Source organism: Triticum urartu, chromosome 2A, assembly GCF_056163025.1.
Source record: "Triticum urartu cultivar PI428250 chromosome 2A, HENAU_Tu73, whole genome shotgun sequence".
In the NCBI taxonomy this organism is placed as follows: Eukaryota; Viridiplantae; Streptophyta; class Magnoliopsida; order Poales; family Poaceae; genus Triticum; species Triticum urartu.
Window position 1 is genome coordinate 158752867 of NC_141874.1, and position 144179 is coordinate 158897045.

The following is a 144179-nucleotide window of genomic DNA, read 5'->3' on the forward strand; positions in this document are numbered from 1 at the left end:
ATTTGTTATTATTTTATCCGGTAGCTCGATATGTTTCAACAAATACACTGGATCATGATGGCGCGTGAAACGTCCATTTTGCATCATGTTTTCCTACTGTTATTTATAGTGTTTTTATGCATTTAACACTTTGTGGAGTAATTCTAATACCTTTTCTCTCATAATATGCAAGATTTACACAAAGAGAGAGAATACCAGCAGCTCGAATTCTGGACCTGAAAAAGCTATGTCAGAGATACCTATTCCACACATCTCCAAATGATCTAAATTTTTTATGGAGAATTATTTTAGAATATATAATAAATATTGGAGAAAATAAATACCAAAGGGGGCAGCCCATGTGCCCACTAGGCACCAGGGCGCACCACACCCTCCATGCGCGCCCTGGTGGGTAATGGGGGCCACCTCTGGTGCCCATCTTCTGGTAGATAATGTCTTTTGACCTAGAAAAAATAATAAGAAGATGACTTTCGGGACGGAACGCCGCCGTCTCGAGGCGGAACTTGGGCAGGAGCACTTTTGTCCTCCGGCGGAGCGATTCCGTTGGGGGAAATTCCCTCCAGGAGGGGAAAATCGAAGCCATCGTCGTCACCAACAACCCTCTCATCTTTGAAAGGCCAATCTTCGCCAACTTCTTCAAGAACACCATCTCATCTCAAACCCTAGCTCATCTCGTGTTCAATCTTTGTACCAAAATCTTAGATTGGTACCTGTGCGTGACTAGTAGTGTTGATTACATCTTGTAGTGATGCTAGATGGTTTATTTGGTGGAAGATTATATGTTCAAATCCATTATTCTATTTAATATCCCTCTGATCTTGAGCATGAATATCATTTGTGAGTAGTTGCCCTTGTTCTTGAGGCCATGGGAGAAGTCATGTTGCAAGTAATCATGTGAATTTGATATTCGTTCAATATTTTGATGATATGTATGCTGTAATTCCCTTAGTGGTGTTATGTGAACGTCGACTACATGACACTTCACCATATGTGGGCCTAAGGGAATGCACTATGAAGTAGTTATTAGATGATGGGTTGCTAGAGTGACAGAAGCTTAAACCCTAGTTTATGTGCTATTCCATAAGGGGCTGATTTGGATCCATATGTTTAATGCTATGGTTAGATTGTTATCTTAATTTTTCTTTCGTAGTTGCGGATGCTTGCGAGGGGGTTAATCATAAGTGGGAGGCTTGTTCAAGTAAGAACAACACCCAAGCACCGGTCCACCCACATATCAAATTATCAAAGTAGTGAACACGAATCAAACCAACATGATGAAAGTGATTAAATGAAATTCCCGTGTGTCCTCAAGAACACTTTGCTCATTATAAGGGGTCGTTCCGGCCTATACTTTGCTACAAAAAGATTGGGCTACCTTGCTGCATATTATTTATCATTACCATTACTTACCCATTACAAATTATCTTACTATCAAACTACTTGTTACCGACAATTTCAGTGCTTGCAGAAATCACCTTGCTGAAAACCGCTTGTCATTTCCTTCTGCTCCTCGTTGGGTTCGACACTCTTACTTATCGAAAGGACTATGATTGATCCCCTATACTTGTGGGTCATCAGCACGCGTTGGCGCACCCATCTTGTTTTGATAGATTTATATGGATTTCCGAAAATAAGTAAATGTTCAAAACATGAAAGTTCAGTTTTGCAACAGACTAATATATCATTAAGTTATCTAAGGGGGAAATTTAATCAGTTTGCAGTGAAGTAATGGGAAGAGAAGATTGGGTGTGTGTTACCATGACCATCTAGCAACATGTCCTCCTCACAACATGCTTTTGCCCCGTTTCCCATCTTGATGCATGGACACTAGAAATATATGGGAAGATGTGAATAGACCAAAGTTTGTTGAATGTTCAACGTTCATACATGTAAAATATGAGATTGGAAAAACAGACATACATAAATTGAATTAGATCATTGGGAGAGACCCATGGTAGGTTACTTTGGCAAGACATATGAGGTTTTAACTCAGCTGTGATGCACCGGTATGACTTCATGATTCACATCAAAAGGATATTCATGCACCGTTCCTGTCAATTTTATCATTAGGATTCTGGAAGTATCTCATTAATCTTCTTCATGGTTGGGCAAATTGGAAAGGTGTGGAAAATTAAGCAATGCTTCAATTTACATGCATAGATTGCCTGTGAGTATACATGAACTAACAGCAATGGTCAGGAGAGGTTCCACCATACCAATGATTGTGGATTAAGATGAGTAGGTGTGTTGCGGGGAGCAGGACAACAGCTGTAGGCTGCAGGTCGGCTTCGAGGTCACGGTGTCCATCAGGGGCGAAGAACAGGGCATCCAGGAACTGAATGGCGCGTTGCCGAGGAGTTGTGGAGCGCAACCCGAGAGAGAAGCATACACAATCGTTCTCACCCAGCACCCATACTCCTCTCGCATCCTTCTTGCCTTCCCCACTACGAAGCTCTTCGCCTTGCATGTACCTCATCGTCACCGCACGATGTCGGCCTGGAACCAGGAGAAGGAAAACCGCAATCACCACCCGCACGCTGCCGCCAAATGCCAACCACCACCACTATAGCCGCGAGGACGCCAACGACCCGTGAAATCATCGGGACTCGACAACGACCCAACGAGACAAGCCGCATCTCCAGCCGCCAGCTCCGCCGCTCACGAGCAGCCACCACGAGGCCCCATTGCACAGAACACCCAGATCTGGGTAGGGCCAGCCGGCCTCCGCCACCACAAGGCAATCCCCGGCGCTCCCAGGTCGACGCAGCACACCACCCAACAGAGGCCAACCGGGCCTTCGGCCACCTCTCGTGTCGCGCCCCACCGCCCTGCACCAGATCCGACCTGACCTGGGCAAGGCGCACGCACCCGCCTGAGCATAGTACCTCGCGGCCGCCGCACCTCAGCAAAGCAGCAGCTCACCATCACGCCACCCATAGCCGCACGCGCCGAAGATCCGCCCAGGCCACCGCCCCCACCCATGTAACTGTCCCACGCTAGTTGTGCCACGAACAGAGAGAAGCCAGAGCTCTGCCGCCATCTACGCGGTCAGGTTGTGCCCGGCAACGCCGCGCGTTGGCGACGGGGGAGGGGGTCGGGAGGTTAAGGGGAAGTGGCGGCGCGCTCTAGGGATGCCCCCGGTCTATTTTTTTGTGGTTTTGTTTGAGTGATTTATGAGAATTATCACTTACCGTGTAAAAAATGGGAACTAGTATTACTTAGTAGTAACAACTCATGATTTACGAGATTTATTACATATAAATTCATCACATGTTTCCTTCAAATTAGAGAGTACATTTATTTGGTGCATGGAAGATTTGAGCTGAGGAGTTAAGGAGCACAATTAGGTGGGAACCCGCTGCTCACATCGTTAGCCCCTCGGTCCGTAAATTAGATGGACACTAGATCACGATGGGCGCGCGTTGCGGCGCCCGTCAATTTTGACTATAGAATGGTTAGCATTTTTGTAAATGTATGAAGATGTATAATTGAATTAGCATAATCTGCTCCACATATTTGTTTCAAATGGAAGAATTAAATTTAAAAGTGAGCGTTGCCAACTCAATAAATTTTAAATAACTGGAGTAAATTTGTGTACTAAGGAGTACACTCACCACACAAAAAACAAAGATTTGACAAAGAGAACAGTTACATGCCAAACTGCATTTTCTTCCCTGTTGTGTCGTGGTACTCCTTACCGCCTCACATTGCCTCATCTATAGGAAGCTGTTCAGTTGGGAGGGCTTCTAACATAAGGCAGTTGTCTCCTGTCTGAACACTTTTCTATCGTCACTGCCTGATTTAAAGCTATCCAGTTTAGTTCACTTGAAGAATGGAAAACTTTCAAGTTCAGAGGAAATCAAGGAACTATTAGCACAACCACAAAACCTGATTCGCGACATGACATAAGAATCCAAATTGTTGATCCCAAGTTCCCAACATCACAATCATATGCCAACGCACTGTTCCAGCCAGCTTTAAAAGTAATCTTGGGAGTGATTCTTACTACAGTAAATTATATAAATTATGATTGGAGTAAAAATGCAGTGAAAATATATTTATTTAACCAACCAAAGATAGGAATTCACACTAATTAGAAATTTTGTAAGATATTTGAGATGGAATTGGGAAGCCGTCAGCCCTGGGACAACGAGTTGATATTTTGACAGTAAAAAATACACATGAAAAATTCTTTAATGACTTTTTCAGTGCCAAAATGCATGTTTACTCAAAGGGCAAAGGTTTGTACATATCCATGATACAAGACACTAACACCATTGTTTCCAACAGAGCACACTTTACATGGTAGCAGTATCAGTACTGCATATTATTGCATTAGTAAAATATGAGTTTGTTGCCATCTAGATTTCATAATGCAGAAAATAAACACAAAAATGTTTTGAAAAATAGGAAATAAAGACTTAAAATTGGATATACAAGTCTGCCTACTGATTTGATGGCATTATGTTTTTTTTGCTTGCCAAAATAGGACTAGCAGTTTATAAGAAAATATGGCAGTATATCCTTATAATATGCAAAGTTTATTCAAACATAAGTCACCACACATAACATGCGAACTTGAGGGCAATGACTTACCTTCAATGAAAGAACCCTGCTTTGTCAGTTAATGGCTGAGATCCATTTCCCAATCCAAATAATTACAGGTATGCAAAGCAGTTCGGAGGAAGAAAAAAATGAGTTCCATGTCTTTATAATGACAAGATTATAGAGCAATTTTGTCAAACAGATCACAAAACAAGTATGCATCATTTTCTTCCAGTGAAAGAGCAACCAAGTACCAACATACAATACTCCTATAAATTGGCATGTCATTGTCAGCATCAAGCTATTCCTTGTTTTGAAGGACCAGTTAAAATTGCATAGCACATCTCTTAAGCCTAGTTTTTCATCTCGTGCTTAGCTTTAAATTATGCCTTCTTGGTCATGCATGGAATAGAACCGTAAGCACCAGAAGAAATATCAAGGTTTAGGACAAAACAAGATATGTTAAAATACTCTACTTTCCCCCTAAATGTCAATATTTGGCGCCACATGTCTTCACTTGTACATCATGTCAGTTTATATTGTTAGTGGATCATCAACTACAGAAACATATCACAATGCATACCTTGGATTCTAGGTTTGTCTAGATTGTTTATTTAACTGATGCATTAGGACGATCAGGTTGCTTTGGGTCAATTGCAATCGAAAATTGTGATTTGGGCAAGTAAGGGAACCATAAACTGATGAACAACAAAGCTATGTGCTTTCAATTTGATTACCAGGGCCGCTTCCCATACTTGAGGATGTGCGTAGCACAATGTGACTGACTGGAGCGGAGATGCGTTCGGCATGGCGGCTGTGTCCTGGCACACAAATCAGCAATTAGTACAGATCGTAGCACAGTATGAACAACATATATGGGAAAAAGAACATCTACAGGGTGGTGATTAGCTACACAGATATCCTATCTGATTGGAGCATCACTAAATTTTTAGGCGACAAACTCCGAAATCGTGAAGCAAAGGAGGAAATGGTGCAAGAGAAAAAAAACTTCTTCAATAGCATGGTGGCAAAACAGAAAGATCCACCCTCGGTCATGAGAGGAGAGGAATCGGGAGGATCTGTGCGAGGAGAGGAAGGAAAAGTGCCCTGCCAACGCGCCCTCCTAAATCCGCCGCCATCGCCGGCCGCATCCAGGTCATCCTCGTCGGCTGGCCTCGCATCAAGCTCCCCTTCCGCTTCCACATCTGGAACAGCCTCTCTTGGGCGTGGTCCTGCACCCGATTCCACGGCGGAGGATTGTCCCGCGAGGCTGGCAAGGGATGCGAAGGCGTAGGCGGTGACAGCGGTGTGCGGGGATGCGAGGAGGGAGAAGATGCCATTGTGGCCGGTGGCCGGGAGAGGAGGAGGCAATGAGGAGCGAAGGGATGCACTCGTTCACTAGTTAGTTTTCAGTTTTTTCAAGGCTCAAGCGGGCTTCACACAAGGACCAATTAACCTCGGGCCTCCGATTAGGCTACCGGAGTAGCTGCCCATAAGACAGTCGGCCCAGTTTTATCTAAATGCTGATCAAACGACCAGCAATGATCCAGACGCTTGATCTGACGGCCGAAAATGCCAGGTGCGTGAGAGGGCTGGGATATGGTTCAGTTTTACTGTTCTTAATATAGAAAAGCACTTATCTGATGATGTCTCATGCAAACTACTCCTTCCGTTCTTAAATAATTGTTTTTCTAGACATTTTAAATGGCTACCACATACGGATGTATGTAGACATATTTTAGAGTGTAGATTCATTTATTTTACTCCATATAGTCATTTGTTGAAATATATAGAAAGACAAATATTTAGAAACAGAGGAAGTATTTAAGAAACCAACAACAACTAGCTCCGTGTGAAGTTTTCACCTACTTATTATATATAAACGTATCCATCCAAGGACATATGCTCATGCACTCTATTTACCACATCAATTTTTATTTTACCTCTTCATTTTGTATAGTTATATTGAGACTTTGGAGGAAACCAAGTTCATGTCTACAATGATTAACTCTAGTGCTTGATGTGAGTGGAAGCTGGAGCATGCGAGGTGGATCGATAATGTAGTGCTGGGGCGACACTGGTGCTGCTCTCTGCTGCGAGTGAGGTACGGCAGGCAACTCCACCGCGCGGCCTATTCTGTCTGGTCCTGTTTATTTGGGAAAAAAAAACAAGGCGGCTCAGCGCGCGACGGCCTGAATCCATCTGGTCTGTTTTATGGTCGATTCATTTCGAGCGCAAACATGCATCGGGTTTGAATCGTAGCGGACACCAAACAGACGCGGCGCTCATCTGCGCCGGGGCAGCGTGGCAGGCGGTCACCTACCTCCCATCCACCAACATCAATGTGCACGGGCGGTCGGCCCCGCCTGTCATCCGCCTAGGCGAACGGTCGCGGTCCTTCTTAAATGAGGAAGCCATGGACTGGTCGTCATCCACACTCCCCCACTCTACCCCGCGGCCTCCTCGAGACCCGACAACCTCAAACCCCCAAACCCTAGCATCGAACTCGCCGGTCGGCCGCCCGCAACCATGGGGCTATGGAACTACGGCCGCAAAGGCAAGCACGACTGCGAGGCTGGCTCCTCGTCGGGACGCCGCCGCGGCTCCGTGAAGAAGGAGGAGCCCGCATCACCACTGCGTCGGGCCCCCGCGCCGCCCGCGTTCTCCATCGCCCCCACGGCCGCCGGCGAGCGCGACCGACACTACATCGAGACGGCCGTATGCCGCCGCTATTGGGAGACGAGGACGCCGCCCCCCTGGAGCGACGTCCACCTCCCCAACAACTGGCACTTGTCGGCCGACCGCGTGCCAATCCCACAGGTCCCGTTGAGCGACCCGTGTGCACCGCCAGGAGATCGAGCACCGCCGCTGCCTCCTCCCGGACGACCTCTACTACGACGCAAGGTACGCCCCTGACTCGCCCCTGTGGGACACGTGGTTCCAGAACAAGCATGGCACGCGATGGGCGTCCTTCTTCGCCGGCACGTCGACGGGGCCGCGACGGCCACGTCCAGAGCGCCGAGCGGCTGCTCCCTAGGTGCGCGGGGGTACGCGGGTGCGCGGCCTCACGCCCACGTCGTCGCCTTCTCCATCTCCGTCGCCACCACCACCTCATCGCATGACAGCGGAGGAGGAGCCCGTCTCATGGCGCGTGTCATGGAGGACTCCATGCGCACGCACGATGAGCGCCAATGGGAGGGCCTCGAGGAGATGATAACACTCTCCGTGGCCGGCGACGTCGACATCCCCGAGCTGGAGATGGTGGGGGCGGAGGAGGTGATGGAGGACGCGCCGGTGGTCGCGTTCCACCCGGGCCTGCTGGGCCAGCAGTGGAGCTGGTCGTGCACAGCTCCGGAGTTGGCGCATGCCGTGGGGGCGTGAACTGGTGCCACACACCGCCGTGGTCACCGAAGAGGGACGCGTCGCCACGGGAGGAGGTGGTGCAGGCACCTGCCACCTTCCAGCCCGCCCCGGCGCACCACGGACCGCCGGCCCACCTCTGGACGCCGCCGGAGTACGTCGACCTCGTCAGCGACGACGACGACACCGGCAGCCACTGAAGACGGCGATGGCGACGGCATCGACGGGCGTGGCAGGAGCGTGCATGCGGCGTTTTTATTTTGTTTTTATGTTAATTATTATGGGAATGTAATGTGAACGTGAAACTGGGCCGTTTTGTGGCCATCAACCCTAAACTTATGTTTTACGGTTTTTAATTTCCGTTTATTTACTTTTTTTGGCATTTTTTTTTCAATTTTCCTATTCTTTTTAATCATGTCCAGCACGGACATGATTTAAGATGCGGCCGCGCGTTGGACGCACCCACGATCCAACGAACAGAGGTGGACATGGACGAACCCATTGCCGCCTCAAAGGGACAAAATCCGGTCAAACCGGGCGTACGTTTAGGATCGTGCAGTAAAGTTGACCTAAGAGAACAGCTCCAATAAGATGTGCCAGGCAATGCGCCGGTTGCTGAGGGAGGCACGGGATTCACTGCGAAGGTCCATGTAGAATAATCAGTTAATGTAAAACAGAGCAATACTTTTTTTATTTACCGAAGCACAGGTCTGGTAATACGAAGTTGTATACTCCATGTTATAGAAAGCACAGGTCGAATTCCTCATCGCCGCGTGAGACATCATCCGCGACGACTTCGTTGAGGCCTTTGGTAAGCTCTACAATCTCAACGGCCATGGCTTTCACAAGTTGAACGAAGCCCTCCTCACCCTCCTTCCCAAGCATCCGGAAGGCTCGTCCCTCTTCAAGTATAGACCGATCAACCTTATCCACCTATTCGCCAAGTTGTTTGCCAAGGTGCTCTTCCTCCGGCTCGCGCCGCGTCTTGGCGAGCTCATATCCACCAACCAGAGCGCCTTCATTGCCGGCCGAAGCATCCACGACAACTTCATGTTCATCCAGCAGACAACCACGCAGCTCCACACCCTTCGTCTGCCGCACGTTCTCCTCAAGTTGGACATCGCTCGTGCTTTCGACTCTATCTCCTGGCCATTCCTCCTCGAGGTGTTGCAGCACCTAGGGTTTGGGCCTCGTTGGCGCAACTGGATATCCATCCTCATCTCCACGGCTAGCACCAAGGTGCTCATCAACGGGCTCCCAGAACTGCTGATCCGCCATCGCAAGGGGCTTCGCCAGGGCGACCCCGTGTCCCCCATGCTCTTCATGATCGTCATCGACGTCCTTAACCGCCTCTTCCAGCGCACTACCTCCCTTGATCTCCTGCAATGGCTCACCGATCGTCACATGGCCTCCAGCCTCTCCCTCTACGCGGATGACGTCGTGCTATTTTGCCACCCCGACGAGCGTGACCTTTCCACGGTGCACCACATTCTTGGGCTGTTCGGCACCGCCTCCGGCCTCCACACCAACCTCGCCAAGTGCACGGCCATGCCCATCCAGTGCCCCCCGAGCTCCGGGACTCCATCTCCAACCACTTCTTGTGCCTGATCGGCGAGTTCCCCGCCAAGTACCTCGGCCTCCCGCTCTCCATCCGCAAGATCATCGCCTCGTCCATCCAACCCTTCATCAAGAAGCTGGAGAAGAAGCTCTCCCCATGGTGGGCGTCTATGCTGTCCCGCGGCGAGCGGTTGGCCCTCATCCGACATGTGTTCTGCGCGATGCCCACCCACATCCTGATCGCCATGTCGCTGCACCCTTCCATCCTCCGTCAAGTGAATCGTCTCCTTCACGCTTTTCTCTGGCAAGGACGGAAGACCACTAATGAAGGCCACTGCCTCGTCAACTGGGCCAAGGTCTGCCGCCCCCTGGCCTACGGCGGCCTCGGCATCCAATGTTGGAAATATGCCCTAGAGGCAATAATAAAATGGGTATTATTATATTTCCTTGTTCACGATAATTGTCTATTGTTCATGCTATAATTGTGTTATCCGGAAATCGTAATACATGTGTGAATACATAGACCACAACATGTCCCTAGTGAGCCTCTAGTTGACTAGCTCGTTGATCAATAGATGGTTACGGTTTCCTGACCATGGACATTGGATGTCATTGATACTGGGATCACATCATTAGGAGAATGATGTGATGGACAAGACCCAATCCTAAGCATAGCGCAAGATCGTGTAGTTCGTCTGCTAAAGCTTTTCTAATGTCAAGAATCTTTTCCTTAGACCATGAGATTGTGCAACTCCCGATACTGTAGGAATACTTTGGGTGTGCCAAACGTCACAACGTAACTGGGTGACTATAAAGGTGCACTACGGGTATCTCCGAAAGTGTCTGTTGGGTTGGCACGAATCGAGACTGGGATTTGTCACTCCGTATGACGGAGAGGTATCTCTGGGTCCACTCGGTAAGACATCATCGTAATGAGCTCAATGTGACTAAGGGTTGGTCATGGGATGATGTGTTACGGAACGAGTAAAGTGACTTGCCGGTAACGAGATTGAACGAGGTATTGGAATACCGACGATGGAATCTCGGGCAAGTAACGTACCGATTGACAACGGGAATTATTTACGGGATTGCTTGAATCCTCGACATCGTGGTTCATCCGATGAGATCGTCGTGGAACATGTGGGAGCCAACATGGGTATCCAGATCCCGCTATTGGTTAATGGCCGGAGAGTTGTCTCGGTCATGTCTGCATGGTTCCCGAACCCGTAGGGTCTACACACTTAAGGTTCGATGACGCTAGGGTTATTAGGAAGACTTGTATGTGATTACCGAATGTTGTTCAGAGTCCCAGATGAGATCCCGGACGTCACAAGGAGTTCCAGAATGGTCCGGAGGTGAAGATTTATATATAGGAAGTTGTCATACGGTCACCGGAAAGGTCCGGGGGCATATCGGTATTGTACCGGGGCCACCGGAGGGGTTCCGGGGGTCCACCGGGAGGGGCCACCTCTCTCGGAGGGCCTCATGGGCCGTAGAGGAAAGGGAACCAGCCCCAAGTTGGCTGGGCGCATCCCCCCCTTGGGCCCATGCGCCTAGGGTTGGGGGGGGGGAACCCTAGAGGGGGCGCCCCCCTTGCTTGGGGGGCAAGCCACCCCCCTTGGTCGCCGCCCCCCTCTAGATCTCATCTAGAGGGGTCCGGACCCCTTCCTCCTTCCCCTATAAATAGAGGGGCAAGGGGAGGGCTGCACACGACATCAAAGGCGCAGCCCCTCCCCTCCCCAACACCTCTCCCCCTCCGTTAAAGCTTGGCGAAGCCCTGCCGGAGTACTGCTGCTCCACCACCACCACGCCGTCGTGCTGCTGTTGGAGCTCTCTTCCTCAACCTCTCCCTCCTCCTTGCTGGATCAAGGTGCGGGAGACGTCTCCGCTCCGTACGTGTGTTGAACGCGGAGGTGCCGTCCGTTCGGCGCTAGGATCATCGGTGATTTGGATCACGTCGAGTACGACTCCATCAACCCCGTTCTCTTGACGCTTCCGCTCGCGATCTACAAGGGTATGTAGATGCACTCCTCTTCCTCTCGTTGCTAGATGACTCCATAGATTGATCTTGCTGATGCGTAGAAAATTTTAAATTTTTGCTACGATCCCCAACAGTGGCATCATGAGCTAGGTCTATGCGTAGTTTCTATGCACGAGTAGAACACAAATTGTTGTGGGCGTCGATTTTGTCAATTTACTTGCCGTTACTAGTCTTATCTTGATTCAGCGGCATCGTGGGATGAAGCGGCCTGGACCGACCTTACATGTACGCTTACGTGAGACTGGTTCCACCGACTGACATGCACTAGTTGCATAAGGTGGCTAGTGGGTGTCTGTCTCTCCCACTTTAGTCGGATCGGATTCGATGAAAAGGGTCCTTATGAAGGGTAAATAGAAATTGGCATATCACGTTGTGGTTTTGGCGTAGGTAAGAAACGTTCTTGCTAGAAACCTATAGCAGCCACGTAAAAACTTGCAACAACAATTAGAGGACGTCTAACTTGTTTTTGCAGCATATGTCGTGTGATGTGATATGGCCAAAAGGATGTGATGAATGATATATGTGATGTATGAGATTGATCATGTTCTTGTAATAGGAATCATGACTTGCATGTCGATGAGTATGACAACCGGCAGGAGCCATAGGAGTTGTCTTAATTTATTTATGACCTGCGTGTCAACATAAACGTCATGTAATTACTTTACTTTATCGCTAACCGTTAGCCATAGTAGTAGAAGTAATAGTTGGCGAGACAACTTCATGAAGACATGATGATGGAGATCATGATGATGGAGGTCATGGTGTCATGCCGGTGATGATGATGATCATGGCGCCCCGAAGATGGAGATCAAAAGGAGCAAAATGATATTGGCCATATCATGTCACTATTTGATTGCATGTGATCTTTATCATGTTTTACATCTTATTTGCTTAGAACGACGGTAGTATAAATAAGATGATCCCTCGCAATAATTTCAAGAAAGTGTTCCCCCTAACTGTGCACCGTTGCTAAGGTCCGTTGTTCCGAAGCACCACGTGATGATCGGGTGTGATAGGTTCTAACGTTCGCATACAACGGGTGTAAGCCAGATTTACACACGCAATACACTTAGGTTGACTTGACGAGCCTAACATGTACAGACATGGCTTCGGAACACGGAAGACCGAAAGGTCGAACATGAGTCGTATAGAAGATACGATCAACATGAAAATGTTCACCGATGATGACTAGTCTGTCTCACGTGATGATCGAACACGGCCTAGTTGACTCGGATCATGTATCACTTAGATGACTAGAGGGATGTCTATCTGGGTGGGAGTTCATTAAGTAATTTGATTAGATGAACTTAATTATCATGAACATAGTCCAAAAATCTTTGCAATATGTCTTGTAGAGCAAATGGCCCACGCTAATGTTGCCCTCAACTTCAACGCGTTCCTAGAGAAAACTAAGCTGAAAGACGATGGCAGCAACTACACGGACTGGGTCCGTAAGCTGAGGATTATCCTCGTAGCTGCCAGGAAAGCATATGTCCTTGATGTACCGCTAGGTGAAGCACCTGTTTTCCCTGTAGAACAAGAAGTTATGAACGCTTGGCAGACGCGTAGTGATGATTACTCCCTGGTTCAGTGTGGCATGCTTTACAGCTTAGAACCGGGGCTCCAAAAGCGTTTTGAGCAATACGGAGCATATGAGATGTTCCAAGAGCTGAAAATGGTTTTCCAAGCTCATGCCCGGGTCGAGAGATATGAAGTATCCGACAAGTTCTATAGTTGTAAGATGGAGGAGAATAGTCCCGTCAGCGAGCACATACTCAAAATGTCTGGGTTGCACAACCGCTTGTCTCAGCTGGGAGTTAATCTCCCGGATGATGCGGTCGTTGACAGAATCCTTCAGTCGCTCCCACCTAGCTACAAGAGCTTTGTGATGAACTTAAATATGCAGGGGATGGAAAAGACCATTCCCGAGGTATATTCAATGCTGAAATCAGCGGAGGTGGAAATCAAAAAGGAACATCAAGTGTTGGTGGTGAATAAAACCACTAAGTTCAAGAAAGACAAGGGTAAAAAGAACTTCAAGAAGGACGGCAAGGGAGTTGCCGCGCCCGATAAGCAAGCTGTCGGGAAGAAGCCAAAGAATGGACCCAAGCCTGAGACTGAGTGCTTTTATTGCAAGGGAAACTGTCACTGGAAGCGGAACTGCCCCAAGTACTTAGCGGATAAGAAGGCCGACAATACCAAAGGTATATGTGATATACATGTTATTGATGTGTACCTAACCAGCGCTCGTAGTAGCTCCTGGGTATTTGATACCGGTGCAGTTGCTCATATTTGTAACTCAAAACAGGAACTGCGGAATAAACGGAGACTGGCGAAGAACGAGGTGACGATGCGCGTCGGGAATGGTTCCAAGGTCGATGTGATCGCCGTCGGCACGCTACCTCTACATTTACCTACGGGATTAGTTTTAAACCTCAATAATTGTTATTTAGTACCAGCTTTGAGCATGAACATTGTATCTGGATCTCGTTTAATGCGAGATGGCTACTCATTTAAATCCGAGAATAATGGTTGTTCTATTTATATGAGAGACATATTTTATGGTCATGCCCCGCTGGTCAATGGTTTATTCTTATTTAATCTTGAACGTGATGTTATACATATTCATAGTGTGAATGCCCAAAGGTGTAAGGTTAATAATGATAGTCCCACATACTTGTGGCACTGCCGCCTTGGTCACATTGGTGTCAAACGCATGAAGAAACTCCATGCAGATGGACTTTTGGAGTCTCTTGATTATGAATCATTTGACACGTGCGAACCATGCCTCATGGGCAAAATGACCAAGACTCCGTTCTCCGGAACAATGGAGCGAGCAACCAACTTATTGGAAATCATACATACTGATGTGTGCGGTCCAATGAGTGTTGAGGCTCGCGGTGGCTATCATTATATTCGATGACTTGAGTAGATATGGGTATGTTTACTTAATGAAACACAAGTCTGAGACCTTTGAAAAGTTCAAGGAATTTCAGAGTGAGGTTGAGAATCAACGTGACAGGAAAATCAAGTTCTTACGATCAGATCGTGGGGGAGAATATTTGAGTCATGAATTTGGCACGCACTTAAGGAAATGTGGAATAGTTTCACAACTCACGCCGCCTGGAACACCACGGCATAATGGTGTGTCCGAACGTCTTAATCGCACCCTATTGGACATGGTGCGATCTATGATGTCTCTTACCGATATACCGCTATCATTTTGGGGTTATGCTATAGAGACTGCCGCATTCACTTTAAATAGGGCTCCGTCGAAATCCGTCGAGACGACACCGTATGAATTGTGGTTTGGTAAGAAACCTAAGCTGTTGTTTCTGAAAGTTTGGGGATGCGATGCTTATGTCAAGAAACTTCAACCTGAAAAGCTCGAACCCAAATCAGAAAAATGCGTCTTCATAGGATACCCTAAAGAAACTATTGGGTATACCTTCTACCTCAGATCCGAAGGCAAGATCTTTATTGCCAAGAATGGATCCTTTCTAGAGAAAGAGTTTCTCTCGAAAGAAGTAAGTGGGAGGAAAGTAGAACTTGATGAAGTATTGCCTCTTGAACCGGAGAGTGGCGCAGCTCAAGAAAATGTTCCTGAGGTGCCTGCACTGACTAGAGAGCAAGTTAATGATGATGATCATGAAACTTCAGATCAAGTTGCTACTGAACTTCGAAGGTCCACGAGGACACGTTCCGCACCAGAGTGGTATGGCAACCCTGTCCTGGAAATCATGTTGTTAGACAATGGTGAACCTTCGAACTATGAAGAAGTGATGGCGGGACCAGATTCCGACAAATGGCTGGAAGCCATGAAATCCGAGATAGGATCCATGTATGAAAACGAAGTATGGACTTTGACTGACTTGCCCGATGATCGGCGAGCCATAGAAAATAAATGGATCTTTAAGAATAAGACAAACGCGGATGGTAATGTGACCATCTATAAGGCTCAGCTTGTCGCTAAGGGTTATCGACAAGTTCAAGGGGTTGACTACGATGAGACTTTCTCACCCGTAGCGAAGCTGAAGTCCCTCCGAATCATGTTAGCAATTGCCGCATTCTATGATTATGAGATATGGCAAATGGACGTCAAAATGGCATTCCTTAATGGTTTCCTTAAGGAAGAATTGAATATGATGCAGCCGGAAGGTTTTGTCGATCCTAAGAATGCTGACAAGGTGTGCAAGCTCCAACGCTCAATCTATGGGCTGGTGCAAGCATCTCGGAGTTGGAACATTCGATTTGATGAGATGATCAAAGCATTTGGGTTTACGCGGACTTATGGAGAAGCCTGTGTTTACAAGAAAGTGAGTGGGAGCTCTGTAGCATTTCTCATATTATATGTGGATGACATACTATTGATGGGAAATGATATAGAATTCTTGGAAAGCATAAAGGCCTACTTGAACAAGTGTTTTTCAATGAAGGACCTTGGAGAAGCTGCATATATATTAGGCATCAAGATCTATAGAGATAGATCGAGACGCCTCATTGGTCTTTCACGAAGTATGTACCTTGACAAGATATTGAAGAAGTTCAATATGGATCAGTCCAAGAAGGGGTTATTGCCTGTATTGCAAGGTGTGAGATTGAGCACGGCTCAATGCCCGACCACGGCAGAAGATAGAGAAAAGATGAGTGTCGTCCCCTATGCCTCGGCCATAGGGTCTATTATGTATGCCATGCTGTGTACCAGACCTGATGTAAACCTTGCCGTAAGTTTGGTAGGAAGGTACCAAAGTAATCCCCACATGGAACACTGGACAACGGTCAAGAATATCCCGAAATACCTGAAAAGGACTAAGGATATGTTTCTCGTTTATGGAGGTGACGAAGAACTCGTCGTAAAGGGTTACGTCGATGCTAGCTTCGACACAGATGGATGACTCTAAGTCACAAACCGGATACGTGTATATTTTGAATGGTGGGGCAGTCAGCTAGTGCAGTTGCAAGCAAAGCATCGTGGCGGGATCTACATGTGAAGCGGAGTACATGGCAGCCTCGGAGGCAGCACAAGAAGCAATCTAGGTGAAGGAGTTCATTACCGATCCTAGGAGTTATTCCCAATGCGTCGGGCCCGATAACTCTCTTCTGTGACAACATTGGAGCTATTGCCCTTGCCAAGGAGCCCAGGTTTCACAGGAAGACCGGGCATATCAAGCGTCGCTTCAACTCCATTCGTGAAAATGTTCAAAATGGAGACATAGATATTTGTAAAGTGCATACGGACCTGAATGTTGCAGATCCGTTGACTAAACCTCTTCCTCGAGCAAAACATGATCAACACCAGAACTCTATGGGTGTTCGATTCATCACAATGTAACTAGATTATTGACTCTAGTGCAAGTGGGGGACTGTTGGAAATATGCCCTAGAGGCAATAATAAAATGGTTATTATTATATTTCCTATTCACAATAATTGTCTATTGTTCATGCTATAATTGTGTTATCCGGAAATCGTAATACATCTGTGAATACATAGACCACAACATGTCCCTAGTGAGCCTCTAGTTGACTAGCTCGTTGATCAATAGATGGTTACGGTTTCCTGACCATGGACACTGGATGTCATTGATAACGGGATCACATCATTAGGAGAATGATGTGATGGACAAGACCCAATCCTAAGCATAGCGCAAGATCATGTAGTTTGTCTGCTAAACCTTTTCTAATGTCAAGAATCTTTTCCTTAGACCATGAGATTGTGTAACTCCTGGATACTGTAGGAATACTTTGGGTGTGCCAAACGTCACAACGTAACTGGGTGACTATAAAGGTGCACTACGGGTATCTCCAAAAGTGTCTGTTGGGTTGGCACGAATCGAGACTGGGATTTGTCACTCCGTATGACGGAGCGGTATCTCTGTGTTGGGGAACGTAGTAATTTCAAAATTTTCCTACGCACACGCAAGATCATGGTGATGCATAGCAACGAGAGGGGAGAGTGTGATCTACGTACCCTTGTAGACCGACAGCGGAAGCGTTAGCACAACGCGGTTGATGTAGTCGTACGTCTTCACGGCCCGACCGATCAAGCACCGAAACTACGGCACCTCCGAGTTCTAGCACACGTTCAGCTCGATGACGATCCCCGGACTCCGATCCAGCAAAGTGTCGGGGAAGAGTTCCGTCAGCACGACGGCGTGGTGACGATCTTGATGTACTACCGTCGCAGGGCTTCGCCTAAGCACCGCTACAATATTATCGAGGATTATGGTGGAAGGGGGCACCGCACACGGCTAAGAATATGATCACGTGGATCAACTTGTGTGTCTAGGGGTGCCCCCTGCCCCCGTATATAAAGGATCAAGGGGGGGGGGGTGCGGCTGGCCAGGAGGAGGGCGCGCCAGGAGGAGTCCTACTCCCACCGGGAGTAGGATCCCCCCCTTTCCTAGTTGGAATAGGATTCGGGAGGGGGAAAGAGGAGAGAGAGAAGGAAGGGGGGGCGCCGCCCCCCTCTCATTGTCCTATTCGGACTAGGGGGGGAGGGGCGCGCGGCCCAGCCCTGGCCACCTCTCCTCTCTTCCACTAAAGCCCATTAAGGCCCATATACCTCCCGGGGGGTTCCGGTAACCTCCCGGTACTCCGGTAAAATCCCGATTTCACCCGGAACACTTTTGATATCCAAATATAGGCTTCCAATATATCAATCTTTATGTATCGACCATTTCGAGACTCCTCGTCATGTCCGTGATCACATCCGGGACTCCGAACAAATCTTCAGTACATCAAAATGCATAAACTCATAATATAACTGTCATCGAAACCTTAAGCGTGCGGACCCTACGGGTTCGAGAACAATGTAGACATGACCAAGACACGTCTCCGGTCAATAACCAATAGCGGAACCTGGATGCTCATATTGGCTCCCACATATTCTACGAAGATCTTTATCGGTCAGACCGCATAACAACATATGTTGTTCCCTTTGTCATCGGTGTGTTACTTGCCCGAGATTCGATCGTCGGTATCTCAATACCTAGTTCAATCTCGTTACCGGCAAGTCTCTTTACTCGTTTCATAATACATCATCTCGCAACTAACTCATTCGTTTCAATGCTTGCAAGGCTTATGTGATGTGCATTACCGAGAGGGCCCAGAGATACCTCTCCGACAATCGGAGTGACAAATCCTAATCTCGAAATACGCCAACCCAACATGTACCTTTGGAGACACCTGTAGAGCTCCTTTATAATCACCCAGTTACGTTGTGACATTTGGTAGCACACAAAGTGTTCCTCCGGCAAACGGGAGTTGCATAATCTCATAGTCATAGGAACATGTATAAGTCATGAAGAAAGCAATAGCAACATACTAAACGATTGGGTGCTAAGCTAATGGAATGGGTCATGTCAATCACATCATTCTCCTAATGATGTGATCCCGTTAATCAAATAACAACTCTTTTGTTTATGGTTAGGAAACATAACCATCTTCGATTAACGAGCTAGTCAAGTAGAGGCATACTAGTGACACTCTGTTTGTCTATGTATTCACACATGTATTATGTTTCCGGTTAATACAATTCTAGCATGAATAATAAACATTTATCATGATATAAGGAAATAAATAATAACTTTATTATTGCCTCTAGGGCATATTTCCTTCAGTCTCCCACTTGCACTAGAGTCAATAATCTAGTTCACATCGCCATGTGATTCAACACTAAGAGTTCACATCACCATGTGATTAACACCCATAGTTCACATCGTCATGTGACCTATACCCAAAGGGTTTACTAGAGTCAATAATCTAGTTCACATCATTTATGTGATTAACACCCAAAGAGTACTAAGGTGTGATCATGTTTTGCTTGTGAGATAATTTTAGTCAACGGGTCTGTCACATACAGATCCGTAAGTATTTTGCGAATTCTATGTCTACAATGCTCTGCACGGAGCTAATCTAGCTAATTGCTCCCACTTTCAATATGTATCTAGATCGAGACTTAGAGTCATCCAGATCTGTGTCAAAACTTGCATCGACGTAACTTTTTACGACGAACCTTTTGTCACCTCCATAATCGAGAAATATTTCCTTATTCCACTAAGGATAATTTTGACCAATGTCCAGTGATCTACTCTTAGATCACTATTGTACTCCCTTGCTTAACACAGTGTAGGGTATACAATAGATCTGGTACACATCATGGCATACTTTATAGAACCTATGGCTGAGGCATAGGGAATGACTTTCATTCTCTTTCTATCTTCTGCCGTGGTCGGGCTTTGAGTCTTACTCAATTTCATACCTTGTAACATAGCCAAGAACTCTTTCTTTGACTGTTCCATTTTTGAACTACTTCAAAATATTGTCAAGGTATGTACTCATTGAAAAAACTTATCAAGCGTCTTGATCTATCTCTATAGATTTTGATGCTTAATATGTAAGCAGCTTCACCGAGGTCTTTCTTTGAAAAACTTCTTTAAAAACACTCCTTTATGCTTTGCAGAATAATTCTACATTATTTCCGATCAATAATATGTCATTCACATATACTTATCAGAAATGCTGTAGTGCTCCCACTCACTTTCTTGTAAATACAGGCTTCACCGCAAGTCTGTATAAAACTATATGCTTTGATCATACTATCAAAGCGTTTATTCCAACTCTGAGAGGTTTGCACCAGTCCATAAATGGATCGCTGGAGCTTGCACACTTTGTTAGCTCCTTTTGGATCGACAAAACCTTCCGGCTGCATCATATACAACTCTTCTTCCAGAAATCCATTCAGGAATGCAGTTTTGACATCCATTTGCTGGATTTCATAAAATGCGGCAATTGCTAACATGATTCGGACAGTCTTAAACATAGATACGAGTGAGAAACTCTCATCATAGTCAACACCTTGAACTTGTCAAAAACCTTTTTGCGACAATTCTAGCTTTGTAGATAGTAACACTACTATCAGCGTCCGTCTTCCTCTTGAAGATCCATTTAATCTCAATGGCTCGCCGATCATTGGGCAAGTCAATCAAAGTCCATACTTTGTTCTCATACATGGATCTCATCTCAGATTTCATGGCCTCAAGCCATTTCGCGGAATCTAGGCTCATTATCGCTTCCTCATAGTTCGCAAGTTCGTCATGGTCTAGTAACATGACTTCCAGAACAGGATTACCGTACCACTTTGGTGCGGATCTCACTCTGGTTTACCTACGAGATTCGGTATTAACTTGATCTGAAGTTACATGATCATCATCATTAGTCTTCCTCACTAATTGTGTAGTAGTCACAGGAACAGATTTCTTGTGATGAACTACTTTTCAATAAGGGAGAAGGTACAATTACCTTATCAAGTTCTACTTTCCTCCCACTCACTTCTTTCAAGAGAAACTCCTTCTCTAGAAAGGATCCTTTCTTAGCAACGAATGTCTTGCCTTCGGATATGTGATAGAAGGTGTACCCAATAGTCTCCTTTGGGTATCCTATGAAGACATATTTCTTCGATTTGGGTTTGAGCTTATCAGGATGAAACTTTTTCATATAAGCATCACAATCCCAAACTTTAAGAAACGACAACTTTGGTTTCTTGCCAAACCACAGTTCAGATTGTGACGTCTCAACGGACTTAGATGGTGCCCTTTTAAACGTGAATGCAGCTGCCTTTAATGCATAACCCCAAAACGATAGTGGAAGATCGGTAAGAGACATCATAGATCGCACCATATCTAATAAAGTACGGTTATGATGTTCGGACACACCATTATGCTGTGGTGTTCCAGGTGGCGTGAGTAGTGAAACTATTTCACATTGTTTTTAATTGAAGGCCAGACTCGTAACTCAAATATTTTATCTCTACGATCATATCGTAGAAACTTTTATTTTCTTGTTACGATGATTCTCCACTTCACTCTGAAATTCTTTGAACTTTTCAAATATTTCAGACTTGTGTTTCATTAAGTAGATATACCCATATCTGCTCAAATCATCCGTGAAGGTCAGAAAATAATGATACCCGCCATGAGCCTTAACACTCATTGGATCTCATACATCAGTATGTATTATTTCCAATAAGTCAGTTGCTCGCTCCATAGTTCCGGAGAACGGTGTTTTAGTCATCTTGCCCATGAGGCATGGTTCGCAAGCATCAACTGATTCATAATCAAGTGATTCCAAAAACCCATTAGCATGGAGTTTCTTCATGCGCTTTACACCAATATGACCTAAACGGCAGTGCCACAAATAAGTTGCACTATCATTATTAACTTTGCATCTTTTGGTTTCAATATTATGATTATGTGTATCACTACGATCGAGATCCAGCGAACTATTTTCATTGGGTGTGTAACCATATAAGGTTTTATTCATGTAAACAGAACAACAATTTATTCTCTTACTTAAATGAATAACCGTATTACAATAAACATGATCAAATCATATTTATGCTCAACGCAAACACCAAATAACACTTATTCAGGTTCAACACTAATCCCGAAAGTATAGGGAGTGTGCGATGATGATCATATCAATCTTGGAACCACTTCCAACACACATCGTCACTTCACCCTTAACTAGTCTTTGTTTATTCTGCAACTCCCGTTTCGAGTTATTAATCTTAGCAACTGAACTAGTATCAAATACTGAGGGGTTGCTATAAACACTAGTAAAGTACACATCAATAACATGTATATCAAATATACTTATGTTCACTTTGCCATCCTTCTTATCTGCCAATCACTTGGGGTAGTTCCGCTTCCAGTGACCAGTCCCTTTGCAGTAGAAACACTTAGTCTTAGGCTTAGGACCAGACTTGGGCTTCTTCACTTGAGCAGCAACTTGCTTGCTGTTCTTCTTGAAGTTCCCCTTCTTCCCTCCGCCCTTTTCTTGAAACTAGTGGTCTTGTCTACCATCAACACTTGATGTTTTTCTCGATTTCTACCTTCGTCAATTTCCGCATTACGAAGAGCTTGGGAATCGTTTCCGTTATCCCTTGCATATCATAGTTCATCACGAAGTTCTACTAACTTGGTGATGGTGACTAGAGAATTCTGTCAATCACTATCTTATCTGGAAGATTAACTCCCACTTGATTCAAGAGATTGTAGTACTCAGACAATCTGAGCACATGCTCACTAGTTGAGCGATTCTCCTCCATCTTTTAGCTATAGAACTTGTTGGAGACTTCATATCTCTCAACTCGGGTATTTGCTTGAAATATTAACTTCAACTCCTGGAACATCTCATATGCTCCATGACGTTCAAAACGTCTTTGAAGTCCCGATTCTAAGCCATTAAGCATGGTGCACTAAACTATCAAGTAGTCATCATATTGAGCTAGCCAAACGTTCATAACGTCTGCATCTGCTCCTGCAATAGGTCCGTCACCTAGCGGTGCATCAAGGACATAATTCTTCTGTGCAGCAATGAGGATAAACCTCAGATCACGGATCCAATCCGCATAATTTCTACTAACATCTTTCAACACAATTTTCTCTAGGAACATATCAAAATAAACACAGGGAAGCAACAACGCGAGCTATTGATCTACAACATAATTTGCAAAATACTACCAGGACTAAGTTCATGATAAATTTAAGTTCAATTAATCATATTACTTAAGAACTCCCACTTAGATAGACATCCCTCTAATCATCTAAGTGATTACGCGATCCAAATCAACTAAACCATGTCCGATCATCACGTGAGATGGAGTAGTTTCATTGGTGAACATCGCTATGTTGATCATATCTGCTATATGATTCACGTTCGACCTTTCGGTCTCCGTGTTCCGAGGCCATATCTGTATATGTTTGGCTCGTCAAGTATAACCTGAGTATTCTGTGTGTGCAACTGTTTTGCACCCGTTGTATTTGAACGTAGAGCCTATCACACCCGATCATCACGTGGTGTCTCAGCACGAAGAACTTTCGCAACGGTGCATACTCAGGGAGAACACTTCTTGATAATTAGTGAGAGATCATCTTATAATGCTACCGCCAATCAAAGCAAGATAAGATGCATAAAAGATAAACATCACATGCAATCAATATAAGTGATATGATATGGCCACCATCATCTTGTGCTTGTGATCTCCATCTTCGAAGCACCGTCATGATCACCATCGTCACCGGCGCGACACCTTGATCTCCATCGTAGCATCGTTGTCGTCTCACCAATCTTATGCTTCCACGACTATCGCTACCGCTTAGTGATAAAGTAAAGCATTACAGCGCGATTGCATTGCATACAATAAAGCGACAACCATATGGCTCCTGCCAGTTGCCGATAACTCGGTTACAAAACATGATCATCTCATACAATAAAATTTAGCATCATGTCTTGACCATATCACATCACAACATGCCCTGCAAAAACAAATTAGACGTCCTCTACTTTGTTGTTGCAAGTTTTACGTGACTGCTACGGGCTTAAGCAAGAACCAATCTTACCTACGCATCAAAACCACAACGATAGTTTGTCAAGTTAGTGCTGTTTTAACCTTCGCAAGGACCGGGCATAGCCACACTCGGTTCAACTAAAGTTGGAGAAACTGTCACCCGCTAGCCACCTTTATGCAAAGCACGTCGGGAGAACTGGTCTCGCGTAAACGTACGCGTAATGTCGGTCCGGGCCGCTTCGTCCAACAATACCGCCGAACCAAAGTATGACATGCTGGTAAGCAGTATGACTTATATCACCCACAACTCACTTGTGTTCTACTCGTGCATATAACATCAACACGTAAAACCTAGGCTCTGATACCACTATTGGGGAACGTAGTAATTTCAAAAATTTCCTACGCACATGCAAGATCATGGTGATGCATAGCAACGAGAGGGGAGAGTGTGATCTACGTACCCTTGTAGACCGACAGCGGAAGCGTTAGCACAACGCGGTTGATGTAGTCGTACGTCTTCACGGCCCGACCGATCAAGCACCGAAACTACGGCACCTCCGAGTTCTAGCACATGTTCAGCTCGATGACGATCCCCGGACTCCGATCCAGCAAAGTGTCGGGAAAGAGTTCCGTCAGCATGACGGCATGGTGACGATCTTGATGTACTACCGTCGCAGGGCTTCACCTAAGCACCGCTACAATATTATCGAGGATTATGGTGAAAGGGGGCACCGCACACGGCTAAGAATATGATCACGTGGATCAACTTGTGTGTCTAGGGGTGCCCCCTGCCCCCGTATATAAAGGATCAAGGGGGGGTGCGACCGGCCAGGAGGAGGGCGCGCCAGGAGGAGTCCTACTCCCACCGGGAGTAGGATCCCCCCCCCCTTTCCTAGTTGGAATAGGATTCGGGAGGGGGAAAGAGGAGAGAGAGAAGGAAGGGAGGGCTCCGCCCCCCTCTCATTGTCCTATTCGTACTAGGGGGGAGGGGCGCGCGGCCCAGCCCTGGCCACCTCTCCTCTCTTCCACTAAAGCCCATTAAGGCCCATATACCTCCCGGGGGGTTCCGGTAACCTCCCGGTACTCCGGTAAAATCCCGATTTCACCCGGAACACTTCCGATATCCAAATATAGGCTTCCAATATATCAATCTTTATGTCTCGACCATTTCGAGACTCCTCGTCATGTCCGTGATCACATCCGGGACTCCGAACAAATCTTCGGTACATCAAAATGCATAAACTCATAATATAACTGTCATCGAAACCTTAAGCGTGCGGACCCTACGGGTTCGAGAACAATGTAGACATGATCGAGACACGTCTCCGGTCAATAACCAATAGCGGAACCTGGATGCTCATATTGGCTCCCACATATTCTACGAAGATCTTTATCGGTCAGACCGCATAACAACATACGTTGTTCCCTTTGTCATCGGTATGTTACTTGCCCGAGATTCGATCGTCGGTATCTCAATACCTAGTTCAATCTCGTTACTGGCAAGTCTTTTTACTCGTTTCGTAATACATCATCTCGCAACTAACTCATTAGTTGCAATGCTTGCAAGGCTTATGTGATGTGCATTACCGAGAGGGCCCAGAGATACCTCTCCAACAATCGGAGTGACAAATCCTAATCTCAAAATACGCCAACCCAACATGTACCTTTGGAGACACCTGTAGAGCTCCTTTATAATCACCCAGTTACGTTGTGACGTTTGGTAGCACACAAAGTGTTCCTCCGGCAAATGGGAGTTGCATAATCTCATAGTCATAGGAACATGTATAAGTCATGAAGAAAGCAATAGCAACATACTAAACAATCGGGTGCTAAGCTAATGGAATGGGTCATGTCAATCACATCATTCTCCTAATGATGTGATCCCGTTAATCAAATAACAACTCTTTTGTTTATGGTTAGGAAACATAACCATCTTCGATTAACGAGCTAGTCAAGTAGAGGCATACTAGTGACACTCTGTTTGTCTATGTATTCACACATGTATTATGTTTCTGGTTAATACAATTCTAGCATGAATAATAAACATTTATCATGATATAGGGAAATAAATAATAACGTAGCAGAAATTCAAAAAAAAATTCTACGCACCACCAAGATCAATCTATGGAGTAATCTAGCAACGAGGGGAAGGAGAGTGCATCTACATACCCTTGTAGATCGCTAAGCGGAAGCGTTCAAGTGAACGGGGTTGATGGAGTCGTACTCGTCGTGATCCAAATCACCGATGATCCTAGTGCCGAACGGACGGCACCTCCGTGTTCAACACACGTACAGCCCGGTGACGTCTCCTACACCTTGATCCAGCAAGGGGAGAAGGAGAGGTTGGGGAAGACTCCATCCAGCAGCAACACGACGGCGTGGTGGTGGTGGAGGAGCGCGGGACTCCAGCAGGGCTTCGCCAAGCACTACGAGAGACGAGGAGGAAGAGAGGTAGGGCTGCGCCAAGAGGGAGAGGATCTCGTGTGTCTTGCAGCCTCCAATACCTCAAGTATATATAGGGGAAGGGGAGGGGCTGCGCCCCCACCTAGGGTTCCCTTCCTAGGGGTGGCGGCAGCCCCCAGATCCCATCTGGGTGGCGGCCACAAGGGGGAGAGGGTGAGGCGCACCTGGGGTGGGCCTTAGGGCCCATCTGCCCTAGGGTTTGCCCCCTTTCCCTCTTGGAGGCGCCTTGGGCCTTGGTGGGAGGCGCCCCAGCCCACCTAGGGGCTGGTCCCTTCCCACTATTGGCCCATGTAGGCCTCCGGGGCTGGTGGCCCCACCTGGTGGACCCCCAGACCCCTCCGGTGGTCCCGGTACACTTCCGGTGATGTCCGGAACACTTCCGGTGGCCAAAACCATACTTCCTATATATCAATCTTTACCTCCGGACCATTTCAGAACTCCTCATGACGTCCGGGATCTCATCCGGGACTTCTAACAACATTCGGTAACCGCGTACATACTTTTCCTATAACCCTAGCGTCATCGAACCTTAAGTGTGTAGGCCCTACGGGTTCGGGAGTCATGCAGACATGACCGAGACAACTCTCCGGTTAATAACCAACAGCGGGATCTGGATACCCATGTTGGCTCCCACATGCTCCACGATGATCTCATCGGATGAACCATGATGTCAAGGACTTAATCAATCGCGTATACAATTCCCTTTGTCTAGTGGTACGATACTTGCCCGAGATTCGATCGTCGGTATCCCGATACCTTGTTCAATCTCGTTACCGGCAAGTCACTTTACTCGTTCCGTAACACATCATCCCATGACCAACCCTTAGTCACATTGAGCTCATTACGATGATGTCTTACCGAGTGGACCCAGAGATACCTCTCCGTTTACATGGAGTGACAAATCCCAGTCTCGATTCGTGCCAACCCAACAGACACTTTTGGAGATACCTGTAGTGTACCTTTATAGCCACCCAGTTACGTTGTGACGTTTGGCACACCCAAAGCACTCCTACGGTATCCGAGAGTTTCACAATCTCATGGTCTAAGGAAATGATACTTGACATTAGAAAAGCTTTAGCATACGAACTACATGATCTTGTGCTAGGCTTAGGATTGGGTCTTGTCCATCACATCATTCTCCTAATGATGTGATCCCGCTATCAACGACATCCAATGTCCATGGTCAGGAAACCGTAACCATCTATTGATCAACGAGCTAGTCAACTAGAGGCTTACTAGGGACATGGTGTTGTCTATGTATCCACACATGTATCTGAGTTTCCGATCAATACAATTCTAGCATGGATAATAAACGATTATCATGAACAAGGAAATATAATAATAACCAATTTATTATTGCCTCTAGGGCATATTTCCAACAGTTCGGAGTCCCGGATGAGATCCCAGACGTCACGAGGAGTTCCGAAATGGTCCGAGGTGAAGATTTATATATAGAAAGTTGTCATACGGTCACCGGAAAGGTTCGGGGGCATATCGGTATTGTACCGGGGCCACCGGAGGGGTTCCGGGGGTCCACCGGGAGGGGCCACCTCTCTCGGAGGGCCTCATGGGCCGTAGAGGAAAGGGAACCAGCCCCAAGTGGGCTGGGCGCATCCCCCCCTTGGACCCATGCGCCTAGGGTTGGGGGGACCCTAGAGGGGGCGTCCCCCTTGCTTGGGGAGCAAGCCACCCCCCCTTGGCCGCCGCCCCTCTCTAGATCTCATCTAGAGGGGCCCGTCCCCCTTCCTCCTTCCCCTATAAATAGAGGGGCAAGGGGAGGACTGCACACGACATCAAAGGCGTAGCCCCTCCCCTCCCCAACACCTCTCCTCCTCCGTTAAAGCTTGGCGAAACCCTGCCGGAGTACTGCTGCTCCACCACCACCACGCCGCCGTGCTGCTGTTGAAGCTCTCTTCCTCAACCTCTCCCTCCTCCTTGCTGGATCAAGGCGCGGGAGACGTCTCCGCTCCGTACGTGTGTTGAACGCGGAGGTGCCGTCCGTTCGGCGCTAGGATCATCGGTGATTTGGATCATGTCGAGTATGACTCCATCAACCCCGTTCTCTTGAACGCTTCCGCTCACGATCTACAAGGGTATGTAGATGCACTCCTCTCCCTCTCGTTGCTAGATGACTCCATAGATTGATCTTGGTGATGCGTGGAAAATTTTAAATTTCTGCTACGATCCCCAACATCCCGGACCTGCAGCGTTCCGCCCACGCCCTGCAAGCCCGATGGCTTTGGCTACGCAAAACAGACCTCTCCCGCCCCTGGCAGCATTTGCACATCCCTTGCAACCCTGCCGTCCAGGCCATCTTTCGTGCCTCCACCTCATGGACGATCGGCGACGGCCTTTTCTGGGATGACCATTGGATCGACGGGCTCTCCATCGCCGAGCTGGCCCCGCTCCTCCACGCCCTCGTCCCCCACCACCACCGTAAAGTTCGCACTGTGGCTGTGGCCTTGGCATCCCGCGCCTGGGTCCAGGATGTGCATGGACATCTATCCCCGTGGCACTGGTGCAATACGTCCTTCTCTGGACGCGGCTTCAGCAGGTCACACTCTTTGACACGCCGGACGTCCTAACCTGGCGATTGACACCGAACGGCGTGTACTCCGCCAAATCCTGCTACAAAGCCCTTTTCGCCAGCTCTACGATTGAGCCCTCATGGGGTCTCACCTGGAAGTCTTGGGCACCCCTCCGCATCAAGGTCTTCCTCTGGCTCGCTTTTCAGGGGCGATGCTAGACCGCCGACCGCCTCGCTCGCCGCAGCCTCGCACATGCCCCACTATGCCTCCTCTGCGACCAGGAGCCAGAGACTATGGCACACTTACTCGTGGGCTGCGTCTTCTCCAGGCAAACTTGGCACGAGGTCCTTTCTTGGCTACGAATCACCGATATGCCGCTCCCTAGCCCTGGGCTGTGCTTCCGCGACTGGTTCTCCCAGTCCGTGCAGGACGCTCCCACCGCCCTACGTCGCGGCCTAGCCTCACTCGTCATCCTCACCGCATGACACATCTGGAAGGCGCAAAACGCGTGCGTCTTCAATGGAGCTATTCCCTCCATCCCGCTTATCGTCAACGACATGAAGGAGGATGCCCGTTGTTGGGCCGCCGCCGGAGCCAAGGGGCTCAGCAACTTGCTCCTGCCCGCGTAGTGCCTGTCTAGGGGGCCGCGCATTACCCCCCCTCCCCGCCCCCCCCCCCCCCCCCCCCCGCCCTCTCTCTGTGTATGCGCCCTTGTAGCTCTCGCTCACGTCCCAGGTGTACGTGCTTGCGAGGTCTGTAACTGCTACTATTCTTTCCTTCTATAATTGTAATGATACGCAAAGCTTTTGCGTGCTCGCGAAAAAAATGTGGCCTTCGTCGATTGATGGTGCTCCTTGCAACGACAGATGCATAACTCAAAGTGTTGTTTCAGTAGAATGAGATGCTGATGGTCTTGGTTCATCCATCCTTTTGGTCATTTTATTAACAGCTTAACTTATTAGCAGCTGCTCATGCTCTTAGTCTTTCTTTACCTTGTCCGAACTGTCTGTCTTATTTTGACCCCTTGGCGAATTTGTCTTTCTGAAGGAGACCATTAAGGCCCATCAAAGTTTAATTATTAGACTTGATATTGATGCTTGTATTCTGAAAAATGTGATGCGTATATACATATATATGGACGTCTGCAATTGTACTGTGTTCAATTGCAGAAGAAAAAAGACAAGGAAAAGGCTACCCGAGCCGTTTTATTTCCTCAGTCTCACGTAGGAGTACATCACTGATAACAAAATGACGACGATCAGATTCGTACCGGCCGGCCGGCATGCTCTCCATGAACTGCGCATCACCCGTTTCCCGCAGACGGCATTCCATTCGGTTTCGAGGCGCAATCGATGAGGACGAGGCCTGGACCTCACGCTGTTTTACCTTACCAATCATGGCCTGGTGGTTCGGGTGGTTCGCCGCCCAACATCACGACGCGACTCCACCGGGACCCGGTCGAGGCGTCGAGCACGCCGAGCGTACGTGGACGCCGCCGGCGCCAGCCACCGTCCCTTCTCGGAGAACGGAGCTGGGCCGCGGCGCGCACTCACGGTGGTCCATGGCACGCCACGGTCCCGGGCGTTCAAACTGCCCGGACTGGGGCAGCGGGTTGGAGTGGTTGATACGTGCGGCGGGAGCTCGACGATTTTCTGAGTTACCATTGACGGCCAGAGGGATGCCAAGTCCAAAGCCGCACACACGGCCTGGTGTGCGGCAACTGCCACCCGTATAGGCGCACGAGGTTTCCTCCCGCGTCGCGTGGTATGGTACTATTCTTGCAGTAGTTTCTTCCGTCCGTTTCCTCGCTTCTCCATCACACCCGTCGCAGCCGACCACCCGCCCACGCGTGGCCATCATCCTCGGCGCCTCCTCCTCCTCCACCACCTCCGATCCCTACTTAATCCCGCCCCGCCACAGCTGCACCACTCGCGCGCCCATCAGCACCAACCACCGTCGTACCACCCCCCCCCCCCCCCCCCCCCCCCCCCCCGAGCCCCTCACCGCCACTAGCTGTGTGCTTAGTGGCTAACCTGCAGTGTGTCCCTCCCGTTCCGCTCAGCGCTCACCACACACCGCACGCACGTACGTCCCCTTGCTTCTTCTTCTTCTTCCTCCCCGATGGCGGGGACGGGGGTGTTCGCGGACGTGCTGGACGGCGAGGTCTACAAGTACTACGCCGACGGGGAGTGGCGCGCGTCCGCCTCCGGCAAGACGGTCGCCATCGTCAACCCCACCACCCGCCAGACGCAGTACAGGGTGCAAGGTGCCACGCTTGATCCTCCTCTCGTTTGTTCTTTCAGATGACGATAACCCAGCATGCGCTAGCTCCGGGAGCTAGTGTGACTGGCTGTGTGAACAGCTAGTGTGCCCCCTGGTCTGGGGGAGAGGGACTGAGATTGCTCTGCTCTGCTTTGCTGCCTGAAGTGATTGAATGCTTGACGGTGACTTATTAGTGTCGTTGAATTCTTTCGATACTTACGAAGCAAACATAGGTTTCATCGGTGCAACTAATACTGTACCCTGGCCGCACGCACTCACCATTAGTTTTACGAATTGACCGATGTCCCTTTCGATTCTTTACCGGCCCCAATTGAATGAACTTGATGAGAATTCTCCATGGTAGAAACGAACTTTGGAACCTGACTTGTAATTCGCTGAGCAACGTGGTCAGAAATCGTTTGAAACGGAGGTCCCATGGCAGAACCGCATATATCATATGAGAAAGAATCCAAGTAGCATTTCTGCGTAGGATCGTATGACAAGATCCAGATTCCGAGAACTTTATTCCTGATGAATTTGGTTTGGCCGCCCTTGTCCAGCATGCACACAGGAGGAGGTGAACAAGGTGATGGACGCCGCCAAGGTGGCGCAGAAGGCGTGGGCGCGGACTCCGCTGTGGAAGCGAGCGGAGCTGCTCCACAAGGCGGCGGCCATCCTCAAGGAGCACAAGGCCCCGATCGCCGAGTGTCTGGTCAAGGAGATCGCCAAGCCGGCCAAGGATGCCGTTTCTGAGGTCACCAGCGTTTGCACTGCCCATGTGGCCCCTTTTATTTTGTTGCTGTGGTTGAAAATTGTGGTTCTTCTTCTTCTGATGCTAAGAGACAATTCAGAGATGCGTGGTTTGGTTTGGTACAGGTGGTGCGATCCGGCGATTTGGTGTCGTACACGGCCGAGGAGGGTGTCCGGATACTGGGGGAGGGCAAGCTGCTGGTATCCGATAGCTTCCCCGGTAATGAGCGCAACAAGTACTGTTTGAGCTCCAAGGTACACCTGCATTTCAGTTATTTCACACGGCTCGTCGTGGGTAGTTTTATTAGCCCTGGCGTCTGATAAATCATGCGAGACGTGTGTGTGCTCTAGTCCCACAAACTGTTGATCTGTTCTCGTTTATTAAAAATTGTCTGAATATAGAAGTATGAGCAGGTTTAGCCATCTTTCTTTCCTATAAGTTGTCTGAATATATAAGGCTTAAGATTATACATATGCTTCCTTGTTCCCTGAATTGTATCAAATTCCCTACACTAATGATGCGTCGATGTTATGTTGCTCTGCATCTCATGCCATCTCATTCATAAAGGTACCTCTTGGAGTAGTTTTGGCAATCCCGCCATTTAACTATCCTGTCAACCTGGCGGTTTCTAAGATTGGCCCGGCGCTGATTGCTGGCAATTCTCTTGTGCTCAAGCCTCCGACTCAGGTACATGATTTTCATAGATACTTATTTTGTTACTGCATTTTCATTTTACTGAATTTTTTCAGCTGAATTCTGAAATGCTACTGTGCAAAATCAGGGCGCGGTGGCAGCGCTCCATATGGTACACTGCTTTCACCTGGCCGGTTTCCCAAAGGGCCTGATAAGCTGTGTTACTGGGAAAGGTTCTGAAATAGGTGATTTTCTCACAATGCATCCTGGAGTCAACTGCATAAGGTAAATAATGAGCTGCTTCTGCTTCTAGCATTCGTGTTTTCTACGGAGGCGAAAAATTCATCTTTTTGTTTGTTTCCTAGTTTCACGGGAGGTGATACCGGCATAGCCATTTCAAAGAAGGCCGGGATGGTCCCGCTTCAGATGGAGCTCGGAGGAAAAGATGCTTGCATTGTGCTGGACGATGCAGACCTCGATCTAGTCGCGGCAAACATAGTAAAAGGAGGCTTCTCATACAGGTACCGAAATAAGAAAATTGATTGGGTGGTGTTTCATAGGGCCAAACCACACGTCTTCCATACGATTTGATCGAAACTACTCCATGCACGATACAAGTGCACGATTTATGGACGACAAAACAATCCAGCGGCCGGCGACTTGTTCAAACATACGTACTTCCGGCCAGATTTAACCATCGTCTCTGCATCGTCCAAAGTTTATCGTGTGCATAGCACTTCTCCGATTTGATCCATTGGGCATCTGGAATTGTTGCATTTATGGCCTGCCATTCCTTAAGAGAGCCACAAGCAACAACTGGAAATGAATAAAAATGTCTGTATATAACATCTTAGCTAACAGAACACATGTCATCCAAGTTGTGCCATGTATAACAGATAGTGGTGTCATATGCTTTTCCTTAGCTCACAGTCACATGCTCCCATCCTCGTGTCATAAGTCATACTACATATTGTGAATAGATAGAGTATTGTTCACAATATGCCATAGAGTATTGTGGTGTCATAGAGTATTGTTCAACATTGTGCCTTTTTCTTCCAGTTTATGCTTGTGCTTCCTTTCTGTCTTTCTTATCTTACTTATTTGCACCCATGGTGATCCTTGAAGTTACACTCACATATGACATGAACTTGTGATCAACACAGTGGCCAGAGGTGCACTGCAGTCAAAGTGGTTCTGATCATGGAAGCGGTGGCCGACACCGTGGTGGAAAAGGTCAATGCCAAGGTGGCAAAGCTGAAAGTTGGCCCACCAGAGGATGACTGTGATATCACCCCAGTTGTAACAGAATCCTCGGCAAATTTCATTGAAGGCTTGGTAATGGATGCCAAGGAGAAAGGTGCAACTTTTTGCCAAGAGTACAGGAGAGAAGGCAACCTCATCTGGCCGTTGCTGTTGGATCATGTCCGGCCTGATATGAGGATCGCTTGGGAGGAGCCTTTCGGCCCTGTCTTGCCCGTGATCAGGATCAACTCGGTCGAGGAAGGCATTCACCATTGTAACGCCAGCAACTTTGGCCTCCAGGTTTACTTATCTATACACTAAGAAAGCAAATTATTATGAATCTTTCATCATGTATATATACCCCTAAAATTTTTTTGAAGCTACGTATTATGAATCTTGGATGCTTATTGTTTGTGTATTTCAGGGATGTGTGTTCACAAGAGACATCAACAAGGCAATCATGATCAGTGATGCAATGGAGAGTGGAACTGTGCAGATCAACTCCGCCCCGGCTCGAGGTCCGGACCATTTCCCCTTCCAGGTACCGTCGCTACCGTGTCCGCGACTCGACGTCGCTGTGGAATTGATCCGAGAACTTCGTTTTCTCCTTCCAGTTGCTATATGATGTGATGTCTCTGTGGATTGCAGGGTCTGAAGGACAGTGGAATAGGATCCCAGGGGATAACCAACAGCATAAACATGATGACCAAGGTGAAGAGCACTGTCATAAACCTCCCATCTCCGTCCTACACCATGGGCTGAGACGTTCATGTACAGGAATCGGACGTTGTATAAGTACACGAGTACGGTGTAGAGAATTCAAATGTTTTGTAACCACGTGAGATCTGGAGATCTGTATCTCGGTATCTGTATGCTTCTGCATGTACCTTGGCTGTCTTACAGTAAAAATTTAAAAAATAAAACAGAATGAGAGCAAGCACGAATCTTGTTGGCTCTACTGTTCTGCACGCTTCTCCTTGATGATGAAATGCCGTAAAACTATGCAAAGAGGCCAATCAAAACTATACTTACGTGCTGATGAAATTGGCATCTTTGCCCGGGAAACACACTTTTAAAAGGGTTAATTGGATAAATGTCACTCAAATTCTGACGATTCCGAGAAATGCTACCGCAATTTCCAAACTTTGAAAAATGCCATTTCCAGTGGCGTTTTTCAAAGTTTGCAAAAATTGCAGTGGCATTTTTCAAACTTTGAAAATTGCAGTGGCGTTTCTCGGAATCGCCACGATTCAAGTTGCATTTATTCGATTTTTGAAAGGGAACACTTTATTACTTAAAAGGTTTAAGCATTACATCCGGCCTCTGCATAACTATGATGCACACAGCCAATTAAAAATAGAGGAGAATTTCACTTCCCCGACCTCTGCACCAACTAGGGATGCATACAGCCATTTTAGTATGAGTACCAAGATAAACATGGTCCTCAGAATTTTTTAAATGAGTATCAAAATATGTTTTGATGAGTGGTTGAGTGGTTCCATCACACATCAAACTTGATTCTCAATAAATGGAGGAAAACTCCTGTGCATCACCTGTCAATTCTAGAAATTGAACTCGGATCCTTAGGCTGCACAACCGCATGCCCAACCACTGAGCCAAGGCTCTCTTTGCATTTATTCAATTAACCTCTTTTAAAAACATTGGCTTAAACAAATATATCTGTTGGGCCGTATGTGTTAGAACACAAGTAAGTAACTATAGCAGCCTTTTGGACTGTATGGTCTCTGGTGAACCCTGCCTGGTAGTTTTATATGTAAAGTCAGGCGTACGCCTTTCCTTTAAAAGTAACTATAGCAGCCTATAGGGGTTATTGCCGACTCCCGTTACAAAGCCTCTGCTCGGGAGATATGATTCGGTGGGAGTTAGGCCAACTTCAACATAGGGACCCATTTGGTTTGTTCATGCCTGTTTGGGTCCATGCATATAAATGCCATGGCTCAACGCGTAGCCTTGTATGCAAAATCCGTCTGCTGTGTGTCCGTCTCAACGCATTTTCGACGTAAATTTGGGTTGAATTTGCGTCCAGACAGACACTAGACGGACGTGCGCGTGTCATCTCGGTGTTCGCTCTCCGCCCGCGTGTCAGCCAGCCGACCACCTCCCACCAAGCCCATTTAATCCAAGCGCGTGGAAAGGGCCCGCATGTCAGTCACCCAGCCACCCTACCGGGGTCCTTTTTAATGCCTAGCCCGTGGGTGTGGACCGACCAGTCCACTTCCACAGACTTCCCTGCCCTCACGCGTCGGACAAACCCTAGGCTGCACTGCTCACCGCCGGCCACAATGATGTGGAAGTGGATACTGAGGAGGTCCGGGAAGCACGACCATGAGGCCAGGTCGTCGTCTTGCTCGTCAGGGCTGAGGAGGATCTCGTCGCCTGTTGCGCCGCGGTAGCGGCCGTACGTGAATGTGGAGGTGTGCCAGTGCTACTGCGACACGACCATGATACGTCTCTAATATATCTATAATTTTTGCTTGTTCCATTCTGTTATATTATCATTCTTGAATGTTTCACAATCATTTTATAAAAACTTTATATCATTTTTTGAGACTAACCTATTGACATAATGCCCAGTGCCAGTTGCTGTTTTTGCTTATTTTTTACTTCGCAGAAAATCAATACCAAACGGAGTCCAAACGCAGCGAAACTTGTTGGAAATTTTTTCTGGACCGGAAGGAACAAGTTGGGCCGGAGAGTACCAGAGGGGTGCACCGAGGGGGGCACAACCCACCTGGGCCCGGCCGCACCCTTGTGGGCTGTGCCCACCTCGATGGCCTCCCGCACTGCCTCTTTGCTCTATAAATACCCCGAAAATCCAAAAACCCTAGGGGAGTCAACGAAACACAATTCCAGGCGTCGCAAGTTCCAGAACCACCAGATCCAATCTAGACACCATCACGGAGGGGTTCATCATCCTCATTGGTGCCTCTCCAATGATGCATGACAGCATGAGTAGTTCATTGTAGACCTACGGGTCCATAGGCAGTAGCTAGATGACTTCATCTCTCTCTTTTGATTCTCAATACAATGGTCTCTTGGAGATCTATTTGATGTAACTCTTTTTGCGGCGTGTTTGTTGCGATCCGATGAACTTTAAGTTTATAATCAGATCTATTTTATCCATGAAAGTTATTTGAGTTTTGATCTCTTATATGCATGATTGCTTATAGCCTCGTATTTCTTTTTTGAATTTTTGGTTTAGTTAGGCCAACTAGATCAAATTTTTTGCCATGAAAAGAGGTGCTTTGTGATGGGTTCTATCTTACGGTGCTCAATCTCAGTGACAGAAGAAGACATGGCACGTATGTATCATTACTATTAAGAATAACAAGATGGGGTCTATTCCTACATGAATAGATCTTGTATACATCATGTCATCGTTCTTATTGCATTACTCTATTTCTCCATGAACTTAATACACTAGATGCATGCTGGATAGCGGTCGTTGTGTGGAGTAATAGTAGTAGATGCAGGCAGGAGTCGGTCTACTAATCTTGGACGTGATGCCTATATAATGATCATTGCCTGGATATCGTCGTAATTATTTGAAGTTCTATCAATTGCCCAACAGAAATTTGTTTACCCTGTGTATTCTATTTTTCTCGAGAAAAGTCACTAGTGAAATCTACGGCCTCCGGGTCTATTCTTTATCATATTTGCTTTCTCATATATTATTTGCCTCCTTTATTTTCATATCTATTATTCCAAAAGCCCCAAAATACCTTACTACAAATTTATCTATCTTTTGCCCCGGAGGGATTGACAACCCCTCTTATGCGTCGGGTTGCAAGTATTTGTTCTTTGTGTGCAGGTACCGTTTACATAGTATTGCGTGGTTCTCCTACTGGTTCGATAATTTTGGTCTCATCACTGAGGGAAATACCTACCGTAGCTGTGCTGCATCATCCCTTCCTCTTCGGAGAAAATACTGACGCAGACACAAGCCTCTAGACCACCCCATTGTTGTGGGGCGACACACAACTGTTAAACGGGTGGAACCTCAGCCTAGATCGGATGCCCATGCCTCCCATCCCGGCCAGCGGCCGCGCTCATCTTTTGGAGATCAACCGTCGGCCATCCCAGCTGCCTCCAGACCTCCTCCGCGAATTGAGGTACACCCTCGAGTCATCACTATGGAACACGTGGTTCGAGGACGAGCACGACATGCGGCGATAGACCTTCTTGGCTGGTCGAGCTCCCATCACACTATGGGCTCGTGCTCGTGCTCCCACCCACCCAATGTGCATGCTCCCCACCCCACCTCGTACGTGCGGCCGTACATGGGTGCACACGCGTACGCCATGGCCGTCCCCGCCACAATCGCCATCGCAACGAAGAGGAGGACGAGTTCCTTAAGAAGGTGCTCGAGGAGTCCAAGCTCGACTACGAGGTCAGCCACCAGAACGTCCTGGCGATGCAGCTCGCCTTGTCGGTTGCAGGCGATGTAGTCGTCCCACATCCAGAGGATGTGGTCGTTGGAGCCGCGAGGCGTGCCCTGGGACCCAGCATTGATGGGGCAGTCCTGGACGTGGACATCGACGGTGCCATGCATGCCGGAATTAATGTTCGTCCCGACTGTGCAGGTGGGTGCAGATACGTGGTCGTCGTCACCATTGCATCGGCCGTGGTGTAGCAGCAGCCACATGCACCGTCCGGCCATGTATGACAGCCACTGCCCTTCGTCGACCTCATCGCGGACCACGGCGACGGCCACTACTAGATCTAGCGTTTAAGTTTAAGTTTAATGTATGGGGCGACTGCCATGACTTTTGGAGGTAACATAATATATTTTTATTTTAAGTTTGTGAAATGCGTCCATCTGCGTTGGGCGCATCTACATGCCAGCAGTCGCAAACAGATGCTTGTGTCCGTCTAACTGACGCAAACGGATAAAAAATGAACAAAACTGCCGTTTGTTTGGGTCGTCGCATTGTAGTTAGCCTTATATCTCTCTTACTGCGAGTGCTTCTATCTCGCCTGAAGCTTTGTCCCCACGCTGTAACTACTGGGCCGGGCCATTTATGTGTATTTTCTATTCATTCGCTAGGTTTTTGTTTGCTGGGTTTTGTTCGTGATTTTCTTCTGTTTTTGTTCTGTGTGGATTTCTTCTCCAGTTTTCACTGTTGGGTCGGTTTTCTTTGTTTCCTTTTGTTTTGTATCTTCTTCTGGTTTTTTTCTTTTCTTCCCCGGTTTTCTTGTTTCTTTTTCGGTTTTCTTTTCTTTCTTCCTCAGTTTTTCTTTCTGCTGTGTTTTTTCTACAGTTTTCTCGGTTGCTCTTTCTCTTTAGTTTTCTTTTGTTTCTTTCTTTGGTTTCCCCTTTCTTTTTATTTTCTATATTTTTTCTTTGGTTTTTTTATCATTCTTAGTTTTTGTGAATTTTCTTTGTTTGTCTTCGAACTTTTTTGTTTTTCTTGGTTTCTCTTTGTTTCCTTACGAGTTTTCATGGTTTCCTCGGGGTTTTTTTTCTTCCTTTCTGAGGTGTTTGTTTTGTTTATTTCTTCCATTTCCTCAGTTTCAATGTTTTTCTCCATTTTTTTTCTTCAACACATGCACACATTTTTCATACACGTTTGTACATGTTATGTATACTTGTATACACCAGGAACTTTTATATATGCATGTTTAACATTTTTCAAATAGTTGATTAACATTAAAAAAATTATGTTAGATGACTAGCTTTTTCATACACATTGTACATTTTTTGTATATATCAACAACATTTTTAACACATGTTTTAAAAAACTAAATATATGACTAAAGTTTTTTTATACATAATCAATATTTTTATGTTTACATTTTTTAAATAGGTGTTAATATGTTTAAATATTTGTGTTTCATGACTACTTTTTCCATAAACACTGTACATTTCTGGTATATACCAGAAACATTCTTTAATACACGGCTAACATATTCTTTAAATATATAATTAACATTTTTCTGATACACTATCAAGATTTTTTCAAATTTATGTTTTCAGCTTCAATTTTTTTTAATACATGTTCTACATTTTTTTTGTATTCATCAGGAAAACATTTTTATACTCGTTTAACATTTTATAAATTAATGATTAAATATTTTTCAAAGGCTTAGTAACATTTTTAAAATACATGATCAACTTTTTTCAGACACATTATATTTTTGGTATATATTTTTCATATACAAGAGAAACATTTCTCTATACACATTTTGAAAATGCAGATTAACTTTGTTCAAATGTTTTATGTAGAGTGTTATCTGTAATATAAATATTTATTTTAAAGTATAAACAAAAGGAAATAATAAATAATAAAAACATGAAAAATAAACAGAAAAAGACGAGGGTGTGGCCTCCCGCGAGCTGGCCCGGCCCGTCTCGTGCTCCCTCAGGCGAGGCTACCCTACGCTCACGTAAAGCGAGACATAGGTGCGCCCCCTATTCGGCGCTTTCGGTGCTGACCATTAGCGTCCAACAAATAAACCGGAACCAGTTTTTATAGTTTTCAAAAAAATCCATGGCTTCAAGAACTGTATGAAAGAAGTTCAGAAAAATTACTAATTTTAGGAAAAATCTCAAAATTCCAAAGAAGTTCAGGAATTTGAAACAAATTCATGAATTTCAAAATTATTTGCATATTTTAAAAAAGTTTCACCAATTGTTTTAGAAAATCATGATTGAAAATATTCATAAATTCTAAAAGAAGATTCACGAATTTAATAAAATGTTCTCATGTTAGAAAAATGATCAAGATTTTTTTGTAAGTTCAAATTTTCAAAAAATGTTCTTGGATTTGATAGAAAAATGAAAATTTGGAAATGTTCGATAATTTGAAAAACATATTCAATTTACAAAATATTCGTAAAATTAAAAAAAGTTTAAGAATGTAAAAAGAGAAATGATAATAAATAATGAAAATGAATAATCCTAAATAAGACCAAGTAAAAACCATTGCGTTGGATCCACTCTTGCATTGCGGCGCACCGCACTCTTGCTCTGCGGTGCGCCACCGCTCTTGCTGTCATGCGTGCCCCCGCCTCTCCGCGCTTCCGCGCCAAGTGTTCGCTCCATCTTGGTGATTACACGCAGCATGATGGCATATGTCTCGTTTCTGAGGACGCCATCGACCTCAAAGGGCCGGGCCGCCTGCACAAGCTCTTGCTCTCTGGCCTGCTCCGACCGGAGGTTGATGACAGAGGCGGTACTTTGTCGGGTGGCATGCCTTTTGGAATGGTACAGATTGCGCTAGCTCTGTTTACGCGATATGGTGTGTCGTCGCATAGGCTTTTATTTATCCCCACTCATGCCGGTGGCAGGAGATTGGTGGAGGATTGGTGAGAAATGGTGGCGTGTTCGGATAACACCATTGATGGAAAACTTAGGAAAGAAGAAAGCACGGCCTAGCGTAGAAGCATGTGCGTTGTTACGAGCTATCACAGACGAGCCTTCTCTAAAATTCGTGTGTGTACATTTCAAATCTCCGCACACAAATATTCATAACAAGCACGGTGTGCGATGGTTAAAACCATCGCAATCATTTTGTTTTTGTCTTTTGTTTTTATAAGCATTTGGCAACGAATGCACACATTGCCAACATACAAACCGTGCGCGTTACGACGACATATACACACCCAACAGGACATTTTGCGATGTGCCTGTTATTGCATACGGTCTTCTTAACAAAAGGGTCGCGCTAACTGCCACACGTGTGGCAGGAAGGGAGACGCACCACACGTCTCTAATGTAAACAGATTGTCACGTCATCGCATGCATGCATGTAGGAATCTTTTTGGATTTTCAGTTTTTAAAATGTTTTATCTCTTAAATGAAAAATCCGATTGGAAATCCGTTTTCACCATTAAATCCCTCGCGATGAGATCTTCGAAACTAGATCCCATGTTGATATGTTTTGATGAAATTTTTTTTGGATTAAAAGTTGTCATGTCTATTGCATATGAATTGCCATGATGTTTACACTGAAGTTGCCATGATATGTTTCAGCTATTTTCTTCTATATTTAAATGTAAATTTTGACATTTATAAAATGGGGAATTAAGAAACTAGACTTGCCATGAACCATAAACTAAAATTGCCATGATACATGCACATAAAATTGCCATGGTTCATACAAAAAATAATTTTCATGGTCAAAGTACTGGAGTTGCCATCATCAAAATACTAAAATTGCCATGATCTACAAACTAAAATTGCCACATGGCAACTTTAGTTTAAGCCTTATGGCAACTGCAGTGTAAACATCGTGGCAACTTCTGGCAAAAAAAAATTTCGTCGAAACATATCAACATGGGGTCTAGTTTTGAAGATCTCGTCGAGACGGATTTAATGGTGAAAACGGATTTTAGTTCGCTTTTTTATTTAGGAGATACAACATTTTTAAGCCGAAAACCAATTTTTTTTCCTGATGTCATCTATTCATACGTGGCAAAATGAGTGGTGATGGAGGCGTGTCGGCGATGTGCAAACGCCCACACGTGTGGGCGTTAACATTTTCGTAACAAAATCGTGCCCGATGGATGGGCCGTGGCACACGTTTCGTTTTCTAGCACATGGGTTTATTTTCTTACGGTTTGCGATGCTCGTATAACACACAGTTCGGTCACATGGTCTGCGATACAACAGTCGTCTTAGCCCCAATCTGCAACAGTGTTGCATACAAGTGTCGAACCAACTTGTCATTGGATGGCTAGAAGAAAAGTGGTATCCCCAACCCACCAGATTCAAATCCTAGAGTTGGCACTGGTGCTCACATTTTTCTTGATTTATTTCAGACTTTCTGACGATGTTCATTCTGTGTGAGAAGATGTTCTCGTCGACTACGAGACGACTATGATGACTTCATCAATCTCAAAATGTCGTGCCAGCTTTGTATCATCAAGGTACTCATGGGGTAAAGTGTGTGCGTTTATAGGGGTGAGTATATGTACATGCTTATGGGCATTTGTGATTGTAGTGTGAAGAAAAAACCTTCCATACAAGTGTACGAAGAAAACCAAGGAAAAATCATGTTGAGTTTTCCGCTCACGTGTGTTACCTAGGTGTTCATAGGGGTTGGGTGTGCATGTGTGCGTTTATAGAGATGAGTGTATGCGCGCGTATATAAGCATTTGCGTTTGTACTGTGTTAAAAAAAGTTAAAAGGGTATGCTAAAATTTAGTAGAGTGATTTTTTTTGTCAAGTCTCAGTCGACCAAACACATTGTTACATTTGTTTGCTGCTTTCGTGTGAACAGCCTGTGTACGAAGTTTGAGATTGGACTGCTAGGCTGCTCTCTTCTTTTTTTATCGGGTCTGCGGTTTGGGTGGGGTTGTGGACTTTTTTTTGTAAGTTGGCCTTTTTTTGTTGGCTGCCATTTTTTTCATTTACTCTTTTGTCTATGTTTGTTTTTTTCCTTTTTGTATCATTAACTTTTTAGTTATTTTCCTATTTTTGATAATTTATTTTTATTTTTCCTCTATATTTGTTAATCTTTGTATACATCATGTTGCATTGCCTTTTTGTGCATGTGACTTGAGTTGTGTGAATATCCGTGCGCAACCAGCAATTGCACTTGTTGCAACCCATCCACAATTACAAGGAGTACAAGACGACTGCAATTGGACGGGATGTAGGCCACTCGCATGTCCATCACTGGAATTGCAACTTCATGTGTCGCAACCAGTCTGCACTGCAAGGGGTACAACACGACAACAACTTGAGGGAGGTGGATGTCGGCTAGTTGCATGTTCATCACTAGAGATGTAACTGCATGTGTCGCAACCAGTGTGCAATTGCAATGGGTACAACACCATTGCAACTGGAGGGGGTGGATGTCGACCAGTTGCATGTCCATAGCAACTTCACATGTCGCAACCAGCCTGCAATTGCAAGGGGTACAACACGACTGCAACCGGAAGAAGAGGGATGTCAACTAGTTGCATGTCCATTACTAGAGTTGCAACTGCATGTGCCGCAACCCTCCTACAGCTGCAAGAGGTACAACACGACCGCGGCCGGAGAGGAGATGGATGTTGGCCATACGCATGTCCATTACTAGAGTTGCAACTGCATGTGTCGCAACCTGACTGCAACTGCAAGGGATACAACATGATTGTATCTGGAGAGGCGGGGGTGAGGGGAGATGATGGCCAGTTGCAAGTAACTGAGGCGGGAAGGATACTGGCTAGTTGCATGTCCACCACGAGCGTTGCAACTGGTTGTATCGCAAGCCATCATTAACTGCAAGGGGTGCAACGCCACTACTACTTGTGTGAGTTTGATTTTTGATTTTTATTTATTTTTATTTTATATCAACAATACAAAATATTTTTGAAGATGTATAAAAAATAAGGGTAGGAAAATGGACCGGGAGAGAAGGTATTACTCTGCGAAGGAACAAAGAAAGAAAAACGGTCTGAATCCTAGTCCCTGAGCGAACACACTTGTGGGCTTATAGCAAGCAAAATAAAAAGAAAAGGAACACTGATTCTAGCCCAGCATGGACTGGCCACGAACGAGACGAAGGAAAACAAACAACGCCTACGCATGCATGCATGACGTAAGCCGACAGAGACTTGATGAAGTCTCAGTTCACTGATGCGTAGACAGACCCTAGGTTGGGAACATCAAACTGCTCATGGCGGTCGTGCACTGGATTATCCTTCGACTCGATCAGGCACAAGAAGGAAGGCTGCTAACTGCAGAGGAGCTTTGGTTACGACGAACTCTGAAGTTGTCCCTACTGGGGCTCGCATCCCTCGAGAGAACTATTCAGCGCCAGCGCTCCCGGATTAGATGGTTGCAGGCAGGGGACACCAATTCCAAGTTGTTTCAGGCGGTGGCAAATGGGCGAAGAACAAAGAACTTCATCCCTCACATAAAGATCAATGGGGAAATCATCACGGATCAAGAGCGTAAGAAGGAAGCTTTCACTGAGGCTTACGAGAACTTGATCGGGACTGCCAAGGCGAGGGACTGCACTCTGAATCTTGAGTACCTGGGGATGGAAACGCAAGACCTTCATGATCTGGAGGGCATGTTTACATAGGAGGAAGTCTGGGAAGTTATAAAGGACCTTCCAGCGGATCATGCTTCGGGGCCCGATGGCTTCATCGGTGCTTTCTACCAGAAGGCCTGGCCCCTGATAAAACATGATATCATGGCCATGATGCATAAGTTATACGTTGGGGATGGGCGAGGTTTTGGGAAGCTGAACAAGGCCCTGATCGTACTAATTCCCAAAAAGCCTGATGCCGAGGAAATAGGTGACTATCGGCCCATCAGTCTGCCCCACAGCTTCGCTAAATTATTCGCTAAGATGCTAGCCAACAGGGCACGACAGAGGATGAAGGAGATAGTCTCTGCAAATCAATCAGCCTTCATTATGGGGAGAAACCTGCACGATAACTTTCTCTTGGTCAGGCAGGTCGCGAAGAGAATATATGGCCGAAAGGAGAAAGGAGTTTTTCTCAAGCTTGACATCACAAGAGCGTCTGACTCCCTGTCATGGCCTTTCTTATTCGAGATCTTGCGAAGGAAAGGGTTTGGGGATACCTGGCTGAGATGGATTGCAATTTTATTGCAGTCAGCTACCACCAAGGTGTTAGTGAATGGTGTCCCGGGAAGGAGTTTTGCTCACGCTCGTGGATTGAGGCAGGGGGATCCCATCTCTCCCCTGCTCTTTGTCATTGCAATGGAAGCCTTAACAGCAATGTTCTCCAAGGCCATGGAGGCAGGTACTGTGAGCTCTTTCAATGGAGTTACAGCTACACAGAGGTTATCAATCTATGCGGACGACGTGGCATTGTTCATCAGACCCACCGTGGCCGATCTGAACTTTGTGCGAGTTGCGCTGGACATCTTTGGAGAAGCATCCGGATTGAAAGTCAACTACAGAAAATCCCTCGCTATACTCATCCGTGGATCTGAGATAGACCGCAACCGTGTGACTGGGATTTTGCAGTGTCGCATTGGAGACTTTCCCTGCAAGTATTTGGGAATCCAACTGTCCATATCGCAGCTGACAAGGCCGGATTGGCAGCCTATGCTGGATCGTGTGCGTCACTACGTCCCGGCCTGGCGGCGTGGCCTGATCCAGCGGCCGGGGAGACTAATCCTAGTCAAGTCAGTTGTCACTGCTCGGCCGGTGCATCACCTCATGATCCTGGACGCACCACAATGGGTATACGAAGACATAAACACCTGGCTCAGGTCCTTCTTTTGGGCAGGAAAGGAAAAATCTCATGGGGCCCAGTGTCTGGTGGCGTGGAACTTGATCTGTTGGCCGTACAACCTTGGAGGTCTGGGAGTTAAGAACCTAAAGTTACAGGCACTTGCTCTTCGAGTGCGATGGGAATGGCTCCGAAGAACGGATGAAGGGCGCCCATGGCAGGGATTGAAGCTCATTATCGATGATGAGGCACGGGAGGTCTTTGATAGTCTAGTTTCCATATCAATTGGGGATGGCAAGAGGATCTTGTTTTGGAAGGATAGGTGGATCAATGGATGCACTGCGGCTGAAATCACGCCAACCATCACAACTGTGGTACCTACTCGGAAGAAGAACACGCGCACTGTCCATCAGGCACTCGGGGAAATGAGATGGGAGCTTGATATCCCAGATGGACTCTCCTTCACGATGCAAATGCAGCTCTACATGCTACAGCAGGCGATATCCCTGGTGGACAGGGATGAGCATCGACATGACAAATTTACCTGGCTGGCAGACATCACAGGAGTGTATACTGCAAAATCAACCTACAAGCGACTGTGCATGGGACAAACTTCCTTCGAGCCTGCAGCATACATTTGGAAGTGTTGGGCGCCATTGAAATGCAAAATATTCATTTGCTAGCGGTACAATATCGTGTCTGGACATCGGACCGTAGAGCACGGCACGGCCTGCAGGACCACGCTTCCGTGTGCTTCACTTGCAACGGAGACGAAGATAACGTGGAGCATATTTTGATGCGGTGTGCATACGCTCATGAAACATGGCACTTGATCTTGGAGCACTACAGAATGGATATCCAAAACCCCACCCCGCAGAACACTTTGGTGAAATGGTGGACGGCAGCTAGGCAGAACTTCCACAGGAGGGAGAGGAGAGGTTTTGACTCGCTCACTCTCATCACCACCTGGTCCTTATGGAAACAGAGGAACGCTCGGGTGTTTGGGAGAATCGCTCAGCAGAGGAACCCAACACAACTGACAGATGACATCATTGATGAAATTAACGAGTGGAAGCAGGCTGGAGCAGGAGGGCTGCATAGATTAGAGAGAGAGTAGCTTGTAGGCTTTGTAGGTGTGGGTGTTGGTGGTGTCTCCTCGCCGTTGTTCGCAACGGTGGGAGCCTCTTGTAAATTGACTTGCTTTCTTCTATAAAAATATGGTACGCCATTGGCGTACTCTCGAAAAAAAAGTTTAAATCCTACCTGCATGCTTTGTTGTTGGTCATCTATCATACGATCGAGCCGACCATATGTAAATGCTACTTCTGTATTCACACAATCAGGTAAGTCGTGTTAGAAATATAAGCAATTTACCATATGATATTATTAACAGAAATGGTAGATAAAACATGACTATCGTAGCAGAGATAAAGCAAGTCATGCAATCCAACAAAGAGTATGCAAATAGCATTCGAAGAGGTGAATATGGATAGAACAAATCTAGAACATAAGCTAGAGCAAGAAACTGTGGTAGGATCTCAAAGAGAAAGAACACGAAAACGTACTGAGCTGCGGTAGTAGCATTAGGGTTGGGGTTGACGTCTTCGCCGGTCATGTCTTCGAAGAGGTTGTCGATGTCGCAGAAGAAGTCGTCGTTTGAGAAGTGGTCGTCGGCGTCTGTGGCTTCCGTGATGAAGAAGTCAGCAGTCGCGCAGAGCGCTCCCCGAAAACCTTATCACCCTTCTCCCGTACAGGACTCAAAGTGATGAGGTTTCGGAGGCCTACTGTCCCGACCTATGGTGCACGCCACAAGCCGGCATGGGGAAGAACCTAGCAGCAACTCAGAGTTTTGAACTCAATGGAGAGGGGAAGATGGTGTTCTGGTGTGTCTCTTTGAAGAGGAGCGACCTCTCTTTTATAGGCACATGAGAAGGAGGTGAACAGGTAGCGACGGGAGGTGAAACGGAGAGAGGGTGACAAACCGAACAGCCAACAGTTGAAGGGATGCACCGTTCGTATTCAATCTCCACTATAGTAAAAACTTTTCGGTTTCCGTGTGACCTTTCGTATACCAGTCGTGCGTGGCAAAATTTAGTCCCCACAACCCGCGGCGCGTCGTGACGAGGCGTGGCAAGGCGGACGATGGAGAAGGAGCGCGCGTGAATGCCTCTCTTGTTCTCATGCTCATACATGTGGGGAAACGTCCTCCCTTATTAGAAGGTCCAACTCCTACCAAACTAGCAACATGAGACTAAACTTTAGTCCCACCTCTTGCCTTGTACGAATGGGCTAAGTGGGCCTTTAGGATTTATTAGGAATTCTGATATGGCTATTGGCTTGGTCCGAAATAAACCAAATTCCAGCAGGTCGTTGCTTCCATGTTAGTAATTTATTTTGATTGTTATTCCTTTTGCCAATCCAAACTTTGGGGTGGCGGTGATGGAGGCGGAGGTGGAGGCGGTAGGCTCCGGGATCTCTGGGTGGCCTCGAGAGGAGGAGAAGAAAGAGAGGCTGACAGAGGAAGTGGAGGAGTAGCAATGTATTGAGTATATCGCATGCCATTAATCTTGCCACCACCATTGCCCCCTCTCCTATGTATGTCTGCCTACTCTTTCTTAGGGCATCTCCAAGGGCAACCCACAAAAAACCTCCCGCATCTGTCTGCGAATAGGGGGGCCAGTCTGTGGACATGTATGCGGCAGCCAGCCATCCAACGCTAGCTGCATATATTTTCACAACAACTTGGACCAACCAGATGAAATTCGTGCAAACAAGTCCAGATTTCATATAAACACGGCTTGATTTCATACAAACATACCAGATTTCATATAAACATGACGGATTTCTGTACAAATACATCAAATCGGCCCTAGGCGGGCTCTGGAGTACAATTAATGTAGGGGAATGTTGCATGGAAAACAAAAAAATCTATGCACACGCAAGATCTATCCATGGAGATGCATAGCTACAAAGGGGGAGAGCATGTAAATACCCTTTTAGATCGCTGAGCGGAAGTGTTTATCAACGCGGTTGATGTAGTCATACACCTTCACGGTCCGTTTCGATCAAGCACCGAACGCATGTCACCTCTGCATTCAACACACGTTCAGCTTGATGACGTCCTCGCCTTCTTGATCCCGCAAGAGGGGCGAAGTAGGAGATGAGTTCCGGCAGCACGACGGCGTGATGACGGTGGTGGTGAAGCTATTTCCGCAGGGCTTCGCCAAGCACACCGATTTTTGTACGAAGGATGAACTAGAGGGAGAGGGGACGCCGACACACAGCTTGGGGATTTGTGGTGTGTGGCGCGCCCTCCCCTCCTCATATATATATATGTGGAGGGGGAGGGGAGGCAGCCCTAAGCGTGCCCAAGGGGACCGGCGGCTGCCCTAGGTGCCCCCCTTTCCTTCCTAAGGAGCGGAGGAGAAGGAAGGAGGGGGCGGCTGCCACTAGGGCGTCTGCCTTAGGCGCCCCCTTTTCCTTCCCTAGGGCCGGCGGCCATGAGGTGGGGACACGCCAGCCCCATGTGGGCTGGTGTGCTCTCCCTCGTTGGCCTGTTCGGCCCATAAGCTCCTGTGGCTTTTCGGAACTCCTTTCGGTGATCCGATAATACTTCAGTGCATTCAGAAACCCTTCAGGAGACCAAATACTATCATCCTATATATATATATCAGTATTTACCTTCGGACCATTCGGGAGCTCCTCGTCATGTCCGTGATCTCATCATGGACTCCAAACATCCTATATTGTCAACGAACGTTACGCGTGTGGACCTATGGGTTCGAGAATGATGTAGACATGACCGAGACACTTCTCCGGTCAATAACCAATAGCGGGACCTGGATGCCCATATCGATTCCTACATATTCTATGAAGATCTTTATCGGTCGAACCTTTATGAAAACATATGTAGTTCCCTTTGTATTTCGGTATGTTACTTGCCCGAGATTCGATCGTCGGTATCTCCATACCTAGTTCAATCTCGTTACCAACAAGTCTCTTAATTTACTCGTTCTGTAATACATCATCTTGTAACTAACTCTTTAGTCACTTTGCTTGCAAGCTTCTTCTGATGCCATATTACCGAGAGGGCCTAGAGATACCTTTCCATCATACGGAATGTCAAATCCCAATCTCGATCCATGCCAACTCAACAGACACCTTTGGAGATACCTGTAGAGCACCTTTATGATCACCCAGTTACGAAGTGAAGTTTGAGACACACAAGGTATTCCTCCGGATTTCGGGAGTTGCATGATCTCATGGTCGAAGGAACATGTATTTGACATTAAGAAAGCAGTAGCAATAAACTGAATGATCATATGCTATGCTAACGGATGGGTCTTTTCCATCACATCATTCTACTAATGATGTGAACTTGTTATCAAATGACAACTCATGTCTATGGTTGGGAAACCTTAACCATGTTTGATAAACGAGCTAGTGTAGTAGAGGCTCACTAGGGACACGGTATTTGTTTATGTATTCACACATGTATTTAAGTTTCTGATTAATACAATTATAGCATGAATAATAAACCTTTATCATGATTAAGGAAATATAACAATAACCACTTTATTATTGCCTCTAGGGCATATTTCCAACAGTCTCCCACTTGCGCTAGAGTCAATAATCTAGATTTCATAGTAATGAATCTAACACCCATGGAGTCTTGGTGTTGATCATGTTTTTCCAGTGGAAGAGGTTTAGTTAATGGGACTGGCACATTAAGATCCGTATGTACTTTGCAATGTTCTATGTCTCCATCCTTGACATACTCATGAATGGAGTTGAAGCATCCCTTGATGTGTTTGGTTCTCTTGTGAAACCTGGGCTCCTTCACTATGGCAATTGCTCTAGTATTGTCGCAAAAGATTGTCGTTGGATCCGATGCACCGGGTATTACACCCAGATCAGATATGAACTCTTTCATCCAGAATCCTTCATGTGATGCTTTCGAAGAAGCTATGTACTCCACTTCACATGTAGATCCTGCCACGACGCTCGACTTAGAACTGCACCAACCGACAGCTCCACCATTCAATATATATACATATCCGATTTGTGACTTAGAGTCATCCGGATCTGCATCAAAGCTAGCATCGACGTAACCCTTTACGACGAGCTCTTCGTCACCTCCATAAATGAGAAACATATCCTTGGTCCTTTTTAGGTACTTCAGGATATTCTTGACCGCTATCTAGTGAACCACTCCTGGATTACTTTAGTACCTCCCTGCCAAACTTATGGCAAGGCACACATCAGGTCTGGTACACAGCATGACATACATTATAGAACCTATGGCTGAAGCATAGGGAATGACTTTCAATATCTCTCTATATTATGCCATGGTCAAACTTTGAGTCTTACTCAATTTCACACCTTGCAACACAGGCAAGAACCCTTTCTTTGCCTGGTCCATTTTGAACTTCTTTAAGGTATGTGCTTTGTGAAATTCCTATTAAGCGTCTGGATCTATCCCTATAGATCTTGATGCCTAATATGTAAGCAGCTTCATCGAGGTCTTTCATTGAAAAATTATTATTCAAATATCCTTTTATGCTATCCAAAAATTCTATATCATTTCCAATCAGTAATATGTCATCCACATATAATATCAGAAATGCTACAAAGCTCCCACTCACTTTCTTGTAAATACAAGCTTCACCATAAGTATGTATAAAACCAATGTTTTGATCACCTCATCAAAGCATATATTCCAACTCTGAGATGCTTGCATCAGTCCATAGATGGATCGCTGGAGCTTGCACACTTTGTGAGCATCCTTAGGATTGACAAAACCTTCTGGTTGTATCATATACAACTCTTCTTTAAGAAACCTGTTAAGGAATGCAGTTTTGACGTCCATTTGCCACATTTCATAATCATAAAATGCGGCAATTGCTAACATGATTCTGGCAGACTTAAGAATCACTATGGGTGAGAAAGTATCATCATAGTCAACCCCTTGAACTTATCGAAAACCTTTTGCGACAAGTCGAGCTTTGTAGACAGTGATATTACCATCAGCGTCTTTCTTCCTCTTGAAGATCCATTTATTTTCAATGGCTTGCCGATCATCAGGCAAGTCCACCAAAGTCCTCACTTTGTTCTCATACATGGATCCTATCTCAGATTTCATGGCCTCAAGTCATTTGTTGGAATCTGGGTTCATCATAGCTTCTTCATAGTTCGTAGGTTCGCCGTTGTCTAACAACATGACTTCCAGGACAGGATTACCGTACCACTCTGGTGTGGTACGTGTTTTGGTCGACCTACGAGGTTCAGTAGTAAGTTGATCTGAAGTTTCATGATAATCATCATTAGCTTCTTCTCTAGTTGGTGTAGGCATCACGGGAACGATTTTCTCTGATGTGCTACTTTCGAATTCCAGAGAAGGTACACCTACCTCATCAACTTCTACTTTCCTCCCACTCACTTCTTTCGAGAGAAACTCCTTCTCTAGAAATGACCCATTCTTAGCAACAAAGATCTTGCCTTCAGATCTGTGGTAGAAGGTATACCCAATAGTTTCTTTAGGGTATCCTATGAAGACACACTTCTCCGCTTTGGGTTCGAGCTTATCAGGCTGAAGCCTTTTGGCATAAGCGTCGCATCCCCAAACTTTAAGAAACAACAGCTTTGGTTTCTTGCCAAACCATAGTTCATACAATGTCAGCTCAATGGATTTAGACAGTGCCCTATTTAACATGAATGCGGTTGTCTCTAATGCATAACCCCAAAATGATAAAGGCAAACCGGTTAGAGACATCATAGAACACACCATATCTAATAAAGTACGATTATGACTTTTAGACACACCATTATGCTGTGGTGTTCCAGGTGGCGTGAGTTGTGAAATAATTGAAAGTGCGTTATATCGACTAGAGGGGGGGGGGGGTGAATAGGCGATTTTTATGAAATTCTTCACTGAGGAATTTTCCGGTGAGGAAATTCCTTAGCGAAGAACTATTAGCAGCGGAATAAGTACTCAAAAGTAAACATAACAGAATACAAGCATAGTCATCATGATGAAATGAAGACAGGCACAGAGTACAGGAAGCGTAAGCACAGGATAACACATGATGAAGACAAACAAATTGAAGAAATTGAACTGAGGAAATTGAGAAAGTCTTCAGTCAAAGTCTTCAAACACAGATATGAACAAGCACACAACACAATTATGAGGAAATGAAAGAGTTGAGGAAATAGAACCAGTAAGCTTGGTGAAGACAATGATTTGGTAGACCAATTCCAACTGCTATCTCAGTTGTACGTCTGGTTGGAGCGGCTGAGTATTTAAACTCGAGGACACACAGTCCCGGACACCCAATCCTGAACACGCAGCTCAGGACACCCAGTCCTCACCGTATTCTCCTTGAACTAAGGTCACACAGACCTCGTCCAATCACTCATGGCAAGTCTTCAGGCGACTTCCAAACCTTCACAAACTCGGTCACTCAGTGATCCACAATTCCTCTTGGATGCTCTAGACCATGACGCCTAACCGTCTGGAAGAAGCACAGTCTTCAAAGGTAACAAGCGTCAGATCCACGCAGGATCAATCTCTTCAGTGATGCTCAATCACTTGGGGTTTGTAGGTGTTTGGGTTTTTGGTTTTTGGTTTTTCCTCACTTGATGATTTTCGCTCAAAGTCCTCAGAGGATGGGTTGCTCTCAAATGACAAGTGTCAGTTTCTCTCGGAGCAGCCAACCAGCTAGTGGTTGTAGGGGGCAGCTATTTATAGCCTAGGGAGCAGCCCGACATGATAAGACATAAATGCCCTTCAATGATATGACCGTTAGGTGAGTAGATATTTTGGGACAGCTGGCGCATAGCACAACAACGGTCGGAAATTTGAGTATCAAATTCCTCATGGCTATCATGTTCCTCACTGTGTAGGAAATCCACACTGGCGAATTCCTAACTCCTCAGTCAGAACAAATTCCTCAGAGACCAGAAGAACTTCATCTCTGTCACTGAAGAAATTGACTGAACTGTATGAGATTTCCAATGGCTTCACTCGAAGGGATTGGTAGGTGTAGGATTTTGAGTTGAGCACCACATGGAAATTTTTCCTTAGTATTTCCTCGACCCCCTTTAACAGTACGGTGTTTCCTATGACTCAAGAAAGAGAAAATGAAACTACGAAAACAAAAGTCTTCACGCTTCATATTCCTCGAATGAATACCAAGTCTTCAAGGTCACACCAATTTCTTCACTTTCAAAGTCTTCAGAAAGTCTTCAGAAATTCAAAGTCTTCAGTCGAAGAACTTCATTTTTAGGGGTCGACTTTCTCTGTAAATATCAAGCTCCTCATAGACTTATAGACCTGTGTACACTCACAAACGCATTAGTCCCTTAACCTATAAGTCTTCAATACACCAAAATCACTAAGGGGCACTAGATGCACTTACAATCTCCCCTTTTTGGTGACTGATGACAATATAGGTTAAGTTTTCAACGGGGATAAACATATGAAGTGTAACTACTAATATTGAGGAATTTGATTGCAAGATATAGAAGAACTCCCCCTCAAGATGTGCATAGTGAGGAATTTGCTTTTGAAGCAATGCACACTTGAAGAGTTGAATCATGGAGATCTCCCCCTATATCTTGTAATTCATACACGCATTTGACATATAACAGTGAAGAATTTGAAATGCATGATGAAATGTGGTGACTGATGTAATTCAGCATGCGTGCAATAATATTTAACGAGGAATATGCATGCAGAAAAACACATCAAGAGTATCAGAGCACCATCGGGTTTAAGTTTACAACTCGATCCAATAAAAGTCTCAGAAGAACGAGAGTTGTAACTTGAAAAAACGCTCGTATAGAAAAAACCCGCTTGAAGACTAACTCAAAATTCCCCCCTTTGTCATCAAATGACCAAAAGGATCGAATATGAGGACTAACGCCCCTGAAGAATATCAAGTTGATGAAGGAGCGCCAACGTTGTTTGGGTCGTTTGTCGTAGTAGGGCCTGCCGCAGTGTCGTCCAAGTCTTCATTTTCATCAGTGTCGCGCGATGAAGAATATGAGCTGGCCACCAGAGAAGGAACCTTGACCTTCTTGAATTTCTTCGATGGAGGTGCAGACTAGTCAAAATCTTCTTTTAAACTCATGTTCTTCAGATCTTCTTCACCATACAGATGTGACAAGATTGCCCAGGTGCGACCGAAGACTTGATGGAGGTAGTAGTGGTTTTTCTTCACTGCATTGTGTGTGGCAGTCATGTTGTGAAGAAGTGAACCAAACTGACGCTTAACCCATTTGTGATTTCGATCCACCTTCTGGTGAAGACTAAGCAGAAGTTCACGGCCAGTCATCACGCGCGGAGCAGTGGCTTGAGGAGTGGACTTGGGTGCATTGGCAGAGTCATGTGTGGCAGAGTCATCATTGGTGGAATGAGATGCAGCTTTGCGAAACTGACCATCCAATGGACGAATGCCTTCATCTATTACAGCTGGTGCCTTGCCCTTTCCATCAACTGAGGAATATGTCTGCTTGAGGACTTTAATTGGGGGCAAGTAGCTGAGGTGATTCTGGAAATCAGCTTTGTAGTTGAGTGAAGACCTTGTCCTGAGGAATCTCATAATCCATGGTGCATAAGGCTTCAGCTCAAACGGAGACAGTGCAACATTTGCCATAGTCCTCATGAAGAAATCGTGATAATTGACAGGAATGCCATGAACGATGTTGAATACCAGATTCTTCATGATGCCAACAATTTCCTCATCAGATGAGTCATGGCCTTTGATAGGACTGATTGTCCTCGTAAGAATACGATAGACAGTTCTGGGCACGTACAACAATTCCTTCACGAGGAATTTGGTTCTTGGTGCTTGACCTGGCTTCAAAGGTTTCATCAGCACTTGCATGTAATGATGTGTGAGCTCAGGTTCACTGTAGATGCAGCGAGCTTCTTCAAGGGGAGGACTGAGTGGTAGAGCATGAAGCATTTCAGAGGCTGGTGCAGTGTAGTGAGTGTTTTCAGACATCCAGTCCAACACCCAGGAATTCACATCTTAAGCATCTCCAGTGATGTGCAGCGTTGCATAGAATTGAAGAATCAGTTCTTCATTCCAATCACAGATGTCAGAGCAAAAGTTTAGCAGTCCAGCGTCGTGAAGAACACTGAGGACTGGTGCGAAGCACGACAGAGATTCCATATCCACATGAGGAATATGCTCATGGTAGAAGATCTTCTCCTTGTTGAACAACACTGAGGAATAGAAATTGGCTTGACTAGCAGTCCAGAAACGCCTCTTCCTAATGCGAGCAGAGTTATATGGATTGTAATCTTCAAAGAATACGTGCTCGCCGAAGAAATCATCAGCCTTGAACTTTTGCTTGCGTGAGAATGGGTCCTTTGGCTTCGGCAGAGGAGTGTCAGTGAGTTGCATCATGACCTCAGGAATCTCAATCACAGGTTCTTCAGGCTGAGGAATTTCTGGTTCCTCCTCAGTGGCAGTCTGCGTCGTTGGTTGTTCAGCAGCAACAGTTTCTTCAGCGCTAGTGGCTGGAATTTCCTCATGGACAGATGCAGTGGGATGAGTTTCTTTAGAGCCCATTTGTACAGTTTGTGTGGGGGACTGAGGAATTTGCTGTAGAGGGGTGAACATTGGAGAGTTTGGATGCTGACTTTCCCAGAATTCATCACTGATTACAGGTGTGGAGCAGCCAACGTCCACATCTTCATCTTCCATTTCTTCAATGCCGGCCTCTTCAGCTGTGAACTGAGGCATAGGCGAGGAGATGATAGGTGTTGAAGGGATCGCATCCACTTCAATTTCTTCATCCAACGGTTCAGACGAAGCAGCAGAAGGAGCATCTTCATCAGATCCGCTGGGGATCACATATTCTTCATCAAAAGGAACAAGGTCTGAAGAATCTGAAGCAGCTGATGCTTTCCTTTTCTTCACTGCAGCATGCTCTGCAGCCTTGGTATTCTTCACATCTGATGCAGATGGAAGGATTGGAGTTGAAGTTGGTGCAGGAGCAGCTGAGGAATCTGGTTGATTTTCTTCAGGCACAGCTGATGCAGTTGCCCTGAGTTCTTCATTTTCTTCAGGCGCACCACTAGTGGGTGCCCTGGCAATTTCTTCAGTGGCTGGAATGCAGTCATCAGCCCTAGAACTCACATTTTCTTCAGCAGCCTGATTGTCATCAGCGGTGCTGGCATTTTCTTCAGTAGGCTGAGCGGATGCATCAGCCTGAGGAATTTTCTGTTGCGTTGGGACTGCAACATTGGAGGTGAACTGTTCTATGATCTTTACAAATCTGACTTTGGCTCCCAGCCAGTCAGCATAATAGTGATGAAATTCATCAGTCAGTTTCTTGATTTCAGATTGGAGAGCAACAAGTTCTTCAGGTGAAAGCTTCAGAACGTTTTGCTTCAGAAAGCGCTCTTTCTTGTACTGCGCTTTCTTCACTCTCCTCCCCTATTCAAACTTCCATTTCTCTTCTTGTATGAAGTGAGTTAACATGTGACTTTGACCAGGAGTCAGCTTGAAATCAGGCAAGGGGGTGTTGGGGTCCTTGTGCCAAACATCAATGTAGTCAAGGATCAACTTGGGATCCAAAAGAAGTGGCACCTCTGATCCTTTGGCTCTAGCGGCCCTAACTTGCCTGTCTCTGATGATTTCTGCAAGTTCATCATCATCAGCTTCGTCTTCTTCAGACGGTACTTGGAAAGCGACTTGGTTTCTTTTGAGGACTTGGGCGAGGACCTCGTGCAGCAGTGGCCTTTGTCTTCAGCAGTGAGGGGCCAGCTGAGGAACTTGGTGCAGCTGAGGAACTAGCTGAGACACCTGAGGCAATGGAGATGCCTGCAGTCCTTTGGCACGAGGCGAGATGCACAGGTGCTAAGGATTTAGTCGGAACAACTGAGGGCTTAGGTGGAGGAGCTGAGGACTTTGGAGGAACAGGAGCAGCATGAGGAATTTGCCGTGAGGGCTTTGAGGATTCTGGCCGTGAGGGCATTGCTGAGGAACTTGGCCTTGAGGGCATTGTTGGTGAAGCACTTGGCTTGCGCGCAGGCTTCTTTGACATAGCCTTCTTTGGCTTGACAGAAAAGGCCTCAGCAGAGGCAGCATCAGTAGCAGAGTCTTCATTGAATTTCCTCACTGCTTCTTTGGCTTGCTTAGCCAACTTGCCTTGGTGCTTGGCCCATTCATCAGGATAGTCCTCACCGCACTTGAGGCTGGTGGGATCAGCAATTTGGCCAGGTGCCAATGGAGCTCTTGGGCATGGAGGATTGAGTGCGAATTTCTTCATATACTTAGGAGTGACATATTTGTACTCCCTCCATTCTCTTGCCCATCTCCTCTCTATCTTCTAAATGCGCACTTTGCGCTCATTCTTGGTTTCCTCAGTAGGTGTGCAGTACCCAGCATATATTTCATCAGGGTTCTCAAACGCTGTATTTACCTCAGGCCTCTTTCCTCCCTTCTATGGATTTTTACCGTCAGCCATTTTCTTCAGTTGAGGAATTTGAACAATTGAATTCTCTGAAGAAGTATGCAACTTTTCTTCGAGGAACGCTGCAAATGAGTTAAGTTGATGAGAACCTAGTGATTCAGCAGCTGACATGTGTACCTTGGACGAAGAACACGACGAACTGGAGTGAGGAGATGTGAAGTTCGTCTGTGCAGATCTTCCACGCCCTAACTTGGCGAAGGAAGACGGCTACGGCGGCGGCGGAGTGAAGATTTCCGTGGTCGGCGCGAGTACGTCGGTGACGAGGTCGAGGCAGTGAAGCTCTTCCTCACCGGCGGTGATGAAGTAGTGGCGGCGCTAGGGTTTGAGAAGATCGAGCTGGAGAGAGAGGTCGAGCGGAGTAAAAGAAGTGAGGAAGGGGCAGAGGGGTATTTATAGCCACAGTGAAAAAACTGCTCGCCCGAAGAAATTGGACGAATGTGCCCCTGACCCTTCTCATTCGCTTGACATATGTCACCCATGTACTGAGAGGTGGATATCGTGTGCGATCGTGGGTGAGTGGATAAGTATAACGTGGGATGCGGAACGGTTTGAGCGGCAAAGCCGAAAATTTAGATAAGATAGGTTTTAAAGTTCTGTTCGCAATTTCTTCAGCTGACAAGGACATAGTGAAGATTTTGAATGAGTTTAAAATAGAACGCACATGAAGAATTTGTCAACAGATTGGGTTGAGTATAGCATAGAGGGGAAGGGTCCGATCACATTCACTTAGCAGAAAACCAACTTGAAGAAATAGCAATAATTGAATGCCGTAGAGGAAATAAACTCATATATATATAGCCAATGAAGAAAAACGATGGAAACAGTGAAGACTATGCAAAGTTGAAGAATATGAATAATTTGAGGCATTTCAACTTTTGGTGGTGGCGTGACCCACCGTATAAGAATGATGATTTCAGACATCGCGTACAATTATCGTCGGGTTCTGAGAATCGAATTCTTCATTAATTTCTTCACACTAAGAGTGTTATTCTTCATTGATTAAAGAAAAATGTTTCTTCATGTGTTGCACATCTAAGTCATCAATTTTGCATAAGTGTTAGGATGAGTGTCCTTTTCAAAGAACATTCGAAGATTCTACGATATTTAGCTCACACCGCAACTTGCTAAATATCTTCTCATCCAAGGGCTTAGTGAAGATATCGGCTAGCTGTTCTTCAGTATTCACATGCTCAATAGAAATGTCGCCCTTCAACACATGATCACGAAGAAAATGATGATGAATCTGAATGTGCTTTGTCTTCGAGTGCTGAACTGGGTTGTGAGCAATCTTGATGGCACTCTCATTGTCACAGAAGAGAGGCACATTCTTCATGTTGACGTCGTAGTCCTTGAGAGTTTGCTTCATCCATAGCAATTGGGCACAGCAAGAACCAGCGGCAATGTACTCAGCTTCAGCAGTAGATAGTGATACGCAGTTCTGTTTCTTCGAGGACCAACAGACCAAAGATCATCCGAGGAAATGACATGTACCAGATGTTGACTTGCGGTCCACACGATCACCAGCATAGTCAGAGTTAGAATATCCAATGAGATCAAAATCCGAGCCCTTGGGGTACCATAATCCAAGTGTTGGTGTGTGAGCTAGATATTGAAGAATATGCTTCACAGCCTTATGGTGTGATTCCTTCGGTGTAGCTCGAAATCGGGCACACATGCAAACACTAAGCATTATATCTGGCCTAGATGCACATAAGTACAATAAAGAACCAATCATGGAGCGGTATACCTTATGATCGAAGTCAATACCATTTTCATCAGTGCACAGATGGCCATTTGTGGGCATAGGAATTTTGACGCCTTTGCAATCTTGCATGCCGAATTTCCTCAGTACATCCTTGAGGTATTTCTCCTGAGATATGAATATGCCATTGTGTTGTTGACGAATTTGAAGACCTAAGAAGAATTTCAAATCTCCCATCACAGAAATTTGATATTCTTCACTCATAATATAGGCAAATTCATCACTATAACGTTGGTCAGTACAGGCAAACATAATATCATCAACATATATTTGGCACACAAACAATTCACCATCATAAGATTTAGTGAAAAGAGTAGGGTCGAGTGAACCGGGTTTGAAGCCTTTCGTCATGAGGAATTCCTTCAAAGTATCATACCAAGCCCATGGGGCCTGCTTGAGGCCATAGAGGGCCTTGTCGAGTCTGAAGACTTTGTCAGGATTCTTTGGATCTTCAAAACCTGGGGGTTGAGCAACATATACTTCTTCCTCAAGCTTACCATTGAGGAATGCACTTTTCACATCCATTTGATATAAAGTGATATCATGATGGTTAGCATAAGAAAGTAATATGCGAATAGCCTCAAGTCTAGCAACAGGTGCAAAAGTTTCATCGAAATCAATTCCTTCAACCTGTGTGTAGCCTTGAGCTACAAGCCATGCCTTATTCCTCACCAGAAGGCCATTTTCATCTTGCTTGTTGTGGTAGATCCACTTTGTACCGATGATGTTGTGCTTGCGAGGATCTAGACGTTTGACCAGTTCCCAGACATTGTTGAGCTCGAACTGATGTAATCCTTCTTGCATGGCCTGAATCCACTCAGGCTCTAGAAATGCTTCATCTACCTTAGTGGGTTCTGTAATAGAGACAAAAGCATAGTGCCCACAAAAGTTAGACAAATGTGAAGCTTTTGAGCGTGTGAGAGGACCTGGCGCTTTGATGTCATTGATGATCTTTTCAACTTGGACTTCTTTTGCAATGCGAGGATGAGCTGGTTGCCGTTGAAGAATTTGATCAGCGTTTTCTTCAGCACCATTTTCTTCAGCATTTTCTTCAGGTGCATTAGCTCGACATTCTTCATGTTCTGGAATGAATTCTTCAGCAGATTCTTCAGTGGGAATGACATCCTCAGTAGCCTTGAACTTTATAGTTTCCTCAAGTGCTGGTTCATCTATCACAGTAGGTAGGTGCTCTCTTTGCGAGCCATTACTTTCATCAAACCACACATCTACAGTTTCAACAACCTTGTGAAGAACGTTGTTGAAGACGCTGTAGGTGTGCGAGTCCTTTCCGTAACCAAGCATAAAACCTTCATGTGCTTTCGGTGCAAATTTTGAGTTGTGATGAGGATATCTAATCTAACATTTAGCACCGAAGACTTTGAAATAACTTACATTGGGTTTCTTATTAGTGAGGAGTTCATAGGCAGTTTTCTTGAAGAATTTGTGAAGATATACTCTGTTGATGATGTGGCACGCAGTATCAATTGCCTTAGTCTAGAACCGACGAGGCGTTTTGTATTCATCAAGCATAGTACGAGCCATCTCAGCAAGAGTCCTGTTCTTACGCTCCACGACACCATTCTGCTGAGGAGTATAAGGAGAAGATAACTCATGAGTAATACCAAGTTCATCAAGATAGTCATCGAGACCAGAATTCTTGAACTCAGTGCCATTGTCACTTCTGATGTGCTTGATCTTCACACCAAAGTTGGTTGAAGCCCTCGAGGAAAATCGTTTGAAGACTTCCTGCACTTCATGTTTGTAAGTAACAAGGTGTACCCATGTGTAGCAAGAATAATCATCAATAATAACAAAGCCATATTGAGATGTGTAAGTGCATCTAGTGCCCCTTAGTGATTTTGGTGTATTGAAGACTTATAGGTTAAGGGAGTAACGCGTGTGTGAGTGTACACAGGTCTATAAGTCTATGAGGAGTTTGATATTTACAGGAAAAGTTGACCCCTAAAAATGAACATCTTCAACTGAAGATTTTGGTATTTCTGAAGACTTTCATGAAGACTTTGAAAGTGAAGAAATTGGTGTGTCCGTGAAGACTTGATATTCATGCGAGGAATATGAAGCTTGAAGACTTTCGTTTTCATAGTTTTGTTTTTATCTTTCATGAGTCATAGGAAACACCGTACTATTAAAGGGGGTCAAGGAAATACTAAGGAAAAATTTCCATGTGATGCTCAACTCAAAATCCTACACCTACCAATCCCTTCGAGTGAAGCCATTGGAAATCTCATACAGTTCAGTCAATTTCTTCAGTGATAGAGATGAAGTTCTTCTGGTCTCTGAGGAATTTTTCCTGACTGAGGAGTTAGGAATTCGCCAGTGCGGATTGCCTACACAGTGAGGAACATGATAGCCCTAAGGATTTTGCTACTCAAAATTCCGACCGTTGATGTGCTATGCGCCAGCTGTTCCAAAATATCTATCCACCTAATGGTCATATCATTGAAGGGCATTTATGTCTTATCATGTCAGGCTTCTCCCTAGGCTATAAATAGCCGCCCCCTACAACCACTAGCTGGTTGGCTGCTCCGAGAGAAACTAACACTTGTCATTTGAGAGCAACCCATCCTCCAATGACTTTGAGCGAAAATCATCAAGTGAGGAAAAACCAAAAACCCAAACCCCAAGTGATTGAGCATCACTGAAGAGATTGATCCTGAGTGGATCTGAAGCTTGTTACCTTTGAAGACTGTGCTTCTTCCAGACGGTTAGGCGTCATGGTCTAGAGCATCCAAGAGGAATTGTGGATCGCCGGGTGACCAAGTTTGTGAAGGTTTGGAATTCGCCTGAAGACTTACCACGAGTGATTGGACGAGGTCTGTGTGACCTTAGTTCAAGGAGAATACAGTGAGGACCGGGTGTCTTGGACTAAGTGTCATTGACTGGGTGTCCGGGACTGTGTGTCCTCGAGTTTAAATACTCAGCCGCTCCAACCAGACGTACAACTGAGACAGCAGTTGGAACTGGTCTACCAAATCATTGTCTTCACCGAGCTTACTGGTTCTATTTCCTCAACTCTTTCATTTCCTCATAACTGTGCTATGTGTTTGTTCATATCTGTGTTTGAAGACTTTGACTGAAGACTTTCTCAATTTCCTCAGTTCAATTTCTTCAGTCTGTTTGTCATCATCCTGTGTTATCCTGTGATTACGCTTCCTGTACTCTGTGCCTGTCTTCATTTCATCATGATGACTATGCTTGTATTCTGTTATGTTTACTTTTGGGTACTTATTCCGCTGCTAGTAGTTCTTCGCTAAGGAATTTACTCACCGGCAAATTCCTCAGTGAAGAATTTCATAAAAATCGCCTATTCACCCCCTCTAGTTGATATAACGCACTTTCAATTGGTATCAGAGCAAGGTACTCTCTTGTTCTGTGTGATTTTGGTTTAACCGCCTGGAGTTTTAGTTATGTCGACTGCAGGTATGATCAAGGTCTCTGTTGGGTGTCCTACCTTCGATGGGACGGACTACCCCTACTGGAAGAATAAGATGCGAATGCATCTTGAAGCAATTGATAACGATCTTTGGTATGTTGTGGAAAATGGTGTTCCCTCAGTCACACCTTCTCTGAATGCTGCCGATGTGAAGAGATTCAAGCAACTCGACTCTCAAGCGAAGAATATCATATGTGGACATTTGAGCAAAGGACAGTATGGCAGAGTGAGTGCTTTGGAAACAGCGAAGCTTATCTGGGACAGGTTGTCCAAAGTGAATGAAGGAGTCTCAACTCAGCATGACTCTCAAGTTGATGTTCTTCGCAATCTCTTCAACCGCTTCAAAAGAATCGACAATGAAAATGTTCAACAAACCTTCGATCGCCTCACTGACATCTCAAATGAGCTTCAAGCACTTGGTGCCACTGACATCACCGACCATGAGGTGGTGAAGAAATTGTGAGATCGCTTGATTCCTCATTTGACACTCTAGCATTGATGATACAAGAACGTGCTGATTACAAGTCACTTGATCCCGCTGATATTCTCGAGAGGCTAAATACTCATGAGTTCCAACTTGCTGAAAAGAGAGATCTCTATGGTTCAAGCTATGGCAGAACACGTGCACTGAAGGCCAAGGCAGTATCTGAGTTCAAAGATGAAGACTCTGGTAGCAACCTTGGTGATCCTGAAGAACTGAGCCATGATCTGGCTCTGCTCGTGAAGAAGTTCCAAAGGTTCTCAAGACGTGGTCGCCTTGGAAGATCCTCAAGGAGCAATGATTCCTCATCCAGTGACCACAAGAAGAGGCTCTGTCACAAATGCAAGAAACCTGGACATTTCATTCAAGACTGTCCTCAGTGGGAAAAGGAATCAAATAAGAAGAAATACAAGGATTACAGTTCTGATGATGCGAAGAAAAAGAAGAAATCCACAAAATCCTCATCAACAAAATCCTCCAAGCCTTCATATCACAAGAAGAGCATCTCCAAGAAGGCCAGGGCATTCATTGGCAAGGAAATGGACTCTGAGGCTGAATCTGAAGAAAATGAGGAAGAAACGGCGGATCTCGGGTAGGGGGTCCCGAACTGTGCATCTAGGCCGGATGGTAACAGGAGGCAAGGGACACGAAGTTTTACCCAGGTTCGGGCCCTCTCGATGGAGGTAAAACCCTACGTCATGCTTGATTAATATTGATGATATGGGTAGTACAAGAGTAGGTTTACCACAAGATCGGAGAGGCTAAACCCTAGAAGCTAGCCTATGGTATGATTGTTGTTCTGTATGTTGTCCTACGGACTAAAACCCTCCGATTTATATAGACACCGGATAGGGTTAGGGTTACACAAAGTCGGTTACAATGGTAGGAGATCTACATATTCGTATCGCCAAGCTTGCCTTCCACGCCAAGGAAAGTCCCTTCTAGACACGGGACGAAGTCTTCAATCTTGTATCTTCATAGTCCAGGAGTCCGGCTAAAGGTATAGTCCGGCCATCCGGACACCCCCTAATCCAGGACTCCCTCAGTAGCCCCCGAACCAGGCTTCAATGACGATGAGTCCGGCGCGCAGATTGTCTTCGGCATTGCAAGGCGGGTTCTCCCCCAAATTCCGTGTACCTGTTGAATAAAGTCCGGTTTCTTGTAAATGTTGCGCTCCTCGGCTTCTACGCCCAATAATGGCCGTCTCCCACGTGTCAAACGAATATGAAAAGTCTGAGTGTTTTTACATCCACACCCCTAGCCGCGTAAATGAGCCGCCCATTTAAGGGGACGAGGATTTAGATCCAAACCACACCTTCTCCCCTTCGCGAGTGTTCATCAGAGCTCATTCGACAAAGGTCCATACCACCATGGCCAGCCGTCGCAACTCCTCCTCTCGCCCTTCCAGCCCTCAGCCTGGATATTGGGAGAGATGCTCCATCCCGCATAGTGAGCTAGTGACACTCCAGACCAAGGGATTTCTCCCCCCGGCCTATATGGTCCCGGTTCGAGCCGGTCTTGCCATCTATAATGGCGGAGAGCAAGCGGAGAGTGCCCCTAATCCCTCCAAAGGAGAGCGGGTGTGCCTCGTCCCTTATTTAATAAGAGGGCTCGGATTTCCAATCCATCCATTTCTCCGGGGGCTCCTGGAGTTCTATGGCCTCCAGCTACACAATCTCACGCCTGCCTCTGTATTGCATATCGCGGGCTTCGTAGCCCTTTGCGAGCTGTTCTTGGGTGTTGATGCTCATTTCGGGCTGTGGAAAGAGCTATTCTGCCTCGTGCCCCGTTCTAAGAAGGGGTCAATATATCGAGTGGGCGGAGCCGAAGTGTGGCGCATCGCCGGGACCGGATATCTATCCGAAACCCCAAAGAAGGCGTCCGAGGACTGGCCTTCGGAATGGTTTTACATAGAGGATGTCCTGCTGCCGGATCCTGTCCGGATCGGCCTCCCTGAGTTCGACAGTGCCCCACTAAAGAAGCGCCTAAGTTGGCGTCCACGGAGCCCTCAGAGGGAAAGTGACAAGGACATTATTTACCTGATGGGCCGGATAAGATTGTTAGCTCATTTCGGACTGACCATGATCGGGGTCATGGCCGCATGCATCATGCGAGGGGTGCAGCCGCTACAGTATAGAGGCCACCCCATGTGGGACTTCAATGAGGAGGACGACGCCACCCGCTACGACCGTAAGGGGCCGGATTCGGCTGCGGCTCTAGCAAAGACCTTGTCCGCTTTGTACAAGGGAGAAGAGGAGGATTTTCTCCGCGTCGACCCAAAGGGTGGATTTTCTATGTACAATCCTCCAAGCTGGGTAAGTGGTCGCATCTTGCCCATCCGTTTTATATCCCCATCGTTAAATATTCAGTCTAGCGATTTCAACGCAGGAACTGCGCCAAGCTGTTAAAGAAATAAACAACCCTCCTCCACAACCCGAGGACCCAGGACGGTTCCTCGATCCGGCCTCTCAAGAGGATCCGGACGTATCTGTGGAGCTGATCGATGGAGTGTTCCATCAATTGAGCAAGGACAACGCCTTGGTGGCCATTACGGCCGATTACCCAGGGCTAATCCCGGCCTCCCAGGTAACTGAGATCGAAGTCCCAGTACCCCGAATAGGGGTCCGCCCTCTCGTGTTTTCAGTTTCCTGATTACAACCGAACTTTGCAGGGGAGGTGTAACGCCCCGGACACACCCACCGGTGGTCGTTACTCCTGGCGGGATCTAGACTGGCCTCACAGATCAATACTAGTCTTTTCTGCGCACTTTGTCCTCACTCATGCGCACCCGGGAGGAAGTTCCCGGTCGGTCACCCATCCTGACACTACTCCAAGCTGAGCACGCTTAACTTTGGAGTTCTATCCGAATGGGCTCTCAGAAAAGAAGGAATTCCTTATTGATATGAGTAGTCTATCATCCCTAATAACCCAGGACATCACATGCACCCCCACTCAGAGGAACCGACGTCCTCATTGGGCCATAGAAACGTTCCCTCTTGGCACATACGTCTGTGCTTCCAGTCCAGTACATGTGCCATGCCGTGTGCCACGACGGGTCACAAACGTCATAAACAACATGACCACGCACCTGTCCGCAACCATCCGTGTAACCGCGAGGGTCGGCTCTGATACCAACTTGTAACACCCTCGATGCGACTATATCTCCCACGTGTCGAGGCACGACTTAGAGGCATAATCGCATTGAAGGCATATGTCGCAAGTAAGGCAAGCTTCACAACATCCCATATAATATAGATAATAAAAGGGGAGATAACATAGTTGGCTTACACTCGCCACGTCAATCAAGTACATAAATAACATTACATCATTCAAACACTCATGGCCCGACTACGGCGCCAAAATAAAAGATAACCCAACATGCGACACGGTCCCGATCACCTCCAACTGGGCACCACTACTGATTATCAGGAAAGGAAACATAGTAACGTTGAGAGTCCTCGTCGAACTCCCACTTGAGCTCAAGCGCGTCGCCTGGAGCGGAATCATCAGGCCCTGCACCTGGGGTAATAGTAATCTGTGAGCCACAGGGACTCAGCAATCTCGCACCCTCGCGATCAAGACTATTTAAGCTTATAGGTATGGCAAGGTAAATATGTGGAGCTGCAGAAAGCGACTAGCATATATGGTGGCTATCCTGTTCGCAAAAGAGAGCGAGAAGAGGAGGCAAAGCGCGAGCGAGAAACTAGAGAACAACCTGCGCAAACATTACTGCAACACCGTGTCCACTTCCCGGACTCCGCCGAGAAGAGGCCATCACGGTAACACACTCTGTTGATTCATTTTAATTAAGTTAAGGTTTCAAGTTATCTACAACCGGACATTAACAAATTCCCATCTGCCCATAACCGCGGGCACGGCTTTCGAAAGTACAAATCCCTGCAGGGGAGTCCCAACTTAGCCCATGACAAGCTCTCACGGTCAACGAAGGAATAGACCTCCTCCCGAGACGTTCCGATCAGACTCGGTACCTCGGTTCTTCAAGACACTTTGACAGGTTAAAACAAATCCAGCAACACCGCCCGAATGTGCCGACAAATCCTGATAGGAGCTACACATATCTCATTCTTCAAGACACTTCTCGGGCTGGTGAGAAGGTGCTGACAAAGGTGAGGCGGGAGAAGAATGATCTCCAAGATGCCAACACCAAGCTGGGCGTCGAGCTGCAAGATGTTCGTGCCCAGCTGTCAGACTCCGTTAAGGAGAATCAGTGGCTTCGGCGTGACATATTTAGTAAGTGCTTGAACGAACCTTTGGAGAAAAAAAAAGTTCGGCGGGGAAGTCGACTAACAGAGTAATGTCTGTAGGTGTGCTAACAGGTTGTCCTGCAGAGGAGATGCCCGGTTCTACGGGTGACCTTCTTCCCGACCTCTCACAACTGCTCGAGCGAGTTCGGAAGGCGATGCGAGGCGTTGCCCAGGTCCTGTGGCCATCCATCTCCGTGCCCGAAGGTCTTGGAGAGCTTGCGGAGAAGCTAAAGGGAGCACAGCGGCGCTTCCGATTGTGGAAGATATCGGCCTGCCGTCAAGGCGCTAGGGAGGCCTAGGCCATGGTGAAGACGCGGTACACAAAGTCTGACCCCAACCACATGGCCGAGGTCGGTCCTGTGGGGCCCGACGGGAAGGAGATCCCTGTAAGCTTAGTATACGGCCAAGTAGAATTGGCCGCAAAGTATTCCCAGCAGGACTATAAATTAGACAGCCTGTTGGATGGTATTGAAGAGGAATACAATCAATCAGAATGACTCTGTAATTTAGTTGACATTTATGATGCCTTCTAGCCGGATTGTAGATCGTTTGTCATGGTCGACCTTTTCGCTTCAGCCTCGGGACCTGACGGTCCGGAGTGTGTCCGAATTCCCATGCAGTTATATAAGAACCGGGGAATGCATGGAGACTAGGCGTAGGGGTCATTAGTGTGTGAACAAACAAGTGTCCGACTAGTTATGTTATATTACATGGTTAGTAAGAAACATCTTCCAGGGAGAATAGTTCCGTTAGGGGTTCCTTTCCCTGGGAGGCATGCCCTAAAGTGCATGCCCATTCTGCGAAAAAGACGCAGAAAAAAGCATCTGGGGGTGCATAAATAAATAAGTAAAAAGATCATCTTTTAGGTCATCGACCGAATATTCCCTTAAGAACGCTAGCTTTCAGCTTCACCCAGTCTGAGGTACACATCCGGCTGATCCGGCAGTAACAATCGCAGAGGTGCTCCCTTTACCGCCTAGCCGAATAATCGGGAACATAGGGGTAAGCACAGGAGCCAGGCAACCCAGCTTGGCCAAAACTTAAGTCATATCAATGCATATAATGGTGAAATAAAAGGTACATGCGGAAGTGTCACACATGTGTTGGGCATGAAGCCCGTATAAATAAGCTTCTAGTAAAAGAAGCCCCCAGGTTTAATGAGTGCGAATAGCACGTCATTTGATGAGCCTTTAAAGGCTATAAGAGAAAGGAAGGGGAGAAGGAGAGAAATGTAAGACAGACAGTATATAAAAAATGGACAGAGGAGGGAGACGAAAACAGAGTCCGGCGCTAGGCATAGAATCTTCGGAGACGGGCCGCGTTCCATGGGTTCGGCTCGAGTCGGTTATCCGATGCATCTCGCAGGTGGTACGCTCCACCAGTCAGGACTTGGTCAATTATGAAGGGACCTTCCCACTTGGGCTTGAGTTTGTCCTTTCTCTTGTCCAGCAGGCATAGAACTAATTCGCCAACGTTGTAATTTTTGGCCCGTACTTCTCTGCTTTGGTATCTTCGAGCCTGCTGTTGATAGAATGCGGAACGGGCTTTTGCCACGTCACGCTCCTCCAATGCGTCCAAACTGTCCTGCCGATCGAGTTCGGCTTCTTTTTCTTCGTACATGTGCACTCGAGGTGAGTCATGAATTATGTCGCAAGGCAGAACTGCCTCTGCGCCGTACACCATAAAGAATGATGTGTATCCGGTGGTGCGATTCGGCATGGTCCGCAGCCCCCAGAGTACGGAGTCGAGATCCTCTACCCAGTGCGTGTTAGATTCCTTGAGGGACCGCACTAATCTGGGTTTGATGCCGCTCATGATAAGACCATTTGCACGTTCGACCTGACCGTTAGTTTGTGGGTGATAGACGGAAGCATAATCGAGCTTGATGCCCATGTTTTTGCACCAGAGTTTTACCTCGTTGGCCGTAAAGTTCGTGCTATTATCAGTGATGATGCTGTGGGGGACGCCGTAGCGGTGTACAACCCCGGATATAAAGTCTATCACCGGTCCGGATTTGGTCGTCTTAACAGGCTTGGCTTCTATCCATTTGGTGAACTTATCCACCATGACCAGTAAGTATTTTTGCGTGTGGGTTCCGCCTTTAAGGGGTCCAACCATGTCAATCCCCCAGACCGCGAAGGGCCAAGTGATGGGGATAGTTTGGAGGGCGGTGGGTGGTATATGGCTTTGGTTTGCAAAGAGCTGGCAACCGGCACATCATTGGACTAGGTCCTGGGCGTCTGCCCGGGCCGTCGGCCAATAAAAGCCTGTGCGGAAGGCCTTGCTTACAAGGGACCGAGCTGCAGCGTGATGACCGTTGAGTCCGGCATGAATTTCAGCCAGGAGGTTCCGCCCTTCCTCTTCGGAGATGCACCTTTGAAGGACTCCGGTAGTGCTTTTCTTATAAAGCTCTCCCTCGTGAACTTTGTAGGCTTTGGATCACCGCACTATGCAGCGTGCCTCATTTTGGTCATCGGGGAGTTCCTACCTAGTAAGGTAGGCGAGGAATGGTTCTATCCATGGGGCGATGACGATCATTATTACGTGGGCTGAAGGTGTTATTTCATTGGCGGAGCCTCCGATTGTGTCAGAATGTTTGGTGTCGGGCAGTGCGGTTGGGTCTGGGCTGTTATTGTTCGGCTCCCCTTCCCATACTACAGATGGCTTGAACAACCTTTCCAAGAAGATGTTGGGGGGGACTACATCGTGTTTTGCACCGATGCGTGACAGGACATGTGCCGCCTGATTATTTTCCCGGGCTATATGGTGAAACTCAAGCCCTTCGAACCGAGCTGACATTTTGAGGACAGCGTTGCGGTAAGCTGCCATTTTTGGATCCTTGGCATCGAAGTCTCCATTTATTTGGGATATTGCGAGGTTCGAGTCCCCGCGCACCTCTAGGCGTTGAATGCCCATGGATACTGCCATCCGGAGACCATGTAAAAGGGCCTCATATTCGGCTGCATTGTTGGAGTCTGTGTACATAATCTGGAGTACATATTGAACTGTGTCTCCTGTGGGGGACGTCAAAACGACGCTAGCCCCTAGTCCGGCCAACATCTTGGAGCCGTCAAAATGCATGATCCAATTTGAATATGTGCCGTACTCTTTAGGGAGTTCGGCCTCCGTCCATTCTCCGACGAAGTCGGCCAAAACTTGCGACTTGATGGCTCGCCGTGGATTATAAGTTATGTCGAACGGGAGGAGCTCAATGGACCATTTTGCAATCCGGCCCGTTGCATCACGGTTGTTTATAATATCGTTAAGTGGTACTTCCGAGGCTACTGTTATTGAACACTCTTGAAAGTAGTGCCGTAGCTTCCGGGATGCCATGAATACCGCGTAAGCAATCTTTTGATAATGCGGGTACCGTGATTTGCATGGAGTGAGGACAGTGGACACATAATAGACCGGCTTTTGAAGGGGGAATTTGTGTCCGTCCGTTTCTCGTTCGACGACGAGCACTGCGCTTACAACCTGATGTGTTGCTGCAATGTACAGTAGCATTGGTTCGCCAATGTTTGGCGCGGCCAGGACTGGGTTTGTTGCCAATATGGCTTTTATTTCATCGAGTCCGGCCGTGGCTGCATTCGTCCATTCAAAGTGTTCGGTGCACCGAAGGAGGCGGTAAAGGGGGAGGGCCTTTTCTCCCAAGCGGGAGATAAAGCGGCTTAGAGCCGCCAAGCATCCGGTTAACTTTTGTATTTGTTTGAGGTCTTTTGGGATATCCAATTGTTACAGAGCTCAGATCTTGGCTGGATTTGCTTCAATTCCTCTATCGGATACAATAAAGCCCAAGAGCTTTCCGGCTGGAACGCCGAAAACACATTTTTCCGGGTTGAGCTTGATGTCGTATGTTCGGAGGTTATCAAATGTGAGCCTCAAGTCTTCTACTAGAGATTCGACATGTCTTGTTTTGACGACCACATCATCTACATATGCCTCCACTGTTTTGCCGATCTGGTTTGCCAGACATGTCTGAATCATGCGCTGATATGTTGCGCCAGCGTTTTTGAGCCCGAAGGGCATTGTGTTGAAGCAGAATGGGCCGTATGGTGGGATAAATGCCGTTGCGGCTTGGTCTGATTCTGCCATCTTGATTTGATGGTAGCCGGAATATGCGTCGAGGAAACACAACGAATCGTGTCCTGCGGTAGCGTCGATAATTTGACCGATGCGGGGGAGGGGGGAGGGATCCTTTGGGCAAGCCTTGTTAAGGTCTTTAAAATCAACGCATAGGCGCCATGATTTGTCCTTCTTTGGTACCACCACCAGGTTTGCTAGCCAGTCCAGATGTTTTATAGCTCTGATGAATCCGGCCTCCAATAGCTTTGCTAGCTCCTCTCCCATGGACTGGCTCTTCGGTTCGGAAAAACGCCGAAGAGCTTGTTTGACAGGTTTGAATCCTTTTAGGATATTTAAGTTGTGCTCGGCCAGCCTGCGTTGGATTCCTGGCATGTCTGAAGGGTGCCAGGCGAAAATGTCCCAGTTCTCTCGTAGGAACTCTCGCAGTGCGGCGTCTACATCAGGGTTTATGCCCCGATGGAAGCTATTTTATTGGGGTCCGTTGGATGGACCTGGAATTTGACTATTTCGTCCGCCGGTTTAAAGGAGGTGGACTTGGATCTTTTGTCGAGTACCACATCGTCCCTATTCACCATGGAGCGCAGCGCAGTCAGTTCCTCAGCCGCTAGGGCTTCGGATAGTGCCTCAAGGGCCAGTGCGGCTGTCTTGTTTTCGGCGCGGAGTGCTATGTCCGGATCACTAGCGAGAGTGATGATCCCGTTAGGCCCGGGCATCTTGAGCTTCATGTACCCGTAATGGGGTATTGCTTGGAAGATTGTAAACGCTTCCCGCCCTAGCAGAGCGTGATAACCGCTGCTGAACGGAGCCACATGGAACGTGATCTCTTCGGATCTGTAATTTTCCGGCATGCCGAACACCACATCTAGTGTGATTTTTCCTGTACAGCGCGCTTCCCAACTGGGGATTATTCCTCTAAAGGTTGTGCTGCTTCGCTCAATGCGGTTCCAGTCTATTTCCATTTTTTGAAGGGTTTCCTTGTAAATGACGTTCAATCCGCTGCCGCCGTCCATGAGTACCTTGGTAAGACGAAAGCCATCCACTATTGGACTGAGGACCAGTGCGGCTGGTGCTCGGGCTATTCGGAATTTAGGTTCATCACTGGCATTAAAGGTAATAGCCGTGTCACTCCATGGGTTTATTGTTGCTACTTGGTAGACTTCGGCAAGGCTGCAGAGTGTCCTTTTTCGCATATTATTTGATGCGAAAGTCTCGAAGACTGTTAATACCGTATTGGTGTCTCTGGGGTGGCTTTCTGTGGCCTCCGGAATTAGGAGATCTTCGCCAATTTTGGCCACCTGCCGGAGTATCCAACATGCTCTAAGGCTGTGGGTTGGTGTGGCCTCCTCTGTACTGTGAATTTTACAGGGTCCATTGAGCCATCCTTCTAGTACAGTTCCATGCCCTGTAGTGGGTTTTTGCTTTTTGGTGTTTGACCCGGGTGTCTGGCGATGATGCACCCTTTTATTTCGGACTGGGTTTGTATTCAGGGCTGGATCGTCCCAAAATTTTATTTTGGTTTTCCAGGCGCTTTCCATCGCACAGTACTTTCGTACGATGGACGGCAAGTCAGCGAAGCGTGTAATATCACGGCGACTTATGGCGTTGAGGATTCCCTTGTCCGTGCAATTATTGCAGAAGATTGAGATTGCGTCTTCCTCGCGGCAGTCCCTTATCCTGTTCCTAACCAGGAGGAATCTGGCCCAGTAATGATGTACTGTTTCTTTGGGCTCTTGCCTGATTTGGGATAGATCGCTTGTGTTCGGGTGGGTGGGTGGAATTAAATCCGAAGCCTCACCCAATCTAAGGCTCAGAGGCCGAGGAGTTTCCGAACTCGAAAATTTGGATTCCTGGATGTTGTCCAATGAATCCAGCCCGTCGCCTGACTCTAAGTTCAGGTCTTGAGTGATATCCTCCCCTCCGTGGGTATCCGGCTTGGAGGGACCGAGAATCCGGACGTAGCTAGTCCTTAAGATAGATGAAGGGTCGCCGCACTGTCCCTCTACCACGGCAACGTGATGGGTGACTTGGGGAGAGTTAATCTCTCTCAGATCGGGTTTAGGCCCAATCTGGTCGTAATCCGTAGCGACTCCCAGGGCGGCGATGCGATCCAAGAGCTCGTTTATGGAGGAGAGCTCCATTGGATCTAACTGCTCGGCAAGTGCCGAGGTGACATGAAGATTGTTTTTGATGGCTCGAGAGGTCATCGTCGGCGTAGAAGCCGAACAGGCGGTCATAAGAAAACCACCTAGCCAGAGGGTTTGGCCGACAGCCAAAGCTCCCTTAGCAATGGTGCCATCTTTAAAGACGGAGCGAGGGATCCTTCCTGATGGCGACGACATAGAGGAACTCTCAATGAAAGCACCAATGTCGGTGTCAAAAACGGCGGATCTCGGGTAGGGGGTCCCGAACTGTGCGTCTAGGCCGGATGGTAACAGGAGGCAAGGGGCACGAAGTTTTACCCAGGTTCGGGCCCTCTCGATGGAGGTAAAACCCTACGTCCTGCTTGATTAATATTGATGATATGGGTAGTACAAGAGTAGATCTACCACGAGATCGGAGAAGCTAAACCCTAGAAGCTAGCCTATGGTATGATTGTTGTTCTGTATGTTGTCCTACGGACTAAAACCCTTCGGTTTATATAGACACCGGATAGGGTTAGGGTTACACAAAGTCGGTTACAATGGTAGGAGATCTACATATCCATATCGCCAAGCTTGCCTTCCACGCCAAGGAAAGTCCCTTCCGGACACGGGACGAAGTCTTCAATCTTGTATCTTCATAGTCCAGGAGTCCGGCTGAAGGTATAGTCCGGCCATCCGGACACCCCCTAATCCAGGACTCCCTCAGGAGTCATCTGAGGAGTCCAAATCCGGAGTGGCGAGCCTTGCTCTCGCTACTGCATTCGTCAGCAAGTCTATCTTCAACACTGAAGAAAATGACCTCACAACAAGGCTGATGAAGACGATGATGACTACGCTCCCACCTATTACTTCATGGCAAAGGGTGCCAAGGTACTCAAATATACCTCCTCTGAATCAAGTGAGAATGAATCTGATGAAAACCTTAAACCCAGCTATTCTAAACTTGCTAAGATTGCTATAAAACAACAAAGGGCTTTAGAAAAGGTTCAAAACATGCTAAATAAAAGTGATGATATGTTGGGTGAAGAAATGGATCGCACTGAAACTTTGACTGAAAATCTTCAGAGACTTCAGTCCAAGCTTGACAAACTTCAAAGTCATCATAACACTCTCTTATCGGATCATGAGAAGCTTTCTTATGAATTTCTTAAAAGAAAGCAAGATCTTGAGAAGCTAAGAGTGAGTTATGAAGATCTTCAAAAGGAGCGCGATTCATTACTTGCTCAACAAATCATCGCATCTCAGGAAGAATTTGTTCCTCCATGCTTGAAGTGCATTGAACGTGAATCTGCTAATTCTTCACCTGAATGTTCAAATGCTGCTAATGTTTCAAATTCTTCACATGCCTCTGCTATCACTAATTCCTCATCTGAGGACATTGCTAGTATCACTGACAATGCAGGGCTGAAGGAATTGTACACGACAGGCATGTATAAAAGCCTCAAAGGGCATCAGGCTCTTTGTGATGTGCTTAAAAAGCAAATCCTCAATAGGAACCCTAGGAAAGAGGGTATCGCCTTTGAGAGGAAACTCAATGCTGATGGTACATATTGGAATCCTGAGCAGTACCCCAAAACTACATGGGTTACTGCAAAGGGACCTCCAGTTCATCCATCTAACTTATTTGGATTTGCATGTGAATCTCCTCATTCTGATGATGAGTCAATTGACTCCAACTATAAGCTATTCAAAAATCAGAATGGTGAAGTATTTGCTAGATATGTTGGCACTAACTGCAGGAACGGCTCCCCTATGCAGAAAATCTCGGTTCCCAAAAGATGTCTTGAAAATCTTCAGGTGAATGTCATCATGACACCACCTATGAAGAATAGGAACCCTAGATCAAATTCTTCATATGGACCAAATTCCTCATATGGATCAAAGTCCTCACATGAACATCATCATGCTAATCCGTCTGTTTCACAGGGAAGATCTAAGGATTATGGATATGTGCATTATTCTTCAAATCATTATGTCCATAAGTCCTCGAAGAATTTCTCTGCTTACTCTAACCCCTCTTATGTGAAACGAAATGGACTGGCTTCTATGCCATCCTTCTCGTATGGAGCTCGCAGAATGATGAACTCTTTGCCACCCCTTGAGATGTGGGTGGTGAAGAAAAAGAACTAATCTCTTCTGCAGGGTCAGGTCTCCAGACGCACATAATCGTCTAAAGAATTTGCTGGAGACCTGAGCATGCCTGAAAGGACGCAGGCTAACCATGAAGAAATGAACTTTCATTTCTCACGTCCTCATATTGCTTTATCAGTTCTTTTACTTGATGAAATTGATCTGATGAATTGATGTCATATTCTTCACTGATGAAGTATATGAGTTTGTAAGCTGTACTAACTCATCTGCAGGATGATCAACCCAAAGCCACTGAGTGGGTCCTCGATAGGGGATGTACAAACCACATGACTGGTGACAAAAATCTATTGATGGATGCTCCATTATCTCCGTCGCATCTGAAGCATATCATCTTTGCTGACAAAGGCAACTACCAATTTTTAGCTTTTCTTTACCAAATTAAACTTTGCATCAAAGTAGGTTGTCTAGATGTGCAATTAGGTGAGCAACCTATATGATGCAATAACAACAAGCATACAAGCAAGCAAGGGTAGAAACACTAAAGAGCTTGCACAAGTAAAGGTAAGAGATAACCAAGAGTGGATCCGGTGAAGACGAGGATGTGTTACCGAAGTTCCTTCCTTTTGAGGGGAAGTACATCTCCGTTGGAGCGGTGTGGAGGCACAATGCTCCCCAAGAAGCCACTAGGGCCACCGTATTCTCCTCACGCCCTCACACAATGCGAGATGCCGTGATTCCACTATTGGTGCCCTTGAAGGCGGTGACCGAACCTTTACAAACAAGGTTGGGGAAATCTCCACAACTTAATCGGAGGCTCCCAACAAGACCACGAAGCTTCACCACAATGGAATATGGCTTCGAGGTGACCTCAACCGTCTAGGGTGCTCAAACACCCAAGAGTAACAAGATCCGCTAGGGATGAGTGGGGAATCAAAAATCCCTTGGTGGAAGTGTAGATCGGAGCCTTCTCAACCACTCCCGAGCAAATCACCAAGTTTGATTGGCTAGAGAGATAGATCGGGCGAAAATGAAGCTTGGAGTATTTAATGGAGCTTGAGCAATAAATGGAGCTTGGGGGAGGAAGAGGTAAGTGAGAAGGAAGAAGGGGACTCCCTTTTATAGTGGGGGCAACAATCCCGTTGCCCCCCACCAACCAGCCCCGCATAGGGCGGTACTACCACTAAGAGGGGGCGGTACTACCGCCAGGACAACGGTACTGCCGCGCCAGCCAGCGGTACTGCCGCACTGAGGAGACAAGTAGGGAACGGACCCAAATGCGGTACTACCGCGGTGGTAGGGCGGTACTACCGCTCCTAGAACGGTACTACCGCCACTACAACCGTGACTAGTGCCGCAAAACCCGACAAGAGAAAAAGACCTCTCGAATCGAGGCGGTAGGAACCAGACTGCCCAGCGGTACTACGGCAGTGGGGTCAAGGGCGGTAGTACCGCTGTGGAGCGTACCGCTGGGGCGCGCGCGCGAGAGAGAAGAAATCTCTCAAAGAAGCTGAGGACAAGGCGGAGGTGCCAGGCCCCCAGCGGTACTACTGCTGTGGAGCCACGGGAGGTACTACCGCTGCGGAGCGGTACTGCCGCTTGTGGCTTCTCAGCGGTACTACCGCTGGGTGCCCGGTACTACCGCTTTGACCCAGCCAGGACAAGGAAGAGAGAGGAGAGATCTCTTCAATGGAAAGGAAATGCTCAGAGGGTGAGAAGCTGATGTGTACGTGATGATTCCACCCATGCAAAACCCCAGCGGACCCCCTCTTGATAGTACGGTGCCCTCTACACAACTAGTCCACCGAGAAAGAAACGAAAGAGCTACACCGTCTTGAAATACACTCCGAGGGGAAGAAGGCGTCTCGTGCCAGGGGAGAATCTGTGAATAATTCAAAGCACAAGATTAGTCCGCAAACATGTTGTCATCAATCACCGAAACTACCTTGAGAGAGATATGCCGTAACAATCTGCCCCTTTTTGGTGGATTGATGACAACTAGGGATTTGCGCAAGGAAAAGAAATAAAGCGAAGAAAGCTAAGAACTACAAAATATAGACGGGCTCCCCCAGAATGTGTGCACCAAGAGATGGCACGACACACACATTCGGATCAACACTCCCCCTATATTTTATAGTCCAACAATACTAAGCACAAGATATATGAGAGAAGAGAATAAACAGGACAAGCATGCATCTCATAATAAACTACAGTACTCTGAAATGACATAAGTAATAAGGTAGCGATAGGGAGCATATGTCTCACACCATATGACTAGAACTTAGGTCTCACACCAAACCAAACCAAAGAAGGAACACACAAGAAAACACACGACGACTCAAAGCACGACACAAAAAGCAAATCCCTACACTCTCTCCCCCTTTGGCAGCGAGACACCAAAAAGGGCATAGAGTGACACTACGACTCCAGGTGATGGGAGGAGGAAGATCTCGAACATCACATCTCTGCATCTTCATCGTGGGTCGAAAACTGCTCGGCATCGGAGTCGGTCCAGTGGCAATTCTGATGAATCCAGTCCTCCTCTTCAGTGATCTGACCCTCAGACCCACTGGCAACTGTTGCTCCCATCTGACGCATGAGCTCCTTATGGCGCGTCCTGGCATGCTTCTTCGCCACATGAGTCATGTACTGACCATGGGACTCCATGCAGAAAAGCTTCTTCATCTTGCGCTTAAGCTTCTGTGCCCATGACGGTTCTGCACTAGAGGGGCCAAAGTCCTCCTCATGAGCATCAGTAGCAGCCTCACCCTCGGTCCCCATGGCAGCAGCAGCAGACGGGCCCCATGTGGCAGCAGTAGCAGATGGACCCCCTGTGTGAGGCGCTGTCCAGTTGTCCTTCTTCCTCAGACGCTTGATCTCATGAGAAACCAAGTCTCCAGTCTCTAGCAGCACTCTGGGATAAGTCTATGCCCAGGCCCTCTCAATGAGCCTCATGATGAATGGACCATAGATAGGACACTTGCGCTCAGACACGGCAGATAGAAGTTCAGACCACATGACATGAGAGATATCCAGGCTCTCTCCAGTGCTTGCTTCCTTCTCATGCTGACAGAAAAGGAGCATGTCCACGAGGTAAGAGTGGACCATATCCAGATTCCCGATCCGAGGGAAGAGAGTCTCACGGAATATGCGATGAAGAATGTCCAGATACGGAGACAGCTCATAGGTCTTCTTCTCAGTTACTGGTGAACCTTCACAGTGCAGTAGGGCCAAAGGGCTTGCTTGTGGGTGGATGTAGCATTGCGGTGAGGACGGAAACCGACAGGAGTCTCAAGCCCGCTATCCACCACATCAAGTAACTCCATGAAAGCCTTCCACTTGACAGAAAGTAGCTTGCCATTGGTCATCCATGTCAAAGTCCTTTCGACATCCATCCCAAGATGGACGGTGGCATAGAATTGAGCCACCAAATCCGCATCGAAATCCTTGTTGAATTGCATGATCCTGAGAATGTTCAGCTAAGTGCACATCTGAAGAGCTTCGCCAAAGTACTCCGGGTCCTTCTCCATAGCATCAGTGTCAATGGAGCGAACATCAACAAAAAGATTCTTCTTGGCCTTGATCACATCAAAGTAGATGGCAAACTGAAAACAGTTCCAGAACGGGCGGTTGACCAAAGTGGGTTCTTGGTCCACCGCATAGGGGTTGCGGCGACGCTTCTCCCAAAACTCCTTGTTGGTCATCTCAGTCACAGTCTTCCCTTTTGGCTTGTTGGCGGCTCGCTTCGATTGCTGAGGAGGTGGAGGAACACGTGCAGATGCACTTGCTGGAGGCGGTTGGGTGCTCGAGGAACCACCGGCTGGCTCTGAGGTGCGGTAGCGTTTTGATGTGGCACACCCGGGGTTGATACGGCGACCTTGCTGATCGGAAAGGTCATCACCTGGAGCCAAACACAAGAACACGCAAAACAACCAGAAAGAATGAGCATAAGCCAACAAACTCAACAAAAGATCAAGGTAAGGCAGGAAAATGATGGAAATTGGCATTCAGCGGTAGTATCGTGACCTGCCCGCGGTAGTATCGCCCCAAGCGGTAGTACCGCCCCAAAGGGAGCGGTAGTACCGCTCTAGGTCAAGCGGTAGTACCGCTCCAAGAGGAGCGGTAGTACTGCTTGAGGCGGAGAAACAACAGTTTCATATAGCACGAGGCGGTGAAACAGCGGGTTCTTACTACCGCAGTCAGATCCGGCACTACCGGCCTACCAAATTCAAAAATAATCCTACCAAACTCTAATCGAGATAGTCTAGTTGCCTTCTCCAACCAACTCAAGCCTAGATTTAGCCAAAAATCTAGAGATGCAACCACCATTGCCCCTAAGAAACAAGAACTGAAAAAGAGACAAAACGAAAGAAGGAACGGGGGCAATACCGGCATCCATGGCAAGAGGACAAGGTGGGGATCGACTCCACCAAAGGAAATGGAGAGGGACGCCCCAGAGATGGAGATCCGCCGGAGCCCTCCCGCGGCGAGAGGAGGCTGGAGAGAGGAAGAGAAAAGAGGGGCGAAGTGAATGGGTATGGGGGAGAAGAAACCTCCCCCTGCCCCGACTTAACCCCCTGTTCTCATCCCCCAGCGGTAGTACCGTGCTGGGGGGGCGGTAGTACCGCTTACGAGTGGTAGTACCGCGCACCACCAGCGGTAGTACCGCCCAACACGCCACGACAACTAAACAGACACGGCTTTAGCTCGACGAAACGACAAAAACGGCAAAAGAAAAAAAAACACACCAGCAAACGACCAAGAAACACCTCTTCACAAGAGGGCGGTGGCCGAGGCCACCTATGTTTGAGTCAAAAGGTATGGCACCGCGAAGATTTTAACCTTGGGCCCATGACCAAAACTCGTCTTTGAAGCACAAGTGCCATCAACAATGGCTAAAGTGAAAGACTTGATCAATTTATGCATAATGGGGGAGGGAGAGTTCATTGAGAGAACAACACTCCCCCTATGTCCATGCCTACACCTAAACTAGACACCGAATTGAGCGTGGTAGGGTGTGCACGGGTTCAAGCCACATTGCTCGAATCAATGATATTTAGCTCATGCCTTAACTCGCGAAATCTTGCTTCATCCAAGGGCTTTGTGAAAATATCTGCAAGGTTGTCATGAGTGTTGACATAGTTGAGCTTGATCTCTCCTCGCCTAATGTGATCCCGGATGAAGTGATACCGAATCTCAATATGCTTCGTCTTGAAGTGTTGCACTGGGTTGAGAGAAATCTTGATGGCACTTTCATTGTCACACCAAAGAGGCACTTTGTCACAAGTGACACCGTAATCCTTTAAAGTTTGCCTCATCCATAGAAGTTGTGCACAACAACTACCGGCGGCAACATACTCCGCCTCAGTGGACGAGAGAGACACACAACTTTGCTTTTTGGAAGACCAACTTACCAAAGAGCAACCAAGGAATTGGCACCCTCCGGAAGTGGACTTCCTATCCACTTTGTCTCCCGCCCAATCGGAATCTGAGTACCCTACAAGCTTGAAGTTTGATCCTCTTGGGTACCATAAGCCAAAGTTTGGGGTATGAGCCAAATATCGAAAGATTCGTTTGACCGCCACAAAGTGACTTTCCTTAGGTGCGGCTTGAACCCGTGCACAAATTCCCACACTCAACATGATGTCCGGTCTAGATGCACAAAGGTAAAGCAAGGATCCAATCATGGAACAATATACCTTTTGATCCACCACTTTACCATTGGGATCTAAGTCGAGTTGGCACTTGGTGGGCATTGGAGTAGAGGCCGGCTTGACATCACTTAGCTTGAATATCTTGAGCATGTCTTGAGTGTATTTGGATTGATTGATGAAGGTTCCTTCTCTTCTTTGCTTCACTTCGAACCCTAGAAAGAACTTCAGCTCTCCCATGGAGGACATCTCGAACTTTGAGGTCATGAGAGCGGCAAATTCCTCATTGAAAGCTTTGTTAGGAGAACCAAAGATAATATCATCAACATATAATTGGCACACAAACAACTCCCCTTTGACCTTCTTAGTAAAAAGAGTGGGGTCGATTAGCCCAACTTCAAAACCACGGTCTTGTAACAACTCGGTAAGGTGGTCATACCACGCACGTGGGGCTTGTTTAAGGCCATAGAGTGCCTTATCGAGTTGATACACATGACCGGGAAAGTAGGGATCCTCGAACCCGGGGGGTTGCTTGACGTAAACCAATTCATTAATGGGACCATTAAGAAAAGCACTCTTCACATCCATTTGTTGTAACTTAAAGTTATGATGAGAAGCATATGCAATCAACATGCGAATGGATTCAAGACGAGCAACGGGAGCAAAGGTTTCACCGTAGTCGATACCCTCGACTTGGGAGTAGCCTTGTGCTACCAAACGAGCCTTGTTGCGAATGATAATCCCATGTGCATCTTGCTTGTTCTTGAATATCCACTTGGTTCCAATGACATTGTGGTTCCCCGTTGGCCTTGGCACCAATCTACACACTTTGTTGCGCTCGAAGTTGTTGAGTTCTTCGTGCATGGCATTGAGCCAATCCGGATCTTCTAGCACCTCATAGACCTTGTGGGGTTCCACACAAGAGACAAATGCGTGATGCTCACAAAAATTTGCTAATTGTCTACGAGTGCTTACCCCCTTTCTTAAGCTTCCAAGCACATTCGTCATGAGATGATCCTTGGTGGAGAGCTAGGAAGCAACCTTGGCGGCACGACGCTCTAATTCCTCCTCGGTGGAGAGTTGAGGAGTGGTTACTTGATCATCTTGAGCGCCGTCATGAACTTGTTCTTGATCTTGAACTTGCTCGGGGGAGAGAACTTGACCTTGAGTATCACTTGGTGTGTCAACACCGTCTTGAGTATGATCTTGCCCTTGGTCTTGTTCATGAGGTTGAGGGCCTTCACTTTGTTCTTCGGAAGCGTGTGGGCCTTGGGTTGGTGATGGCTCCACTAGAGTGGAGCATTATCCTTCTCCTTCGGCCACAAGGGGTTCCTCAATGGGTAGGATGAAACCAACACCCATTCTTCTTATGGCCTGAGGAGGAATTTCATCACCTACATAACAAGTGCCACTTTGCTCCACTTGGGAGCCGTTATTCTCATCAAACTCCACATTACACGTCTCCTCAATAAGTCCCATGGATTTATTGAGGACACAGTAAGCATGAGAGTTTGTAGCATAACCAACAAATATGCCCTCATAAGCTCTAGCCTCAAATTTAGACAACCGAACACCTTTCTTGAGAATGAAACACTTACACCCGAATACCCGGAAGTACTTGAGGTTGGGCTTGTTACCGGTGAGTATCTCATATGGAGTCTTGTTCAAGCCCTTGCGGAGGTAGAGCCGATTGGATGCATGACATGCGGTGTTGATGGCTTCGGCCCAAAAGTTGTACGGAGACTTGAACTCCGCCATCATGGTCCTTGCCGCATCCATCAACGTCCGGTTCTTCCTCTCCGCAACACCGTTTTGTTGAGGGGTGTATGGTGCGGAATATTGATGCTTGATTCCCTCATCACTAAGAAATTCATCCAAGGTGTAGTTCTTGAACTTGATGCCGTTGTCACTTCTTATTGTCAAGATCTTTGCATTGTGTTGATGTTGTGCTTCATTTGCAAAGTCAATGACGGTTTGTTGGGTCTCGCTCTTCCTCTTGAAGAAATACACCCACGTGTACCTTGAGTAGTCATCTACAATCACCAAGCAATACTTCCTACCTCCAAGACTATCGAAGGATGGGGCCCCAAAAAGATCCATGTGAAGGAGCTCCAAGGGCCTCTTTGAATAAATGATAGTCATGGGAGGGTGAGCCTTCTCATGTAGCTTTCCTTCGATACAGGCACTGCAAGCACGATCTTTAACAAAACTAACATTCGTTAGTCCACGGACATGGTCCCCCTTGAGGAGACTTTGCAAAGATCTCATATTGACATGGGCTAAACGGCGATGCCAAAGCCATCCCACATCAACTTTAGCCATTAGGCATGTCGCGGTCTTAGTGGGTCGCTCCGAAAAGTTAATCACATATAGACCGTTCTCGACATGCCCAACAAAAGCTATTGTAAGAGTCTTGCTCCACAAGAGGGCCACGGTATCGATATCAAAGAAAGTGGCAAAGCCCATGACTGCAAGTTGACAAACGGAAAGTAAATTGTATGCAAGGGACTCAACAAGCATGACCTTCTTGATCGTGAGATCATGAGAGATGACCACCTTGCCAAGTCCCAATACCTTAGAGGATGAGGCGTCACCCCACTCAACATTGGTGGGCATAGATGGAACTTTGTGCACGTCCACCACCAAGTCCTTGCTTCCGGTCATATGATTTGTAGCTCCGCTATTGAGCAACCATGATCCACCACCGGAAGCAAACACCTACAAGAGATCAATGCTTGGTTTTAGGTACCCATTTTGTAATGGGTCCTTTGATGTTAGTAACAAGGGTCTTAGGAACCCAAATAGACCATTCAATGTACTCATGAAGAGAACCAACAAATTTGGCATAAACATGCCCATCACTAGCACGGCATAACACATAAGAAGGATTAAAATCACCGGCTTTGTTGGGAGGGGTGACATTTCCCTTCTTGACATTGTTCTTCTTCTTCTCCTCGGGGGCACTCTCTCCCTCCCTCACAAAGGTTTGCATGAGGGGAGGAGGTCGTTTGGTCTTGTCATTCTTCTTCTTGTTCTTGGAGTCGGGCACGTACCCAACCCCTTCCTTGGCCACACCTCCCTTTTGGTTGATCAAGAGATCGTTGAGGTTCTTCTTGCCTTGTATGCAAGTCGCAAGACCTCTCTCAAGTTGCTCCTTCAACTTAGCATTTTCCTCAACAAGATGTATATGCTCACAACACGGGTTAGTAGCATTTGCATTATCAATGAAAACCATATGAGGAAAAGTTGCTTTCTCCTTAGTTAGCTTCACTTGGAGTTGATCATGAGACTCCTTGAGACTAGCGTGAATACCCTTCAAGGCCTTGTGGGCCTTGTCAAGTATATCAAACTCCTCTTTGAGTCTAGCAAGATCAACCCCGAGTTTGGCCTTCTCGGAATTTAGCACACGAGAAACAATGAGGGCATGCTCATAATCTTTCTTTAACTTAGCATGATCAACGTTGTGTGACTCCTCAAGAGCCAAACAAAGACCACGCTCTTCCTCAAGAGCATTGGAAAGATTCAAAATCTCATCGGCATATTCACGACTATGCCCTTCCATCTTAGAGATGGTGTCTTCATGAGCCTCGATCATTTCATTGGCCTCACCAAGTTGTTCCAAGAGAGTAACAAAGTGCTTCTTGGATTTTCCCTTGAGTTTGCCCATAAAGGCCTCAAACTCGTTAGCCTCCACATTAGCTCCCTCAAGTTCATTAATGCTATCCGTTGGGGAAGGATGATTAATGATGGTAGTTTTGATGTTGGAGGTTACCTTGTTGGTGGCTTTATCCATGAGGCACTTGGCGGTGATGCTCTCGTTGGGTGAGTCGAAGAGAGACACCCATGATGTTGTTGCAATGGCAATGGAGGCCATGGCAGCCGACTCATCATCTTCATCATCGTCATCATCCTCATTGTACTCTTCTTGCACAACCAAAGCCTTGGGAGGAGTCTTCTTGGTGAAGTTGTTCTTGTTGGGGAACGACTTGGCCTTGTCCTTTCGGATGAGTTTGCCACCATTGTCTTCCCTCTTCTCATACGGGCATTCCGCAACTAAATGACTCACGTTGCCGCAATTGTAGCAAGTCCTTACACGTTTCTTGCCCCTTGTGCCACTCGAGTTGTTTTTGCTAAAGTTGGGCCTCGAGTTTTTCTTGCTCCAAAATTGCCTTGAAGCAAGTGCCATGTGTTCATGATATGCATACTTCGTATCTTCGGGGTTGCTCTCCTCTTCTTCCTCTTCTTCTTCTTCCACGGTGAGCTTGGCCTTCAATGCAAGGTTAGGCTTCTTTGCCCGTTGAGAACGGAGCACCGCATTGTCGGCGGTCTTGTCCAAAATGTTCATGGCCACAAACTCATCCAACACTTCGCTTGAGGTCAAAGTGTGGAAGTCCGGTCTTTGACGAATGACGGAGGACATGGCCTTGTGGTAGGGCATCATTGCCTTGAGGAATTTGCGCTTGATCCAATTGTCATCCGTGTCCTTGCTCCCGTGATCTCGTAGTGAGACCGCGAGTTTGGTTACTCTCCGATAAAGCTCACGAGGTTCTTCATCTTCCTTCATTGCAAACTCATCGGCCTCATCTTGTACCACTTCATAGTTGGAGCGTTGAATGCTTGCGCTTCCCCGGTATAGAGACACGACACAATGCCATGCATCTTTGGCCAAGGCGAAGGGACGAAGATGAGGTAGGTCTTCGGGTGGAATTGCATCTTGAATGATGAAGAGAGCATTCTCATTGAATTGATTGTCCGTGGCTTCTCGAGGAGTGAAGTTGCTTGGATCATGTGGATAGAAACCTTCTTCAATGATTCTCCAAAGGTTAGTGTTCACATGATTTAAATGATGTTTAAAGCGGTAAACCCAAGAATCAAAATCCTCATTTTTCACAATCTTAGGGGGAGGACCGGCATGATTCAAATGAGTGGAAGGAACCGGTCCACCATAAACAAGTGGTGGTTCCACATGGGCAAAGATGCCGGTGCCATTCTTGCCACTAGATGAAGGAGCCTTTTCACTACTAGCTCCCCCCTTGTCGGGGATAGCATCCGACACCTTGTTGGCGGGATCACTCACTTTCAACGGTGCGGTGGATAGTTTAAGCCCCTCAAGAAATTTAGTAAACATGCTTTCAACTTCGGTCGTCATGGAGGTTTTCAATGTCTCCAAGGACACATTGAACTCCTCACGAGAGACCGAAGTTCCCCCATCTCCCGTAGACGAGATCGGATTCACACCGGAGTGTTCCTCCACACCGTCTACGGTATCAACCATAATCTTTGGACGGTAAAGTCCTTAATAAAGAGACGAGGCTCTGATACCAATTGAAAGGATCGATATGGTTGACTAGAGGGGGGGGGGTGAATAGGCAACTACCAATTTTTAGCTTTTCTTTACAAAATTAAACTTTGCATCAAAGTAGGTTGTCTAGATGTGCAATTAGGTGAGCAACCTATATGATGCAATAACAACAAGCATACAAGCAAGCAAGGGTAGAAACACTAAAGAGCTTGCACAAGTAAAGGTAAGAGATAACCAAGAGTGGATCCGGTGAAGACGAGGATGTGTTACCAAAGTTCCTTCCTTTTGAGGGGAAGTACGTCTCCGTTGGAGCGGTGTGGAGGCACAATGCTCCCCAAGAAGCCACTAGGGCCACCGTATTCTCCTCACGCCCTCACACAATGCGAGATGCCGTGATTCCACTATTGGTGCCCTTGAAGGCGGTGACCGAACCTTTACAAACAAGGTTGGGGCAATCTCCACAACTTAATCGGAGGCTCCCAACAAGACCAAGAAGCTTCAGCACAATGGAATATGGCTCCGAGGTGACCTCAACCGTCTAGGGTGCTCAAACACCCAAGAGTAACAAGATCCGCTAGGGATGAGTGGGGGAATCGAAAATCCCTTGGTGGAAGTGTAGATCGGAGCCTTCTCAACCACTCCCGAGCAAATCACCAAGTTTGATTGGCTAGAGAGATAGATCGGGCGAAAATGAAGCTTGGAGTATTTAATGGAGCTTGAGCAATAAATGGAGCTTGGGGGAGGAAGAGGTAAGTGAGAAGGAAGAAGGGGACTCCCTTTTATAGTGGGGGCAACAATCCCGTTGCCCCCACCAACCAGCCCCGCACAGGGCGGTACTACCGCTGAGAGGGGGCGGTACTACCGCCAGGACAACGGTACTGCCGTGCCAGCCAGCGGTACTACCGCGCTGAGGAGACAAGTAGGGAACAGACCCAAATGCGGTACTACCGCGATGGTAGGGCGGTACTACCGCTCCTGAAATGGTACTACCGCCACTACAACCGTGACTAGTGCCGCAAAACCCGACACGAGAAAAAGACCTCTTGAATCGAGGCGGTAGGAACCAGACTGCCCAGCGGTACTACGGCAGTGGGGTCAAGGGCGGTAGTACCGCTGTGGAGCGGTACTGCCGCTTGTGACCCTTCGGCCGTAGTACCGCAGGCAGTGCGGTACTACCGCTGGGGCGCGTGCGCGAGAGAGAAGAAATCTCTCAAAGAAGCTGAGGACAAGGCGGAGGTGCCAGGCCCCCAGCGGTACTACTGCTGTGGAGCCATGGGCGGTACTACCGCTGCGGAGCGGTACTGCGGCTTGTGGCTTCTCAGCGGTACTACCGCTGGGTGCCCGGTACTACCGCTTTGACCCAGCCAGGACAAGGAAGAGAGAGGAGAGATCTCTTTAATGGAAAGGAAATGCTCGGTGGGTGAGAAGCTGATGTGTACGTGATGATTCCACCCATGCAAAACCCCAGCGGACCCCCTCTTGATAGTACGGTGCCCTCTACGCAACTAGTCCACCAAGAAAGAAATGCAAGAGCTACACCGTCTTGAAATACACTCCGAGGGGAAGAAGGCGTCTCGTGCCAGGGGAGAATATGTGAATAATTCAAAGCACAAGATTTGTCCGCAAACATGTTGTCATCAATCACCAAAACTACCTTGAGAGAGATATGCCGTAACAGGGTCTAGGTAAGGTTGCGATTACAAAGGATCGACACATGGACAAAGTCATGCTTGTTGAGTCCTTAGGATACAACCTTATGTCTGTCTCAATGCTTTGTGATCTTGATATGGTTGTTGTCTTTGGCAAGTACCGTTGTGTTGTGGTTATGGAAGCTGACAATTCCAAAGTCTTCGAAGGCTTTAGGAGAGGAGACCTGTATATTGTTGATTTCTCTACAGGACCACAACCAGCCGTGTGCTTACTTGCAAAAGCTTCAGAAGGCTGGCTCTGGCATCGACGACTTGGTCATGCAGGCATGAGGAATTTGCACACGCTTGCGAAGAAAAAGCATGTCATTGGCATCGATAATGTCAAATTCCTCAAGGATCACCTATGCGGAGCCTGTGAAGCTGGGAAGATGACCAAGGCCAAGCATCCAGCGAAGACTATCATGACCACCACTCGCCCATTTGAATTGCTTCACATGGATCTCTTTGGTCCTAATCATTATTCTGCTATCTCAAATGAAGCATCTCAATATGGCTTCGTTATTGTTGATGATTATTCTCGTTACACATGGGTACACCTTGTTACTTACAAACATGAAGTGCAGGAAGTCTTCAAATGATTTTCCTCGAGGGCTTCAACCAACTTTGGTGTGAAGATCAAGCACATCAGAAGTGACAATGGCACTGAGTTCAAGAATTCTGGTCTCGATGACTATCTTGATGAACTTGGTATCGCTCATGAGTTATCTGCTCCTTACACTCCTCAGCAGAATGGCGTCGTGGAGCGCAAGAACAGGACTCTTGCTGAGATGGCTCGCACTATGCTTGATGAATACAAAACGCCTTGTCGTTTCTGGACTGAGGCAATTGATACTGCGTGCCACATCATCAACAGAGTATATCTTCACAAATTCTTCAAAAAGACTGCCTATGAACTCCTCACTGATAAGAAACCCAATGTAAGTTATTTCAGAGTCTTCGGTGCTAAATGTTGGATTAGAGATCCTCATCACAACTCAAAATTTGCACCGAAAGCACATGAAGGTTTTATGCTTGGTTACGGAAAGGAATCGCACACCTACAGAGTCTTCAACAACGTTCTTCACAAAGTTGTTGAAATTGTAGATGTGCGGTTCGATGAAACTAATGGCTCGCAAATAGAGCACCTACCTACTGTGATAGATGAACCAGCACCTGAGGAAACTATCAAGTTCAAGGCTACTGAGGATGTCATTCCTACTAAAGAATCTGCTGAAGAATTCATTCCAGAACATGAAGAACGTCGAGCTAATGCACCTGAAGAAAATGCTGAAGAAAATGGTGCTGAAGAAAACGCTGATCAAATTCTTCAACGACAACCAGCTCATCCTCGCATTGCAAAAGAAGTGCAAATTGAAAAGATCATCAATGACATCAAAGCGCCAGGTCCTCTCACATGCTCAAAAGCTTCACATTTGTCTAAATTTTGTGGGCAGTATGCTTTTGTCTCTATTACAAAGCCCACTAAGGTAGATGAAGCATTTCTGGAGCCTGAGTGGATTCAGGCCATGCAAGAAGAATTACATAAGTTCGAGCTCAACAATGTCTGGGAATTGGTCAAACGTCCAGATCCTCGCAAGCACAATATCATCGGCACAAAGTGGATCTATCGCAACAAGTAAGATGAAAATGGCTTTGTGGTGAGGAATAAGGCACGGCTTGTAGCTCAAGGCTACACACAGGTTAAAGGAATTGATTTCGATGAAACTTTTGCACCTGTTGCTAGGCTTGAGGCTATTCACATATTACTTGCTTATGCTAACCATCATGATATCACTCTATATCAAATGGATGTGAAAAGTGCATTCCTCAATGGTAAGCTTGAGGAAGAAGTATATGTTGCTCAACCCCCAGGTTTTGAAGATCCAAAGAATCCTGACAAAGTCTTCAGACTCAACAAGGCCCTCTATGGCCTCAAGCAGGCCCCATGGGCTTGGTATGATACTTTGAAGGAACTCTTCATGAAGAAAGGCTTCAAACCCGGTTCACTCGACCCTACTCTTTTCAATAAATCTTATGATGGTGAATTGTTTGTGTGCCAAGTATATGTTGATGATATTATCTTTGGCTGTACTGACCAACGTTATAGTGATGAATTTGCCTATATGATGAGTGAAGAATATCAAATATCTAGTATGGGAGAGTTGAAATTCTTCTTAGGTCTTCAAATTCGTCAACAACACAATGGCATATTCATATCTCAGGAGAAATACCTCAAGGATGTACTGAGGAAATTCGGCATGCAAGATTGCAAAGGCGTCAAAATTCCTATGCCCACAAATGGCCATTTGTGCACTGATGAAAATGGTATTGACTTCGATCATAAGGTATACCGCTCCATGATAGGTTCCTTATTATACTTATGTGCATCTAGGCCAGATATAATGCTTAGTGTTTGCATGTGTGCCCAATTTCAAGCTGCACCGAAGGAATCACACCATAAGGCTGTGAAGCATATTCTTCGATATCTAGCTCACAGACCAACACTTGGATTATGGTACCCCAAGGGCTCGACTTTTGATCTTGTTGGATATTCTGACTCTGACTTTGCTGGTGATCGTGTGGATCGCAAGTCAACATCTGGTACATGTCATTTCCTCAGACGATCTTTGGTCTGTTGGTCCTCGAAGAAACAGAACTACGTATCACTATCTACTGCTGAAGCTGAGTACATTGCCGCTGGTTCTTGCTGTGCCTAATTGCTATGGATGAAGCAAACTCTGAAGGACTACGGCGTCAACATGAAGAATGTACCTCTCTTCTGTGACAATGAGAGTGCCACCAAGATTGCTCACAACCCAGTTCAGCACTCGAAGACAAAGCACATTCAGATTCGTCATCATTTTCTTCTTGATCATGTGTTGAAGGGCGACATTTCTATTGAGCATGTGAAGACTGAAGAACAGCTAGCCGATATCTTCACAAAGCCCTTGGATGAGAAGAGATTTAGCAAGTTGCGGTGTGAGCTAAATATCCTAGAATCTTCGAATGTTCTGTGAAAAGGACACTCATCCTAACACTTATGCAAAATTGATGACTTAGATGTGCAACACATGAAGAAACGTTTTAGTTCAATAAATGAAGAATAACACTCTTAGTGTGAAGAAATTAACGAATAATTTGATTCTCAGAAGCCTACGATAATTGTACGCGGTGTCTGAAATCATCATTCTTATACGGTGGGTCACACCACCACCAAAAGTTGAAATTCCTCAAATTATTCATATTCTTCAACTTTGCATAGTCTTCACTGGTTCTGTCGTTTTTCTTCATTGGCTATATATATATATATATATATATATATGAGTTTATGTCCTCTACAGCATTCACTTATTGCTATTTCTTCAAGTTGGTTTTCTGCTAAGTGAATGTGATCGGACCCTTCCCCTCTATGCTATACTCAACCCAATCTATTCACAAACTCTTCATGTGCGTTCTATTTGAAACTTGTTCAAAATCTTCACTGTGTCCTTGTCAGCTGAAGAAATTGCGAACGGAACTTTAAAATCTATCTTATCTAAATTTTCGGCTTTGCCGCTCAAACCGTTCCGCATCGCACGACACACTTATCCACTCACCCACGATCTAACACGATCTCCACCTCTCACTACGTGGGTGACACATGTCATGCGAATGAGAAGGGTCAGGGGCACGTTCGTCCAATTTCTTTGGGCGAGCAGTTTTTTCACCGTGGCTATAAATACCCCTCCTTACCTTCCTCACTTCTCTTACTCCGCTCGACCTCTCTCTCCAGCTCGAGCTTCTCAAACCCTAGCGCCACCGCTACTTCATCGCCGCCGGTGAGGAAGAGCTTCACTGCCTCGACCTCGTCACCGACGTACTCGCGCCGACCGCGGACATCTTCACTCTGCCGCCGCCGTAGCCGTCTTCCTCCGCCAAGTTAGGGCGTGGAAGATCTGCACAGACGAACTTCACATCTCCTCACTCTAGTTCATCGTGTTCTTCGTCCAGGGTAAAAAAAGTTACTTTTACTGCCCTCATTGATTCGAATGATTATCTACAAAATCTTCAAAAGTGTTTTTCTTCATATCTTCACACACTGAACACCTCACAAAGTCATATGTTCTTGATTCGTTTCTCTAAGCATCATTTTTCTTCAAGATTCCTCAATTGTGTGGTTCTTCGATCTATACAACTCTGGAACCTAAGACAAAGAACGCTTAGTGAAAATCTTCAAGACTCATCTGGTCAAATTCCTCAAACTTGTTATTTTTTAAAAACCTTCTGAGAACGCATATGACCTCTCCAAATTCCTCGCAACTATACTCTGTTCACAGGTACACATGTCAGCTGCTGAATCACTAGGTTCTCATCAACTTAACTCATTTGCAGCGTTCCTCGAAGAAAAGTTGCATACTTCTTCAGAGAATTCAATTGTTCAAATTCCTCAACTGAAGAAAATGGATGATGGTAAAAGGCCACAGAAGGGAGGAAAGAGGCCTGAGGTAAATACAGCGTTTGAAATCCCTGATGACATATATGCTGGGTACTGCACACCTCCTGAGGAAACCAAGAATGAGCGCAAAGTGCGCATTCAAAAGATAGAGAGGAGATGGGCAAGAGAATGGAGGGAGTACAGATATGTCACTCCTAAGTACATGAAGAAATTCGCACTCAATCCTCCATGCCCAAGAGCACCACTGGCACCTGGCCAAATTGCTGATCCCACTAGCCTCAAGCGAGGTGAGGACTATCCTGATGAATGGGCCAAGCGCCAAGGCAAGTTGGCTAAGCAAGCCAGAGAAGCAGTGAGGAAATTTAATGAAGACTCTGTTGCTGCTGCTGCCTCTGCTGAGGTCCTTGCTGTCAAGCCAAAGAAGGCTATGTCAAAGAAGCCTGCGCACAAGCCAAGTGCTTCCTCAGCAATGCCCTCACGGCCAGAATCATCAAAGCCCTCACGGCCAATTCCTCATGCTGCTCCTGTTCCTCCAAAGTCCTCAGCTCCTCCGCCAAAGCCTTCAGCTGTTCCGACCAAATCCTCAGCACCTGTGCATCTCGCTTCGTGCCAAAGGACTGCCGGCATCTCCATTGCCTCAGGTGTCTCAGCTAGTTCCTCAGCTGCACCAAGTTCCTTAGCTGGCCCCTCACTGCTCAAGACAAAGGCCACTGCTGGACGAGGTCCACGCCCAAGTCCTCAAAAGAAGCAAGTCGCTTTTCAAGTACCGTCTGGTGAAGACGAAGCTGATGATGATGAACTTGCAGAAATCATCAGAGATAGGCAAGTCAGGGCCGCTAGAGCCAAAGGATCAGAGGTGCACTGCTTTTGGATCCCAAGCTGATTCTCGACTACATTGATGATTGGCACAAGGACCCCAACACTCCCTTGCCTAACTTCAAGCTGACTCCTGGCCAAAGTCACATGCTAACCCACTTCATTCAAGAAGAAAAGTGGAAATTTGAGAAGGCCAGGCAGATCAAGAAAGCGCAGTACAAGAAGGAGAAATTTCTGAAGAACAACGTTGTCACTATGACCTCTAATGAACTTGTAAAAATCCAATCTGAAATCAAAACCCTCAGCGATGACTTTAAAGCCTACTATGCTGATTGGCAAGGAGCCAAAGTTAGATTTGTAAAGATAACTGAATAGTTCACTTCAAATGTTGCTGCCCCAACGCAACAGGAAATTCCTCAGGCTGAAGCATCTGCTCAGCCTACTGAAGAAAATGCCAGCACACTGATGACAATCAGGCTACTGAAGAAAATGTGAGTTCCAGGGCTGATGACTGCACTCCAGCCGCTGAAGAAATTGCCAGGGCATCCACTAGTGGTGCGCCTGAAGAAACTGAAGAAATCAGGGCAACTGCATCAGTTGTGCCTGAAGAAAATCAACCAGATTCCTCAGCTGCTCCGGCGCCAACTTCAACTCCAATCCTTCCATCTGCATCAGATGTGAAGAAGACCAAGGCTCCAGAGCGTGCTGCAGTGAAGAAAAGGAAAGCATCAGCTGCTTCAAATTCTTCAGCTCCGAAGAAAATGAAGCCTATGACAAGTTCATTTGCAAATCCGATTGATGCTATTCCCATCTCAACCAGGCCATCAAAGGACCTTGTTCCTTTTGATGAAGAATATGTGATCCCCAGCGGATCTGATGAAGAAACTCCTTCTGCTGCTTCGTCTGAACCGTTGGATGAAGAAATTGAAGTGGATGCGATCCCTTCAACACCTATCATCTCCTCGCCTATGCCTCAGTTCACAGCTGAAGAGGCTGGCGTTGAAGAAATGGAAGATGAAGATGTGGACATTGGCTGCTCCACACCCATAATCAGTGATGAGTTCTGGGAAAGTCAGCATCCAAACTCTCCAATGTTCACCCCTCTACAGCAAATTCCTCAGTCCCCCACACAAACTGTTCACATGGGCTCTGAAGAAACTCATCCCACTGCATCTGTCCATGAGGAAATTCCAGCCACTAGCGCTGAAGAAACTGCTGCTGCTGAACAACCAACTATGCAGACTGCCACTGAAGAGGAACCAGAAATTCCTCAGCCTAAAGAACCTGCGATTGAGATTCCTGAGGTCGTGATGCAACTCACTGACACTCCTCTGCCGAAGCCAAAAGATCCATTCTCACACAAGCAAAAGTTCAAGGCTGATGATTTCTTCGGTGAGCATGTATTCTTCGAAGATTACAACCCATATGACTCTGCTCGCATTAGGAAGAGGCGTTTCTGGACTGCTAGTCAAGCCAATTTCTATTCCTCAGTGCTGTTCAACAAGGAGAAGATTTTCTACCACGAGCATATTCCTCACGTGGATATGGAATCTTGGTCGTGCTTCGCACCAGTCCTCAGTGTTCTTCACGACGCTGGGCTGCTCAACTTTTGCTCTGACATCTGCGATTGGAATGAAGAACTGATTCTTCAATTTTATGCAACACTGCACATCACCGGAGATGCTGAAGATGTGAATTCATGGGTGCTGGACTGGATGTCTGAAAACGCTCACTACACTGCACCAGCCTCTGAATTGCTTCGTGCTCTACCACTCAATCCTCCCCTTGAAGAAGCTCGCTGCATCTACAGTGAACCTGAGCTCACACATCATTACATGCAGGTGCTGATGAAACCTTTTAAGCCAGGTCAAGCACCAAGAACCAAATTCCTCGTGAAGGATTTGTTGTACGTGCCCAGAATTGTTTATCGTATTCTTACGAGGACAATCAGTCCTATCAAAGGTCACGACTCATATGATGAGGAAATTGTTGGCATCATGAAGAATCTGGTATTCAACATCGTTCATGGCATTCCTATCAATTATCACGATTTCTTCATGAGGACTATGGCCAATGTTGCACTGTCTCCGTTTGAGCTAAAGCCTTATGCACCTTGGATCATGAGATTCCTCTGGACAAGGTCTTCACTCAACTACAAAGCTGATTTCCAGAATCATCTCAGCTACTTGCCCCCAATTGAAGTCCTCAAGCAGACATATTCCTCAGTTGATGGAAAGGGCAAGGCACCAGCTATAATTGATGAAGGCATTCGTCCATTGGATGGTCAGTTTCGCAAAGCTGCATCTTATTCCACCAATGATGACTCTGCCACACATGACTCTGCTAATGCACCCAAGTCCACTCCTCAAGCCACTGCTCCGCGCGTGATGACAGACCGTGAACTTCTGCTTAGTCTTCACCAGAAGGTGGATCGAAATCACAAATGGGTTAAGCGTCAGTCTGGTTCACTTCTTCACAACATGACTGCCACACACAATGCAGTGAAGAAAAACCACTACTACCTCCATCAAGTCTTCGGTCGCACCTGGCCAATCCTGTCACATCTGTATGGTGAAGAAGATCTGAAGAACATGGGTCTTAATGAAGATTTTGACTGGTCTGCACCTCCACCGAAGAAATTCAAGAAGGTCAAGGTTCCTTCTCTGGTGGCCAGCTCATATTCTTCATCGCGCGACACTGATGAACATGAAGATTTGGACGACACTGCGGCAGGCCCTACATCAACCAACGACCCCAACAACGCTGGCGCTCCTTCATCAACATGATTATCTTTAGGGGCATTAGTCCTCATTTTCGATCCTTTTGGTCATTCGATGACAAAGGGGGAGAAATATGAGTTAGTCTTCAAGCGGGTCTACTATATGGGTGTTTTTTTTGCTAAGTTACAACTCTCGTTCTTCTGAAACTTTATTGGATCGAGTTGTAATCTTAAACCCGATGGTGCTCTGATACTTTTGATGCACTGTGCTCTGATACTCTTGATGCACTATTCTGCATGCTTATTCCTCGTTAATATTATTGCACGCATGCTGAATTTCATCAGGCACCATATTTCATCATGCATTTCAAATTCTTCATATTATGTGTTAAATGTGTGTGTGAATTTCAAGATATAGGGGGATATCTCCATGATTCAACTCTTCAAGTGTGCATTGCTTCAAAAGCAAATTCCTCACTATGCACATCTTCAGGGGGAGTTCTTCTATATCTTGTAATCAAATTCCTCAATATCAGTATTTACACTTCATATGTTTATCCCGATTGAAAACTTAACCTATATTGTCATCAATCACCAAAAGGGGGAGATTGTAAGTGCATCTAGTGCCCCTTAGTGATTTTGGTGTATTGAAGACTTATAGGTTAAGGGACTAACGCGTGTGTGAGTGTACACAGGTCTATAAGTCTATGAGGAGTTTGATATTTACAGGAAAAGTCGACCCCTAAAAATGAACATCTTCGACTGAAGATTTTGGTATTTCTGAAGACTTTCATGAAGACTTTGAAAGTGAAGAAATTGGTGTGTCCGTGAAGACTTGATATTCATGCGCTGAATATGAAGCTTGAAGACTTTTGTTTTCATAGTTTTGTTTTTCTCTTTCTTGAGTCATAGGAAACACCGTACTGTTAAAGGGGGTCGAGGAAATACTAAGGAAAAATTTCCATGTGATGCTCAACTCAAAATCCTACACCTACCAATCCCTTCGAGTGAAGCCATTGGAAATCTCATACAGTTCAGTCAATTTCTTCAGTGACAGAGACGAAGTTCTTCTGGTCTCTGAGGAATTTGTCCTGACTGAGGAGTTAGGAATTCGCCAGTGCGGATTGCCTACACAGTGAGGAACATGATAGCCCTGAGGATTTTGCTACTCAAAATTCCGACCGTTGCTGTGCTATGCGCCAGCTGTTCCAAAATATCTATCCACCTAACGGTCATATCATTGAAGGGCATTTATGTCTTATCATGTCGGGCTGCTCCCTAGGCTATAAATAGCCGCCCCCTACAACCACTAGTTGGTTGGCTGCTCTGAGAGAAACTGACACTTGTCATTTGAGAGCAACCCATCCTCCGAGGACTTTGAGCGAAAATCATCAAGTGAGGAAAAACCAAAAAACCCAAAACCCAAACACCTACAAACCCCAAGTGATTGAGCATCACTGAAGATATTGATCCTGAGTGGATCCGACGCTTGTTACCTTTCAAGATTGTGCTTCTTCCAGACGGTTAGGTGTCATGGTCTAGAGCATCCAAGAGGAATTGTGGATCGCCGGGTGACCAAGTTTGTGAAGGTTTGGAAGTCGCCTGAAGACTTACCACGAGTGATTGGACGAGGTCTGTGTGACCTTAGTTCAAGGAGAATACGTTGAGGACTGGGTGTCTTGGACTAAGTGTCCTTGACTGGGTGTCCGGGACTGTGTGTCCTCGAGTTTAAATACTCAGCCGCTCCAACCAGACATACAACTGAGACAGCAGTTGGAACTGGTCTACCAAATCATTGTCTTCACCGAGCTTACTGGTTCTATTTCCTCAACTCTTTCATTTCCTCATAACTGTGCTGTGTGTTTGTTCATATCTGTGTTTGAAGACTTTGACCGAAGACTTTCTCAATTTCCTCAGTTCAATTTCTTCAGTATGTTTGTCATCATCCTGTGTTATCCTATGATTACGCTTCCTGTACTCTGTGCCTGTCTTCATTTCATCATGATGACTATGCTTGTATTCTGTTATGTTTACTTTTGAGTACTTATTCCGCTGCTAGTAGTTCTTCGCTAAGGAATTTCCTCACCGGCAAATTCCTCAGTGAAGAATTTTGTAAAAATCGCCTATTCACCCCCCTCTAGTCGATATAACGCACTTTCAAGATGCTTCATTTGAAATAGCAGAATAATGATTAGGACCAAAGAGATCCGTGTGAAGCAATTCAAATGGGCGAGTGGTGGTCATGATAGTCTTCGCTGGATGCTTGGCCTTCGTCATCTTCCCAGCTTCACAGGCTCCGCATAGGTGATCCTTGAGGAATTTGACATTCTCGATGCCAATGACATGCTTCTTCTTCGCAAGCGTGTGCAAATTCCTCATGCCTGCATGACCAAGTCGTCGATGCCAGAGCCAGCCTTCTGAAGCTTTTGCAAGTAAGCACACGGCTGGTTGTGGTCCTGTAGAGAAATCAACAATATACAGGTCTCCTCTCCTAAAGCCTTCGAAGACTTTGGAATTATCAGCTTCCATAACCACAACACAACGGTACTTGCCAAAGACAACAACCATATCAAGATCACAAAGCATTGAGACAGACATAAGGTTGTATCCTAAGGACTCAACAAGCATGACTTTGTCCATGTGTCGATCCTTTGTGATCGCAACCTTACCTAGACCCAATACCTGACTTTTGCCTTTGTCAGCAAAGATGATATGCTTCAGATGCAACGAAGATAATGGAGCATCCATCAATAGATTCTTGTCACCAGTCATGTGGTTTGTACATCCACTATCGAGGACCCACTCAGTGGCTTTGGGTTGATCATCCTGCAGATGAATTAGTGCAGCTTACAAACTCATATACTTCATCAGTGAAGAATATGACATCAATTCATCAGATCAATTTCATCAAGTAAAAGAACTGATAAAGCAATATGAGGACGTGAGAAATGAAAGTTCATTTCTTCATGATTAGCCTGCGTCCTATCAGGCATACTCAGGTCTCCAGCAAATTCTTCAGACGATTACGTACGTCTGGAGACCTGACCTTGCAGAAGAGATTAGTTCTTTTTCTTCACTACCTACATCTGAAGGGGTGGCAAAGAGTTCATCACTCTGCGAGCTCCATATGAGAAGGATGGCATAGAAGCCAGTCCATTTCGTTTCACATAAGAGGGGTTAGAGTAAGCATAAGAGTATGCAGAGAAATTCTTCCAGGACTTATGGACATAATGATTTGAAGAATAATGCACATATCCATAATCCTTAGATCTTCCTTGCGAAACAGACGGGTTAGCACGATGATGTTCATATGAGGACTTTGATCCATATGAGGAATTTGGTCCGTATGAGGACTTGAATCCATATGAAGAATTTGATCTGGGGTTCCTATTCTTCACAGGTGGCGTCATGATGACATTCACCTGAATATTTTCAAGGCATCTTTTGGGAACCCAGATTTTCTTCATAGGGGAGCCGTTCCTGCAATTAGTGCCAACATATCTAGCAAATACTTCACCATTCTGATTTTTGAACAGTTTATAGTTGGAGTCAATTAACTCATCATCAGAATGAGGAGATTCACATGCAAATCCAGATAAGTTAGATGGATCAACTAGAGGTCCCTTTGCAGCAACCCATGTAGTTTTGGGGTACTGCTCAGGCTTCCAATATGTACCATCAACATTGAGTTTCCTCTCAAAGGAAATACCCTCTTTCCTAGGGTTCCTGTTGAGGATCTGCTTTTTAAGCACATCACAAAGAGCCTGATGCCCTTTGAGGCTTTTGTACATGCCTATCATGTACAATTCCTTCAACCCTGCATCATCAGTGATACTAGCAATGTCCTCAGATGAGGAATTAGTGATAGCAGAGGCATGTGAAGAATTTGAAACATTAGCAGCATTTGAACATTCAGGTGAAGAATTAGCAGATTCATGTTCAATGCACTTCAAGCATGGAGGAACAAATACTTCCTGAGAAGCGCTGATTTGTTGAGCAAGTAATGAATCGCGCTCCTTCTGAAGATCTTCATAAGTCACTCTTAGCTTCTCAAGGTCTTGCTTTCTTTGAATAAATTCATAAGAAAGCTTCTCATGATCGGATAAGAAAGTGTTATGATGACTTTGAAGATTGTCAAACCTAGTCTGAAATCTCTGAAGATTTTCAGTCAAGGCTTTAGTGCGATCCATTTCTTCACCCAACATATCATCACTTTTGTCTAGCATGTTTTGAACCTTTTGTAAAGCCCTTTGTTGTTTTACAGCAATCTTTGCAAGTTTAGAATAGCTAGGCTTAAGATTTTCATCATATTCATTCTCACTTCATTCAGATGAGGTATATTTGAGTACCTTGGCACCCTTTGCCATGAAGCAATAGGTGGGAGCGTAGTCATCATCCCCTTCATCAGCTTTGTTGGTGAGGTTATTTTCTTCAGTGTTGAAGATAGACTTGCTGACAAATGCAGTAGCGAGAGCTAGGCTCGCCACTCCGGATTCAGACTCCTCAGATGACTCCTCTTCCTCATTTTCTTCAGATTCAGCATCAGAGTCCATTTCCTTGCCAATGAATGCCCTGGCCTTCTTGGACCTGCTCTTCTTGTGATATGAAGGCCTTGAGGATTTTGTGGATTTCTTCTTTTTCTTCGCATCATCAGAACTGTAATCCTTGTATTTCTTCTTCTTTGATTCCTTCTCCCATTGAGGACAATCTTGAATGTAATGTCCAGGCTTCTTGCATTTGTGGCAGAGCCTCCTCTTGTAGTCACTGGATGAGGGATCACTGCTCCTTGAGGGTCTCCCAAAGCGACCACGTCTTGAGAACTTTTGGAACTTCTTCACAAGCAGAGCCAGATCATGGCTTAGTTCTTCAGGATCACCAAGGCTGCTACCAGAGTCTTCATCTTCGGACTCAGATACGGCCTTGGCCTTTAGTGCACGTGTTCTGCCATAGCTTGAACCATAGAGATCTCTCTTTTCAGCAAGTTGGAACTCATGAGTATTTAGCCTTTCAAGAATATCAACGGGATCAAGTGTCTTGTAATCAGCACGTTCTTGTATCATCAATGCCAGAGTGTCAAATGAGGAATCAAGCGATCTCAGCAATTTCTTCACCACCTCATGCTCGGTGATGTCAGTGGCACCAAGTGCTTGAAGCTCATTTGAGATGTCAGTGAGGCGATCGAAGGTTTGTTGAACATTTTCATTGTCGAGTCTTTTGAAGCGGTTGAAGAGATTGCGAAGAACATCAATTCGAGAGTCACGCTGAGTTGAGACTCCTTCATTCACTTTGGACAACCTGTCCCAGATAAACTTCGTTGTCTCCAAAGCACTCACTCTGCCATACCGCCCTTTGCTCAGATGGCCACATATGATATTATTCGCTTGAGAGTCGAGTTTCTTGAATCTCTTCACATTAGCAGCATTCAGAGAAGGTGTGAATGAGGGAACACCATTTTCCACAACATACCAGAGATCGTTATCAATTGCTTCAAGATGCATTCGCATCTTATTCTTCTAGTAGGGGTAGTCCATCCCATCGAAGGTAGGACACCCAGCAGAGACCTTGATCATACCTGCGGTCGACATAACTAAAACTCCAGGCGGTTAAACCAAAATCACACAGAACAAGGCAGTACCTTGCTCTGATACCTATTGAAAGTGCGTTATATCGACTAGAGGGGGGGTGAATAGGCGATTTTTATGAAATTCTTCATTGAGGAATTTGCCGGTGAGGAAATTCCTTAGCGAAGAACTATTAGCAGCGGAATAAGTACTCAAAAGTAAACATAACAGAATACAAGCATAGTCATCATGATGAAATGAAGACAGGCACAGAGTACAGGAAGCGTAAGCACAAGATAACACAGGATGAAGACAAACAGACTGAAGAAATTGAACTGAGGAAATTTAGAAAGTCTTCAGTCAAAGTCTTCAAACACAGATATGAACAAGCACACAACACAGTTATGAGGAAATGAAAGAGTTGAGGAAATAGAACCAGTAAGCTTGGTGAAGACAATGATTTGGTAGACCAGTTCCAACTGCTGTCTCAGTTGTACGTCTGGTTGGAGCGGCTGAGTATTTAAACTCGAGGACACACAGTCCCAGACACCCAGTCCTGAACACGCAGCTCAGGACACTCAGTCCTCACCGTATTCTCCTTGAACTAAGGTCACATAGACCTCGTCCAATCACTGATGGTAAGTCTTCAGGCGACTTCCAAACCTTCACAAACTCGGTCACTCGACGATCCACAATTCCTCTTGGATGCTCTAGACCATGATGCCTAACCGTCTGGAAGAAGCACAGTCTTCAAAGGTAACAAGCGTCGGATCCACGCAGGATCAATCTCTTCAGTGATGCTCAATCACTTGGGGTTTGTAGGTGTTTGGGTTTTGGGTTTTTGGTTTTTCCTCACTTGATGATTTTCGCTCAAAGTCCTTAGAGGATGGGTTGCTCTCAAATGACAAGTGTCAGTTTCTCTCGGAGCAGCCAACCAGCTAGTGGTTGTAGGGGGCGGCTATTTATAGCCTAGGGAGCAGCCCAACATGATAAGACATAAATGCCCTTCAATGATATGACCATTAGGTGAGTAGATATTTTGGGACAGCTGGCGCATAGCACAGCAACGGTCGGAAATTTGAGTATCAAATTCCTCAGGGCTATCATGTTCCTCACTGTGTAGGAAATCTGCACTAGCGAATTCCTAACTCCTCAGTCAGAACAAATTCCTCAGAGACCAGAAGAACTTCGTCTCTATCACTGAAGAAATTGACTGAACTGTATGAGATTTCCAATGGCTTCACTCGAAGGGATTTTGAGTTGAGCATCACATGGAAATTTTTCCTTAGTATTTCCTCGACCCCCTTTAACAGTACGGTGTTTCCTATGACTCAAGAAAGAGAGAATGATACTACGAAAACAAAAGTCTTCACGCTTCATATTCCTCGAATGAATACCATGTCTTCAAGGTCACACCAATTTCTTCACTTTCAAAGTCTTCAAAAAGTCTTCAGAAATTCAAAGTCTTCAGTCGAAGAACTTCATTTTTAGGGGTCGACTTTCTCTGTAAATATCAAGCTCCTCATAGACTTATAGACCTGTGTACACTCACAAACGCATTAGTCCCTTAACCTATAAGTCTTCAATACACCAAAATCACTAAGGGGCACTAGATGCACTTACAACAATTCCACATTGTTTTAAATGAAGGCCAAACTCGTAACTCAAATATTCACCTCCATGATCAGATCGTAGAAATTTTATTTTCTTGTTACGATGATTCTTCACTTCACTCTTAAATTCTTTGAACTTTTCAAATGTTTTATAATTGTGTTTCATCAAGTAGATATACCCATACCTACTCAAATCATCTGTGAATGTTAGAAAAATAATGATACCCGCCGGGTGCTTCAACACTCATCGGACCACATACATCGGTATGTATTATTTCCAATAAGTCATTAGCTCGCTCCATTGTTCCAGAGAACGGAGTTTTAATCATCTTACCCATGAGGCATGGTTCACAAGTATCAAATGATTCATAATCAAGTGATTCCGAAAGTCCATCTGCATGGAGTTTCTTCATGCGTTTTACACCAATATGACCTAAACGATAGTGCCACAAGTATGTTGCACTATCATTATCTGTTGGAAATATGTCATAGAGGCAATAATAAAGTGGTTATTATTATATTTCCGTGTTCATGATAATTGTCTATTGTTCATGATATAATTGTATTAACCGGAAACCGTATTACATGTGTGAATACATAATATGTCCCTAGTAAGCCTCTAGTTGACTAGCTCGTTGATCAATAGATGGTCATGGTTTCCTAACCATGGACATTGGATGTCATTGATAACGGGATCACATCATTAGGAGAATGATGTGATGGACAAGACCCAATCCTAAGCGTGGCACAAGATCGTGCAGTTCGTTTGCTAAAGCTTTTCTAATGTCAAGTATCATTTCCTTGGACCATGAGATTGTGCAACTCCCGGATACCATAGGAATGCTTTGGGTGTACCAAATGTCACAACGTAACTGGGTGGCTATAAAGGTGCACTACAGGTATCTCCAAAAGTATCTGTTGGGTTGGCACGAATCGAGACTGGGATTTGTCACTCCGTATGACGGAGAGGTATCTCTGGGCCCACTCGATAATGCATCATCATAACGAGCTCAATGTGACTAAGGAGTTAGCCATGGGATCATGTGTTATGGAACGAGTAAAGAGACTTGCCGGTAACAAGATGGAACGAGGTATAGAGATACCGATGATCGAATCTCGGGCAAGTAACATGCCGATAGACAAAGGGAATTGTATACGAGATTGATTGTATCCTTGACATCGTGGTTCATCCGATGAGATCATCATGGAACATGTGGGAGCCAACATGGGTATCCAGATCCCACTATTGGTTATTGGCCGGAGAGATGTCTTGGTCATGTCTGCATGGTTCCCGAACCCGTAGGGTCTACACACTTAAGGTTTGGTGACATTGGAGTTGTTATGGGAAATAGTATGTGGTTAACGAAGGTTGTTCGGAGTCCTGGATGAGATCCCGGGCGTCGCGACGGGTTCCGGAATGGTTCGAAGGTGAAGATTTATATATGGTTATCGGTATTGTACCGGGACCACCGGAAGGTGTCCGGGGGTCCACCGGGTGGGTCCACCTGCCCCGGTGGGCCAAGTGGGCTGAACAAGGGAGGGAACCAGCCCCTGGTGGGCTGGTGCGCCCCAAGGGCCTAGGCACCTAGGGTTAGAAACCTTAGGGGGTGGGGGCGCCTCCCACCTGACTTGGGGGGCAAGTCCCCCCTTGGTCGCCGCCCCCCCCTTGTAGGTGGGATCTAGGGGGCGGCCCCCTCTCCCCTTCCACTATAAATAGTGGGGGGGGGAGGGCTTCCACGCCCTTCCCCTGGCGCAGCCCCTCCCCCTCTCCAACACCTCCTCCTCCTCCGTAGTGCTTGGCGAAGCCCTGCCGGAGAACTGCAAGCTCCACCACCACGCCGTCATGCTGCCGGAGCTCTCCCTCAACTTCTCCTCTCCCCTGCTGGATCAAGAAGGAGGAGACGTCCCCGGGCTGTACGTGTGTTGAACATGGAGGCATTGTTCATTCGGCGCTGGATCGGATCTTCCGCCAATTTGAATCGCCGCGAGTACGACTCCATCATCCGCGTTCCTTGTAACGCTTCCACTTAGCGATCTTCAAGGGTATGAAGATGCACTCCCTCTCTCTCGTGAATCTCCTAGATTGATCTTGGTGACACATAGGAAAATTTTGAATTATTACTACGTCACCCCACAGTGGCATCATGAGCTAGGTCTATGCGTAGATTCTATGCACGAGTAGAACACAAAGTAGTTGTGGGCGATGATTTCTTCAATTTGCTTACCGTTACTAGTATTATCTTGATTCGACGACATTGTGGGATGAAGCGGCCCGGACCGACCTTACACGTACGCTTACGTGAGACTGGTTCCACCGACTGACATGCACTTGATGCATAAGGTGGCTAGCGGGTGTCTGTCTCTCCTGTTGGAAATATGCCCTAGAGGCAATAATAAAATGATTATTATTATATTTCCTTGTTCATGATAATTGTCTATTGTTCATGCTATAATTGTGTTATCCGGAAATCGTAATACATGTGTGAATACATAGACCACAACACGTCCCTAGTGAGCCTCTAGTTGACTAGCTCGTTGATCAAAAGATAGTCATGGTTTCCTGACTATGGACATCATATGTCATTGATAATGGGATCACATCATTAGGAGAATGATGTGATGGACAAGACCCAATCCTAAGCATAGCTCAAAGATCGTGTAGTTCGTTTGCTAGAGCTTTTCCGAATGTCAAGTATCATTTCCTTAGACTATGAGATTGTGCAACTCCCGGATACCGTAGGAGTGCTTTGGGTGTGCCAAACGTCACAACATAACTGGGTGACTATAAAGGTGCACTACGGGTATCTCTGAAAGTGTCTGTTGGGTTGGCACGAATCAAGACTGGGATTTTTCACTCCGTATGACGGAGAGGTATCTCTGGGCCCACTCGGTAATGCATCATCATAATGAGCTCAATGTGACCAAGTGGTTGATCACGGGATCATGCATTACGGTACGAGTAAAGTGAATTGCCGGCAACGAGATTGAATGAGGTATTGGGATACCAACGATCGAGTCTCGGGCGAGTAACGTACCGATTGACAAGGGGAATTGTATACGGGATTGATTGAATCCTTGACATCGTGGTTCATCAAATGATATCATCGAGGAGCATGTGGGAGCCAACATGGGTATCCAGATCCCGTTGTTGGTTATTGACCGGAGAGTCGTCTCGGTCATGTCTGTGTGTCTCCCGAACCCGTAGGGTCTACACACTTAAGGTTCGGTGACGCTAGGGTTGTTGAGATATTAGTATGTGGTAACCTGAAAGTTGTTCGAAGTCCTGGATGAGATCCTGGACATCACGAGGAGTTCCGGAATGGTCCGGAGGTTAAGAATTATATATAGGAAGTCCAGTTTCGGCCACCGGGAAAGTTTCGGGGGTCACCGGTATTGTACCGGGACCACCGGAAGGGTCCCGGGGGTCCACCGGGTGGGGCCACCTATCCCGGAGGGCCCCATGGTCTGAAGTGGGGAAGGGAACCAGCCCCTAGTGGGCTGGTGCACCTCCCTTGGGCCTCCCCTTGCGCCTAGGGTTGGAAACCCTAGGGGTGGGGGGCGCCCCACTTAGCTTGGGGGGCAAGCCACCCCCCTTGGCCGCCGCCCCCTTGGAGATTGGATCTCCTAGGGCCGGAGCTCCCTAGGGGTCCTATATATAGTGGGGGGGAGGGAGGGCAGCCGCACCCTAGCCCCTGGTGCCTCCCTCTCCCTCCCGTGACACCTCTCCCTCTCGCTGAGCTTGGCGAAGCCCTGCCGAGATCACCGCAGTTTCCACCACCACGCCGTCGTGCTACTGGATCTCCATCAACCTCTCCTTCCCCCTTGCTGGATCAAGAAGGAGGAGACGTCTTCCCAACCGTACGTGTGTTGAACACGGAGGTGCCGTCCGTTCGGCGCTAGGTCATCGGTGATTTGGATCACGACGAGTACGACTCCATCAACCCCATTCTCTTGAACGCTTCCGCTCGCGATCTACAAGGGTATGTAGATGCACTCCCCTCTACCTCGTTGCTAGATGACTCCATAGATTGATCTTGGTGATGCGTAGAAAATTTTAAAATTCTGCTACGTTCTCCAACAGTGGTATCAGAGCTAGGTCTATGCGTAGTTTCTATGCACGAGTAGAACACAAAGCAGTTGTGGGCGTCGATATTGTCAATTTACTTGCCGTTACTAGTCTTATCTTGATTCGGCAGCATCGTGGGATGAAGCGGCCCGGACCAACCTTACACGTACGCTTACGTGAGACTGGTTCCACCGACTAACATGCACTAGTTGCATAAGGTGGCTAGCGGGTGTCTGTCTCTCCCACTTTAGTCAGATTGAATTCGATGAAAAGGGTCCTTATGAAGGGTAAATAGAAATTGGCGTATCACGTTGTGGTTTTGGCGTAGGTAAGAAACGTTCTTGCTAGAAACCTATAGCAGCCACGTAAAAACTTGCAACAACAAATAGAGGACGTCTAACTTGTTTTTGCAGCATGTGCCATGTGATGTGATATGGCCAAAAGGATGTGATGGATGATATATGTGATGTATGAGATTGATCATGTTCTTGTAATAGGAATCACGACTTGCATGTCGATGAGTATGACAACCGGCAAGAGCCATACGAGTTGTCTTAATTTATTTATGACCCGCGTGTCAACATAAACGTCATGTAATTACTTTACTTTATTGCTAAAGTGTTAGCCATAGTAGTAGAAGTAATAGATGACGAGACAACTTCAAGAAGACACGATGATGGAGATCATGATGATGGAGATCATGGTGTCATGCCGGTGACGACAATGATCATGGCGCCCCGAAGATGGAGATCATAAGGAGCAAAATGATATTGGCCATATCATGTCACTATTTGATTGCATGTGATGTTTATCATGTTTTACATCTTATTTGCTTAGAACGACGGTAGCTTAAATAAGATGATCCCTCGTAATAATTTCATGAAAGTGTTCCCCCTAACTATGCACCGTTGCGAAGGATCGTTGTTTTGAAGCACCACATGATGATCGGGTGTGATAGATTCTAACGTTCGAATACAATGGGTGTAAGCCAGATTTACACATGCAATACACTTAGGTTGACTTGACGAGCCTAGCATGTACAGACATGGCCTCGGAACACGGAAGACCGAAAGGTCGAGCATGAGTCGTATAGAAGATACAATCAACATGAAGATGTTCACCGATGTTGACTAGTCCGTCTCACGTGATGATCGGACACGGCCTAGGTGACTCGGATCATGTTTCACTTAGATGACTAGAGGGATGTCTATCTGAGTGGGAGTTCATTGAATAATTTGATTAGATGAACTTAATTATCATGAACTTAGTCTAAAATCTTTACATTATGTCTTGTAGATCAAATGGCCCACGCTAATGTTGCCCTCAACTTCAACGCGTTCCTAGAGAAAGCCAAGCTGAAAGATGATGGCAACAACTATACGGACTAGGTCCGGAACCTGAGGATCATCCTCATAGCTGCCAAGAAAGATTATGTCCTAGAAGCACCGCTAGGTGACGCACCCATCCCAGAGAACCAAGACGTTATGAACGCTTGGCAGTCACGTGCTGATGATTACTCCCTCGTTCAGTGCGGCATACTTTACAGCTTAGAACCGGGGCTCCAAAAGCGTTTTGAGCAACACGGAGCATATGAGATGTTCGAAGAGCTGAAAATGGTTTTCCAAGCTCATGCCTGGGTCGAGAGATATGAAGTCTCCGACAAGTTCTTCAGTTGTAAGATGGCGGAAAATATTTCTATCAGTGAGCACATACTCAAAATGTCTGGGTTGCATAACCACTTGACTCAGCTGGGAGTTAATCTCCTGAATGACGCGGTCATTGACAGAATCGTTCAGTCGCTTCCACCGAGCTACAAGAGCTTTGTGATGAACTTCAATATGCAGGGGATGGAAAAGACCATTCCTAAGGTATATTCAATGCTGAAATCAGCAGAGGTGGAGATCAAAAAGGATCATCAAGTGTTGATGGTTAATAAAACCACTAAGTTTAAGAAAGGCAAGGGTAAGAAGAACTTCAAGAAGGACGAGACGGGGGTTTCCGCGCCCGGTAAGCAAGCTGCCGGGAAGAAGCCAAAGAATGAACCCAAGCCCGAGACTGAGTGTTTTTATTGCAAGGGAAGTGGTCACTGGAAGCGGAACTGCCCCAAATACTTAGCGGACAAGAAGGCCGGCAACACTAAAGGTATATGTGATATACATGTAATTGATGTGTACCTTACCAGTACTCGTAGTAGCTCCTGGGTATTTGATACCGGTGCCGTTGCTCACATTTGTAACTCAAAGCAGGAGCTACGGAATAAGCGGAGACTGGCGAAGGATGAGGTGACGATGCGCGTCGGGAATGGTTCCAAGGTCGATGTGATCGCCGTCGGCACGCTACCTCTACATTTACCTACGGGATTAGTTTTAAACCTCAATAATTGTTATTTAGTGCCAGCTTTGAGCATGAACATTGTATCAGGATCTCGTTTAATTTGAGATGGCTACTCATTTAAATCCGAGAATAATGGTTGTTCTATTTATATGAGAGATAAGTTTTATGGTCATGCCCCACTGGTGAATGGTTTATTCTTAATGAATCTCGAGCGTAATGTTACACATATTCATAGTGTGAATACCAAAAGATGTAAGGTTGATAATGATAGTCCCACATACTTGTGGCACTGCCGCCTTGGTCACATAGGAGTCAAACGCATGAAGAAGCTCCATGTAGATGGACTTTTGGAGTCTCTTGATTACGAATCATTTGACACGTGCGAACCATGCCTCATGGGTAAAATGACCAAGACTCCGTTCTCAGGAACAATGGAGCGAGCAACCAACTTATTGGAAATCATACATACTGATGTGTGCGGTCCAATGAGTGTTGAGGCTCGCGGTGGCTATCGTTATGTTCTCGCCCTCACTGATGACTTGAGTAGATATGGGTATGTCTACTTAATGAAACACAAGTCTGAGATCTTTGAAAAGTTCAAGGAATTTCATAGTGAGGTTGAGAATCAACGTGACAAGAAAATCAAGTTCTTGCGATCAGATCGTGGGGGAGAATACTTGAGTCACGAATTTGGCACGCACTTAAGGAAATGTGGAATAGTTTCACAACTCACGCTGCCTGGAACACCTCAGCGTAATGGTGTGTCCGAACGTCGTAATCGCACTCTATTGAATATGGTGCAATCTATGATGTCTCTTACCGATCTACCGCTGTCATTTTGGGGCTATGCTTTAGAGACTGCCGCATTCACTTTAAATAGGGCTTCGTCGAAATCCGTTGAGATGACACCGTATGAATTATGGTTTGGGAAGAAACCTAAGCTGTCATTTCTAAAAGTTTGGGGATGCGATGCTTATGTCAAGAAACTTCAACCTGAAAAGCTCGAACCCAAGTCGGAAAAATGTGTCTTCATAGGATACCCTAAAGAAACTATTGGGTATACCTTCTACCTCAGATCCAAAGGCAAGATCTTGGTTGCCAAGAATGGATCCTTTCTAGAGAAAGAGTTTCTCTCGAAAGAAGTAAGTGGGAGGAAAGTAGAACTTGATGAAGTATTACCTCTTGAACCAGAAAGTGGCGCAATTCAAGAAAATGTTCCTGAGGTGCCTGCACCGACTAGAGAGGAGGTTAATGATGATGATCATGAAACTTCAGATCAAGTTGCTACTAAACTTCATAGGTCCACAAGGACACGTTCGGCACCAGAGTGGTACGGCAACCCTGTCTTGGAAATCATGTTGTTAGACAACGATGAACCTTCGAACTATGAGGAAGCGATGGCGGGCCCAGATTCCGACAAATGGCTGGAAGCCATGAAATCCAAGATAGGATCCATGTATGAAAACGAAGTATGGACTTTGACTGACTTGCCCGATGATCGGCGAGCCATAGAAAATAAATGGATCTTTAAGAAGAAGACAGACACGGATGGTAATGTAACCATCTATAAAGCTCAGCTTGTCGCTAAGGGTTATCGACAAGTTCAAGGGGTTGACTACGATGAGACTTTCTCACCCGTAGAGAAGCTGAAGTCCGTCCGAATCATGTTAGGAATTGCCGCATTATATGATTATGAGATATGGCAAATGGACGTCAAAACGGCATTCCTTAATGGTTTCCTTAAGGAAGAATTGTATATGATGCAGCCGGAAGGTTTTGTCGATCCTAAGAATGCTGACAAGGTGTGCAAGCTCCAACGCTCAATCTATGGGCTGGTGCAAGCATCTCGGAGTAGGAACATTCGTTTTGATGAGATGATCAAAGCGTTTTGGTTTACGCAGACTTATGGAGAAGCCTACATTTACAAGAAAGTGAGTGGGACCTCTGTAGCATTTCTCATATTGTATGTGGATGACATACTATTGATGGGAAATGATATAGAATTCTTGGAAAGCATAAAGACCTACTTGAACAAGTGTTTTTCAATGAAGGATCTTGGAGAAGCTGCTTACATATTAGGCATCAAGATCTATAGAGATAGATCGAGACGCCTCATTGGTCTTTCACAGAGTACGTACCTTGACAAGATATTGAAGAAGTTCAATATGGATCAGTCAAAGAAGGGGTTCTTGCCTGTGTTGCAAGGTACGAGATTGAGCACGGCTCAATGCCCGACCCCGGCAGAAGATAGAGAAAAGATGAGTGTCGTCCCCTATGCCTCGGCCGTAGGGTCTATCATGTATGCCATGCTGTGTACCAGACCTGATGTAAACCTTGCCGTAAGTTTGGTAGGAAGGTACCAAAGTAATCCCGGCATGGAACACTGGACAGCGGTCAAGAATATCTTGAAGTACCTGAAGAGGACTAAGGATATGTTTCTCGTTTATGGAGGTGACGAAGAGCTCGTCGTAAAGGGTTACGTTGATGCTAGCTTCGACACAGATCTGGATGACTCCAAGTCACAAACCAGATACGTGTATATTTCGAATGGTGGGGCAGTAAGCTGGTGCAGTTGAAAGCAAAGCGTTGTGGAGGGATCTACATGTGAAGCAGAGTACATGGCAGCCTCGGAGGCAGCACAAGAAGCAATCTGGGTGAAGGAGTTCATTACCGACCTAGGAGTCATTCCCAATGCGTCGGGCCCGATGACTCTCTTCTGTGACAACACTGGAGCTATTGCCCTTGCCAAGGAGCCCAGGTTTCATAGGAAGACCAGGCATATCAAGCGTCGCTTCAACTCCATTCGTGAAAGTGTTCAAAATGGAGACATAGATATTTGTAAAGTACATACGGACCTGAATGTGGCAGATCCGTTGACTAAACCTCTCCCTAGAGCAAAACATGATCAACACCAGAACTCTATGGGTGTTTGATTTATCACAATGTAACTAGATTATTGACTCTAGTGCAAGTGGGAGACTGTTGGAAATATGCCCTAGAGGCAATAATAAAATTACTATTATTATATTTCCTTGTTCATGATAATTGTCTATTGTTCATGCTATAATTGTGTTATCTGGAAATCGTAATACATGTGTGAATACATAGACCACAACACGTCCCTAGTGAGCCTCTAGTTGACTAGCTCGTTGATAAAAAGATAGTCATGGTTTCCTGACTATGGACATTAGATGTCATTGATAACGGGATCACATCATTAGGAGAATGATGTGATGGACAAGACCCAATCCTAAGCATAGCTCAAAGATCGTGTAGTTCGTTTGCTAGAGATTTTCCGAATGTCAATTATCATTCCCTTAGACCATGAGATTGTGCAACTCCCAGATACCGTAGGAGTGCTTTGGGTGTGCCAAACGTCACAACGTGACTGGGTGACTATAAAGGTGCACTACGGGTATCTCCAAAAGTGTCTGTTGGGTTGGCACGAACCAAGACTGGGATTTGTCACTCCGTATGACGGAGAGGTATCTCTGGGCCCACTCGGTAATGCATCATCATAATGAGCTCAATGTGACCAAGTGGTTGGTCACGGGATCATGCATTACGGTACGAGTAAAGTGACTTGCCGGTAACGAGATTGAACGAGGTATTGGGATACCGACGATCGAGTCTCGGGCGAGTAACGTACCGATTGACAAAGGGAATTGTATACGGGACTGATTGAATCCTCGACATCGTGGTTCATCCGATGAGATCATCGAGGAGCATGTGGGAGCCAACATGGGTATCCAGATCCCGCTGTTGGTTATTGACCAGAGAGTCATCTCAGTCATGTCTGTGTGTCTCCTGAACCCGTAGGGTCTACACACTTAAGGTTCGGTGACGCTAGGGTTGTTGAGATATTAGTATGCGGTAACCCGAAAGTTGTTCGGAGTCTCGGATGAGATCCCGGACACCACGAGGAGTTCCGGAATGGTCCAGAGGTGAAGAATTATATATAGGAAGTCCAGTTTCGGCCACCGGGAAAGTTTCGGGGGTCACCGGTATTGTACCGGGACCACCGAAAGGGTCCCAGGGGTCCACCGGGTGGGGCCACCTATCCCGGAGGGCCCCATGGGCTGAAGTGGGGAAGGGAACCAGCCCCTAGTGGGCTGGTGCGCCCCCCTTGGGCCTCCCCCTGCGCCTAGGGTTGGAAACCCTAGGGGTGGGGGGCGCCCCACTTGGCTTGGGGGGAAAGCCACCCCCCTTGGCCACCGCCCCCTTGGAGATTGGATCTCCTAGGGCCGGCGCCCCCTAGGGGTCCTATATATAGTGGGGGGGGGGAGGGCAGCCGCACCCTAGCCCCTGGCGCCTCCCGATCCCTCGCGTGACACCTCTCCCTCTCGCTGAGCTTGGCGAAGCCCTGCCGAGATCACCACAGTTTCCACCACCACGTCGTCGTGCTGCTGGATCTCCATCAACCTCTCCTTCCCCCTTGCTGGATCAAGAAGGAGGAGACGTCTTCCCAACCGTACGTGTGTTGAACGCGGAGGTGCCGTCCGTTCGGTGCTAGGTCATCGGTGATTTGGATCACGACGAGTACGACTCCATCAACCCCCTTCTCTTGAACGCTTCCACTCGTGATCTACAATGGTATGTAGATGCAGTCCCTTCTCCCTCGTTTCTAGATGACTCCATAGATTGATCTTGGTGATGCATAGAAAATTTTAAAATTCTGCTACGTTCTCCAACATCTCCCACTTTAGTCGGATCAGATTCGATGAAAAGGGTCCTTATGAAGGGTAATAGCAATTGGCATGTCACCATTGTGGTTTTTGCGTAGGTAAGAAACGTTCTTTCTAGAAACCCATTGTAGCCATGTAAAACATGCAACAACAATTAGAGGACATCTAACTTGTTTTTGCAGGGTATGCTATGTGATGTGATATGGCCAAAAGGATGTGATGAATGATATATGTGATGTATGAGATTGATCATGTTCTTGTAATAGGAATCACGACTTGCATGTGGATGAGTATGATAACCTTAGGTGCCATAGGAGCCATCTTAATTTATTGTAAGACCTGCGTGTTAATGAAAACGCCATGTAATTACTTTAATTTATTGCTAACCGTTAGCCATAGTAGTAGAAGTAATAGTTGGCGAGACAACTTCATGAAGACACGATGATGGAGATCATGGTGTCATGCCGGTGACGATGGTGATCATGCCGCGCCTCGAAGATGGAGATCAAAGGCGCAAGATGATATTGGTCATATCATGTCACTTTATGATTTGCATGTGATGTTTGTCATGATTACATCTTATTTGCTTAGAACGACGGTAGCATAAATAAGATGACCCCTCACTAAAATTTCAAGAAAAGTGTTCCCCCTAACTGTGCACCATTGTGAAGGTTCGTTGTTTCGAAGCAGCACGTGATGATCGGGTGTGATAGATTCTAATGTTCACATACAATGGGTGTAAGCCAGATTTACACATGCAAAACACTTAGGTTGACTTGACGAGCCTAGCATGTACAGACATGGCCTCGGAACACGAGAGACCGAAAGGTCGAACATGAGTCGTATAGTAGATACGATCAACATGGAGATATTCGCCGTTGATGACTAGTCCATCTCACGTGATGATCGGACACGACCTAGTTGATTCGGATCATGTATCACTTAGATGACTAGAGGGATGTCTATCTGAGTGGGAGTTCATTAAATAATTTGATTAGATGAACTTAATTATGATGAACTTAGTCTAAAATGTCTTTACAATATGTCTTGTAGATCAAATGGCCCACACTAATGTTGCCCTCAACTTCAACGCGTTCCTAGAGAAAACCAATCTGAAAGACGATGGTAGCAACTATACAGATTGGGTCCGTAACTTGAGGATCATCCTCATAGCTGCCAAGAAAGCATATGTCCTTGAAGCGCCGCTAGGTGACGCACCCATTTTCTCAACAACTCAAGACATTATGAACGCCTGGCAGTTGCGTAGTGATGATTACTCCCTGGTTCAGTGCGGCATGCTTTACAGCTTAGAACCAGGGCTCCAAAAGTGTTTTGAGCATCATGGAGCATATGAGATGTTCCAAGAGCTGAAAATGGTTTTCGAAGCTCATGCCCGGGTCGGGAGATATGAAGTCTCCGACAAGTTCTACAGTTGTAAGATGGAGGAAAACAGTTCTGTCAGCGAGCATATACTCAAAATGTCTGTGTTGTACAACCGCTTGTCTCAGTTGGGAGTTAATCTTCCAGATGACTCGGTCATTGACAGGATCCTCCAGTCACTTCTACCTAGCTACAAGAGCTTTGTGATGATCTACAATATGCAAGGGATGGAGAAGTCCATTCCTGAGTTATATTCAATGCTGAAATCAGCGGAGGTGGAAATCAAAAAGGAACATCAAGTGTTGATGGTGAATAAAACCACTAGTTTCAAGAAAGGCAAGGGTAAGAAGAACTTCAAGAAGGACGGCAAGGGAGTTGCTGCGCCCGGTAAATGAGTTGCCGGGAAGAAGCCAAAGAATGGACCCAAGCCCGAGACTCAGTGCTTTTATTGTAAGGGAAATGGTCACTAGAAGCGGAACTGCCCCAAGTACTTAGCGGATAATAAGGCCGGCAACACCAAAGGTATATGTGATATACATGTTATTGATGTGTACCTTACCAGCGCTCGTAGTAGCTCCTGGTATTTGATACCGGTGCAGTTGCTCATATTTGTAACTCAAAACAGGAGCTGCGGAATAAGCGGAGACTGGCGAAGGATGAGGTGACGATGCGCATCGGGAATGGTTCCAAGGTCGATGTGATCGCCGTTCGCACGCTCCCTCTACATCTACCTACGGGATTAGTTTTAAACCTCAATAATTGTTATTTAGTACTAGCTTTGAGCATGAACATTGTATCTGGATCTCGTTTAATGCGAGATGGCTACTCATTTAAATCCGAGAATAATGGTTGTTCCATTTATATGAGAGATATGTTTTATGGTCATGGCCCGCTGGTCAATGGTTTATTTTTGTTTAATCTCGAACGTGATGTTACACATATTCATAATGTGAATGCCAAAAGATGTAAGGTTGATAATGATAGTCCCACATACTTGTGGCACTGCCGCCTTGGTCACATTGGTGTTAAACGCATGAAGAAACTCCATGCAGATGGACTTTTGGAGTCTCTTGATTATGAATCATTTGACACGTGTGAACCATGCATCATCGGCAAAATGACCAAGACTCTGTTCTCCAGAACAATGGAGCGAGCAACCAACTTATTGGAAATCATACATACTAATGTATGCGGTCCAATGAGCATTGAGGCTCGCGGTGGCTATCGTTATGTTCTCACCCTCACTGATGACTTAAGTAGATATGGGTATGTCTACTTAATGAAACACAAGTCTGAGACCTTTGAAAAGTTCAAGGAATTTCAGAGTGAAGTAGAGAATCAACGTGAAAGAAAAATAAAGTTCTTACCGTCAGATCATGACGGGGAATATTTGAGTCACGAGTTTGGCACGCACTTAAGGAAATGTGGAATTGTTTCACAACTCACGCCGCCTGGAAACCTTATCGTAATGGTGTGTCCGAACATCGTAATCGCACTCTATTGGATATGGTGCGATCTATGATGTCTCTTACTAATCTACCGCTATCATTTTGGGGTTATGCTTTAGAGACTGCCACATTCACTTTAAATAGGGCTCCATCGAAATCCGTTGAGACGACATCATATGAATTATGGTTTGGAAAGAAACCTAAGCTATCGTTTCTGAAAGTTTAGGGATGCGATGCTTATGTCAAGAAACTTCAACCTGAAAAGCTCGAACCCAAGTGGAAAAAAATGTGTCTTCATAGGATACCCTAAGGAAACTATCGGGTATACCTTCTACCTCAGATCCAAAGGCAAGATCTTTGTTGCCAAGAATGGATCCTTTCTAGAGAAATAGTTTCTCTCGAAAGAAGTAAGTGGGAGGAAAGTAGAACTTGATGAGATACTGCCTCTTGAGCTGGAGAGTAGCGCAGCTCAGGAAGATGTTTCTGTGGTGCCTGCACCGGCTAGAGAGGAAGTTAATGATTCTGATCATGAAACTTTGGATCAAGCTACTGAACTTTGTAGGTCCACGAGGACACGTTCCGCACCAGAGTGGTACGGCAACCCTGTCCTGGAAATCATGTTGTTAGACAACGGTGAACCTTCGAACTATGAAGAAGCGATGGCGGGCCCGGACTCCAACAAATGGCTTGAAGCTATGAAATCCAAGATAGGATCCATGTATGAAAACGAAGTATGGACTTTGACAGACTTGCCCGATGATCGGCAAGCCATAGAGAATAAATGGATCTTTAAGAAGAAGACAGACGCGGATGGTAATGTGACCATCTATAAGGCTCTACTTTTCGCTAAGGGTTATCGACAAGTTCAAGGGGTTGACTACGATGAGACCTTCTCACCCATAGCAAAGCTAAAGTCCGTCCGAATCATGTTAGCAATTGGCGCATTCTATGATTATGAGATATGGCAAATGGACGTCAAAACAACATTCATTAATGGTTTCTTTAAGGAAGAATTGTATATGATGCAACCGGAAGGTTTTGTCGATCCTAAGAATGCTGACAAGGCATGCAAGCTCCGGCGCTCAGTCTATGGGCTGGTGCAAGCATCTCGGAGTTGGAACATTCGCTTTGATGAGATGATCAAAGCGTTTGGGTTTATGCAGACTTATGGAGAAGGCTGTGTTTACAAGAAAGTGAGTGGGAGCTCTGTAGCATTTCTCATATTATATGTGGATGACATACTATTGATGGGAAATGATATAGAACTTTTGGAAAGCATAAAGGCCTACTTGAATAAGTGTTTTTCAATGAAGGACCTTGGAGAATCTGCTTACATATTAGGCATCAAGATCTATAGAGATAGATCGAGACGCCTCATTGGTCTTTCGCAAAGCACGTACCTTGACAAGATATTGAAGAAGTTCAATATGGATCAGTCCAAGAAGGGGTTCTTGCCTGTATTGCAAGGTGTGAAATTGAGCACGGCTCAATGCCCGACCTCGGTAGAACATAGAGAAAAGATGAGTGTCATCCCCTATGCCTCAGCCATAGGGTCTATTATGTATGCTATGCTGTGTACCAGACCTGATGTGAACCTTGCTGTAAGTTTGGTAGGGAGGTACCAAAGTAATCCGGGTATGGAACACTGCACAACAGTCAAGAATATCCTAAAATACCTGAAAAGGACTACAGATATGTTTCTCGTTTATGGAGGTGACAAAGATCTCATCGTAAAGGGTCACGTCGATGCTAGCTTTGACACAGATCTAGATGACTCCAAGTCGCAAACTGGATACATGTACATTTTGAATGGTGGGGCAGTCAGCTGGTGCAGTTGCAAGCAAAGCGTCGTGGCGGGATCTACATGTGAAGCGGAGTACATAGCAGCCTCGGAGGCAGCATAGGAAGTAGTCTGGATGAAGGAGTTCATCACCGACCTAGGAGTTATTCCCAATGCGTGAGGCCCGATGACTCTCTTCTGTGACAACGCTGGAGCTATTGCCCTTGCCAAGGAGCCCATGTTTCACAAGAAGACCAGGCATATCAAGCGTCGCTTCAACTCCATTCATGAATATATTCAGGATGGAGGCATAGATATTTGTAAAGTGCATACGGATCTGAATATCGCGGATCCGTTGACTAAACCTCTTTCGTGAGCAAAACATGATCAACACCATAACTCTATGGGTGTTAGATTCATCACATTGTAACTAGATTATTGACTCTAGTGCAAGTGGGAGACTATTGGAAATATGCCCTAGAGGAAATAATAAAGTGGTTATTATTATATTTCCGTGTTCATGGTAATTGTCTATTGTTCATGCTATAATTGTATTAACCGGAAATCGTAATACATGTGTGAATACATAGATCGTAATATGTCCCTAGTAAGGCTCTAGTTGACTAGATCGTTGATCAATAGATGTCATGGTTTCCTGACCATGGACATTGGATGTCATCGATAATGCGATCACGTCATTAGGAGAATGATGTGATGGACAAGACCCAATCCTAAGCATAGCACAAGATCGTGTAGTTCGTTTGCTAAAGCTTTTCTAATGTCAAGTATCATTTCCTTGGACCATGAGATTGTGCAACTCCCGAATACCGTAGGAATGCTATGGGTGTACCAAACGTCACAACATAACTGGGTGGCTATACAGGTGCACTATAGGTATCTCCTAAAGTATCTGTTGGGTTGGCACGAATCGAGACAGGGATTTGTCACTCCATATGATGGAGAGGTATCTCTGGGCCCACTCGGTAATGCATCATCATAACGAGCTCAATGTGACTAAGGAGTTAGCTACCGGATCATGTGTTACAGAACAAGTAAAGAGACTTGTCGGTAACGAGATTGAACGAGGTATAGAGATACCGATGATCGAATCTTAGGCAAGTAACATGCCGATAGACAAAGGGAATTGTATACGAGATTGATTGTATCCTCGACATCATGGTTCATCCAATGAGATCATCGTGGAACATGTGGGAGCCAACATGGGTATCCAGATCCCGCTGTTGGTTATTGGCCGGAGAGATGTCTCGGTCATGTCTGCATGGTTCCCGAACCCGTAGGGTCTACACACTTAAGGTTCGGTGACGCTAGAGTTGCTATGGGAAATAGTATGTGGTTACCGAAGGTTGTTCTGAGTCCCGGATGAGATCTCAGACGTCACGAGGAGTTCCAGAATGGTCCGGAGGTGAAGATTTATATATGGGAAGTCCAGTTTTAGTCCCCGGAATGGTTTTAGGGGTTATTGGTATTGTATCGGGACCACCGGAAGGTGTCTGCGGGTCCACCGGGTGGGGCCACCTGCCCCGATGGGCCAAGTGGGCTGAACAAGGGAGGGAACCAGCCCCTGGTGGGCTGGTGCACCCCCCCTGAGGGAGTCCTGGACTAAGGGGTCCTCGGGCGCCCGACCTATTGGACATGGGCCGGACTGGTGGGCTGTGAAGATACAAAGACCGAAGACTCTACCCGTGTCTGGATGGGACTTTCCTTGGCATGGAAGGCAAGCTTGGCATCCAAATATGAAGATTCCTTTCTCTCTAACCGACCTTATGTAACCCTAGATCCCTCCGGTGTCTATATAAACCGGAGGACTAGGTCCATAGACATATATCCTCATAATCATAGTTAGACAGGCTAGACTTTTAGGGTTTAGCCATTGCGATCTCGTGGTAGATTAACTCTTGTAAAACTCATATTCATCAAGATCAATGAAGCAGGAAGTAGGGTATTACCTCCATAGAGAGAGCCCAAACCTAGGTAAACATTCTGTCCCATGTCTCCTGTTACCATCGACCTTAGACGCACAGTTCGGGACCCCTACCCGAGATTCGCCGGTTTTGACATCGACATTGGTGCTTTCGTTGAGAGTTCCACTATGCCGTCGTCAAAAGGGTTGATGGCCCCTTCTACCATCTACAACGACGCTGTCCTAGGGGAAGTCCTCCTCCCCGGACAGATCTTCATATTCGGCGGCTTCGCACTGCGGGCCAACTCGCTTGGCCATCTAGAGCAGATCAAAAGCTACGGCCCTGGCCATCAGGTCAGATTTGGAAGCTTAAACTACGTCACGGATATCCACGGAGACTTGATCTTCGACGGATTCGAGACCATGGCAGCCACTCCCTGCCACCACGATGAACATGATGAAAATCTGTCATCGGACTATACCCAGGAGATAGTACCTGTAGCTGCTCTAGCTTTAGATCCAAAGCAGATCGCGCCTTCTGGGGACGGGAAGCTCAACCCCGCCGCGGAAGCCGCAGACTCAACGACGTTGGAGCCACACACAGACTTAACTTGAAATGACATCTGTGTCACCGGAACCATGGACTCGTCTCCGGCTACAGGTTCCGAACCTCGTGCATCCGCGTAGGTCGAGCTTGATCGGTCATCGATCGTCGAATTCAGCTCCGCGGACATCTTCCGGCACTCGCCTTTGGGAGACGTGTTAAACTCGTTAAGAGCACTATCCTTAGTGGGGGGCTCACAGCTGAATTGTATCCGGTTCGAACTGGAGGCTGGTGACGGAGAATTTCGCTTCCCACCCACCGCCCACTTCATAGCCACTGTCGAAGATTTAACAGACACGCTCGATTACGGCTCCGAAGACATCGACGGTATGAACGGCGATGCCAATGAGGAGCCGGGACAAGACCCGCCATTTACCGAACACTGGACGGCCACCTCTTCTTATGACGTGTACATGGTGGATACACCTAAAAGAACTAAAGACGATGACAAAGAAGAGGATGAATCTCCTGTGATACAACCAAAACGCCAGCGTCAGCGGCGCCGCTCTAAGTCGCGTCATGGAAAAGATAGCAATACTGGAACGGGAGAAAACAATACTCCGGACGATGCTAAAGATAACGAAGACCCTGTTGAGATAACTTCCGAACAGGAGGAATGGGAAAACAGGCAAGTTAGCCCTAACGAACAGGCCATAAACGATGACTCGGAGGACGGTAATTATCTTCCACTCTACGAGGATGAGGTGATCCTCGGCAGCGAGGATTTTATCATGCCGGAGAAACCTCAGGAGCAGGAGCGCTTTAAGCGCCGGCTAATAGCCACTGCAAGGAGCCTGGAAAAGAAGCAGCAACAGCTTCAAGCTGACCAAGATCTGCTAAACGATAGATGGACTGATGTCCTAGCAGCCGAAGAATATGGCCTCAAGCGCCCAGCCAAAATTTACCCGAAGCGCAAATTGCTACCTCAGTTCACTGATGAGGCGTCGGAGCCCATGCCATCATCGCACAATGCGGCTAACCGACCACCACGCGGTTAGGACAAAGCGGCAACTCAAGCCGAACACTAGCCCACCCCACCTCACCATAAAGACAGAGATAAAACAGCTCGTGGTTATACACATGACCTGCGGCAGGACCTGGACAATAGAGCAGGACATACCAGAACGATCTACGGATCGCGAGGACATGCCCCGACATGTGACGACACCTATCTATTCGGACCTGACAAGCCTAGTCACACCCGGGCCGAAAACCGCAGACAGATGATGTCTACTACACAACCTTCTTCTTGTAGATGTTGTTGGGCCTCCAAGTGCAGAGGTTTGTAGGACAGTAGAAAATTTCCCTCAAGTGGATGACCTAAGGTTTATCAATCCGTAGGAGGCATAAGATGAAGATGGTCTCTCTCAAGGAACCCTGCAACCAAATAACAAAGAGTCTCTTGTGTCCGCAACACACCCAATACAATGGTAAATTGTATAGGTGCACTAGTTCGGCGAAGAGATAGTGATACAAGTGGTATATGGATGGTAGATAAAGGTATTTGTAATCTGAAATTATAAAAACAGCAAGGTAAGTAATGATAAAAGTGAGCGTAAACGGTATTGCAATGATAGGAAACAAGGCCTAGGGTTCATACTTTCGCTAGTGTAAGTTCCCTAAACAATACTAACATAATTGGATCACATAACTATCCCTCAACATGCAACAAAGAGTCACTCCAAAGTCACTAATAGCGGAGAACGAACGAACAGATTATGGTAGGGTACGAAACCACCTCAAAGTTATTCTTTCCAATCAATCCGTTGGGCTATTCCTATAAGTGTCACAAACAGCCCTAGAGTTCATACTAGAATAACACCTTAAGACACAAATCGACCAAAACCCTAATGTCACCTAGATACTCCAATGTCACCTCAAGTATCCGTGGGTATGATTATACGATATGCATCACACAATCTCAGATTCATCTATTCAACCAACACAAAGGACCTCAAAGAGTGCCCCAAAGTTCTAACGGAGAATCACGACGAAAACGTGTGCCAACCCCTATGCATAGGTTCATGGGCGGAACCCGCAAGTTGGTCACCAAAACATACATCAAGTGAATCACGTGATATCCCATTGTCACCACAGATATCCATGGCAAGACATACATCAAGTGTTCTCAAATCTTTAAAGACTCAATCCAATAAGATAATTTCAAAGGGGAAGCTCAATCCATTACAACAGAGTAGAGGGGGGAAGAAACATCATAGGATCCAAATATAATAGCAAAGCTCGCGATACATCAATATCGTATCACCTCAAGAACACGAGAGAGAGAGAGAGATCAAACACATAGCTACTGGTACATACCCTCAGCCCCGAGGGAGAACTACTCCCTCCTCGTCATGGAGAGCACCGGGATGATGAAGATGGCCACCGGAGAAGGATTGCCCCCTCCGGCAGGGTGCCGGAACGGGTCTAAATTGGCTTTCGGTGGCTACGGAGGCTTCTGGCAGCGGAACTCCCGATCTATTGTGCGTTCTAGAAGTTTTAGGATACGTAGGTATATATGGGTGAAAGAAGCACGTCGGTGGACCGAAGGGGGGGGCACGAGGCAGGGGGTGCGCCCCCACCCTCGTGGGCACCTCCCTTCTTTCCTGACATGCACTCCAAGCTTTTCTGGTAGCTTTCCTTCCAAAAATAACTTCTCTAGTTGATTTCGTTCCGTTTTGACTCCGTTTGATATTCCTTTTCTTCGAAACACTGAAATAGGCAAAAAAACAGCAATTGTGGGCTGGGCCTCCGGTTAATAGGTTAGTCCCAAAAATAATATAAAAGTGGATAATAAAGCCCAATATTGCCCAAAACAGTAGATAACATAGCATGGAGCAATCAAAAATTATAGATACGTTGGAGACGTATCAAGCATCCCCAAGCTTAATTCCTGCTCGTCCTCGAGTAGGTAAATGATAAAAACAGAATTTTTGATGCGGAGCGCTACTTGGCAGAATTTCAATGTAATTCTTCTTAATTGTGGTATGAATATTCAGATCCGAATGATTCAAGACAATAGTTCATATTGACATAAAAATGATAATACTCCAAGCATACGAACTAAGCAATTATGTCTTCTTAAAATAACATGGCCAAAGAAAGTTCATCCCTACAAAATCATATAGTTTAGTCATGTTTCATTTTCGTCACACAAGAATGCTCTCATCATGCACAACCCCGATGAAAAGCCAAGCAATTGTTTCATACTTTAGTAATATCAAACTCATAAATTTTCACGCAATACATGAGCGCGAGCCATGGATATAGCACTATGGGTGGAATAGAATATAATGAGTGGGGTTATGTGGAGAAGACAAAAAGGAGAAAGTCTCACATCAATGAGGCTAATCAATGGGCTATGGAGATGCCCATCGATTGATGTTAATGCAAGGAGTAGGGATTGCCATGCAACGGATGCACTAGAGCTATAAATGTATGAAAGCTCAACAAAAGAAACTAGTGGGTGTGCATCCAACTTGCTTGCTCACAAAGACCTAGGGCACTTGAGGAGGCCCATTGTTGGAATATACAAGCCAAGTTCTATAATGAAAAATTCCCACTAGTATATGAAAGTGATAACATGAGAGACTCTCTACTATGAAGATCATGGTGCTACTTCGAAGCACAAGTGTGGTAAAAGGATAGTAACATTGTCCCTTCTCTCTTTTTCTCTCATTTTTTGGGCCTTCTCTTTTTTATGGCCTTTCTCTTTTTTATGGCCTTTCTCTTTTTTTTTATTCCTCACTTGGGACAATGCTCTAATAATGATGATCATCACACTTCTATTTATTTACAACTCAATGATTACAACTCGATACTAGAACAAAGATGACTCTATATGAATGCCTCCGGCGGTGTACCGGGATATGCAATGGGCCAAGAGTGACATGTATGAAAGAATTATGAACGGTGGCTTTTCCACAAATACTATGTCCACTACATGACCATGCTAAGCAATATGACAATGATGAATGTGTCATGATGAACGGAATGATGGAAAGTTGCATGGCAATATATCTCGGAATGGCTATGTAAATGCCATAATAGGTAGGTATGGTGGCTGTTTTGAGGAAGATATAAGGAGGTTTATGTGTGAAAAGAGCGTATCATATCACGGGGTTTGGATGCACCGGCGAAGTTTGTACCAACCCTCAATGTGAGAAAGGGCAATGCACGGTACCGAAGAGGCTAGCAAGGATGGAAGGGTGAGAGTGCGTATAATCCATGGACTCAACATTAGTCATAAAGAACTCACATACTTATTGCAAAAATCTACAAGTCATCAAAAACCTCGGTACTACGCGCATGCTCCTAGGGGGATAGATTGGTAGGAAAAGACCATCGCTCGTCCCCGACCGCCACTCATAAGGAGGACAATCAAATAACACCTCATGTTTCTAATTTGTTACATAACATTTACCATATGTGCATGCTACGGGACTTGCAAACTTCAACACAAGAATTTCTCAATTTCACAACTACTCAACTAGCACGACTTTGATATTATTACCTCCATATCTCAAAAGAATCATCAAGCATCAAACTTTTCTTAGTATTTGACACACTCATAAGAGAATTTTATTATTAATCTTATATACCTACCATATTAGGATTTTAAGCAAATTACCATGCTATTTAAGACTCTCAAAATAATATAAGTGAAGCATGAGAGTTCATCTATTTCTTCAAAATAAAACTACCACCATGATCTAAAAGGTATAAGTGAAGCACTAGAGCAAATGACAAACTACTCCGAAAGATATAAGTGAAGATCAATGAGTAGTCGAATAATTATGCAACTATGTGAAGACTCTCTAACATTTAAGAATTTCAGATCTTGATACTTTATTCAAACAGCAAGCAAAGCAAAATAAAATGACATCTAAGAATGGCAAACATCATGTGAAGAAGCAAAAACTTAGGATCAACCGAAACTAACCGATAATTGTTGAAGAAGAAAGGTGGGATGCCAACCGGGGCATCCCCAAGCTTAGATGCTTGAGACTTCTTGAAATATTATCTTGGGGTGCCTTGGGCATCCCCAAGCTTGAGCTTTTCTGTCTCCTTAATTCCTCTCATATCAAGGTCTCCCTAAATCTCAAAAGCTTCATCCACACAAAACTCAACAAGGACTCGTGAGATAAGTTAGTATAAACCATTGCCAAAACCTTATCATACTCTACTGTAGCAAATCCCTAAAATTATTATTCAACATTGCATACTAAATGCCTCTGCATATTTAATAGTCCTATCCTCAAATAGAATCATTAAAGAAGCGAACATATGCAAACAATGCAAACATAACAGCAATCTGCCTAAACAGGACAGTCTGTAAAGAATGCAGCAACATCCATACTCCCCTAGCTCCAAAAATTATTAAATAAAATTCCCACTGTAGTAAATTTATCAGATCTTAATATGCAAAAGGTTTCAACATTTTATCACATTCTGACTTTTCTAGGGAATTATTGCAACAGCGGTAAACTTTCTGTTTTCAAACAGCAACATGTATACTTGTAACATAGGCATAGTAAAGGCTATCAATGCCACTTTTATTGAAATAAAAGATGCAAAACATTTTTATAAATAACATCAAGCAAATCTTAACAAAATAAATTGACGCTCCAAGCAAAACACATATCATGTGGTGAATAAAAATATAGCTCCAAGTAAAGTTACCGATGAACGAAGACGAAAGAGGGGATGCCTTCCGGGGCATCCCCAAGCTTAGGCTCTTGGCTATCATTGAATATTACCTTGGGGTGCCATGGGCATCCCCAATCTTAGGCTATTTACACTCCTTATTCCATAGTCCATCGAATCTTTACCCAAAACTTGAAAACTTCACAACACAAAACTTAACAGAAAACTCGTAAGCTCCGTTAGTATAAGAAAATAAATCACCACTTCAAGGTACTGTAATGAACTCATTATATATTTATATTGGTGTTAAAACTACTGTATTCCAACTTCTCTATGGTTTATAAACTATTTTACTAGCCATAGATTCATCAAAATAAGTAAACAACACATGAAAAACAGAATCTGTCAAAAACAGAACAGTATGTACTAATCTGGATCAAACGTATACTTCTGGAACTCATAAAATTCCCAAATAAATTGGTAGACCTGACTAATTTATATATTAATAACCTGAAAAAAGAATTAACTAAATAGCACTCTCCAAATAAAAATGGCAGCAATTCTCGTGAGCGCTAAAGTTTCTGTTTTTGACAGCATGATCAACAAGACTTTCCCCAAGTCTTCCCAAAGGTTCTACTTGGCACAAACACTAATTAAAAGCATAAAACCACATCTAAACAGAGGCTAGATGAATTATTTATTACTAAACAGGAACAAAAAGCAAGGAACAAAAACAAAATTGGGTTGCCTCCCAACAAGCGCTATCGTTTAACGCCCCTAGCTAGGCATGATGATTTCAATGATGCTCACATAAAGGATAAGAATTGTAACATAAAGAGAGCATCATGACGAATATGACTAGCACATTTAAGCCTAACCCTCTTCCTATGCATAGGGATTTTGTGAGCAAACAATTTATGGGAACAATAATCAACTAGCATAGGAAAGCAAAACAAGCATAACTTCAAGATTTTAAGCACATAGAGAGGAAACTTGATATTATTGCAATTCCTACAAGCATATGTTCCTCCCTCATAATAATTTTAAATAGCATCATGAATGAATTCAACAATATAACCATCACCTAAAGCATTATTTTCATGATGCATACGCATAGAAATTTTATCACTCTCCACACAAGCAAAATTCTTCTCATTAATAGTAGTGGGAGCAAACTCAACAAAATAATTATCATGTGAGGCATAATCCAATTGAAAACTAAAATCATGATGACAATTTTCATGGTTATCATTATTCTTTATAGCATACAAGTCATCACAATAATCATCATAGATAGCAACTTTGTTCTCATAATCAATTGGAACCTCTTCCGGAATAGTGGATTCATCACAAATTAAAGTCATGACCTCTCCAAATCCACTTTCATCAATATAATCATCATAAATAGGAGGCATGCTTTCATCATAATAAATTTTCTCATCAAAACTTGGGGGACAAAAAATATCATCTTCATCAAATATAGCTTCCCCAAGCTTGTGGCTTTGCATATCATTAGCATCATGGATATTCAATGAATTCATACTAACAACATTGCAATCATGCCCATCATTCAAATATTTAGTGCCAAACATTTTATAGATTTCTTCTTCTAGCACTTGAGCACAATTATCCTTTCCATCATACTCATGAAAGATATTAAAAAGGTGAAGCGTATGAGACAAACTCAATTCCATTTTTTATAGTTTTCTTTTATAAACTAAACTAGTGATAAAACAACAAACTAAAAGACTCGATTGCAAGATCTAAAGATATACCTTCAAGCACTCACCTCCCCGGCAACGGCGCCAGAAAAGAGCTTGATGTCTACTACACAACCTTCTTCTTGTAGACGTTGTTGGGCCTCCAAGTGCAGAGGTTTGTAGGACAGTAGCAAATTTCCCTCAAGTGGATGACCTAAGGTTTATCAATCCGTAGGAGGCGTAGGATGAAGATGGTCTCTCTCAAGCAACCCTGCAACCAAATAACAAAGAGTCCCTTGTGTCCCCAACACACCCAATACAATGGTAAATTGTATAGGTGCACTAGTTCGGCGAAGAGATGGTGATACAAGTGGTATATGGATGGTAGATAAAGGTATTTGTAATCTGAAATTATAAAAACAGCAAGGTAACTAATGATAAAAGTGAGCGTAAATGGTATTGCAATGATAGGAAACAAGGCCTAGAGTTCATACTTTCCCTAGTGTAAGTTCCATCAACAATACTAACATAATTGGATCACATAAATATCCCTCAACATGCAACAAGGAGTCACTCCAAAGTCACTAATAGCGGAGAACGAACGAAGAGATTATGATAGGGTACGAAACCACCTCAAAGTTATTCTTTCCAATCAATCCATTGGGCTATTGCTATAAGTGTCACAAACAGCCCTAGAGTTCGTACTAGAATAACACCTTAAGACACAAATCAACCAAAACCCTAATGTCACCTAGATACTCCAATGTCACCTCAAGTATCTGTGGGTATGATTATACGATATGCATCACACAATCTCAGATTCATCTATTCAACCAACACAAAGGACCTCAAAGAGTGCCCCAAAGTTCTACCGGAGAATCACGACGAAAACGTGTGCCAACCCATATGCATAGGTTCATGGGAGGAACCCGCAAGTTGGTCACCAAAACATACATCAAGTGAATCATGTGATATCCCATTGTCACCACATATATCCACGGCAAGACATACATCAAGTGTTCTCAAATCTTTAAAGACTCAATCCGATAAGATAACTTAAAAGGGGAAACTCAATCCATTACAAGAGAGTAGAGGGGGGAAGAAACATCATAGGATCCAAATATAATAGCAAAGCTCGCGATACATCAAGATCGTATCACCTCAAGAACACGAGAGAGAGAGAGAGAGATCAAACACATAGCTACTGGTACATACCCTCAGCCCCGAGGGAGAACTACTCCCTCCTCGTCATGGAGAGCACCGGGATGATGAAGATGGCCACCGGAGAAGGATTGCCCCCTCCTACAGGGTGCCGGAACGGGTCTATATTGGCTTTCGGTGGCCACGGAGGCTTCTGGCGGCGGAACTCCCGATCTATTGTGCTTTCTGGAAGTTTTAGGATACGTAGGTATATATGGGTGAAAGAAGCACGTCGGTGGACTGAAGAGGGGGCCATGAGGAAGGGGGGCGCGCCCCCACGCTCATGGGCACCTTCCTTCTTTCCTGATGTGCACTCCAAGCTTTTCCGGTAGCTTTCCTTCCAAAAATAACTTCTCTAGTTGATTTCGTTCCGTTTTGACTTCGTTTGATATTCCTTTTCTTCAAAACACTGAAATATGCAAAAACAACAATTCTGGGCTGGGCCTCCGGTTAATAGGTTAGTCCAAAAAATAATATAAAAGTGGATAATAAAGCCCAATATTGCCCAAAATAGTAGATAACATAGCATGGAGCAATCAAAAATTATAGATACATTGGAGACATATCAACGGACTCCATCGGAGCTACGTTGCAATATGGCCCAATATAGAGGCACCGCACACCCTCTTTGCTTCACAGACGAAGTAATGGAGCACGAATTCCCAGAAGGGTTTAAACCCGTGAATATCGAATCATATGATGGAACAACTGATCCCGCGGTATGGATAAAGGATTTCCTCCTCCATATCCATATGGCCCGCGGAGATGACCTTCATGCCATCAAATACCTCCCACTAAAACTAAAAGGGCCAGCTCGGCACTGGCTAAACAGCCTGCCTGGAAACTCCATTGGCAGTTGGGAGGATTTGGAAGACGCCTTCCACAACAACTTCGAAGGTACATATGTCTGGCCACCAGATGCCGATGACTTAAGTCACATTGTCCAGCAGCCCGGAGAGTCAGCCAGGAAGCTCTGGACTAGGTTCTTAGTTAAAAAGAACCAAATCGTCGACTGTCCAGACGCGGAAGCCCTAGCGGCCTTCAAACACAGCGTCCGGGACGAGTGGCTCGCCAGCCACATCGCTCAAGAAAAAACAAAACCCATGTCAGCCCTTACCACCCTAATGACCTACTTTTGCGCGGGAGAAGACAGCTGGCTCGCTCGTAGAAGCAACATCGCCAGCGATCCGGGAACTTCCGAAGTCCGAGACGGCAATGGCAAGACACGACGCAGCAAACATAAACGTCACAATGATAATGAAAGAACGCACGACACAACGGTCAACGTCGGGTTCAGCAGCCCCAAACCCGGTCAACAGAAAAAGCCATTCAAGGCAAACAGAGACGGACCATCCAATTTAGACAAGATATTGGATCGGCCCTGCTAGATTCATGGCAACCTCGATAAACCAGCCAATCACACAAACAGAAGCTGTTGGGTCTTCAAGCAGGCCGGCAAGCTCAATGCCGAACACAAGGGGAAGAGGCCGCCCGGTGATAGCGATGACGAAGAGACTCACCAACCAAATATCGGGGGTCAGAAGCAATTTCCCCCCGAAGTAAAAAATAGTGAACATGGTATACGTGATGCACACCTCTACAGGGGAGCATGAGAAGCACTCCCTCCGGACTGAGGATCATACCACGGTTACTTCAGCCGAGGTACAAAGCGGTCTTATTAAACCGCATACCTTGTCGGCCATTAAGCCGCCAGTCTCCATTTAGCAGGACCGACCAATTTTGGAGCTGGACTAGCAGTTCGGCTTCTGCCGTCCGCCTCATACACCCGCGAAATCTGTACCGCACATACATAATTATGCGCTTAAAATACCATGGGCATCGGCGGAAGCACAATATGGACGGGCCTACAAGTACTCCCGTAATCTCCTTCTTTTTTTCTTTTCTAACTACTCTCTCTTTTTCATTATCCTTTACCACAGGTGACTCAAAGGCTGGTCATCTCACCGACTCTATCGGAGTTCGGGTTTGTACATTCACCCAAAGGGTACTCCTGTTAAGGAGCCCCTTCACCGAGGAAAGGCAGCGCAGACGTGCGACAGGAGGTCCGAAACAACTTTTTGTAGACCACACTCTCTATTTTTGCGAGCCTATAAAGTGCCTTCTTCCTCAGTCGTCGACCCCTGGCATGTCAAATAGCCAGGGTCGTGGCGTTATTATATACAAAACGATGATTGGCATAGCACTCAAGTTCTAGTGAACATAATCCGTATCCAGTATTCACTTTTCTCTAAAGAACTGAATTTTGCCCCTTGTGTTATTTCACACACCCCGACATAACTCGCGAGGGGCTCGATATGGGAACAAAATAAATTGCCAACAAGTCCTAACAGCTTTATAGCATACTTCGGCGTCGCGAGTTTGGCCTTATATGCATCAGCTCCGAATCATGTCTTGGGTCAATAGTTGGGTTGTCCGGCTCCTGTGCTTACTACCTTACGTTCCGCTCTATAGGCTAAGGTAGTAAAGGGAGAACTACTGCGATTGTGTTTCCGGTTCATCTAGTCAAACACCTCAGTAGAGAAAACCGAAAACTGACTATCATGATGCAGCGAGAGCTGGTCAACCACTCGACGACTTATCGGAGTCCTTTGCGATTCCCTCCGTATTACACGAAGGACCTTTCTTTAGGTCATACATGTAACGCACCATATTGGGATAACCGCGTACATACCAGGGTCTATATCGTAGACCCACCATAAAACTCCTATGGCTAAGTGAAAGTGTTAACGTCCTATAGTTCGATTGCCTAGTTCGCCTCATTGACACCTCCTTCATGTACCAAGACATTGGGTTAAGAGTGATCAAGTGCTTTTCCGAACACCCCCATATTTTCTACGAGGGGGCTGAAGCCGACGACTGGAAAACTTTCAGATTATACAAAAACGACTGCACAGGAGGAACCAAAGCTTATAAGAAAATATCATAACATTACCATAATATTGTATTTTACAATTTCAACACATTTTATTCGAATGTCATGTGCTTTGAGCACCAACCCTCTATCAATCGGGCACCCTCTAAGACGTCCTCGAAATAATGCTCTGGTGCGTGATGGTCCTTGCCCTTGGGGGGACTCTTCGCTGCAATGTCGGTGGACTTCATCTTCGCCTAGTATGTCTTGACGCGGGCAAAGGCCATCCGTGCACCTTCAATGCACGTTGAACGCTTAACGGCGTCGATACGTGGCACCACATCAACAAGTCGTTGCACCAAACCGAAATAACTATCCAAAATTGGCTCAATAGGCCATACCCGGACTATGACGTCCTTCATAGCAGAACTGGATATCCTATCGAGCTCAGCCCACTGGGCCATCTGTTCATTCAGCAACAACGGACACTTTGGCATGCAGAATTGTGACCAAAAAAGCTTCTCCGTTGCACACCCTTCCTGCGCTTGGTAAAATTGCGCCGCATCGGAGGCGCTCTTCGGCAGGTCCAAGAATGCGTCCGGAGAGCTCCACATTTGATTAAGCGGGGAATACTTCGGATCGCCGAATTTCATCTGTAATAAGAAAGGCTTACCAGCCGCTATCTCCCCAGCTTGCCGGATCTCTTCCCGAGGCGCTCTAGATTCAGATCGTGCTTCTTTCGCCTCTTGTAAGGCCTTGCTGAGATCGGCCACTTTGGCTTTGTTATCCCTCTCGAGGAATTAGCACTGGACAATGGTTTCCTTTAGCTCGCGCACCATGATATAAATTCTCTCCTCACACTGGCGCCGAGCAACCTGTTCGGTTTTAACTCATCAGCCGCCTTATTGGCAGCCGAATTACTCATCCAGGCTTGCTCCTTGGCGAGGACAAATTCAGCCCGAAGGGCCTCCACCGCAGTAGCACCATTTGTAGTTATGCGTGTCTCAATATACAATTCTAGCTTTGTGCTCATGTTATCATACATACATATACTGACTGCCCCAAAAACATACCTTGCGCCTCGTCAAGCCGCATGTTGATAAGCGTGATGTCATCATCCGCCTCATCAATCTTCCGCTGCAGATCTGCAACCTCTGTGGTTTGGGCAGTAGCCGAGGAGGTAACAACCTGTGTTCCAAGTAGTCAGATTATTTCCTGGACATATCTTTTTGATCCTCTGATCGCTTACCTTGGGAAGCCAATCAGAGTCTCAGGGCTACTATCTATACACAGGAGTATTTTGTGAATAAAACACAATCGAAAACATTATAGTACAAACCTCGAAGCCTCTTAGCAGGCTTGTAAATGCCTCATTCAATCCGCTTTTCGCGGATAGGACCTTTTCAACCATCGTACCCATCAAGGTACGATGGTCCTTGAAGACGGACGCTTGTCGCAGCATGTTCGTCAATATATTCGGCGCTTCTGGATCCCCGGAAGCTGCTGTAGCAGCACGGCCTCCCTTCCAAGGGATCCGCTCATTCGTCCCTGGAGTTGTCTCCAGCTGTAAGCCGGACAGTCCAGGGCCTTTATTGTTGGCCCCGGACCCTGGGCTACCGAAGTATCACCTTCGGTTAGTGTCTTCATCATCCCTCGCACCACTTGTTTATCAGGAGAGACCCTCCAGGACAACACCTCGAAGTCGTCCACCCTATTGGGCGAGGAGACCGGTGGAGGCGTCTTGCTTTCCATCTTCTCCGGGAGAAGATCCCCCGAGGAAGAAGATTGTTGAAAAAGACTGTGTGCCGAGCTGCAAAAACATATATTCTAGATGTTACCCTGGTGACAGTAGAGGAACGAGATATGTTTAAAACACCCTCGTTCACTTATGATTTGGCTAAAGGCTTGCCCTCGCCGGGGGACTGCGCGATGACGTCCTCCTCCAAGCCCGAGCCGCCCGACAGGGGCATCTTGCCTCTCTTAGGAGCCTTTTCCTCCTAATCTTCGGAGACGATCCTTTTCTTACCATGGGGAGAAGGAATGTTGGCTTCTCCTTTACTTTTGTCTTCGGGCGATGGGATTTTGATCTCCCCGTACACAACATCTAATATACCTTCAGGATGGAGGCCACCTTCGGTCCTCCCGCTCTCCGTCTTGTCCTCCTTCATAGGCATATGGTACAGTGTCGGGGCCAGCATCCTTGTTAATACGGGATCTGCTGAGTCTTCGGGAAGGGGGGCCACACCTAATTCGCTCTGCTTTCTTTATCCAGCCCTGGAAGAAGATATTCTGGTCAGTATCATATTACAGCATGCATAGCTAAAATTGTTCAAGAGTCGAGCGTGTACCGAGGTATTCGGATGGTCGCAGTCGAGGCCGATGTCCTCAATGGTGTCCGGCCACTATTTTCGTTTCCCGAAAAACAACTTCCACATTCCTTTGTGCGTAGTACCGAAGAAGTGTTGGAGGGTCTGTGGTCCTTCCGGATTAAACTCCCACATGCGGAGAGGCCGTCGCTGGCACGGCAGGACCCGTTAGACCAGCATTACCTGGATCATGTTGAAAAGACCGATGTCCTTCTCAAGGAGGCTCCGGATGCGGCTCCGTAGAGTCTGCACTTTGTCAATTGACCCCCAGTCCAGCCCCTTATTAATCCATGATGCAACCTATAATGGAGAGCCAGATCGAAACGCCGGTATAGCCGCCCACTTGGTACCGCTGGGTTCAGTGACGTAAAACCACTCTCGCTGCCATAGGTTGGGAGTTTTGGTGAAAGAGCCTTTTGGCCAGGGAGCATTGGTAAGCTTGCTCACTGTAGCACCTCCGCACTCCGCTTGTTCCCCGTCGACTACCTTCAGTGTCACACTAAAGGTCTTGATCCATAATCCAAAGTGTGGGGGAATACGGAGAAAGGCCTCGCACGTGATAATGAACATCAAGATGTGAAGGAAAGAGTCTGGGGCTAGATCATGAAAATCTAGTCCGTAGTAAAACATGAGCCCCGGGATGAAGGGATGGAGAGAGAATCCTAGCCCTCGCAGGAAGTGGGAGATGAATACAACCCTCTCACCGGATCTGGGAGTAGGAATAACCTGTCCTTGAGCAGGAAGCCTGTGGGGGATCTCCGCGGTCAGGTATATGGCCGCACAAAGCTCCCAATGTCCTCCTCTGTAACAGAGGAAGCCACCCATCGGCCCTGTGGGCTGGGTCTGGACATGATTGGGAAGCTTGAAGCAATGAAGTCGAACCTTGGGTGCTAGAACTCGAAGTTGAAAGGGCTGAGGAAAGGGTCGGCGTAAAATAAGACGGCCCTTGGCTCCTTTATAAAGGCAGCGGATATCGACCGCCTCCTCCTAAGCCTGAAAACCTGCCTATTCCTAAGGAATCATACCAATGGAACGGTTGGGTTACCCACGCTCGTATTGATGAGAATCCCACAATAAGGGGACACGATCTCTGCTTCGACAAGACGTGCCAATAAAAACCGCGCCTCGAAACGTGGAAGGGCAGGACAAGAAACGATTAATAATGACCGGGCAAACATGATGTCACCTTATAAAAAGTTGTCGGCGGATTGGACTTGTGATATATTATACTCTCTGCGGTTGTGCCTGGTACTTGTGTTGCAGATCCGGACATGTTCGTCACGTCCAAAGACTTGGAGTATTCGGAAAGGGGAACCCACCTTGCAATGCGAAAGACAATCTGCGTGCCGGACACATCGTCATTGAAGCCTGGTTCAGGGGCTACTGAGGGAGTCCTGGACTAAGGGGTCCTCGAGCGTCCGACCTATTGGACATGAGACAGACTGGTGAGCTGTGAAGATACAAAGACCAAAGACTCTACCCGTGTCCGGATGGGACTTTCCTTGGCATGGAAGGCAAGCTTGGCATCCAAATATGAAGATTCCTTTCTCTATAACCGACCTTATGTAACCCTAGATCCCTCCGGTGTATATATAAACCGGAGGACTAGGTCCGTAGACATATATCCTCATAATGACATGCTAGAATTTTAGGGTGTAGCCATTATGATCTCGTGGTAGATCAACTCTTGTAATACTCATATTCATCAAGATCAATCAAGCAGGAAGTAGGGTATTACCTCCATAGAGAGGGCCCGAACCTGGATAAACATTGTGTCCCATGTCTCCTATTACCATCGACCTTAGACGCACAATTCGGGACCCCCTACCCGAGATCCGCCGGTTTTGACATCGACACCCCCCAAGGGACCCTAGGCGCCTAGGGTTAGAAACCCTAGGGGGTGGGGGCGCCTCCCACCTGACTTGGGGGGCAAGTCCCCCCTTGGCCGCCCCCCTTGTATATGGGATCTGGGGGGGGGGGGGGGGCTCTCCCCTTCCCCTATAAATAGTGGGGGTGGGAGGGCTGCCACATCCTTCCCCTGGCGCAACCCCTCCCCCTCTCCAACACCTCCTCCTTCTCCGTAGTGCTTGGCGAAGCCCTGCTAGAGAACTGCAAGCTCCACCACCACGCCGTCGCGCTGCCGGAGCTCTCCCTCAACTTCTCCTCTCCCCTTGCTGGATCAAGAAGGAGGAGACTTCCCCGGGTTGTACGTGTGTTGAATGCGGAGGCGCCGTCCGTTCGGCACTGGATCGGATCTTCCACGATTTGAATCACCGTGAGTACGACTCCATCATCTGCGTTGCTTGTAACGCTTTCGCTTAGCGATCTTCAAGGGTATGAAGATGCACTCCCTCTCTCGTTGCTAGCATCTCCTAGATTGATCTTGGTGACACGTAAGAACATTTTGAATTATTGCTACGTTACCTCCACATTATCAACTTTGCATCTTTTGGCATCAATATTATGAATATGTGTATCACTACGGTCGAGATTCAACAAGAATAGACCATTCACTAAGGGTGCATGACCATAAAATATGTTACCCATATAAACAGAACAACCATTATTCTCTGACTTAAATAAATAACCGTCTCGCAATAAACAAGATACATATATAATGTTCATGCTCAACGCTGGCACCAAATAACAATTTTGAAGGTATAAAACTAATCCTGAAGGTAGATGTAGAGGTAGCGTGCCGACGGTGATCACATCAACCTTGGAACCATTCCCGACGCGCATCGTCACCTCGTCCTTAGCCAATCTTCCTTTATTATGCAGCTCCTATTTCTAGCTACAAATATGAGCAACCAAACTAGTATCAAATACCTAGGTGCTACTACAAGCATTAGTAAGGAACACATCAATAACATGTATATCAAGTATACCTTTGTTCACTTTGCCATCCTTCTTATCTGCCAAGTACTTGGGGCAGTTCCGCTTCCAGTGACCATTTCCCTTGCAGTAGAAGTACTCAGTTTCCGGTTTGGGTCCAGCTTTGGGCTTATTCACGGGAGCAGCAACTTGCTTGCCGTTCTTCTTGAAGTTCCCTTTCTTTCCCTTACCCTTTTTCTTAAAATCGGTGGTCTTGTTAACCATCAACACTTGATGTTCTTTCTTGATTTCTACCTCTGCGGCCTTAAGCATCGCAAAGAGCTCAGGAATTGTTTTCTCCATCCCTTGCATATTATAGTTCGTCACGAAGCATTTGTAGCTTGGTGGCAGTGACTGAAGAACTCTATCAATAACACTCTCAGCTAGAAGATCAATTCCCAACTGAGTCAAGTGGTTGTGGTACCCAGACATTCTGAGTATGTGTTCACTAACAGAACTGTTCTCCTCCATCTTACAACTAAAGAACTTGTTGGAGACTTCATATCACTCAACCCAAGCATTCGCTTGAAATATTAACTTCAGTTCTTGGGACATCTCATATGCTCTGTGGCATTCAAAACGCTTTTGAAGTCCCAGTACCAAGCCGTAAAGCATGGCACACTGAACTAGCGAGTAGTCGTCAGATCGAGCCTGCCAGATGTTCGCAACTTCTGCATCAGCTCCTGTAGCAGGCCTGTCACCTAGCGGTGCATCAAGGACATAATTCTTCTGTGCAGCAATGAGGATAAATCCTCAAACTACGGACCCAGTCCATGTAGTTGCTACCATCATCTTTCAATTTAGCCTTATCTAGGAACGCATTAAAATTCAAGGGAACGGTAGCACGGGCCATTGATCTACAACATAGATTTGCAAAAACTATTAGGACTAAGTTCATGATAAATTTTAGTTCAAATAATCAAATTACTTATGAACTCACACTTAAACCAACATCCCTGAAATTGTCTAAGTGATACATGATCCAAATCAACTAACCCATGTCCGATCATCGCGTGAGATAGGGTAGTCTTCAATGGTGAACATCTCCATGTTGATCATATCTACTATATGACTCACGTTCGAACTTTCGGTCTCCAGTGTTTCGAGACCATGTCTGTACATGCTAGGCTCGTCAAGTTTAACCCAAGTACTCTGCATGTGAAAAACTGGCTTACACCCATTGAACATATAGTCTATCACACCCGATCATCACGAGGTGCTTCGAAATGACGAACTTTAGCAATGGTGCATACTTAGGTAGAACACTTTTATCTCGAAATTAAGTGAAGGGATCATCTTATAATGCTACCGCCGTTCTAAGCAAAATAAGATGCATAAAGGTTAAACAGCACTTGCAATGAAAATATGTGACATGATATGGCCATCATCATCTTGTGCTTTTGATCTCCATCTCCAAAGCAACGACATGATCTCCATCGTCACCGCGACACCTTGATCTCCATCGTTGCGTCGGGGTCATCTCTCCAACTATTGCTCCTACAACTATTGATAATGTGTAGAGATAAAGTAAAGCAATTACATGGCACTTAGTGATTGACACATAGGTCATATAATAATTAAAGACAACCCTGAGGCTCCTGCCGGTTCTCGAACTCATCGAAATGCAAGTCATGAATTTATTACAAATCATGATCATCTCATACATCAACATATATCATATCACATCTTGACCGTATCACATCGCAACACAACCTGCAAAAACAAGTTAGACGTCCTCTACTTTGTTGTTGCAAGTTTTACGTGGCTGCTACGAGCAACTAGCAACAACCGTTCTTACCTACGCAAAACCACAACGGTGATTACCATGTTGCAATTTAAACTTCTGCAAGGACCGCCGTAGTCAAATTAGATTCAACTAAAGTGGGAGAAACTGACACCCGCCAACCACCTTTATGCAAAAGAAGTTGCATGTTAGTCGGTGGAACCGGTCTCATGTACTTGGACATGTAAGGCTAGTCCGAGCCGCTTCATCCGACAATACCGCAAAATCAAAATAAGACATTGGTGCTAAGAAATATGAACATCACTGCCCACAACTCCTTTGTGTTCTACTCGTGCATATCATCTACACATAGACCTAGCTCATGATGCCACTATAGGGGAACGTTGCATGGAAAACAAAAAATTTCTACGCACACGCAAGATCTATCCATGGAGATGCATAGCTACGAGAGGGAGAGAGCATCTACATACCCTTGTAGATCGCTAAGCGCAAGCATTTATCAACGCGGTTGATGTAGTCGTTCACCTTCATGATCCGTTTCGATCAAGCACCGAACGCATGGCACCTCTACGTTCAGCACACGTTCAGCTTAATGACGTCCTCGCCTTCTTGATCCACCAAGAGGGGCGAAGTAGTAGATGAGTTCCGCAACACGACGACGTGATGATGGTGGTGGTGAAACTATTTCCGCAGGGCTTCGCCAAGCACAACGATTTTTGTACAAAGGATGAACTAGAGGGAGAGGGGGCGCCGACACATGGCTTGGGGATTCATGGTGTGTGGCTCCCCTCCCCTCCTCACACACACACAGATATATATATATATATATATATATATATATATATATATAGGTGGAGGTGGAGGGGAGGCATCCCTAAGCGTGCCCCAAGGGGGCCGGCGGCTGCCCTAGGGCACGGCCTCCCTTTCCTTCCTAAGGAGCGGAGGAGAAGTCAGGAGGGGGGCCGGTGCCTGCCTTAGGCGCCCCCCTTTCCTTCCCTAGGGCCGGCGGCCATGAGGTGGGGATGTGCCAGCCCCATGTGGGCTGGTGTGCTCTCCCTCGTTGGCACGTTTGGCCCAATAAGCTCATGTGGCCTTCGGGAACTCCTTTCGGTGATCCGATAATACTCCGGTGCATTCAAAAACCCTTCCGGAGACCAAATACTAGCATCCTATATATCAATCTTTACCTTCGGACCATCTAGGAGCTCCTCATCATGTATGTGATCTCATCCGGGACTCCGAACATCATTCGGTCACCAACAAACATAACTCATATAGTATTATATCGTCAACGAACGTTAAGCGTGCGGACCCTATGGGTTCGAGAATGATGTACATGACTGAGACGCTTCTCTGTCAATAACCAATAGCGGGACCTGGTTGCCCATATTGGTTCCTACATATTCTATGAAGATCTTTATCGATCAAACCTTTATGACAACATATGTAGTTCCCTTTGTCTGTCGGTATGTTACTTGCTCGAGATTCGATCGTCGGTATCTCCATACCTAGTTCAATCTCGTTACCGGCAAGTCTCTTTACTCATTCTGTAATACATCATCTTGTAACTAACTCTTTAGTCACTTTGCTTGCAAGCTTCTTGTGATGTTGTATTACTGAGAGGGCCCAGAGATACCTTTCCGTCATACGGAATGACTAATCCCAATCTCAATCCATGCTAACTCAACAGACACCTCCGGAGATACCTGTAGAGCACCTTTATGGTCGCTCGGTTACGAAGTGACGTTTGAGACACACAAGGTATTCCTCTAGATTCCGGGAGTTGCATGATCTCATGGTCGAAGGAACTTGTATTTGACATTAAGAAAACAGTAGCAATAAACTAAACGATCATATGCTATGCTAACGGATGGGTCTTGTCCGTCACATCATTCTACTAATGATATGATCTCGTTATGAAATGGCAACTCATGTCTATGGTTAGGAAACCTTAACCATCTTTGATCAACAATCTAGTCTAGTAGAGGCTCACTAGGGACATGGTACTTGTTTATGTATTAACACATGTATTTAAGTTTCCGATCAATACAATTATAGCGCGAATAATAAACCTTTATCATGATTAAGGAAATATAACAATAACTACTTTATTATTGCTTCTAGAGCATATTTCCAATAATTAATACATAATCTAAATGATCGCCAGCGTCTGGCCATGAACCAAGAGAACGAAAGTTCCGCCTTTTCCAGCTCCACCTCAACGCTCTCCAATTCTGCATCCATGACCTCCACCTCCGAAGCCCCTGGAACTGAAGCTGCCCGCCTCCATGTCGCCACCAAGAGACTAATCAGCCAAATATGTTGAGCCCACCAAGCTTGGCGTCGATGGGAGGGGAGGAGCGGTGGCCTTCCTGGGACACGAGCGGCGGCGACCTACCGTGGACTAATCTTCTTCGCTGTCTGCGGCGCCTGCAGACGTGTTGACTTCTTCATGGTCATGGCGCCGGGGCGCACTCTCGGTGATTTAATCCTCGTTAGTGTCGCCGAACAACACTTCACCCATGTCGTCGTCGCACTCCTGCTCCGCCAGATCCGCCTCCGGCGCGACTGACGGTGTCCTGGACTAGGGAGTACTCACCACGCCGTTTCCCGACCAGCTGGATCGGGCCGAGGACCCCCATGGCGGTTCACTCATGGGCCACTTCAGGCAGCCCATGCTGCACACGAGGAAGGTTCCACAAGACTTGATGATCAAGACAAGGACTCCTCTCCACCAACGTATTCGACTAGGACTCTTGTTATCCTAGGCCTCCGGTACATTATATAAGCCGAGACCAGGCTAGTCGCTTGATGATTATGACATTATTCATCATACCCTCAGGTTTTAGACCACAACATATGATCTCGAGGTAGATCAACTCTATACTTGATACTCCATCAATATAAACAAGAGCAGGACGTAGGGTTTTACCTCCATCAAGAGGGCCCGAACCTGGGTAAAATATCGTCTCCTTCGTTCCTGTTACCATTGATCCGAGAATCCACATCTCGGGACCCCCTACCCTGAGATCTGCCGGTTTTGACACCGACAATGGTGCTTTCATTGAGAGTTCTGCTGTGAGATCGACAAAGGATCAATGGCTCGCCAGCAGAT

General features: G+C 46.1%; 1 protein-coding gene across 1 annotated transcript; it reads left to right on the forward strand.

Moving 5' to 3' along the window:
• Positions 1–30813: 30813 nt before the first annotated feature.
• On the forward strand, positions 30814–34671 carry ALDH11A3 (aldehyde dehydrogenase 11A3). The gene is made up of 9 exons (XM_048693672.2): positions 30814–31109; positions 31666–31859; positions 31982–32110; positions 32424–32543; positions 32638–32774; positions 32855–33010; positions 33653–34031; positions 34156–34272; positions 34380–34671. The coding sequence occupies exons 1-9, from the start codon at positions 30965–30967 to the stop codon at positions 34491–34493; spliced, it is 1491 nt and encodes a 496-aa protein (XP_048549629.1). The 5' UTR covers positions 30814–30964; the 3' UTR covers positions 34494–34671.
• The last annotated feature ends 109508 nt before the right edge of the window (positions 34672–144179 follow it).

Coding starts and splice junctions, on each gene's coding strand:
- ALDH11A3 (XM_048693672.2), top strand. CDS start 30,965: ATGGCGGGGACGGGGGTGTTCGCGGACGTGCTGGACGGCGAGGTCTAC. Junction 32,544..32,637: donor TGCTCAAGCCTCCGACTCAG/GTACATGATTTT, acceptor GTGCAAAATCAG/GGCGCGGTGGCAGCGCTCCA. Junction 32,775..32,854: donor CCTGGAGTCAACTGCATAAG/GTAAATAATGAG, acceptor TTTGTTTCCTAG/TTTCACGGGAGGTGATACCG.